Consider the following 120,541-nt stretch of genomic DNA (forward strand, 5'->3'; position numbering starts at 1 on the left):
TAAAGGGTAGTTCGTCTAGCGATTTATTTTTAAAAATTCAGAAAAAAATAATTTTATCTATTGTAAGGGGTAGTTCATGTAAGGTTTACTTTAAAAAAATTAAAAAAAAAAATATTTTTGTCATTGTAAAGGGTAGTTCATATAGCGACTTATTTTTAAAAATTCAGAAAAAACTATTTTTTGTCATTGTAAAGGGTAGCTCATATAGCGGTTTCTCTTTGAAATTTCAAAAAAAAAAATATATTTGTGATTTTAAATTTTTTTTAATTTAAATATTGTAAAGGGTAGTTCATATAGCGATTTATTTTTACAAATTCAAAAAAACTATATTTTGTTATTGTAAAGGGTAGTTCATGTAAGGGTTACTTTTAAAAAATTCGAAAAAAAAATTTATTATTGTAAAGGGTAGTTCGTCTAGCGATTTATTTTTAAAAATTCAGAAAAAAATATTTTTTTCTATTGTAAGGGGTTGTTCATGTAAGGGTTACCTTTAAAAAATTAAAAAAAAATTATTTTTGTCATTGAAAAGGGTAGTTGATATAGCGACTTATTTTCAAAAATTCAAAAAAAACTATATTTTGTTATTGTACTTTTAAAAAATTCATAAAAAAATTATTTTTGTTATTGTACTTTTAAAAAATTCAAAAAAAATATTTTTGTCATTGCAAAGGGAAGCTCATGTAGCGGTCTCTTTTTAAAATTTCAAAAACAAAAAATTTATTTGTGATTTTAAAGGGTAGTGTCCTTTTCAAAAATTAAAAAAAAAAATTTTTTAATCAAATTTTCGGTATACGTGTTATTGGTTTATTCCAAAGAGCAAACATTCCTTTATTTATGGAGCGCATGGGTGCCTCGAAGAGCTTCTCCATAACGCATCTTGTTAACGCAGTTTTCGAAGACCTTGTTGGCGCTTTCTGGCCTATCTCACAAATGGTTTCTTCAATATTCACCATCGGGACTTGGATAGTTAATGGAATATTCGCATCAATCCTTCGTGGCACCTTTAAAGAAGTCTAACGGCGTCAAATCGCAACTCCGAGATGATTTATTGACATCGCAGAGACGGCTGATAAAATCATTACCGAACTTGGCGCCCGAAAAATCGATTGCGGCATTCCGCGCCATCCTGCCAAAACCAAAGATCGTCTAAGACCTTGTCATCTTCTGAGATTGCATTGATTTCTCGACTATCACATGCGGGTTTTCTGATCCCCAGATCCAGTAGTTTTGCTTTTTAACAAAACCACCGATGACTTTGCAATATTTCCTAACGTCGTTACGTGGGTGTTAGTGACTCTTTCAAGGTTTTCAGCGAGAAATAGCTGTCATTGTCAGAATAACATATGATTTAATTAAAAAACACTATATGGACCACCCTGTATATTACTGAGAACATTAAATATTTTGATATTATATCGTATGATAAATTTTATATCCCTGATTGTCCTTTGCAAGGGTACAAGTGTTTTTCTGAACTTCTTCTTTGACTCGCCATTCAACCATTTTGGACTTGTCACGTTGAATAATATCAGGAATTGAAACCGGATGTTTCTGGTTTTGTGCTCGTTTATATACTTATAATCATTACATTATCATTTGATACAATTTTTTTTTTTCAAGAATTTTTTAATCCATCCACCAGCTGCGCTTATATGGATCTCAATGGGTTAAATAAAAATGGTATATATCAATAAACAAATAAATAAATAAATACTTCAGTGCAATTGAAAAACATTCAATTCATGCGCCGCAACAACTGCTGCACGCACGCATGCGCAGTTGAAAATCTGCAATCGAAAAATCGCCATAAATACACGCGATCAATATCCGTCGATGGTTGATGGGCTGATGGTGGATTGTTGATGGCCAGTAGCATGCCATCACCAGCGCCATCACATTGCAAACAAACATACACACATACATACATATGCATGCGCTTCTGAGCATACATAAGAGTGCATACACAGGTGTGTAGAGATGTGCAAGTCTGTGCATGGTGGCTGACCCAAAATGCACGATCGTCGCCGTCGTCCACTTTAGCCAAGGTGAGAGAAGTAAACAGTAAATAGTAAACAGAAAAATAACTGAACGGCCGCTGATGAATATGATCGTCTCAATGATTTCTTTGTAAATGCGCGCAAGCGCAAGTGCCTATTACCTACCTAGTACCTTTGAACGATACTTATGTCTGTATGTATGTGTGTACATTCATGTCTACATGCCGCTATGTTTTATAAGTTTGTGCGAAAGCAATTACACTTAGCCAGTTGGCGCTCTGCATATCGCACTGACTTGACGCCTTGAGAGCACTTTTGCGCATGCTCAACACGTTTTGCAGTAGCCAAACGAACAGCAGCAATAAAATCGAGCAGAGTTTCATCATCACATACAAGGGGAATGCAGAATTTGCTTCTGATCAACTTTTTGTAGTTGGGTGAATGGATGGATGGGACGTCTGGTTGAAGAGGTACATGCATATATATGTACTTATGTATGTATGGATTGATGTATGTATATATGCAGATGAACTAAAGGCAACTTCAAGTGAGCAAGTCGGCCCTTTTACTATATTCAAATGACATTGAAGCTGAAATTTATTTACATTTTAGTTACAGTGGCCAAGTGATTTCACAGAGTGAGCGTACTTTATACCAATACTGTAGGCTGGAGTATTTCTATAAACAATTTTTTGTTGTATCAAAAATGTCTTTAACTAAAATTCAGTAAGATGTACCATACTGACCAGAAAACTGGCGACTTCTCCATTTATGCGCCTAGAGCAATTTTGTGTCACAGAAAGGGATAACTTTTCCTCTTTTAATCAGGAAGTAGAAGAAAGACAAAGAAGTTCATACCGGGACAATCTACCGGGTTTATAAGCTGAATTTCTTAAGCTTGAACAACCAGTTGTGCATCCTATGCGCTCCAAGGCAGATAGGAAATAGTGGAACAAAATGACAGATAAATTAGAAAAGGGGCGGCCTCACCATTTAAAAGCCCAATACCATTTGTGGCATAGGAAGGGGTAACTTCTTCTCTCTTTTTGCAGAAGTAGAGGGAAGACGTTAAAGATCATGCTGGGACAATCTGCCGGGATTATCGAAATCAAAATAAATTATGGAGTTAGATAAAAATAATTTTAAAACCATCACAGGAATTCGAACCGGGCTTTGTAGAATGAATTCTCATCTTACTAATCTGAGAATACGAGGGGTGCCTTTTATATTTCGAGATTTGGCAACTATGGTGTTGCAATCTGGCAACTGACGCTGTATCGCAAAGTTTGACATTTTTTGGCTTTTACGTACTCAGAACGTTTTGAAATACCAGCGCTATTTGTGTTGTTTACAGTAACTTAAAAGATTCATCTCGGTCCAAAAATGGAATTAAATCGTGAACATTTTCGTGCGATTATTTTTTACAACTTTCGACGTGGATTAACTCAGCAACATTGCATGGATGAACTTAATTCATTTTTTGGCGATGAAGCTCCATCAAGGACCAGTGTTTATCGATGGTATTCCAAGACGATCGATGGTCCAAGACGAATTTCGTGAAGGTCGTCCAAAATCAGTTGTTGTTCCGAAAACCATTGATGCTGTGCGCGAACTGATATTGCAAGATCGTCATGTGACCTATCGTGAGATTGAGACAATCTTAGGCATTAGTGGGACCAGCATAAATTCAATATTGCATAAACATTTGACTGTTAAAAAAATTTCTTCGCGTTGGATCCCACACAATTTGTCAATCACTCAAAAAAAGGCTCGTGTCGATTGGTCGAAGGAAATGCTCAAAAAATAGAATAGCGGGGCTTCGAAACACGTCTATGACATCGTGACAGATGATGAATCATGGATTTACGCGTATGAGCCCGAAAGTAAACAGCAGTCGACTGTATGGGTGTTTCAAGATGAGCCAAATCCAACAAAAGTTGTTCGCGCACGAAGCACTTCCAAGCAAATGGTCGCCTGTTTTTTCGGAAAAACTGGACATGTCGCAACCGTACCACTAGAACAACACCAACAACCATTTGTTTGCCAGTTGTCTTCCAAGAAATTAGGAAAACCAAATGCCAAAGACGGATCACTCTTCACCAGGACAATGCGAGCTCTCACACATCGGCTCAAACAACTGCATTTTTGAGCACCCAAAACATCGAATTAATGGTTCATCCGCCGTATAGTCCTGACTTGGCACCGAATGACTTCTTTTTATTCCCGTACATAAAAAACAAACTGAGAGATCAACGTTGTTCGACACCTAAAGAAGCGGTTGCGGCATTCAGAATGCATGTTTTGGAAGTACCTCATTCAGAGTGGCAAAAGTGCTTCGACAATTGGTTCGAACGCATGCAAAAGTGTATAGATCTTCATGGAGAATATTATGAAAAACAATAACGTGATTTTCGATGTGTAAAGTTTGTTTTTGTTCTCTAATCCCGACATATAAAAGGCACCCCTCGTATACTCCATTGAAACTTGCAGGTTCTGTAATGAAGAAGATGAAACCGCCGAATATCTACTAGCATCGTCCCCAGTACTGATGCATAAGCGGCACAAACTGCTGGGTAAACATATTTTACCAGAGAGGGAAACAAAAACTCAATTTTCCACAAAATTTATAAATCACTATTGTACGATTTTCGTGGTTTCACGTTGCCTACCAACGGGCTTAGAGTTTTCCTTTTTCCATGTACAGCCGCTCATTCTGAGTCAGACGCTGACTAAAGAGTCGCTTATTTGTAAGACAGACACAGACACTGAATGGATTTTTTTTTTCATATCGATCACAAAAAGACTGCAATCGAGTTGACACTTGCCTGATTCGGTCCGCGGTTGGTATTTTATTTCCCACCTACCCTACATATCTGTCGAGTATTGCCCTATCAGCCACCTTGGGACGCGTCCGATGGGAGCCTGGCAACTGCGCACGGAATCGACAATAAAAATAAAATGGGACAAATACTAAAAATTATAAAGAGGAACTTGGGTTTAGAGAAATACTCTGAATTCATGAAGGGAGCAGAATAGATCTTTAGATTGAAATGTTAAATCTGCTAATAAAAATAGTTTACCTGGCAAAGGATGACTGAGAGTAAACCACGGGATGTGACCCTTGTTGCTCGATTAGAGTGCACGTAATTCTTTCAGTTGCCAACTCACACTGATTTCCCTCCAAGATAGCCACCAAAGGACCCCACTATTCCGAGATCCTTACAACAAATAAACTAGCAACAAATAAACTATTTGCCTCACACAGCAGCACAGCCGATGACGCTAACAAGAAGTTGAATACATGGCCATAGCTGGGGCAAGGCAAAAAACGCAAATTGTATCAACTTTATTTTAATTATACAGGGTGCCGTAAAATTAATGACCCATTTTTGATTTTGAATAGCTTTTTACTGAATAAAAAAACTGATTTTAAGTGAAACAAATTTTCAAGTCAAAGCAAAAAACAAAAAAACAAGGTTAAGGCTTAAAGATGGCTTAAATGTAGCACAAAATTGATCATCCAATTTTGTTTTTCAATCACTTTTTTACTAAACAATGCATTCGACTCTCAACTTTCGACTTTTCAACAGAATAGAGTCAATTGAGATAAATCAACACCCTCGACCTGTATATCGGTTTGACTTACAACCCTTTGCCACATATGAACCCATATTTTGTATTGCAGTTTTAATTCAATTTTATTTCCAAAGCATTAATAAGCTGCAAAAAAAGTTATCTATGATTTTATGACATTTCGAAATAACCTCACTTTTGTGCAAGTGGGTGAAAAAGCAAAATCGAAGAGCGAATGATTCATTTTCAAAAAAACGATAACAGAATAAAACGTAAGTACTTTTTGACGAAAAAAATATAGTACCCATCTTTCTCGTCAGATAGAATTTCTCAATGAAAATCTCTTCTAGACTGGAATGGCTTGAAGAAGATCCATCACCCAACACATCCGTTAAAATCTACACGGACGGATCTAAAATGGACACCGGTGTAGGATGAGGGTTATATTGCGAAGAGCTTTTTATCAGCGAATCCTTTAAACTACTGGATCACTGTAGTATTTTTCAAGCGGTAATAAACTCTATTCATGAAGTCTTTAGGTGGTTAGAGATAAACAGAATTTCATCAAAAAATGTCTGCATTCTATCAGACAGCAAAGCTGATCTACGGGCCCTGGATGTATTCCAAATAACATCAAGGAGTGTCTTACATCGCTAAACAGTATCATATTATCTTATGCTGGGTTCCGAGCCACAGAGATATACCAAGGAACTGTAGGGCTGACCGACTTGCAAGAGAAGGTACCTGTATGCCGAACATAAATAATTTTATGGGGGTACCTCTCACAACTTGTAAGCTTCTTGTTATTGACGCACTAATCAGTTCTGCAAATCAAAGATGGATTAGCGTTAACGCCTGTGAAATTGCTAGGCAAACATGGCCAAGGCTAAATCTACGTCTGTCCAAGAATGTTATAAAATTAAGTAGACTTCAAATAAGATCGTTAGTAGGGGCCCTCACAGGACATTGTCTCATAGGAAATTACGCAAGGAGATTAGGCGCTTACCCGCATGATTTCTGTCGTAGCTGTAGGAATGAGGAGAAGCTGGAAATAATTCAACACATTTTTTGCATATGCTCAGTTCTAGCCAGAAGCAGGAATCGATATTTAAGATCCTACTTCTTAATGAATATAGATAATCTATACACTTTAGGTATCAAGAACCTTTTACGCTTTGTCAAAAGCTCAGGATGGTTCAATATGGAAGGGTCAATGTAACACCAGCCCCCGCGGCTCACAACGGACCCATTTGGTGGTCTAAGTGGCATCGTTGTCTCTATGTGCGCTCCGACTGCCAAACCTAACCTAACCTTCTCGTCAGATAATAATTTTTCCACTTTTCAACTGTTTTTTATACTTTACAACTAGTTTTTATATATGGTTTCGTAAGCAAAAAAAACAAAATATAAAACTTTTTCATTATTTTTCTTTTAATATGTCTTATTAATAACTGAAAAAAATGTTTCCATCCTGAAACAATTTTTTGCCAATGCTTTTTTAATTCATGCAGTAAAGGGTTAATTACCCTATCGTCGTACCTCAATCTTATTTGACACTTCGGAACTGTAAAACTTACAGGGAATGCGGATTTTAAATCACTAAATTTATTGCCCTGGCGGAGAAGACTATACAACTTTCGAAATATAGTACTGAAACGTTTATATCATCATTCCAGATCCATCATATATCCCTTCAATACATCATGACGATTTTCAAAAACTTGATCACAATAAGAGAAGTTAAAATATGTTAATAAATAGTTAATTTATACTCTAAATAATTTTTGTTGAATGGTTAATATTTTGTTTTTTTTTTTTTATTGTTGAAGTATTTAATAAATATTTCATAAAAAGTGTTGGATATGGGAAAAAATTTCCGTCCTTTCTTAGCCAAAGTTACGAATTATTAAAACAACTAAATAATATAGGTTGTTATGTGAAATAAGTGCCATTGGAAGCTACAACTTTACTTCATCTTTCAGGCAGCATACGGATTCCTCTGACGAAAAATTTGACTTCTTTTGACTTAATCCATTCCTTGACTTAATCCAGTTTGCGATGCTCTCGTAAGAAGTGAACCGCTCGCCAATATGGGCTGACTGCATTGATCGGAACAGATGGAAATCCGAAGGTGCAATGTCTCGGGAATACGGCGGGATCCAATTCAGTCCCTCTAAATATTTCTGGACCGATTTAGCAACGTGTGGTCTGGCGTTGTCATGCAGCAAAATCAATTCACCATATCTACCGTCTCCTTCCGGTCGCTTTTCTTTGAGAGCTCGATTCAAACGCATTAGCTGCAGTCTGTAAAGATCGCCAGTGATGGTTTCAGATCGTTTAAGGGGTTAGGGGTAGTCAGAATTTTCAAAAAAAAATTTTTTTTTTTTTTGCATTTTCTTAAAGTATAATGTTTTAAAAATATTGTGTAAAAATTTGAAGTGAATCCGACAAATACTTTTCGAGTTATTCAACAATTAACAAAGGGCGCTCGGCCGCTCCGGAGCCGATAGCAAAACTTTAAATGCGTTTTTCTCAAAACTATGTTTTTCAAACTGGTGAACACTGTAACTTAAAAACCGCTACGTAGATTTCAATAAAATTTATACAGCTTTTGAAAAACATAAAAAACTTGTGCCTGATCGAAGGATTTTTTTTTTGTCAAAAATTTCGATTTTTTTTTAACAATTAACTGTTGGTTTTTTGCTCTAAAATCTGGAAAAAAATTTCTGAGGCCGCCATTTTGTTCATTTTGAAAAACAAAAAAAAAGCTTCGATCAGGCACAAGATTATCTATTAATAAAACTAATTTTTCTTGTCCGATTGGTTTTAGATGAATCTGCAAGGACTTGTGATGTTCACCGCAAGGGACTTCTGGAGAAACGGGCTTCACACAAACAGCGATAACTTTTGCAATTATTAATTTTTTTTTTTGAAATTTTGGTGAAGTCAAGTTAAAACATGATGTTTTTATGCTATGTTTTTATTTTTGTTAAATAAATTAATTAAGTAGCAAAAAAAAATTCGTGAAAATCATCATTTTTTCGGGCCTCTGACTACCCCTAACCCCTTAAGGAGTCCATAATAGATGACATCCTTCTTATCTCACCAGGTGCTCAACATAACCTTTGAAGCATGAATGTTTTTTTTTTCGCTGTTGATGGACCTGATTCACCTGGCAGGCTCCAACATTTTCGACGCGAGACCATTTGACAACCGACTTTGAAAATACGGTTCCGAGAAAAACGCGTTTAAAGTTTTGAGTAACAATAAAAGTGGCTTGGAGCGCACACCTTCCAAAGGCTGTATCTCCGAAACTATTATTCGAATCGGCTTGAAAATTTAGGATAATATTCTTGAGATGTTGTAGAAATTAATAAAAATTGATTTTTTAAACCCACGAAACCCATGTAACCCCTTAATCAATCAACAAGCAAAAAAATCCGTTACAAACGCATACAATTAACACCACCTCACCAAGTACTCACTCCCTCAATTTATGGCAATTACCATAAAATATAAGAAAAAATCCAACTTACTCACATCCAGATGTCGCTGATGACGCTTGTAGCACCGCTTATGGAAACAACTCACAGATGGCGCCGTAAATTGTTTGTGACTTATTTAGTCTGACTATTTTGCGCGATAAAGTCGCGGTCATAAAATTGTGGCATTCTCCATAAAATGTAAATGGCAAAGTGCGAGCAACTTCACGTTTAGGTATTGAAAAGTGTGAAGGGGAAATTCTTAACAGAATTGGTTTTTGTTTCTGTACGCAATCAGATCAGATACCGACCGGCCTTTTGCAGAGCATTTGAATATGTATTTATTTCGATGTCCTTATGTAAAGAGAAATTTTATTCACCCACATCTTACGAGTATTGCAGGGAATAAGACATGGATTTTCTACTCTTGAAGTCTTTGTATTGCCCCGTTCAGTCTTGAGGCGTTTAACAAAACTGAACATCGGAAGAATCGTGTCCCATGGCATTGAAATCTTGACTGCTTGTTGGACCAACACTATACGCAGTTTAGTCCTGATAATTGCCTTTGCGATTACCGCCGAAATGTCTTTATATAATATATATAAATATATATAATTGGCGCGTACACCCTCGTTTGGGTGTTTGGCCGAGCTCCTCCTCCTATTTGTGGTGTGCGTCTTGGTGTTGTTCCACAAATAGAGGGACCTACAGTTTCAAGCCGACTCCGAACTGCAATATTTTTATGAGGAGCTTTTTTATGGCAGAAATACACTCGGAGGTTTGCCATTACCTGCCGTGGGGCGACCGCTATTAGAAAAATGTTTTTCTTAATTTTGGTGTTTCACCGAGATTCGAACCTACGTTCTCTCTGTGAATTCCGAATGGTAGTCACGCACCAACCCATTCGGCTACGGCGGCCGAAAGTCTTTACTTGCTGACTTAATTGGCCGTAAGAACCCGTTACCGAGTTAAAGCCTGCCCAATAATGTCTCGCCAGGTGTCTCTGTTTTTCTCACACCTTTTCCAGTTTCTTAAGCCAAGAGAAGCTAGATCATCTTCAATTCTGTCCTTCCAGCTCCAGGACGCCCTCGTCGCCGTCGACCGCCAATTACCGTTTGAAACGCCTTCTCGCTGGAGCAATTCCTTCCATACCAACGACATACCCCAGCCACCTTAGTCGCTGCAGGGTGACTCTTTTATCTCCGTAAAGCTTCTACAGCTGATTCGTTGGAATACGTTAATCGTCATCTACGCGAGCAGGGCCAAAGATCTCACGAAGTACTTTCCACTCTAAAGCTCCAAGAGCGGCTGCATCTGATTGCTTGACTGTCCAGGCTTCAGCGCCATAAAGAAGCACAGGGATGACGAGCGTCTTTGTAAAGTGTTGTTTTCGTTCATCGAGAGCGGACTTTACTATTCAATTGCGCACTTAGTTCAAAGTAGATCCTGTTGGCAAGAGTTATTCTTCGCTTGATTTCAATGTTGGCATCGTTGTTGCTGGTACTAGCGGAACCAAGGTAAATGAAGCCCTTGACCACATCGAATTTATAATTGTTAATTTCGATCTTTGGTTCAAGATACTTCGACTCCCGCCAGGACGCCAGCATATACTTGGTTTTGCCCTCGTTTACCGTCAGACGTTACCGCTGAGACGTTTTCGGCATCGTGAAAATTTATGTAACCGATATTAGTGATGACCATCTTTTCTTGTTCTTCTGCACCGCTTTTCTTCAAACTGTTGTTATGATCTCCTCATAGATGTCTGACAGTGATACACCTTCGAAGGCTTTTATACAGAGTTAACGAGATAGCTGACAATAACGACTTCCGTGAGGTAGCAGCGAGACGTCCTCAGTCACCTCGCTTTCGCCCACTTTTCCGGCTACCTTTGCCGCTACGTAATCTGGTATTTTGATCCCAGTGACGACGCCGGCTTGATTACTGTATTCTTCTTTAGCTGAGCTTTTCGCAACTTCTACGGGTGTTTTTACCGCCGATTTCGCTTCAGTCGCAGCTTCTTTATTACCTCGTCCTTTGTGTAAGTGAACGGCAATCGCGTCGAATCTGTAGGATATCCTACAGTTGCTCTCCCTGTTTGCTTCTATTGGCTGGTTATCGATGTCTGTAGTTAATATTCTCCCAGTTTTCAGCTCCTTGCTGCTGAGTACACTCCACAGGTGTGGGCACAAACGCCTATTCTATGTGATAATGAGGTCCAGAAACTTTTTAGCTTCAACGCCAGCTGCTCGTAGTAGGTGAATGATCATTTGGTGGACACTCGATATATAGTCCCCGTTACATGCGCCTACCTCTGGATCTTCCCAGCCGGACAGTTATGGCGCCACTTCACGCAAACTGTCGGGTAGCTGTTTCGGTTGCATGTTGGATCCTACTTCTTAATGAATATAGATAATCTATACACTTTAGGTATCAAGAACCTTTTACGCTTTGTCAAAAGCTCAGGATGGTTCAATATGGAAGGGTCAATGTAACACCAGCCCCCGCGGCTCACAACGGACCCATTTGGTGGTCTAAGTGGCATCGTTGTCTCTATGTGCGCTCCGACTGCCAAACCTAACCTAACCTTCTCGTCAGATAATAATTTTTCCACTTTTCAACTGTTTTTTATACTTTACAACTAGTTTTTATATATGGTTTCGTAAGCAAAAAAAACAAAATATAAAACTTTTTCATTATTTTTCTTTTAATATGTCTTATTAATAACTGAAAAAAATGTTTCCATCCTGAAACAATTTTTTGCCAATGCTTTTTTAATTCATGCAGTAAAGGGTTAATTACCCTATCGTCGTACCTCAATCTTATTTGACACTTCGGAACTGTAAAACTTACAGGGAATGCGGATTTTAAATCACTAAATTTATTGCCCTGGCGGAGAAGACTATACAACTTTCGAAATATAGTACTGAAACGTTTATATCATCATTCCAGATCCATCATATATCCCTTCAATACATCATGACGATTTTCAAAAACTTGATCACAATAAGAGAAGTTAAAATATGTTAATAAATAGTTAATTTATACTCTAAATAATTTTTGTTGAATGGTTAATATTTTGTTTTTTTTTTTTTATTGTTGAAGTATTTAATAAATATTTCATAAAAAGTGTTGGATATGGGAAAAAATTTCCGTCCTTTCTTAGCCAAAGTTACGAATTATTAAAACAACTAAATAATATAGGTTGTTATGTGAAATAAGTGCCATTGGAAGCTACAACTTTACTTCATCTTTCAGGCAGCATACGGATTCCTCTGACGAAAAATTTGACTTCTTTTGACTTAATCCATTCCTTGACTTAATCCAGTTTGCGATGCTCTCGTAAGAAGTGAACCGCTCGCCAATATGGGCTGACTGCATTGATCGGAACAGATGGAAATCCGAAGGTGCAATGTCTCGGGAATACGGCGGGATCCAATTCAGTCCCTCTAAATATTTCTGGACCGATTTAGCAACGTGTGGTCTGGCGTTGTCATGCAGCAAAATCAATTCACCATATCTACCGTCTCCTTCCGGTCGCTTTTCTTTGAGAGCTCGATTCAAACGCATTAGCTGCAGTCTGTAAAGATCGCCAGTGATGGTTTCAGATCGTTTAAGGGGTTAGGGGTAGTCAGAATTTTCAAAAAAAAATTTTTTTTTTTTTTGCATTTTCTTAAAGTATAATGTTTTAAAAATATTGTGTAAAAATTTGAAGTGAATCCGACAAATACTTTTCGAGTTATTCAACAATTAACAAAGGGCGCTCGGCCGCTCCGGAGCCGATAGCAAAACTTTAAATGCGTTTTTCTCAAAACTATGTTTTTCAAACTGGTGAACACTGTAACTTAAAAACCGCTACGTAGATTTCAATAAAATTTATACAGCTTTTGAAAAACATAAAAAACTTGTGCCTGATCGAAGGATTTTTTTTTTGTCAAAAATTTCGATTTTTTTTTAACAATTAACTGTTGGTTTTTTGCTCTAAAATCTGGAAAAAAATTTCTGAGGCCGCCATTTTGTTCATTTTGAAAAACAAAAAAAAAGCTTCGATCAGGCACAAGATTATCTATTAATAAAACTAATTTTTCTTGTCCGATTGGTTTTAGATGAATCTGCAAGGACTTGTGATGTTCACCGCAAGGGACTTCTGGAGAAACGGGCTTCACACAAACAGCGATAACTTTTGCAATTATTAATTTTTTTTTTTGAAATTTTGGTGAAGTCAAGTTAAAACATGATGTTTTTATGCTATGTTTTTATTTTTGTTAAATAAATTAATTAAGTAGCAAAAAAAAATTCGTGAAAATCATCATTTTTTCGGGCCTCTGACTACCCCTAACCCCTTAAGGAGTCCATAATAGATGACATCCTTCTTATCTCACCAGGTGCTCAACATAACCTTTGAAGCATGAATGTTTTTTTTTTCGCTGTTGATGGACCTGATTCACCTGGCAGGCTCCAACATTTTCGACGCGAGACCATTTGACAACCGACTTTGAAAATACGGTTCCGAGAAAAACGCGTTTAAAGTTTTGAGTAACAATAAAAGTGGCTTGGAGCGCACACCTTCCAAAGGCTGTATCTCCGAAACTATTATTCGAATCGGCTTGAAAATTTAGGATAATATTCTTGAGATGTTGTAGAAATTAATAAAAATTGATTTTTTAAACCCACGAAACCCATGTAACCCCTTAATCAATCAACAAGCAAAAAAATCCGTTACAAACGCATACAATTAACACCACCTCACCAAGTACTCACTCCCTCAATTTATGGCAATTACCATAAAATATAAGAAAAAATCCAACTTACTCACATCCAGATGTCGCTGATGACGCTTGTAGCACCGCTTATGGAAACAACTCACAGATGGCGCCGTAAATTGTTTGTGACTTATTTAGTCTGACTATTTTGCGCGATAAAGTCGCGGTCATAAAATTGTGGCATTCTCCATAAAATGTAAATGGCAAAGTGCGAGCAACTTCACGTTTAGGTATTGAAAAGTGTGAAGGGGAAATTCTTAACAGAATTGGTTTTTGTTTCTGTACGCAATCAGATCAGATACCGACCGGCCTTTTGCAGAGCATTTGAATATGTATTTATTTCGATGTCCTTATGTAAAGAGAAATTTTATTCACCCACATCTTACGAGTATTGCAGGGAATAAGACATGGATTTTCTACTCTTGAAGTCTTTGTATTGCCCCGTTCAGTCTTGAGGCGTTTAACAAAACTGAACATCGGAAGAATCGTGTCCCATGGCATTGAAATCTTGACTGCTTGTTGGACCAACACTATACGCAGTTTAGTCCTGATAATTGCCTTTGCGATTACCGCCGAAATGTCTTTATATAATATATATAAATATATATAATTGGCGCGTACACCCTCGTTTGGGTGTTTGGCCGAGCTCCTCCTCCTATTTGTGGTGTGCGTCTTGGTGTTGTTCCACAAATAGAGGGACCTACAGTTTCAAGCCGACTCCGAACTGCAATATTTTTATGAGGAGCTTTTTTATGGCAGAAATACACTCGGAGGTTTGCCATTACCTGCCGTGGGGCGACCGCTATTAGAAAAATGTTTTTCTTAATTTTGGTGTTTCACCGAGATTCGAACCTACGTTCTCTCTGTGAATTCCGAATGGTAGTCACGCACCAACCCATTCGGCTACGGCGGCCGAAAGTCTTTACTTGCTGACTTAATTGGCCGTAAGAACCCGTTACCGAGTTAAAGCCTGCCCAATAATGTCTCGCCAGGTGTCTCTGTTTTTCTCACACCTTTTCCAGTTTCTTAAGCCAAGAGAAGCTAGATCATCTTCAATTCTGTCCTTCCAGCTCCAGGACGCCCTCGTCGCCGTCGACCGCCAATTACCGTTTGAAACGCCTTCTCGCTGGAGCAATTCCTTCCATACCAACGACATACCCCAGCCACCTTAGTCGCTGCAGGGTGACTCTTTTATCTCCGTAAAGCTTCTACAGCTGATTCGTTGGAATACGTTAATCGTCATCTACGCGAGCAGGGCCAAAGATCTCACGAAGTACTTTCCACTCTAAAGCTCCAAGAGCGGCTGCATCTGATTGCTTGACTGTCCAGGCTTCAGCGCCATAAAGAAGCACAGGGATGACGAGCGTCTTTGTAAAGTGTTGTTTTCGTTCATCGAGAGCGGACTTTACTATTCAATTGCGCACTTAGTTCAAAGTAGATCCTGTTGGCAAGAGTTATTCTTCGCTTGATTTCAATGTTGGCATCGTTGTTGCTGGTACTAGCGGAACCAAGGTAAATGAAGCCCTTGACCACATCGAATTTATAATTGTTAATTTCGATCTTTGGTTCAAGATACTTCGACTCCCGCCAGGACGCCAGCATATACTTGGTTTTGCCCTCGTTTACCGTCAGACGTTACCGCTGAGACGTTTTCGGCATCGTGAAAATTTATGTAACCGATATTAGTGATGACCATCTTTTCTTGTTCTTCTGCACCGCTTTTCTTCAAACTGTTGTTATGATCTCCTCATAGATGTCTGACAGTGATACACCTTCGAAGGCTTTTATACAGAGTTAACGAGATAGCTGACAATAACGACTTCCGTGAGGTAGCAGCGAGACGTCCTCAGTCACCTCGCTTTCGCCCACTTTTCCGGCTACCTTTGCCGCTACGTAATCTGGTATTTTGATCCCAGTGACGACGCCGGCTTGATTACTGTATTCTTCTTTAGCTGAGCTTTTCGCAACTTCTACGGGTGTTTTTACCGCCGATTTCGCTTCAGTCGCAGCTTCTTTATTACCTCGTCCTTTGTGTAAGTGAACGGCAATCGCGTCGAATCTGTAGGATATCCTACAGTTGCTCTCCCTGTTTGCTTCTATTGGCTGGTTATCGATGTCTGTAGTTAATATTCTCCCAGTTTTCAGCTCCTTGCTGCTGAGTACACTCCACAGGTGTGGGCACAAACGCCTATTCTATGTGATAATGAGGTCCAGAAACTTTTTAGCTTCAACGCCAGCTGCTCGTAGTAGGTGAATGATCATTTGGTGGACACTCGATATATAGTCCCCGTTACATGCGCCTACCTCTGGATCTTCCCAGCCGGACAGTTATGGCGCCACTTCACGCAAACTGTCGGGTAGCTGTTTCGGTTGCATGTTGGATTAGTACTAAGTCTGGCCGCTAACTGACTCGCAGCAATTTTGAAGTAATCAGCAGATTTACTGATGTAACAAGGGATGTTTATGGCAGAGATCGGCAAAAACTGAGATTGTGTTGGCCAATGCAACCACTCTTTATGTTACTTCGTTGTCATTTGGAAAACGAATGATTGGAATATTGATGGTATTCAACTAACTTCACTTTACACTTTCGGATGGCCGAACCTTGCAATCTGCCATCCTTGGTTATGGTATGCATCTGTGGATAATGGCAGGAAGACTTCACTTTTTGGTGATAGTTTCCCCTCTGACCTCGATACACTGTTTTGCGTGATCTAAAAGCTTTTCGAAATAGGTTTTCAGGTCATTGGCCGGAATGCCCTTGAGGATGTCGGTACAAGCCTTTTGGATTGCGTCTACGGACGCAAAACGTTTTCCCTTCATGGCCAAATGCAATTTTCCGAATAGGTAGAAGACACAGGGAGCTATGTCAGGCGAATACGGTGAGTGATTGATGGACTGATGGTTAAAATGCGAGTCCTAGTCAACAAATTAGTCACATGAGTGGATCGAAGAAATGGTGCATTCTCATGCAATAAGCGCCAGCTTCCTCCTTCGCGGTATTCAGGGCCAATTCGACGTCTGCGATGCGGCAAACGCTTCAAAACGCCAGCATAAAAAATTGCATTGACGGTTTGGCCTATTGGCGCGACAATTCCCTTACAATCGTAAAAACACATGGGCATCGACTTGATTTTTGACTTCTCCAAGCGCGATTTTTTGGGTGATGGCTCGTCTGAGGCCTTCCATTCGGCATTTTGACGCCTAGTTTCAGTTTCATGTTGGAAACACCACGTTTCATCACCCGTTACAATGTTGTAAAGGAAGTTCTCGTCTTTTCTCGCCTCTTTAATGAGGTCTTTCGAATGTTGAATTCTGAGCAATTTTTCGTCCTCAGTTAACTTGCGCGAAATGAAAGGTACTCAGACCTTTCGTAAGCGCAAATGATCAGATAAAATGCGATAAATCGATGTTTTGAAGATATTCAACGCCGATTCCATGAATTTCAACGATGATTTCTGTTCATTTTTGTTAAATTTACGAACAATTTCGAAGTAGTTTTCGGTCATTACTGATTTTGGCCGGGCTCTATGTTCATTGCCATTTACATATGTCCTCACAACCATCTCTGAAACGTGTAAACCATTCATGAACTCTGGCACGAGATAGACAATCAACGCCATAAACTTTTTTCATCAATTCAAATGTTTCGGTAAATTTTTTACTGATTTTAAAACAAAATTTTATGTTGTTGTTGTTATAGCAGCATAAACATTCCCCGTGCATATACGAGGAATGCTGCTGAAGTTACAGTCCTTGGCCGGATATAAATTCGGGTCGTTCCGGTTACGTAGAACCGACTGTCGTGGGAACGTTCTTAAATTTTATCTTAGCTCTTTGTTCGAAACTCATTTTTGTGCCGACGACACAAACGGACTGACACTTTAGACGCAATAACTTCGCTTCCACTGAACCGAATGTCACCAAGCTTTCTCTGGAAGTCAGCTAGGGGTGTAACTTTCAACGCACTAACTCCTTCATTAAATAAATGGCGCCATAAGCAACATTTTTATGAAGCCAGTCTAGGTCTCCTTTATCTTGGACTTCACCTTGCATTACCGTCTGTCTCGTACATATACTATATTTGCCTCCCAAAAGAAAAAATTGAACTTATTTTTTCATTCTTTCTTTGAATTTATTTTTAATGATCAATTAATTGCATAACAAATATTGAATATATTGTAGAAATTATCCAAACTAAGATAAAATTTATTGTAAATCTGCGATTGTAATTATCAAAAAAAAAAAAAAAAACCTATAACATACTTTTAAACATTAAAGAAGCTACAACTACGAGTATCTGACGTAAACTGTAAATACAACTACATGCACACACGTAAAAGCATGCCTTAGAAATACTTTTAAAACTACATGAAAGTAAAAACTCTCCACTCATCCATTCATTTGACTACATACTATACTCCGTTTCTGGCTCTGATTTCTTTACTTGCTGTTCTGAACAGCTTCCGGCAGCGGGCACAGCAGACGAGCGATATTTGTCAAAGAGCTCTTGCAATTTCTCCGTCGGTACGTTCGCGTTCAGACCGTATCCCCAATTTTTCATAACCACATTTGAGCTGCTGTTGCTCATATTAATATCCATAATGAAGCGCTCGGGGAATACTGGTTCATTTGACTCGATACCATCACCTACCGATTGGTTCAGTTCAGATGGCGTTTTGATATTCAATTTTTTTATAGGTTTTATAGCTCGATATATTTCGGACATATGTTTATAGTAGCGATGATTGAGACGACAACGATTCGCAGGATCGCGCGCTGCATAAAGACGATAGTTTTTCAGGGCGTATTGGAATGCGAAACGGCAAGAAGTCACTGGAAAGAGAAAATTATTGATCAAGGATTTAATTGAAAGCAAATAAAATTTTAAAGAAAAACTGTATAGAAAATTTGAAAAGAAAAATAAATATGAAAGTAAAAAAGAGAGTCAACGATTCAACTCAGATGGCATTTATTCCTATTGAGACACCGTTTTAACCCTCTTATAGTATACCCAGGACCGCCCTTTTCGCGGGGTCTACAAAAATGCCTCTAAAAACTACAAAAATAAAAAAAATTACAAAAATGGGATTCCCAAAACTTAAATAAATTAAATACGCTGACATGTGTTTGTTCAAAGCCCACGTTGGCTTTTTTCGATTCACAGAAAATTCATTTGAAATTTGGCAGTGCGCCGGACATAAAAAAATAAATTTATTGGAACAGTGATTTTTATAATAAAAGAAAAAATACAGTTAATTTCAACGTACAGAACCAAAAAAATACTGGTGAGTAGAAAATTTCAAATATAGGGTTTTCCAATAACAGGTGTTACAGGTGAATGGATTGCGCTATCGAGAGATGATTAACGAATTTTTATGGCCGGAATTTGATGGCATTGACCTGGACAACGTTTATTTTCAACAAGACGGCGCTACGTGCCACACAAGCAACGAAACCATTGATCTTTTACGGGAAAAGTTTCCAGACCGTGTTATCTCTCGAAGAGGTGATCACAATGGGCCACCGAGATCTTGTAAGTTAACACCTTGTGACTTTTTTCTTTGAAAAATAAGGTCTACGCCAACAGCCCAGGGACAATTCAAGATCTCAAAGATGGAATTCGTGAGGCTATCGAGGACATAGGGCAGCCACTTTGCAATTCGGTTATGGAAAATTTCATGTAAAGGATATTGTCCTGTAAGCGTGGTCGTGGTGGTCATTTATATATAGAGGGTGAACGATATGAAGTGCTACCAACTTTATACTGCTTGTATCTGTAAAATAGGTCATGACATCAACGTCAATATTGTTCTAATGACAGTTCAATATATTGTTTATAAGCCATAAAAAGTATTTGCGTCTTAGTTTTGTTGAATTTTTTTTTCTGTGATGGAATTCAAACGTAATAGTGTGATTGCCTAATATTTGGCACAACCAGCCATTGTATGTGAGCTCAGTCACCTCAAAGTAAGCAAAATGTTTGTGTATCGCACTAGAAAACGTTACAATGATACTGGTAGCATTGCAAAACGCTATAGAGGTGGACAAAAAAAAAACACCGCAACAACGCCAGAAATGGTTCGGAAAGTGAAGGCTCGACTTGAACGAAATCCACTTCGAAGTGGAAGAAAAATGGCCAAGGAACTGAAAATATCGCAAGACAGCATTCGACGCATATTGAAAAATGAGCTCAAGGCTTACAAGTTCCAAAAAGCACACGATCTTTCACCCCAGCAAAAAAATGTTAGGTGCGAAAGAGCAAAGGAATTGTTGCGCTTGCACGAACGTGGCGAATTTCCTAGCATTGTGTTTTCTGATGAAAAAAATTTCCCAATTGAGCAGTTCATAAACACTCAAAACGATCGTGTTTACTTGACCGATCGCTCATACGAGAACTCGAAGCAATTTCCCATCGTAAGTAATGGTTTGGGCCGCAGTGACCGCTGATGGACGCTCTCCAATCGTTTTTATCGAGCCTGGAGTCAAAGTGAATGCGACTTATTATCGGGAAAATGTTTTAGAAACTGCTTGAGAGTCGTGGACACGCAAACATTTTGGTCGTAGACCATGGACGTTCCAATAGGACTCGGCACCGTCTCATAAAGCTCGTGTGAACCAAGAATGGTTAAAAAATCATGTTCCACACTTCATTTCGTCCACACAATGGCTTTCGAATTCGCCAGACGCAAATCCGATGGACTATTCCATCTGGTCGATTTTGGAAAGCAAGGTGAGGACTAAAAAGCAAGGTGAGATTTTAAAAAAGGTGACCAACGGAGGGTTAAATTTCTCAACATAGAAAATTTTATCAGCCACCCTGTATTAACAGCATGTATTGGCCTGTGGACAATCGGTTGTACGTAACCGGAACGAGCCGAGTTTATAGCCGCCAAGCAGACTGTCGTTGTTGTTGAAGTGGTTGAGTATTTCCACTGAAATAATCCTAATTAGTGACCAGCACCGTTTTACTACCACCGTCCTCGTATAATTTTTTGTTTGTTTTTTTTTTTGTTGCTCTAAGTCAAATCCATTTAGTAAGGTCCAAGTATAGCAGCAAATTCTTTATCTCGATGTCTGAGATTTCATTAATTTGTTGCAGGAAAGGCTTACCAAAGGAGCGGAGTCGGGACCTAGCTAGCCCTGGACATTCACATAAGTAGTGGAAAAGACTTTCCTTCGTACCTTCTGCTTGACAGCTCCTGCACATAGGATTGAAGGGTAGATTGAGTCTAGCTGCATGATCCCCTACTTTCGAATGACCTGTAAGGGTTGCAGTGATACGTGTGATGTTTGGCCGGGAGCATCCTAACAGATCGTTCGTCCTTTGGATTTTATATGACGGCCATGTGTTTTTTGTTGTAATACATGTAGTTAGTTGCTTCCATCTTCTTTCGGCTAAAGTATGATAGTGTGAGGCAATGGATGCTTTTAATGTGTTGAATGGGGTGGAGACGGTCACCGCCTCTGCTGTTTCTAGTGTAGAGCCTTTTCTTGCTAGCTCATCCGCTATCTCATTACCCAGTATGTTCCTGTGACCGGGAACCCATATCAGAGTGACTTCAAGCCAATGACTGAGCAATTCCAGCTTCTCTCTACACTGCAAGACTAGTTTGCATGAAATGGAGTTGGAGTCAAAGGCCTTTCCTTGTACAGTTTTAGTGATTTGCATGCTTCTCTGATCGCTAACAGTTCTGCCTGGAACACGCTGGCATAGTCAGGAAGACGAATTGACTGGGATAGGTTGAGCGGCTCCGAATGGAAGCCAGCTTCCCCACCACAGTTCATCTTAGAATCGTCGGTAGTCTGTCACTCCACACTTTTATGGGAATGTGTATGCTATTACAACAATAAAAAGGCACCTGTATAATTCTTTCTCTATCAACGATCTGTTACACTATACATTTTGTTTGGTCTGTGACCCGCCACAACCTGCATTTCACTCATTCGCTCTATTTTATGCTTACCACTCGTTTGCAATTCCATCGCAACTTGTTCCCACGCTTTATTCTTCTCATCCTCGGTGGCCTTTTGGTAAATTTGCGGATAACGGCGCACGGCCTGAATCACTCGGTAGCAATCTATGTCGGGTATCGTTTGCAGCAACGGCTGTACAGTTTCCATTTTCAATAAGCCCGCATTCAATTTCTGCTCCTCCCTGATACACCGTTCACATTCGGCAAACATTTTATTTCGTATGATATAGTAAAAAGGTTCCATATTATGATAGAGTTCTTCTATGAAAAAATCCAGCTTGGCCAATACGCGCCACCATTCCAGACACCAGTAGTTGACGACACCAACCTCCAAGTCGCGCATAAATTTAGCGAATGCGCTCCTGAACAGATTCCATGTGGCGAACCAAAGCTCTGCACAATAAACGAAAACAAAATTATTTATAGTTGTTTTACTTTTTTTTTCTAATCATAAAGGTTCTTACTGTTGGACACGCGCGCATTCGTTTGTCTGGCTGCCTCTTGCCAATCGACGGCAAATGTTAATTTCTTTCCAGGTATTCGGGGAATATTTTCCGTCTGATCTCTGATGTTGTCGAAGAATTTTTCAACGGCATTTTTGATGTTTGGCAATCGCAATTGGGCTGTATTGAAGAAATGAATAAATGCAAAAACAAATTAGTTTATAACAAACAGCAATTCAATATAAAAGAAGTTATAAAACAAAATTAATAGAATTGGGTTCAATACAATCAAATATGTTGTTGCTGTTGTTGTTAAATGAAATGCATGCACATATAATTATTTTAACGATTGAGTCCGAGTCTGTATTTTCATGGAAATGAAGTCGTTTATATTTCTTCTTTTTCGTAGTGGGTTAGGTTAGGTTGTAATGGTTGCCCAGAAAGTGGGCCCACTTGGACGAAAGAAGTTTGGTTCATCCTTTGTGATACCATTGCAAGGGGGAAAAAAGGGGTGAAGGAGAACGATAGGACGAAAGGGAGAGGGGTGGGGGTTGAGGATTTGTGGACTATGAACGGTGACTAATTTGCGGCTGTGTTAGCCGTTTTATGCTGCTGATGAAGTTCATCAGATTTTTGATATCAAAATCTGCTATGTCAGCAGGCGCAGAAAAGAAGTGAGAACCAAAATGCTTAAATCTTAGTTCCGCGAGAGCGGACATCTAAGAGCAGGGGCTGCTCATCCTCCATACAGCTGATGCAAAAAGGACTCGAAGTAATTCCGAGTCTCACGACATGTTTGCCCCGCGGATAGTGCCCACTAAATTTGAGAGCTGAGATTTTTTCATCCTCACACTTCGTAGTTAACAAGCGAAATTCGCCACGAAACTGAGAATAATTTATGAGTAGACAATACATACGAAGAAAATCAAGAATAACGGAACTTTTTTCTGCGAATTTATTCTGTACCATTTGTTGTTCTACAAATGAAGTGGCCTACAATTTTATGAAGCCACCGATGGGCAGATATTTTTTCTATAAAATGACTACCGAACGTCGAATGCTATTGAAAAAACGTTTTCTATCATTTAACATTTTTTAAAACCTTCGGTTGGGCACCCAGGTTTAGCCTTTTTTCGTCCTGTGCGAAAATCCTTTTTAAATGGTTATATCCATAAATCGATAGAAAGTTAAATTTTAGGAAGCTACCTGTACGCTCAAGTCGTTAGCTATAATAAAGGGTGTTTTTTTAGAGGTTAGGTTTTCAAGTTGGCACTACTTTTTTCGTAGATGGTCTTTTTGACAGCTGTCACTTGATTTATGCTCAGTTTGGTTTGCCATTTCATAATGAATAGACTTACACCTGAACAACGTTTGCAAAGCGTGCAAATTTATTACGAAAATAATGGTTCGGTTCGCGCGACGCATCACAAGAAAATTTTGTTCAGCGATGAAGCTCACTTTTGGTTGAATGGGTATGTCAATAAGCAAAATTGTCGCATTTGGAGTGAACATAATCCACAAGCCATTGCTGAGACGCCGTTACATCCTCAAAAAGTCACTGTTTGGTGTGCTCTATGGGCAGAGGGAATCATTGGTCCATATTTCTTTAAAAATGAAGCCGGCCATAATGTTACAGTCAATGGAGAGCGCTATAGAGCCATGATTAATGACTTTTTCGCGCCTGAATTGGACGATGTTGATGTGGACGACCTTTGGTTCCAACAAGACGGCGCTACATGCCATACAGCCAACGCAACAATCGATTTATTGAAGGAAATTTTTGGTGAGCGCATTTTCTCGCGCCGTGGACCTGTGGCGTGGCCTCCAAGATCGTGCCACATAACACCGCTGGACTATTTCTTGTGGGGCTATGTGAAGTCGCTTGTCTACGCAGATAAGCCCGAGACGATTGACGTCTTAGAAGAGAATATTCGGCGCGTTATTGCTGACATACGGCCCCAATTGCTGCAAAAAGTGGTCGAAAATTGGGCCTCTCGGCTGGAATTTATTCGAGCCAGCCGCGGCGGCCACTTGCCCGAAATCATTTTTAAAACATAATGGCAAACCCTTATCTTTATAATAAAGCTAAATTTTTGGCCATAACATTAAATTATATACGTTTTATTTTATCTTGAAAACCTAACCTCTAAAAAAAACACCCTTTAGAAATATGTTAAATTCACGTCCAAAGTCGAAAAGGCCAGTCTGGCCAGATCCGGGTGCCCAATGGAGGGTCCACGCCAGATTTCAAATCCAGACCCAACTGAAAAAAATCACACAAATTCACTCGCCTACGACCGTATAAGAATCCCCGCTAAACGGCGGGTTATAATAGGTAATGAATCCATTCGGCGCGACACACAGACCACCAGTAGTATTTATAAAACAAAACGTATAAATCAGTTAAGAATTACAAACAAATGTTGCATTACCTGCTTTCTCATTGAATGTTTGAAAGTATACGGCCGACTCTCGCCACACTTTAATGCCGACCTTGACGGGTTTCGTTAGCTCTTCTATAGGCGCGATTTGAGGGAAATGTGTGAAGTTTTCTGATAGGAAATTCCAGCAGGCCTTGCAAATATGCACTGTAACGGTAAAAAAAAATTATTTCGTGAGTACAATTTTGTACATCCCATCGGGAAAAGGCTCCCTCCCTCTACTTACCGGGCAAGTTGAAACGCTTAGCCAAATATAGCCAACACATATGAACCTGCGCTGGCTTATTGTAGTCCTTCTTGTGCAGGTATGGAATGGATAGCACTTCTCTGATTAATAGCGCTGTTGTGCTCATTGGCAGCGAATATCTCTGTTCCAATGGTGGGCCATGCACAACCAATTGATTGCCATTCACCGAACTAATTAACTCGATCATAATTTCGTTAGCATTCAGCTGTGAGGCTGGTATTATACGAGGACGAGGCAGAATTGTAGTTGGTATTGCCGGTTCGAGTGAAGGCCGTGACGCCGTCGGCTGGGCATTTGCAGTCGTCGGCATAGTATTTGCAGTTACAGTAGGCTGCTGCACAGTGGGAAGCGGCGCAATAGCATTAATGTTTGGCACGGGCGCCACAGCCGTGATCGGATTACTGTTGAGCATATTTAAAGGTGGTGGACATTTGACAATATTTGTTTTATCCGGCAATGGAAATGGTAGATTTAAAATGCCTGCAGTGCCCAACGCCCTTGAGAGTGGCTCCAGCGTGGGCAACGGCGGCCTAGACGATGTTGGTGCAGCAGATACGGGCACATTCGGAGCAGTAGCGCGCATTGGCAGGAGTGGTGGTGGTGGTGGTGGTGTAGCAGAATTGCCAGATGCGACCGCAGTTATTTGTAAACCTTTATTGGTGAAAGGCGCAGAGAAGGATGCACGCGGTGCCAAGCTAACGGCCGACACAATTTTTGGCGTTTTAATCGTATCTAATGGTAATGTTTGATTTTGGACGCATGGTGGCTCGATTGCAACAGGTGGCAATAGCTGGCCCATATTGGTGGGTATAATTTGACTTTGAGTCTGCATATTTGATTGAGCTTTAGATGCCGCCTTCGATTGCGCTTGGATTGGCGTGAGCGGGAGCATTTGAAATTGTGCTTGTTGTGGATGTGGTATGCATGGCAGTGTTATGGTTTGCAGTGGATTTGGCACCTTCGGTGGTGCTTGTAAGCGTAGTTGAAGTTGCGATGTCTGTGGCACTGCCAGCTTAGTCGGAGCTGGATTTTGAGCTTGAATTGGGAGCTGTGGACACTCTGAGACAAACATTTTTACTGGTGGCGATTCTGCGTGCAGCTCTGCATGTGATTTTACGCGAATCTGTGGGGAATTCGATTGTGGGTAACTGGGTTGCGAGTCAAGTTGCGTGGTTTTGGTACGAGCCATCGGTCGTGCGGTTCTCAGCGTGACCAATAAGTTCGACGAGGGTAAGGTGGTGGTAGTGGGGGTCGTAGTAGTAGTAGCAGTGGGGATAATGTTTTCGAACTGCTTACTTTTCGTTTCGATTTTTGAACAACTTATTTTATCCTCATCGAAGTTAACCGGTATAGGTACGATGGTGCTTGGCATTAGAGGTGCGATTGGTGCTGGAATAGTGTCCATAATGCGGTTTATTGGCGTAACTGACGCTAGTGACGTAACTGGCGCAACTGGCAAAGCGGGCGCAATTGGTAAAACGGGCGGAGCTGGCAAAACGGGCGCAACTGGTAAAACGGGCGGAGCTGGCAAAACGGGCGGAGCTGGCAAAGCGGGCGCAACTGGCAAAACTGGCGCAACTGGCGCTCCCAAAGTAATGGTGACGACTTTTGATTGACTAATTGGTTTTTGATTGATCAGTTGGTTAGTATTACTTGTTGGTTCAGATGCAGGTGGTGGTAGCGGTGGTGACGGTGTAGGCGACTCATCCGCACATATCGACGACAAAATGTGCGTTCCAACGTTTTGCTTCGATTTTGTGCGCAACATCTTTTGCGCCTTCGCCAGCGCATACAATTCGGATATAATTGTCTCAAAATACCACTTGTCCTGTAGCTGATAGCTGTGTTTGCGCATATTGACCAGCTCCCAGTAGAATGTGCGCAAAATAATCCAAGTGGCTTCACATTGGCCAGGCGTTACCGAACCACCTAAGGGTAAATATAAGGTAAGTATACAGCTACTTAATTAATTTCAAATTAGATTAATTTAATCAAAATATGTGCATACCCCTTGCCGTGGCAACATCGCCCCAAATGGTTGCGTAGTTGGCACTAACAGCGACGCCGTTGTTTGATGCGAATCCTTTCGTGACCGTTTCGGTAAGTGAAATTACCGCTGGATATTTCTTCATAGCCACCAACAGACTAAAGATATTCTTAAAATGATCAATGGGCTCGTGCCAGGCCTGCTTAAGGAAGTATGAAGATTTATATACAGTATTGGGCCTGAAATGAAATGCAAATGGAATAAGCAAATGAGAAATATTTTTTTTTGTTTTTTTTTTTGTTTGTTTTTTTTTATTTTTTTTTTTAGTATCACTAACACGTACATTTTCAGTATATGTGGCTTGAAGAATGTCAACAGACTTTCTAGCTCGGTTTCAGGCCGCGTAGCTGACTCGTCACTATAAAGAAGCCGTTGCGTAATTTCCCACTCGTAACGGGTTTGTATTTGAATCCAACATTTCATTAATTTGGTTGCTAAAATTACACAAAAACTGTATAGAACTTCGAAAAAGATTTCGTTAAAGCGCACCACACACCTTTGTCACCCACTTCGTTCGCAATCGCATTCCAAATGATGCCCTTACGTCGGTAGTCCTGGTAATATCTGTGATAGCTGTCATACAACTCTTCGTAGGGTTCTATACTAGCCAATAGCCGCCTGATCTCGGGCGTGATTTGGAATTGAGTCTTGAATTGTTTCGTGAACGGTCTTGCAATATTAGTCGCATCGTCATCCAAATCAATTACTTCGACGTCATCCTCTAACACTACAATATCATCATCCTCTACGATATGTTCTGCTGGCGGCTCTTCTTTTTCCACCTTCTTTTCATTATATGGCAAAGGACAATAAGCTCTAAATATGAAAATGAAAATATAGTTTTTTTTTTCAAATTCCAACCATTTTCTTTTGCATTCTCTTTACTCACTTATCCGAAATGAAGCGCCAAAGAAAGAGCATTTCAGTCTCGAATGCCATAGCCGGCCTATGCAGGCGCTTGTCGCCTCTTTTATTGGCAAAGAATTTACGCAATCGACGCACATATTTCTGATAGCAATAACGTAAATTTATCCAAGCATTCCTACAGACATCAGCTGGAAGTCATGAAGATACACGAATTCGTAAGAGTTTAGAAGAGTAAATGAATTTCATACTTAAATTAGCACTAAGAGCCCCCTCCCTCTACTTACCATCACATCTCATTTGCTTCGCTATTTTCTCCCACACTACCAATTTAGCTTCGGCGCTGGAAAAATTTGCGTACGCCGGATCATAGAGTATTCGATGCCTTCGCACGTGGCGTATGAGTCGCTTATTGAACGCGTCATTTTGCTTGACGGAATCCTGTGATGTTCTGTCACTTAGGAGCGTGTCATATACTTCAATTGGATCTTTCTGGAATTAAAAGGAAAGAGAGAAAAATTATAAGGTATCCGGAAACGAAAAGAAAGGAAAGTTATAAGGTATTCGGCTTTTTCTTCCTCCCTGGATTCATAAGAAATAATATGGTGGGCACTAAAGATCTTTTAGGTCTATTTGGACACACTACAGATACTAAATTATTTATAGTAAATAATATGAAAAATATTATCGGCGGAAGTTAAGTTTCTAGGAGTGATACTTGACTCCAAGCTCCATTGGAAGCTCCACATTGAAAATCGAATAAAGAAGGCCAGCATAGCTTTCGACTCCTGCAAATCTATGTTCGGCAAAAAATGGTGAACCAAGCCACACAGGTCGTTTTCCGAATGTGCACTTTTCAAAAATTTTAGAATATCTCATATTTCTGCAGAACTGAGGAATTCCAATTTGATAAAAAATTGTCTGCCTAAAATAGTTAATCTCCGTCTGGATAGAGCAGGACAATGGCACAGAAGATGCAAGATTGTCTCTTCCTCTTTCTCATCAAGACAACTTCTACAGAAGTCATGTGCTTGCACACCCATCCTTTGGGCGTGCCTACCTATCAGGCAGTGCCCCGTTTTGACTGAAACCAGTGTGCTAAGACTGTGTTTATTTTGGCTTCTGTGCGTTTAGCATTGAGAGTCGGCCGCAGTTGACGGGCGATTTAGTAGGTGACTTCATTACGCCATCTTTCGTTTGCTTCCCTTACGATTTCTTCAAGGATGAGAAGCTTGCATGTTTGTAAAAGTATGCCTATGTCATTGACATGTACTCATGGTTCAATTTGGTGCCGAGTCTCGCTAGTTCATCGGCTCTGCAGTTACCCTCAATGCCGCGATGGCCAGGAACCCATATTATCCTTTAAGGAAATGACTCAGCCATCTCGTTAGGAGATCTGCGGCATTTCATGGCTACTTTGGAGATTGTCGACTGCTTTGTGAGAGATTTTATCGCCCACCTGGCTATCAGTGGAAATGTCATCTCCAGGTATCGTATCACACTGTCCAATCACACGGCTTTCATTATTGCCATCAGTTCAGATTGAAAGACACTACAATAGTAGGGGAGGCACTACAAATGAAAGAGATCCCCAAATGTACAGAATACACACCTCCGCTCACCCTGCCCTCGAGCTTTGAGCCATCTGTATATACATGGATGGGCTCGCCCTGTCTTACATCGTCTCGTTCCCACTCTTCCCTCGAGGGTAGGATGGTCGTGAACGTTGTAATGACAAGTATAGGAAGGACTGTATAGTCCACCAATCCGGGAAGCTCCGAAGTGCCAGCCGGGATTTTGCCCTGACCGTAGCTCTTATTTGACCACTTACTTAGAGTGTTCAGCCTTATTCCCGCACTACGCTATATTTTGCCTGCAGATCTACCGGCAGGAAGTTTTATGTCGCTTATAATGCTTTCGTTGGTGTGGTTGACATCGCGCCAGTTATGAGAACAGATGTTAGTCTTTGAACCTTGTCATGTTTTTTGATGTTCACACCCTTCTCAAGGACATTCCACCATATTACAATCCCATAGTAGGGAATAGGCCTAACCATTGCTGTGTACAACAGTCAGTATATCATTCTGGGTTCCAATCCCCATTTCTTTCCAATTAGCCCTCCGCAGGAGTACAACGCCATCATAGATTTGCGTACTCTAACTACGACTGTGAGGACTGGAAGGAGGGGAAAAATCTGCACCGAAGCTGGTACCTCTATATTCTGATGGCTCCGAGATGGAATCGGGAGTCGGAGCAGGAGTTTTCTCTAAACCAGACAATTCATCTATTTCCATAAAACTGACCAATACTGCTAGTGTTCTTCAACGATGCTGCAGGCATGCAGAATACTTAGGGAATGCGGAAGCGAGGAAGGAAATATAAACATTTTTTCCCACAGTCAAGCTGCAACACCATGATGCAGTTCCCAATTGGCCATATCCTGTCAGGAAGAAATCAAATCTCGTGGGTGTACAGGCAAAATGTCTCCCCGCTGGACCCCAGGGCATAGGAGGCAAATGAAATTGCTGATGCGCTTGCTAGGAAGGGAAGTCAACTGAATTGGTCTCAGAGATGTCCCAGCCGGTCATTGGCATCCCCCTGACTGTTGTTAGAGGAAAATTGCGCAATTTATTTCTCAAGAAAGCGCAGATCAGATGGAGCTCCATTTCTTCATGCGCTATTTGAAAATTGCTATGGCCGCAGTAAAATAGACACAGGACGCAGAAAGTCCTGGGAACTTCACGCCATTGAATTTAGAAACTTGTAGTTGTGTTAATCGGTCATTGGACAATCGACACACATGTGGAAAAGCTGGGTTTACCATTTAATCCCCATTGCAGAAGCTTTGGTGTCCTTTCAGATAAGGAAACTTCTGCGCACTTTCTTTGTAAATGCCCGCATTTGGCAGCCAGACGATTAAGATCACTGGATGCTGCTTTTTTCGACAGCCTGGAGCAGTGTTCCCACCTAAATCCCATCAACCTTCTCCGTTACATCAACAGCTCTGGTTGGCGGTAGATATCTGCCTGTTGGTGGACACAAAATGGTATCAAGATGGCGCTTTAGTGCTGATTGGGAAGTGCCAGAATAGGAATAAGTAAAATTTTTAAGTTTATTAAAAACTTGCTAATACCCGGTAAGCGTTGCTCTGCCTCAATAAGTAAAGCAAAAACAACCAGTTTAAAAAATTGAAAAAAAAACTATTCTTTTTGTTTTTGAATTTTATCTCAGTTCAGCGGATAAACTACATTTTTGGCCTTCCCCTTGTGGCATAGACGAACAATTTAAGAGTTTTTGGGTTCAATCATTGAGTAAGTAATAACATAGAGTCACAATCTCGAACAAAAATTATGTTGTATGTGGGGTGCCAGTACATAAAGTAAGGAGTATACAAATAATTGGATACGCAAATCATCGTGGCGAGTAATAAAGCCGACCAATGGCTTTGCTCGTAAACACAAAAAGTAAACGCTCAGAATAAACAGTGGGCAAAAACGGATGAGTTTTGATAGAAAATTGTGGACTACACTACGCTGAATCCTTGATATTCGGGTTTATTTATTTATTTTTTTTTTTTTTTTTTGGATTTTGCATAGCTCACTGAAATTAAATCTAAAACGTGGGTTAAACATTGTTTCTCTGAAGCATTTCAACAATCCAAATATGTACCTCCAATTTCGGCCAATACAATTTTTTAATTGTGCCCGTTGAGAAGACACTGTGCGACGCAGTCAAGTAAATTTTGCGCCGGGCACACAGAAAAATGTAAAAGCAAACATAGATGCACTACAGCAAAAAAAAGCAGCAATCTGGTTTCAAAGTAAATTTCTAACTTCATTTTTTTCTTAACTGAATAATCCCATACCTGAAGATATGTCTTAATTCAGTATTTATCTTCTATAAGAGAATAAAAGGAAGGGATTCGAAGTTTTTAGTAATACGATATAATATTGAAGACGTGAACTTGTTTTAAGTCAACGGCGGCTTTTGTTTACATCATTAATGTATGCTGCTGCGAGCACTTGACACACACACAAACACACAGCAGCTAAAACAATCACCATTCGCTACGACTGTCGCCATGCTGTCGCGCATTTAGAGAACACATTAACATACGTACGAAGATGCACGACAAAAATTGACGCTTCATCAAATATCTTTGCCTTCCTCAAGAAAAATATGCTTATGGAGAGCAGAGAACGTTAATGTATAGAGAAATCTCAACGACAGAAACGTATGGAATTTTGAGGGATATTCGTCCCACGAAGACTAATCACCACCACAAATGCATTTTGCACCAAAAGTTAACAGCAATAGAGTGATTTATGTTAATTTAGCAGCAGTCGATTAGAATTTGTTGGTGATTAGAAACCAGGAATGTTAACGCTGTAGGCTGAATTTTTTGCAAATTATATACATATGTTTGTATGTATGTTGTACATACAGTGGCTCACAGCTGCTTCATACAGTTTCAGTTTATGAACTTAAATTAGTGCAGAATGAAAAATTGTCGCAATTTAAGAAAAATTTTAATGTAAATATTTAGTTAAATGATTTGCTAACATAATGAGTAGAGCAGAATTCGTGGAAATATAGTCCCACTCACACTACGGGATGAAATGCAACCACAATGCGGTGTCTTTGCTCAAAGCTTATTTCAAGCAAGCACTTGTTAATGTTGTGGCGGCGGCTAGTCGCTTGGATAACGGTATTTTGAACTTTTAGTTTATGTGACTAGCGCACAGTTATTATGCTATGCAAATTTTAGCTTGTTTGTGATCGTCAAGTGGACAATATAAAAATATATGTATGTATGTATATAAAAACGAGCCGGCGTACTACGATTGAACAGCAAGAAGTGGTCATCAAGCATTTTCAAAGTAGTGCTACAGTACAAAGTATCATTGAACGCTTCGTTCATGAAAATCGGGTGCAAAATAAAGCCCGATGTGCCCCAAATAAAATTTTTGACGAACGTGATGAGCGTTCGTAATTGTTCGAAAAATAAAAGAAAACCCAATGCTATAGGATCCAAAACTGCTAAACGAATTTCAGCAGGAACTGAGCAAATCATGTTGTGTCGAAGCAGTGCGACGAGTACTACGTGAAAAGGACTTTAATGGTCGAGCAGCAGGAAAGAAGCCATTCATAAATAAAAATAAAAAAATCATGTGCAGCATTGTACACGTGGTAGAAGTGAAACTTCTGTGTGTGAATAAGAGAGAGGGAGAGAGTTGAGCTCACACACTGAGCAAATACTACCAAATGAGTTGTCGAGAAATTTTACTTTGAATTCACGGTGAGCTTGTTCATGGCGACGATATTCACTATATTGCACACTTGAATGTTCATTTTGAATGTCATTCGCATTATCATTAGCTGTTGATGTCGGTATACGGTTGATGTTGGTCCTTGGATTATGATGAGTCGATGGCAAGGGAGATGTCGCATTGTTGAATTGCACACTGGTTGAAGATCCGGGAGTGCATACTGGTTCGACAAAATTTCGATATGTTCGACATCGCCCTGCGCATTCTTGACTTGCGGTGGCTGTTGCCGTGTTGATTACTTGTTGAGATGGTTCACCAAGTACAAAAATGTCATCAACGTGTTGCCGGTTGGCAGCATTTTTTGCAGCCTTTTGCCGTTCTCTATAAGCACGAACACGTTCTGCTGATGTTTTCGGAGTTTTGCCACGTCTCCCCAACATTGATGTGCCACGCAGAACTTGTGCATTACTACTCGTTGACGGAGCATCCGAAAGCGATGGCAAATCTGGTTGATGAACATCAACTCGAACAACAAATTCTCGATGAGTATTCCCTGCTTCCTGATCACTCTGGCTACTCCGTTGACTGAGGACAGCAACATTGCTTATAGATGCAGCCGCGGCTACATTCTCGAGGGCCCTTATGCGCGCACGGTATGCGCGAATCCGCTCTGCTCCCGTTTTGGCTATTTTTTTTACTTTTTTTATTTTTTCTCCTTCGGTACCTCGTGAACGTTCGTAATTTTTTTTGGACATGCTGAAATCTGTGAAATAGAAAAATTCATGTAAAGCATACTTGTTTTTTGATAATATATTTTATCTGGTGAGAATTTTTTTTCGAAAATAGCATTTTTGAATGTTATAATAATTTCAATATAAAATGTAAATGCTCACTGACGCACATATGTATGTAAGAGTGTATGTTGGCGCGTGCACGCCGAGCGCGTATGCACACATAATTACATGCGTCAGTGTGCGTTCGCGCTCTCAATTTCACTTGAACATTTAAACAGCTTTGCGATATACATACAGTGGCACAGTAAAGTCTACATACCCCATTGAAAAACGAGGTTTGGAGATTTCTGTGAACATTGTAGCATTAGAATATATTCCAAACAAATCCAATCTTACAACAATAAATTTTAACAAAAAAATTTTAATCCAAAAATATTTATTAACAAAAACAAACAAAATTCATTTTCCAAACACAGAAAAGTCTGCATACGGCTTTCTAGTGGAGTACACAAAATGCATTCTGTACTCAAACAGTGCTGCCAATCACTTCAGGCGTCTTTACTAGATACCGTTAGTTAGAAAGAAGTTTAGTTCTTCGATATTAATATTGTAGCTGTGCTAATTTAACCAAAATGGGTAAAGAAATCCGTGTTAAAGTACGTGAGCTAATTGTGAAATATTATAAGGAAAAAAAATCTTTAAGAGAGATTGGAGAACTGGTCGGACATCCAAAATCAAGCATTCAAACAATTATTCGGAAATATAATCACACTAATAGTGTAGAAAACAAACCAAGAAGTGGTCGCCCATCTAAACTGACTCCTCGTGCTAAGCGAAAAATATTGTTAGACGTGCAAGAAAATCCAAGAATAACAGCAATAGAAATTGCAAAAACTCTGAAAAATCAGGATATTGCTTCAGTGCATCCAGAAACGGTGAGCCATTTATTGAGAAGCAATGGAATCCACAACCGTGTGCCTCGAAAGAAGCCATTCATCAGCAAAATAAATATGGAAAACGAGTCGAATTTGCTAAGAAATATATTGATGCATACGAAGATTTTTGGGCTAATGTTTTATTTAGTGACGAAAGCAAGTTCAACTTGTTTGGCTATGATGGCAAACAAAAAGTATGGCGTCGAAATAATGAAGCATTATTGCCCAAAAACTTGCTTCCTACGGTGAAGCACGGTGGTGGCTCCATAATGGTTTGGGGCTGCATGTCAGCAGCTGGGGTGGGTAATTTAACATTTATTGATATTAATATGGATCTCATGGTATATTTGGACATTCTCAAAGATAATTTGAAGCAAACCGCGAGTAAACTGGGTCTTACGGCGGGTTGGTACTTTCAACAAGATAACGACCCAAAACATACCGCTGGTGTTGTCAAAGAATGGCTACTATATAATGTGCCCCATCAACTTCATTCCCCACCCCAGTCGCCGGATTTGAACCCCATAGAGAATTTATGGGATGAATTGGATCGTCGCATTAGGAAAAGGACAATTAAAAAAAAACAGGACCTCAAAAATGCTTTACTTGAAGAGTGGAATTTAATTTCGAATAATTACACAAAAGTATTGGTAAATTCCATGCAAAATAGATTAAATGCTGTTCTAGAAAGTCGTGGCGCACCCACCAAGTATTAATTCTGTTGTCTTTTTATTTCCTTTTAAGTGAAACACATTCTTTTTACAAAGTATGCAGACTTTTCTGTGTTTGGAAAATGAATTTTGTTTGTTTTTGTTAATAAATATTTTTGGATTAAAATTTTTTTGTTAAAATTTATTGTTTGTTGTTAGATTGGATTTGTTTGGAATATATTCTAATGCTACAATGTTCACAGAAATCTCCAAACCTCGTTTTTCAATGGGGTATGTAGACTTTACTGTGCCACTGTATGTATATATCAATTGGTATATAATATATTACTTACATGTATTACAGCGATGTATAGATATATTTCTTGATTGCACAGAAGTAATGCCTCTCTCACGTACTGATGGAAGTTATGCGTTATAGTTATCTGTGATGAAACACGTGGCGTAAATCAACTATTTTTATTTTTTCAGCCCAATATAGGCTTAGAAATATTATTTATAATAATATTTTAATAATTTAAATATACTTACATTATAGCGGTTCAAGGATATTATCAAATAATCACAGAATACAGATGTAAATAACGTAACACAACAAAATAAAATGATATATATATCAAGTATACACACGTGCTGTTTCAACTGCTAATATAATATATAGCGTCTGGCGTTCTATAATACGCGCATGCGCGATAATGTAGCTATCCTATTCTATTGCTTCGTACTGAGTGTATATATCGCTCTCCCTTGCTCCACTGTCGTATGGTGTCAGAGCTGTACAGAGCTGTTATTTTCTTCTAGTGCCTAGTATTCAATGAATACGTGGCTCTCCCTCTCTTGCTCGTACGATGCTTCCTAAACTATTCCCCCTTCAAGCAAGTTAGACTCTGGACTAGGACCGCACAAAAGGGAGACGCGGATAGCCTAAACTGATGTACATATATGATGTATAGCTATCCTTCTCTTTCTCTCTATGTTATATATCTGCATACTCTGTCTTACAACGAAGCCTATGCCTTAGGTATAGAAAATGTATAGCTCTCTTTCTCCTTCTCTCTACGTTGTATCTTTTTTTCTCTCTCGCGTAACGAAATCTCTAAACGTTACATTTTTTCCAATTCACTCTCTATTCTCGCTCAAATATCAGACCGCCGCTAAAGAAGTTTCACTTCAAAAAATCAATTGAGCCAAGTTGCCTTCGCCAGAGAGCTCAAAATTAAAGATTTTGATTTCTGGAAAACGGTAATATTTTCTGGCGAGTTCAAATTCAACCTATTCGGCTTAGATGGAATGTCTTACATCTGGCGGAAACCTAATACAGAGCTCCACAAAAGCAAAATAAAACCGAATGTGAAACATGGTCGCGGCAGTGTAATGGTGTGGGCAGCCATACAGCCCCCTCCATGCTGGATCTCCGTATGGTTTGTAAATGGCGTGCAGCAGACTACGATTACCTGTGTCAACTGGGGGGCCAAGGAAATGAGAAAAAACCCAGAGTTGGATTAGGTCGGCAGCCGTTATTTTCTGAGTTGGAAGATTGCAACTGGGAATGGATTGCAGCCAGGAGAGCAATGGCTTTGGTTGTGCGCAGGGCTGATATTCACACATTTTCCCTTGAAACAGCAATTGAATTTGATATACCCACAGAAGAATTTAAAGCATCGTCAACGCTTGATTTATCGATAGTTATTTCGAAAATATGCGATCGCTATTGCAGAAAAAGTTAGCGTACATCATTACGTACGGGACTTCCCCTGTTAAATTTTGCGATCGCTCTTCCAACATTTTTAAATTAAATACGTGTATAGGTTACTACAACTATAACTGTGCTAATAAATAAACTTTTCATAAATTTGGTAAAATGGCTCCAACACGAAAGTCAACAAGCTCTGTCGAAAGAGACATCATGGTCAAATTATGGAATGAAGGAAAGTCTTTGCGCGAAATTGCCGAAATAGTGGGCAGAACTCATTCTACAGTGCAAGAAGTATCAAAAATTATAAATGTAGAGATGCCACTGCATCAAAGCCGAAATCAGGACGCCCAGAAAAGTTAACTGAGCGGGGAAAACGACATATTCTAAACGAAGTGCAAAAGGAGCCAAAAATATCGGCTTCCAAAATCGCAAAAAACGTGCAGGAAATATTTCATAAGACCATTTCTAGTGATACTGTGTGCAAGATTTTTAAGAAAACAGGTTATCGTAGTCGAATCGCACGCAAAAAACCGTTTGTATCATTGGTAAACAGACAGACTCGCATCCATTTCGCCCAGGAATATTTAAATAAGCCGATTGAGTTCTGGGAAAACGTAATTTTTTGCGGTCAAAAGCAAGTTTTGTATATTTGGAATCTAGGGACGCAAGCTGGTATGGCGAAAGCAAAGGACTGCCCTCGACAAACAAAATCTTGCAGCCACAGTAAACGTGTAGGCGTAATGGTGTGGGGTTGTATGGCCAGTAACGGTGTGGGCATACTTACATTTGAACATACTTAAATCAAATTTAAAGCAGAGCGCTACCAAATTAGGTTTGGGGAATACTTTTATATTTCAACAAGACACGAATCCCAAGCACACTGCTGAAATGGTGAAGCTCTGGCTACTGTATAATGTCCCAAAACAGCTGCGTACACCACCACAATCACCAGATCTCAATCGAATTAAGCATTTGTGGGACTTGTTAGAACGTAAGATTCGCCAACATAAGATAACATCAAAATCGAGGTTTAAGGACGTAATTACTGAAGAATGGAGCAAAATAACTTCGGAAGAAACGTCAAAGCTAGTAAAATCTATGCCAAAGCGTCTAGCAGAAGTTATCAAGCGCAAAGGCTACCCCACAAGCTATTAAATTAGTTATTTTCATTTTACTGTCAATGACTTAACTTTTATGAGCAGTGTACGTTAACTTTTACTGAATTAATTTTCGTATATATTTTATTTTTGTTATTGTTGTTGGAATTAATTTAAGTTTATAATTTTTATTTATCCTTTTACTTAAAGACTGCACTGCAATATGCAATCTAAACTATTTTTTTTTTTATAATAAAATGTCAATATGCATTATTATTTGAAACTTGTTTCCGTGTAAATATAGTGTACGGTGTACGTTAACTTTTTATGACAAGTGTATGTATGTATGTACAGTAAGCTCCAAATAAGCCGCATTCTATATTTCAGAGTAAGTTTCTAACCTTGCAGATATGTAAAAGGTGGCGCAAAATTAATCGGGTGGCGCAAAATTAACCATTCAACTTTTTACTAAAAAACAAAAATTATTTTGAATGACGGAAATCTTTATTTTGACCCTTACGTGATCCATTGCTTGTCTGTTTGTATGCTGCAGCTGTCTAGCTCACAAGTGTCAAATATGATTGCCGTAGGACGATATTTGCAAATATTATAAATCTTTCCATAATTGATTAATTTTGCGCCACCTGTTATATGCAATGTTTATGCGCACTTTTTATCAATTGAAGAACTATATACATATGTACGTCACGTAATATACTAATTAATTATTTCCTACTATCAGAGAACATATAATAATTCTTTCGACATTTTCTTCTAGTATCGAAGTGTGCGGGACAGTACTTTTTTTATACGCTACATACTTATTCCTGTCCCCTGCATCTTTCTGTACACTCATGCGCGCACCAGAGAACGTTAACGTTCTCTGCGCACACTAGACGAAGAGCAGCTGCGGTCGTCGAGCATTTAGAACACATATTTACATACATAAATGAGTGCAAACATACATATACATATACGGAGCCGCGACCATTCGATATGCCAAAAATTCACGATTCAACAAATATGGGCAAATACTTTTTCTGTAAGAAATATTCCAGTATTGGCTACTTTGATTTAATTTCTTCAATCCTAGAAGTAAATTTTTGTCATTGTTGAGAAAAATTGGCATATGGGCGGCTCGTTTCATGAATGAAAGTACTTTGCTCATAGAAATATGAGCTCAAGCTTATCAATGAATTAGTTTTTGCTGTGCTGTACAATATTTGAAAATGGTCAGCGTCATGGCAACTATTTAGAATCATGGCCGCTACGGTTGCGCGCCTATGAATGCATTTTGTTCTTGTAGTCGCTAGGCATAGAATTTTAGCTTTGGACGGTATACGCATTGAGCGGAATAAAATGAAAGGCCTGTGTGTGCGGTTGTATGTGTATGCATATGTGTATACTAATAAGCATAGTTTTGCTGGAAGTTCAGAATACAAATACATACATATGTACGTACATCGGTTAGGGCATCAAGTGTGCATACGCGCATACAAATACATATGTAAATATGCATATGCAAAAGAGAATTGTTTTAGCATTTGTTAGGCAGGAATTCGTTCGACCATTCGGGCATTTGCTCCCTAATTATTGCATGAAATATGATAAGGCGATGCTCGTGAGGTATGTCATGGTTGCTACACTATATTTATTAAAGAGGAAATTGAACTGAGTTGTCCCATATACACATAGTTACTAAAGTATACATACGATAAAATATTTCTTATTTTCTTAGATTAAAATTGTTTTTCTTATTTTTTGTATCCTACACTAATAAATTAAATTAGTCTTATTATTTTAACAACACCCTGTATATTTTTTTGTCAGCGTTGATAAAATATGTACTAAAAACACTAATAGTGCATCCCAGTAATGTTACATAAGTGTACATACGCGAGTAGTTTTTTTTATACGCCGCTAATAATACCGTTAGAAATTTTATGAAAATGCGTTTTGCTCATTAATAGAAGATCAGTGTTGCGACTGATATCAGTTTTTCCAGACTTAATTGTTATTTAAGATAAAAAAACGTAAAAAATGCCTAAAACTAAAGAAACCTCCGAGGATATTCGTAAAAAGGTTGTAAAACTAAGGCGCGAAGGAAAATCTTTACAAGGAATTGGTGAAATTTTAAATTTAACAAAACGTACTGTACCGACAATAATAAAAAATTTCGAAAATAATGGAAATTGTGCGAACAAACATCGATCAGGTCGCCCACGTAAGCTTACTGAAAGACTGGAGCGGACTATTATTCGAACAGTGAAGGATAATCAAAAAAAAGTGCGGTTGCAATTAACAATGAAATAAGGTTGAATCACGATATTGAGGTTTGTAGCCAAACGGTACGTCGTTGCATTAAGAGGAATGGGTTTTTAAGCAGAGTTGCCCGAAAAAAGCCCCTACTGAGAGCCGTAAATGTTGTTAAACGGTTGGAATATGCTGAAAAGTATAAAAATGTCCATGTTAGCGATGCAACATTTTGGGAACGAGTTATATTAACGGACGAACATATACATATACTAAAAAGTTTCTTTGAATTTTTCTTTTATTTATTTTAAATTTCAAAGTTTTATACTATCGGGAAAATGCATGCCTACATTATTCCCTGTAATAAAATGTTAAATGAAAAAGCAACAAATAAATGCATTTGAATGCCGTCGGCTTTTTGATTTCATACACAAGCCAACAGCTGAGCAGAGTCAATATACTTATACAGAATTCACTGTAATCAGCTCTGTTAAGAACTTCTCCGCTGTCGAGTTGGGCGAGGGGAAAAAGTCTGCGCGGTTTTACTTCGTTTTAGACAATTCACACTATTCGTAGCCGGTGAGACGTCTCTATACATTAACGTTCTCTGCACAAAATATGGAATATCGACTACCAGGGCTGGCGGAAGAGGGAAAATTCCGATATTGGGCTAACGAACCATACCCTTATTCGTTCTAATTAATCATATTTTTTAAAGAAATTTACAAGCAACAAGAAATCACACAAACGATATGCTTTTATTTTCCAAATAATAATAATTAAATCGTCTTACAACAAAAAAATCTACAAGATTCAACGATTTATCTACTTCATGGCAAACAAAGCTGATAGTTGAGGATTTTTCGAGATAAATTCATTCAACAATGTTTTATCATCCAAAGTGTTAGTGAGATCTGAATACAGGGTTTGATTAGCTACATCGTTCAACCGATTTTGGGTCATAGTTGCGCGAAGATAATTCTTCAATCTTCGGAGAACTGAAAAAGATCTGTCGTTCGTACAGGAAGAGCCAGGTATAGCCATTAGTAACTGTACAAGTTTTAAATATTCATTTTCGCGGAAAAAATCAGCAATATCCCTTAATTTTTAGAATAGCAATTATGCATAATCACGTCTACTTACGAATCTTATGATCCTATTTAACATTTTTCTCTTGATTGAAGTCTGCTTTGTTGGCACTTTCACTCGGTGATGCCGAATTTTTATTTGATTGCGAAAAATTGGGATTATTTTCCAGAATGGTAACAGAAATGACATGTCAAATGTGTCATAATTTACTTAAAGGTTTGACATTTACGAAATGGGACGCTATACGTTTGAACAAAATTGGGAAATATTGAAAACCTATTTCCAAAGTGGTGAGTCTTCTTCTTCTTTTCTGATTTGCACATCGGTGGCTACGTCAATAAGCCAAATTGTCGGATTTGGGGCTCAGAAAATCCACACGTTACTGTAGAGAAGCAAATGCATCCACAACGAGTCACTGTTTGGTGCGGTTTTTGGTCTGGCGGCATCATCGGGCCATTTTTTTTTTCGAAAATGAGCGAGGAGCCGCGGTTACAGTAAATGGCGAGCGTTACCGTGACATGCTCAACGAGTTGTTTCCAAAAATTGAAGAGGATGACATGGACGACATTTGGTTTCAACAGGACGGTGCAGCAATTTGTCACACTGCGAAAGTTACACTCGAACTTTTGGCTACCGGTTTTGAAAACCGAATAATCAGCCGAAATTCCGATATCAATTGGCCGCCTCGGAGCTGCGATTTAAGCCCGTTGGACTATTTTTTGAGGGGAGCCGTTAAGGACAAATGCTATGCGAACCATCCAGAGACGATTAATGCTTTAAAACACGAAATCGAGGTTGCCATTCATGAAATTGGAGCCCAAACAATCGAAAATGTGCTTAAAAATTGTGTTTATCGAAAGGCCAACTATAAAGCCAGACATTGGAACGATATTATTTCTCATTCATAAATGACAATGTTCAATCTTCAAAATAAAATAAAAAAAGTTTGAAAAAATATTGATTAGTTTTTTTTACAGCCGATTCAAAAAGCAAATTTTACATGGCCCACCCTATATTTGTCCATTTAATCGGATTTTCCGGTGCACGAGTAGCACTCAATTTCAAAGGATTTTACCGGCAATGCAATTCGTGGTGACCACGAATACGTATATGAAATGACAATAATAACGAACAGCTGATATACGCATACAGAGAAACAGAGAGGCGTGAGAATTTACGCTTGTTCAACAAAGGTGGCGCTTTTAGCTAGGTTAATTCACATGGACGGACATTTGAAATGTAAAATTTTGAGAAAATGTTATAGTTTGTTTTGGTTTTCATTAATTTTACTGTTATTTAGATGAAAATTGGCCTTTGTTTCAAGATTCCGTGTATTGGAATTCCGAGTATTGGGCACCCTATACCAACAACATATCTTTCGCCGGCCCTGTCGACTGCAAAATTTCATTGAATAAATAATAATATTTGTATTAACCTTTATAGAAATATGCACACACACGCACAAAATTATTCGCAGAGCAACTAATTTTTCAAACGATAAGCTGTATCTTAAGAAAAAATTTATGTAATTAAAAATGTTATGCTAAGAAATTTACACAAATTTATTATGAATTTAAAACCAACATAAACTTAACAAAACTTTACTCCTTGAATGAAAAATTAACAAAAATCACAGAATTCTTCATATTTAAGTTCTAAACCTCTTCTAAATTATTCACACAATTCAATTTCACAAATAAAATACTAAGTTCAATGATATATTAAAGTAAAGTGATTTATTCATAATACCAACAATAAATACGAGATTACCCACGTCTGCCGTCGACATGCATCTCCATACCATTACAACACCTCTACCATGATTGTGACTGTACTTACTGTATCGCTTTTATCGAATTCGCTATTGGGTTTTCTCCAGACTCGAATCCGTCCATCCGTTTGTAAAATGTCGCTGAAAATGGCGTTGCTTGGCTTATTTTTATATTCCTTTGTGAACTCTATCCCTTTATAGTCATTGACTTTTGCTTCCCTTCGAGCTATTCGTGACCTATACCCGGCACGTCTCATGACCCTGAGAACTGTTTTCGGATGGACTTTTTTATTAATTTCTTCAAAAAGTTTTGCTACTACTTGCGTTGTTGTAATTTGTGGATTCTCTTTTATTTGTCTTATTATATGGCCTTCATCACTGAGGCTCAATTTGCGAGGTCTTCCAGTAAGACATCGGCGCTGCACATTTATTTCCCCTTTAGAACGTTTTATTATGCTATAAATAGTAAAACGACTTCGATTCAACGCTTGGCCGATTTCTCCACATGATTTGCCCTCATTATACATATGCAAAATTATTTTTCTTTCAGCGTTAGTTGTGTTTGCTTCTTTCCGACCCATGATGTACTAATACAACGCCAAAGCAAGACTTGAAATGCCAAAATAAGTTGAGTTTCGAATGTTCTTATTCACAACGGGACTTATTCGAAAGCATACATAGGTTGCTTTGTTAGAAAAATTAAATCAGTTAAAATTTAAAACTCATACTTTGTATGAATAATTCTGTCCCCTGAAAATATGAGGAATCGTATGATTTTCGTTAATATTTCATTCTTGAAGTAAAGTTTTGTTAAGTTTATATTAGTTTTAAGTAAAAAATAAATTTTATGTATTTTTCTTAGAATAATATTTTTAATTACATTACATACAGCTTTTTTAAACCAAATTTAGTGCTGTTTGAATAATTTTGACAGTGTGTGTGTGTAAATATATATCAGATCCTCTAACTCCTAGTAACAGCAAGTACAAAATATACATATCTTTTGAATTTGTCACGTTGATTATCCTTTTTTTTTTAATTTAACAAGTTTCTTTAGAAAATTGGCCGAAAGTCGGATTTGACATGGGGACAAAAGCAACAAATTGCAGTTCTTTTGAAAGCCAAGAACCTGATTTATACAGACATAGCAAGAACCCCTGGAATATCCAAGGCGTCTATGGTAAATATTGCCAAAAAGTGGAAAAATACCAACAACGTTTTAGCGGTAACTATCGCCAAAATTGTCCCCGAAAACGCATCACCTCAACCAGGTAGGATCGCAAAATCGTCCAAACAGTTCCCTGGAGCAGAAATGTTTCAAGTCGGATGGTTTTAAGAGAGGTTCAGGAATCTGGAGTAAATATTTCGGAAAGAACGTTACGACGACGTTTATACGAAAATGGAATTATACGAATTTGCAGACGACCAGCAAAAAAGCCAAAACTGACACCGTGTATGCGAAATCGGCGGAAACTTTGGGCACAACTTCACAGAGACTTCGACGAGGAATAATGGAAAAAAGGTAAGCTTCATTTCATTATCATTAAGGGGACCTGGTGGTCTAGAAATTTCAAAAAATCTATTTTTTGGTTTTTCGATATTTCGAAAGTATAGTATCTTTGGAATATACTGTGAAATTTTCATGCGGAAGTTCCCAATATTATAGCTTCTACAGCCCATTAACTATGTAGAGAGCGGTCCGCGCGCTTATGTACATACCTCAAACTTTAAACTCATTGATCTCAAAACGACTTCGAGACGGCGGGGATGAAAACAAAAAAACTATTCAACCGAATCACTTGAAATTTAGATATATTGTTCACAACATGTATTGCTATGGTCGGAACTAGAATCATAATTTTATTTAAATAATTTCCTATTTTTTAAACTAAAAAACTATTGAAAAAACCCCGATTATACGAACTTTTTTTCAAAAGTGCGCCATTTTGTCAATTTTACATTTTTTCGATTTAACACAAATGTCTGTATGCAAAATTATGAATGGCAAAATTTTGTCGATATAACTAGACACAAACCCACGCAAACCGATGTATTGTGTAAATATGTAACCAAACGAAAGCAGCTATTGTGTCTATCTCACGACCATCAGACAGGGACTACGGTAACGTCCGTGAGTGTGGGCACTATTAGGCAAAGACAAATCAACAACGCACTTGCTTCGTGTTGCATTCTTTTGTGTATACGAACAAAGACATCGTTGCTCGTCTACTGCGCGTCGCGTTGCCCTTCCTCTTCTTTTCTCCCTACCGACCGCATCAATATGCCCGTTTCCATTTACCAAAAATTTAGTGATTGCGACCCTATATTATTATTTACTCAATGGTGTAACTCAAATATAGCTTTTTCTTTCTTTTTTTTCAAATCCCTAAATTTAATTTAAAACAAACAACTTTTCATAATTTCACAATTCGTTCACCATATTTGTTTTTTGTTTTGTTGCAATACCACACTCTACAATTTTTGTTGTGCATTTTCTTTTGAAATCAAGGATGATAGATTTACAAGGTTTGCTTGATAGCTATGCTGAGAAAAAAACACGAACTTGTGAAGGGAACTTCCGCTGCCACGTCACAGGGCCCTCGCCAGCTGACTTAGCTCCTGGGCGATGCCCGTCACGAGAGGCCAATTGAGAGAGAGAGAGAGAGAGAGAGAGAGAGAATACAAGATATCGATCAGTATTGCCATCTACCATGAAAATAATGGATTTATTTGTTGCCACACTAATATTTTGTCGAGCTAAAACAGCAAGTGGAATTACCTAACTAACGAAATCACATTGTTACAAAAACAAATATAATTATGGTATGTTTACATAGACTGAGTTATCGCCATTTTTGAGCAGAGCATGCAAATTAGCGCTCTTCAACCAACACTATTTTGTAGATTGTTTTTGCAATGTAGACGAATGACTACAATAATCAAAAATGAAAGCTGGCAAGGGGAAGAAGTAGAAAAAATTGATTTATAAAAAAATATTTAAAATTATTCATTTATTATCGTTACCTTTTTTGAAAAAAAACAACAACAATACTAATAATTATAATAATCACAATGTCACAAAGAAGTATCTCAATTTCTCAAATTATAGGATAGCTAATCTTACATTTGGTTTGACTGTGGTAATCTAATTACAGTAATATGTTAAAAGTAAACATAATTTGTCTTCTGTAACTCAGACACAAACCACTTATTCGATGATGCACCGGATCAAACGATCCCAAAAACGTTCGCTACCTACACGAACATACACTTGAATCTTTCTAACAAACAGCAACAACTTTTCATAATCGTATAATCACCTACGACGACCTATCATTCGTCCCCTCTCAATCCATTCCAACATTACATTTACTATAGCAATTCTCTTTACTAACAGGCTGTTAAATTTTTCTCTCTCTTTTGTTTTGTTTTTCCTTTCCCCATCATTCGTTTGTAAAGCCCTTAAAATGGTTAATACAGCAGCTACAATAGCATATCTAACTTGAAATTTAATTTTATCAACAAATTTATTTATCTTTTCACTTACCATTTCATCATACATTGCACAAAATGTTGATCGTTATAGCAACTACTTTTTACCCGTCTGCTTCAAACAGAAATTATTCCGCGACACACAGCATAAAACACAAACTAATGCATTGAATCGACAAAACAGACTGAAGCGCGAAAAAGAAATAACATGAACGAAAATGTGACCCGAGCCGCTGAGATATTTGTACAGCCCGAACATGGACTATGCATATATGTACATCCACACAAACACATGTGATTGTTGCGAATACATCGTATAAGGCACGAGATGCCAAATATCCAGCAACATTCTGAGCATGCAAGTATGCGCATACACACATATGCACACACATACACACGGAATTGCTCTTTTCAGAGTAACTGATAAACTTAACAGCACTCTGCAGCTCAAGTAATATGTAGTTATATGTACGTTGGCAACATTTGGGTAGTCTGGTTCTCAAAATTTTAAATACAGCGCTGCTAAAATTTACTTACATACATACCCGAATGAGTGGTTTGTATGCACCATATATCTATGTACTGCCCTTTTTAGGAATTCGGGATAACTGTACATTTGCAAATGAGTGAATAGAGACGACTTTTATTTTGTTAAAAGTAGTTGTGGAAATTATAGCATGAGTTTAATTCAAATGTATTCGAATGACACATTTTTTTGTAGGAGAATAGTTAATTTTTCTTTAGAACGTTTTTGATTATGGATATGAGGGCTTAAAGATTACATAAAGTTCGGCACAGGAACCAGATTATTCTAGATTATTTTTTGAATAATTGTTTCTATTTGCTCCACGCTTCCAATAACCTAGCCTAACTTTTCATTGTAGGTTATAAAATGTTACTCTCTTCCCCCACTTTCCTCTCACTCCTCTCTTATATTTCTCTAGATTAAAGTCAAAATTTCAAGGTTCGGTTTGGCCGTCCGAAGCAAAATTGTGCCATATCATAGGCTTTTCCGCAGCAGATTTATACCTGCTCTTTTCACACACATAAACATATTCACATACCCGTCGAATCAAAGTTCCCACACTCGCCAACGTGTCTCTTTGATGTGAGATACACAAAATTGAGCAAAACTTATACCCGTATGGCAACGTAAAAAAACCTGCTTTGTGTGTAAAATTGTGCTTGCTTGTATCGAAACAATGTTGCCATTCATATGTTTGCATGCATACTTTTACACACATACATGCATACTTTCACACAATTACAGTTTTTCATTGTAGGATAACATTATTTTAAACATGGCTTTTTAATTATTTTAATACAAATATTAATTTTAAGAAGTTTATTTTGTTATTGATTTTAAAATGTACTGTTAGGCAACAACACTGCAAGGATGATAGATTACTAGGTTTGTCCAATAGCTATGGTGCAAAACAAAATTGTAAAGGGAACTTCGGTTACCACGTAAAGAGGGTGATTCGCCGGCCGAATAATGTACGATCATTTCACATTTATACATATACATATTTACAAATCGGTCGTTGTTCAGCCGACAACGAAGTGACATTGTGTTATTTTTTTCGTATCGTAATCCCTTTCCGTTGCCCGTAGGATACACAAAATTGAGCAAAACTTATCGCGTAGAAAACAATTGCGTTCTTTTAGTTACATATTTATACAATACATCGGTTTGTGTGTGTATGTGTTTAGTTGCATCTATACAATGTTGCCATTGATTTATTTGCTTACGCACTTTTTTACACATCCGCATTGTCAGTTAATATTTTTCATTGTTTAATAAACCAAAGCCAAAACCCAACAAATGCAAATAGTTCATTTATCTATAATTAACATTATTCAACACTGTTTTTAAGTTATTTTAACAAAAATTAAAATTTTTCTATAATAAATTTATTTTGTAAACGATTTCGAAATATACTGTTTGGCAACACTGTGTGTTGAGAGAGCTGAATCAGCTGACACGATTCTACGGAAACATGCCAAAATCCCACGTCAACCATCTACGATACTACGGAACGGAACGGTGGTGAGAATTCATTTACATGGGGCTCTCTTTAGTTTCATAGTGTCAGCTGATACGGGCGTACGTTTACATTGGTGAGTCTAAGCACCATAACTCCTGCTACGTCAGCTCAGTGCTCATTTACACAGGGAAACATTTTGTTCGTGGGAGAAGGATGGACAGGGAAGAGAGAGGGGATTTTGTCGCCCATACTAGCAACTCGCTTTGTGCTTCTTATTCGTATTGTCAAACTCAAAGTTGGCTGCAAAACAATTCGTTTTCTTCCTTTGTGGGAGAATACGCTGAGAGCCGGCTAACGGTCCGATATTGGACACACCCAAGGCGAATTGAGTACCACAGGTGGCGCCTTCCTAAAGCAGTTACTTCATTTTTCGCAATTTTGACAATTCCAGTGCCCTTCCCAATACAAAACTAACGAAAAAACAAATAAACAAAAGTAGGAGATATTACATGTTTCTGCAAATTGAGATTTGTGAGATTTAAATCAAACAAATTAATGAAAACGTGCGTTAAATTGCGAAAGTATAAATGTATATAAAGCTTCCAAATGTGTTTTGTTTTTTGCGTTTTTATGCGGAAGGCGCCGTGGCAAGAGAGTATGAGCGTGTGATTTCTTGTGTTTGGTTGCTTCTATTGCTTTCCCCTACTCGTCCTCTTCACAAAGTAATTCCCCATCCTTTTGTTTGTTTATTCATGAGTTTATAAAACACGGCGAATTCGGAAGGTGCAAACACGAGTCCTATCATCCTTGCGTTTACGTCGGTAAGCGGCAGGATTCGAAACTCATTTACTCGTGAGAGCGCTTTCAAAATTTGAATTTTTCTATAACCTTAGTCAGTGATGCCACACCGGAAGAGACATTAATTGGGTATTTTTTAAACAAAATTGGGAATTATTTTTACGTGAACATACTTTTCTGATGTGCTTTTCACATATTGAGCTAATTTTGAAGCATTAACCTTTGAATGTTTGCCCGCTTTTTTGCTAATCAAACTGATGTCTGTGCGAGATAGTTTATCCTGGCGGCCATTGCGCGGCTCATCTTGGTAGAACCAATATTTTTAATGTTTTTTACAATGCCCAGTACTGTTGGTGGACAGAAATTTAAGTTTTGAAATTTCACCACATAACCAAGAACCATTACATTTTTGAACGTTAAATTTTGAACGGAATTTCGTTTTGCAGAAAGCCTTCGGCGAGTGTGTTTTATAAACAACACGGGTCTACGACTGGTATAAGGCTTTTGCAGACGGCCGAGAAATCGTACAAGATTTTCCCTGATCGTTCCAAGAGAATTGAATTCCTTTCAAAAAATTCATCGGATGAAGGTGGCTGAAGCCATGCTTTAGCAAGTGACTGCGGACCCAACATTTATCCAGCGCATCAGAACAGGTAATGACACATGGGTATATGAGTTTGACATGCAAACTAGTCAACATGAGTCGAAACCCAAAAAACCACGTAAAAGTCGGTCAAAAGTGAAAATCATGCTACTCATTTTCATTGATTATCATAGTGTTGTGCACTCGGAATTCGTTCCAAATGGTTGTACGGTAAACAAGGAATATTATTTGGAAGTTATGCGACGTTTTGCGTACGAAACGGCCCAATTTGTGAAAAGAAAACTCATGGATTGTGAACACTTTTTTGACCAAAAACTTGACAAATATCATCGAACAAATACCGTATTCACCGGATTTAGCCCCCGGTGACTTTTCCTTTTCACAGAACTTCAATTGCCACTTCGCGGACGCCGCTTTGAGTCGATAGAGCCCATTAAGGTGAATTCGCTGAAGGAGCTGAAGAAGATCTCTTCAAACGCGTTTAAAAGGTTGATGACTGGACTAATCGTTGGCATATGTGTATTGCTTCGAATGGAGCATATTTTGAAGGCGGCAAAATAAACAATTATTTTGCGTTTTATTGAACAATTCCCGGTACTTTTTTGACAGAATGTAAGTAAAGCAGAAAACATAACTCTAAAAAGCGGATGTTTCCAGTTTATTGCGATTAGATGGAAGTTTCAACTAAAAATGTATCAATGCATTTTTCAATAAACTTTTTGGACTTTCAAACCAACGATAATAGACAGTATGCAGACTTTTGCTTATCACTGTATTTTGTATACAATCATTTTTAGAAACAAAAAACCAATCACAATGCCTTGGAAGTTGGGCTGCGATCGATATTTAAAGTACATGAGAGGGGGCATGCTAGTTTTCAACTGCATCCACAGCTCTCGTAAGGACACAGCTGCTTCAAAGTTTATTTACACAGGTTCAACCAAAAGGATCATGTCGAAAAAATTTAGAAGGTGTGGCCAACATCAGACCGTTAATCGGCTCTCAGCGCTTTTGAAGGAATCAACTCATTGGCTGACGTAACCGAGGTCACGACAGCGGTTTGTTTACAAAAAAAGTGAGATTATATTGGGATTTACGAAAAAAAAATCAACGCAGCCATGGCTCATTTTACTTCGCTTGCCGTCTGAACAACGACTGTTTGGACGAGTGTACCATAAGAATACGTGTGAAATGACCAGGTGGAATTCGACTGCCGAATCGCCGACGACATGGCACCCGAAGTTACTCTCACAATTTCGTCTCGGAACAGAATCTATCAGTTTTGCTCTGCAATAGGAATTGCGCCAATGCGAATCTATACAAGGTGGTGCTGTTGCTCCATCTGCTGAGTGGTGGATTATCAAAGTGTGAGTATTTTTATCTTCATCCCTTTTCTTTCTTCGACTGAAGTTCGGCAATAGCCCACAAACATGTTGTATTTGTAGAATCGATATAACCTTGATAAATTCCCTTTAAGTCACATTGTGTGGACGACACGGAGAATACAAAAATAGAATTCGCAAAGTTGCGCCGGCAAAAGTTGCGCTGTAAGAACACGGCCATGCGACGCTCACATTGAATTGTGCGCTTGGCACATTTTTCCACCCTTTCGCATTGACGGAGAGCCATGCAATTAGAGACGAACGCACAATTTATATGCAATAAAAATATGTAGAATAGCAACAACAATGGAATACAAGATTACAAACAAAAGGATAAGCGAAAGCAATGCCAAGCACCAGAAATTATAAACATACACATACATACACACTGTCTTGCGCGGCGTCATCTATACTTCTATACTAATATTATAAAGAGGAAAACTTTGTTTGTTTGTTTGTAACGAATAGGCTCAAAAACTACTGGACCGATTTTAAAAATTCTTTCACCATTCGAAAACTACATTATCCAAGAGTAACATGGATTACATTTTATTTTGGAAAAAAATAGGGTTCCGTAAGATATTTGGATTTTTCGGACACAAACTGAAAAAAATCCTATATATAAAATAAAGTAAACTTTTTGTGTGTGTTCGCTAACCGGCCGTGTCTGCACCGAATTAAACCAAACTTACACACAATGTTAAGAAGCTATTGAAGATGGTTTCGGTATAGTTTGGATACCTATTGGTGGATAGGGTCTCGAGATATAGGTCAAAACATGGACCCGGATAACCTTCGGATGTGTATGTACAATATGGGTATCAAATGGAAGCTGTTGGTGAATGCTTTAGTTCAGAGTATTTTTCATGCCGCTCCGTGACTAGGGTCTCGAGATAGAGCCCAAAACGTGGACCCTAGAATGTGTTTGTACAATATGGATATCAAATTGAAGCTGTTGGTGAATGCTTTAGTACAGAGTGCCGCTCCGTGACTGGGGTCTCGAGATATAGGTCAAAACGTGGACCCGGGTAACCTTTGGTTGTGTATGTACAATATGGGTATCAAATGAAAGCTGTTGATAAGTGCTTTAATACGGGGTAATTTTCATACCTATTGATGACTAGGGTCTGGATATATATGCCAAAACGTGGACCCGCCGTGTCTTTGAACCGAATTAAACCAAACTTACACACATTGTTAAGGAGGTATTGAAGATGGTTTCCGTATAGTTTGGATACCTATTGGTAGATAGGGTCTCGAGATAGAGACCAAAACGTGGACCCTAGAATGTCTTTGTACAATATGGATATCAAATGAAAGCTGTTGATAAGTGCTTTTCATGCCGCTCCGTGACTAGGGTCTCGAGATAGAGACCAAAACGTGGAGCCTAGAATGTGTTTGTACAATATGGATATCAAATTGAAGCTGCTGGTGAATGCCTTAGTACAGAGTATTTTTCATGCCGCTACGTGACTGGGGTCTCGAGATATAGGTCAGAACGTGGACCCGAGTAACCTTTGGTTGTGTATGTACAATATGGATATCAAATGAAAGCTGTTGATAAGTGCTTAAATACTGGGTAATTTTCATACCTATTGATGACTAGGGTCTCGAAATATATGCCAAAACGTGGACCCGCCGTGTCTTTGCACCGAATTAAACCAAACTTATGCACATAAGTAAGTATTGAAAATGGGTTTCGTAAAGTTTGGTTGAAACTGAACTGTCAAATTGACAGTGTGAGTTACAATGTGTCAATATTTCTTTCTGATTTGGATGCCATAAGGAAAAACGTAAGTGCAACATGTAAAAATTGTTTGTGAATTTTTTTGGAGTGGATTTTGGAACAGTGAATAATTTCTTACGAAATTTGAGAATTTAATGTGAAATCCGAATGAAATTATGTGTTCGTGGAAAAAACAATTTTTTTCGTTTTTTTTTTTGAAAAATATAAATGGATAATGGTTAAAAAAGCTCCAATGCTTAATAAAACATAAAAATTGAAACGAAAAATTCATGGATGATCAGGAAAAAAGACGATTGTTTATTCATATGCGTTGATTTGAAATTTAAAAACAATCTTCTTCTTTCCTGATTTTCAATTTATATTTTACATTTACTCAAAAACAAATAGAAAAACAAAAAATATTGTTTATGCCAAAGCGCCTGAATAAAGAATAAAGAAATAAATAATATGAAAACCATATATTTTCTGTTCTAAACCATACATATCTATTCTATTTTAGTGTGCCCAGCGAAGGGGGCCGGGTTTGCTAGTCGGAAATATAACGCATTTGGAGGTATAGTTATAATTCGTGCTTTCATAATTTTACACGCGGTATTGCGTTTAGTTTTGCTTACATGTCACTAATCACACTATTACGAAGCCATTTACTGAATTCTACATGTAATCTCTCCAATCTTGTTTGTTTGTTTTGTATTCTTAAGGTGCCTGACGCCTTTCTTCTCAAAATCGCGAAAAAAGTATTTAATTCTGTATTCAATTCGTTTTGACCCGAACAACGACTGGTTGGACGAATGTGTGAAATAAGCGGGCAGAATTCTACTACCCGGTAACGTGGCAGGCAAATTTAATTGCTCAATTTCGTGTGTCACCATAGCTGAAGGCCAAACCTGGTAGTCTATCATCCTTGAGGACGACAATTCCTACTGTGACTTCTTCTTCTTAATTGGTGCGATAACCGCTTATGCGATTTTGGCCGAGTTTAACACACCTTCGTAATCGAAAAAAACAGGCAGCATAACCTTAATTTTGAGCGACTTTGGCGTGGTTTTTTGGGTTTCGGTTCCTCCGGGCAGCCACTTTTGTACCACTGGAAAACACGTGCACGCGATAGAGCAGAGTGCCCATAGGTTGTCTGCAACATTTTTAAGGCGTCTGAAGCCGAAATTTTGTTGGAATAACAAAATTTCAAACGAATTCTTTGTTCAACTTGAATTTCCATCGTTAAATTCGAAAAACACACTCGAGCTTGACTTGTTTACAGTAGCACAGAAAACAAACTATGTGACATATCACGCTGAAATTTGCCATGTAAGCTTATAACAGTCCTACCATCCAACAAAAAATGTATTTTTGCCATATGTCACCGGACCGTTTTATTGATAAAGTCTCGTTCATATTTGAGCAGAAGCTATATGAAATGACATTATAACGAACAGCTGATAAACGCATACAGAGAAACAGAGAGGCATGAGAATTTACGCTTGTTCAACAAAGGTCGCGCTTTTAGCTAGGTTAATTCACATGGACGGACATTTGAAATGTAAAATTTTGAGAAAATGTTATACTTTGTTTTGGTTTTCATTAATTTTATTGTTATTCAGATAAAAATTGATCTTTGTTTCAAGATTCCGAGTATTGGGCACCCTATACCAACAACATATCTTTCGCCGGCCCTGTCGACTGCAAAATTTCATTGAATAAATAATAATATTTGTATTAACACTTATAACGAAACATGATTTTTGTGACACTAAGCGAAACATAAGGTAATTTTGACCGAAATCGTTACTTTTTATGTTTTTTGTTGCCTAAAGATCTTGCAGTTGGTCTCATTGCTGGTAGTCTAGTCAAAATAATATTTCTGGCTGGAGTTCGTACATTTCTTGGAGGTGGGTCACTTTTCCATGCATTTGGAGGCCCGGTTTCATTTTTTTTCATTCGCTCCAAAAAGTACTCAGGAAGAAGATCAATTCCTTCAGCAACTGCATTTATTATGTTGTCCACATTATTATGTAGATTCACAATATCATCTTCTTCACTTTCTGAAGAACTAGGTGTTCCTGGTATGACTTGGTCCTCGTGGTCTGAGATGACAAAGTCCGGATCGGCATCTGAATCGTCGATCACGCTGAAATCACTATCGTTATCACTGTCTGCATTAGCCATCAACCTTTGAATCCGATCACCAAAGTCCGGGTCAGTAGGCCGTACACTTCTACTGAAATCACGACTAGCCATTTTATGATAAAAGTGTGAAATGTTACAGTTTATAACTAAAAAAGTATAGTCACCAGCGGGTAAGCGAAACACACGGTAAATCTGACCGACCGAAATCGAACTTGGGATGTGCACAAGACAATAGCGTCACGCCAACTAAATGAAAACCTGTTCAGTGGCGATGGTAGGGGGAGGGAGGAAGGTAGGAGGAGGGGCAGCTGTCAAGGTCAAGCAGTTTAGCCACTATTCCAGCACGAAATTGACTATCGGTCATTTTGACCGATGTTTCGTTATGAGTGTTAACCTTTATAGAAATATGCACACACACGCACAAAATTATTCGCACAGCAACTAATTTTTCAAACGATAAGCTGTATCTTGAGAAAAAATTTATGTAATTAAAAATGTTATGCTAAGAAATTTACACAAATTTATTATGTATTTAAAACCAACATAAACTCAACAAAACTTTACTCTTTGAATGAAAAATTAACAAAAATCACAGAATTCTTCATATTTAAATTCTAAACCTCTTCTAAATTATTCACACAATTCAATTTCACAAATAAAATACTAAGTTCAATGATATATTAAAGTAAAGTGATTTATTCATAATACCAACAATAAATACGAGATTACCCACGTCTGCCGTCGACATGCATCCCCATACCATTACAACACCTCTACCATGATTGTGACTGTACTTACTGTATCGCTTTTATCGAATTCGCTATTGGGTTTTCTCCAGACTCGAATCCGTCCATCCGTTTGTAAAATGTCGTTGCTCCTTTTATATTCATTGACTTTGCTGATGAGTGCTTCCCTTCGAACTATTCGCGTGCTATACCCGGCACGTCTCAAGACCCTGAGAACTGCTTTCGGATGGACTTTTTTATTAATTTCTTCAAAAACTTTTGCTACTATTTGCGTTGTTGTAATTTGTGGATTCTCTTTTATTTGTCTTATTATATGGCCTTCATCACTTGGGCTCAATTTGCGAGGTCTTCCAGTAAGACGTCGGCGCTGCAGATTTATTTCCCCTTTAGAACGTTTTATTATGCTATAAATAGTAAAACGACTTCGATTCAACGCTTGGCCGATTTCTCCATATGATTTGCCCTCATTATACATATGCAAAATTATTTTTCTTTCAGCGTTAGTTGTGTTTGCTTCTCTCCGACCCATGATGTACTAATATAACGCCAAAGCAAGACTTGAAATGCCAAAATAAGTTGAGTTTCGAATGCTCTTATTCACAACGGGACTTATTCGAAAGCATACATAGGTTGCTTTGTTAGAAAAATTAAATCAGTTAAAATTTAAAACGCATACTTTGTATGAATAATTCTGTCCCCTGAAAATATGAGGAATCGTATGATTTTCGTTAATATTTCATTCTTGGAGTAAGTTTATATTAGTTTTAAGTAATAAATAAATTTTGTGTATTTTTCTTAGAATAATATTTTTAATTACATTACATACAGCTTTTTGAAACCAAATTTAGTGCTGTTTGAATAATTTTGACAGTGTGTGTGTGTGTAAATATAAGGTTGTCAAAAAAGTCTTGCGGTATTTTTATTGAATTTTCAATTGTTCATAAAATTGGTTATAATAATGCGATTTAAGTCAAATATGCGCCGTTTTGTTCGATGACGAGTTCCCAACGAGATGCCAACTTCATAATGCCCCTATTATAGAAGCTCGCTTCCCTATTGTCAAAAAACTCGGAGAGCCAATTTTCACAGGACTCTCTTGTGGACAACTTCCGACTACCAAGCTCGTTCGCCATGGACAGAAATAGGCGGTAATCACTTGTTGCGAGATCCGGACTATACGGTGGATGCAAAAGAACCTTCCATCCGAGCTCCCGGAGCTTCTGGCGCGTCACCAAAGATGTGTGTGGCCTGGCGTTGTCCTGATGGAAGACAATTCGGCCTCTGTTGATCAAAGATGGCCTCTTCTGCATGAGTGCTGCATTCAAGCGGTCCAGTTGTTGGCAGTACAGGTCCAAATTGAGCGTTTGGTCATAGGGGAGCAGCTCATAGTGGATGATTCCCTGCCAATCCCACCAAACACACAGAAGAACCTTCCTGGCCGTCAATCCAGGCTTGGCCACCGTCTGGGCAGCTTCATCGCTTTTCGACCACGACCGTTTGCGCTTCACGTTGTCGTAAGTGACCCACTTTTCATCGCCAGTCACCATCCACTTCAAAAACGGGTCGATTTTGTTGCGATTCAGAAGCGATTCGCATGCATCCATACGGGCAAAAATGTTTTTTTGCGTCAAGTCGTGTGGCACCCATACATCGAGGTTCTTTTTGAATCCAAGCTTCTTCAAATGTTTTATAACGGTTTGATGACTCATGCCCAGCTCTTGGCCGATGCTACGGCTGCTACTATGCCGGTCTCTTTCGATCAATTCAGCGATTTTATCGCAATTTTCGACGACAGGCCTTCCGGACCGTGGCGCATCTTCGATCACCTCTGCACCAGAACGGAAACGTTGAAACCATCGCTATGCGGTGGAAATGCAAACTGTATCGGGTCCATAAACTGCATAAATTTTATTGGCAGCATGAGATGCATTTTTGCCTTTATCGTAGTAGTACTGTAAAATATGCCGTATTTTCTCTTTATTTTGCTCCATGTTTGCGACGCTATAACTCACGAACGACTAAAAGCAAACAACAATTAATCAAACACGTGTTAGCACGTGAAAAGAGCTTTCCAAAAAGCTCTAGCGTGAACCGATGCGACGAATACAACTAGAACTACGCGCTTACAAAGACAAGCTTGCGGAAATACCGCAAGACTTTTTTGACAACCTTATATATATCAGATCCTCTAACTCCTAGTAACAGTAAGAACAAAATATACATATCTTTTGAATTTGTCACGTTGATTATCCTTTTTTTTTAATTTAACCAGTTTTTTTAGAAAATTGCCGGAAAGTCGGATTTGACATCGGGACAAAAGCAACAAATTGCAGTTCTTTTGAAAGCCAAGAACCTGATTTATGCAGAAATAGCAAGAACCGTTGGAATATCCAAGGCGTCTATGGTAAATATTGCCAAAAAATAGAAAAATACCAACAACGTTTTAGCGGTTACTTCAAACTATCGCCAAAAACGCATCACCTCAACCAGGCAGGATCGCAAAATCGTCCAAACAGTTCCCTGGAACAGAAGTGCTTCAAGTCAGATGATTTTAAGAGAGGTTCAGGAATCTAGAGTAAATATTTCGGAAAGAACGTTACGACGGCGTTTATACGAAAATGGAATTATACGAATTTGCAGACGACCAGCAAAAAAGCCAAAACTGACACCGTGTATGCGAAATCGACGGAAACTTTGGGCACAACTTCACAGAGACTTCGACGCGGAATATTGGAAAAAAAGTAAGTTTCATTTCATTATCATTAAGGGGACCTGGTGGTCTAGAAATTTCAAAAAATCTATTTTTTGGTTTTTCGATATTTCGAAAGTATAGTATCTTTGGAATATATTGTGAAATTTTCATGCGGAAGTTCCCAATATTATAGCTTCTACAGCCCATTAACTATGTAGAGAGCGGTCCGCGCGCTTCTGTACCTCAAACTTTAAACTCATTGATCTCGAAACGACTTCGAGACGGCGGGGATGAAAACAAAAAAAAACTATTCAACCGAATCACTTGAAATTTGGATATATTATTCACAACATGTATTGCTATGGTCGGAACTAGAATCATAATTTTATTTAAATAATTTCCTATTTTTTAAACTAAAAAACTATTGAAAAAACCCCGATTATACGAACTTTTTTTTCAAAAGTGCGCCATTTTGTCAATTTTACATTTTTTCGATTTAACACAAATGTCTGTATGCAAAATTATGAATGGCAAAATTTTGTCGATATAACTAAACACAAACCCACGCAAACCGATGTATTGTGTAAATATGTAACCAAACGAAAGCAGCTGTTTTCTACGGGCTCAATTGTGTGTATCTCACGACCATCAGACAGGGACTACGGTAACGTCCGTGAGTGTGGGCACTATTAGGCAAAGACAAATCAACAACGCACTTGCTTCGTGTTGCATTCTTTTGTGTATACGAACAAAGACATCGTTGCTCGTCTACTGCGCGTCGTGTTGCCCTTCCTCTTCTTTTCTCCCTACCGACCGCATCAATATGCCAGTTTCCATTTTCCAAAAATTTAGTGATTGCGACCATATATTATTATTTACTCAATGGTGTAACTCAAATATAGCTTTTTCTTTCTTTTTTTTTCAAATCCCTAAATTTAATTTAAAACACGCAATGTTTCATAATTTCAGAATGAGCTAACCATATTTGTTTTTTGTTTTTTTGCAATACCACACTTTACACTTTTTGTTGTGCATTTTCTTTTCATTTCATTCGCCTCTCCCAAGTGACGTGACAGCCAAAGTTCCCTTCACAAGTTCGTTTTTTTTTTCTCAGCATAGCTATCAAGCAAACCTTGTAAATCTATCATCCTTGATTTCATTCATAAAGGCAAGCGTATATTTCTCAAAGTAAGGCTCGTTCATTCACTTACCACATCGTGAAAAGATTTCAAAGGTGAGCTCTTTAACAGACCATTATTCGGCTCTGAGCGAATTTGACAGAATCGGCTGATGGTCACGAAACGGGTTCTTTACGAAAAAACATATACATGTATAATTGGCACGTACACGCTTTTTGGTGTGTGATTGTGGTAGTGATATACAAAAAAACAAATAACCAATCGCACTTCGTTGCTATCTGGACAACGACTTGAATTGGACGAGTGTATGAATGCACGTGAAAATGATCGTGCATAATTCGGCTGCCAAATCCACAATTAACGTGGCAGCCAAAGTTCCCCTCACAATTTTCTTTTATCCCATAGAGAAATACCAAATCTGGTAGTCTATCATCCTTGGGTCTGGCCAATATCAGACCGTTAACCGGCTCTCAGCGAATTTGAGAGAATCAGCTGATGGGCTGACAAATCAGGGGATGTCTTAACAAAAACAACTGAGATTGTGTTGGCGGTATACGAAAAAACTCAACACAGTCTTTGCTCATGCTGCTGCTTTGCTGTCTGAATAACGACTAATTGAAGGAGTGATGAATACGTCCTTTACCAGGTTTGGCCATTATGCTGATAACAGTGAACGACGTACGACATACCAAATTAGTAAAAAAAAAAACAAAAAATCTTAAAACTCACACAACTCTATTAATTTTGATTCAATTACAGTCAAATATAGCTCATTCGACGCAAAATTAAATTTACTATAACAGTAGTGTACTAAAATCAATATCGGATAATATCGTAAAAATTATGTCAAAGTTGAAAAAATAGAGAAAAAATAAAAAAATTCCAAATACTTCCATCTACAGTCTCGTCAGTTGTCATTTCAGAAAAATTATCAACACACTGTCAAAAATGCTTGTTTTTGTTCTTTCGAACTAAAAAAACCAATTCGAAATCGGATGGAAATTGGCGAAGTTAGGAGTCATTCTTCACATCAACCTACTGAAAAACGGTTTTATGGCCATAAAACGAGATTTTGGGGGTGTATTGGAAATTTCTCCTATACCATTTTTCTTAGTTTTACTATACCTACAAATTGTACTAGGTCTCCATAAAAGTATAAAATCACTGTCGCACATTTTGTAAATGATTTCGAAATGTACTGCTTGGCAACACTGTGTAGTGAGAGAGCAATCAGCTGACAGGGTTTTACGGGAATTTCCAAATATCGTGAAATAAAATCTACGATACGGAAGAAAGGAATTTTTCATTTACATGTGGTTTCTCATCAGTTTGATCGTAACAGCTGACAGGGGACTGCGTTTACGTCGTTCACTCTTCTCAGCATTAGGTATGGTGAAAAAAAAGTATGTGCAAGGAAATTCGGCTGCAACGTCACAAGGCCCTCGGCAGCTGACTTAGCTCCTGGGCGATGCTACTACTAATAACATTCCGATCAACTTCGATTATTTCTGTGATTTTATCGACATTATGGACATTTTCTTTAACATCAAAAATACCTGAACGGAATTGAGAGAGAGGAGAGAATACGAGATATCGATCAGTACTGCCGAAAAAAATAAACGATTCTTTTGTCGCCACACTGAGGGAAACTGTAAAGCTTATGAGCTAGCCAGAAAAGGTGCTGCTCTTCAACTGTTCCGTGATAAAAGTACCATTGGAATACCTTTGGCCACGAGTAAATTAATAGTAAAAAACAACATTACCAAGAGGTCAATGGTCATGGGAAGAAGAAGATACATGCGTAACAGCCAGGCTACTATGGCCGCAATTAAACAAGAAAAGAACAAAGGAATTGCTTAGCCTCTCTAGAGAAGATATCTCGAAGGTCGTGGCTTGTGTCACCGGCCACTGGCTATTTGGAAGGCATTCCTTGAGACTATGAGTACTCTCCCATGAATATTGTAGAAGCTGTAGAGATGAGGAGGAGGAAGAAACAGTAGAGCACTTCCTTTGCCATTGTCCAGCCTTAGCTAAAATCAGAGCAGGTTTTCTAGGTAAACACTTTTTCAATTCTCTTACAGAACTATCTGGCGCGGCGATTAGACCAATCCTACGCTTCATAAGAGCCTCAAAATGGTTTCACGAAAGTAAATAAACAAGGTTGCCGTGTCGCACAGTAGTATCACAACGGACCTGTGAGGTCTACCATAACCTAACCTTACCTTGACGCTACACTAATATTTTGTCGAGCTAAAGGGTAAGACTCCGTCAGAAAATATGAGATTTGCAAGTGGTCTTTCGATTTCTTTGAAACTTTGGGAAATATTAGTTCTAGGTAAGATACATTCGATCCTAAAAGGATTTTGAAAAATTTTCAAAATTGAGTCATCTACGCCATGTTGAAAATCGGGACCGTGTTTTTTTCAAAAATCAATATTTCTTGAACCGTTGGATGGATTTCAATGCAATTTACAGACAATATAGAAACAAATAAGTAGTTTAAATTAGTATTATGTTAAAAAAAAAAATTTCGAAATTTTGACCAGAAAAAAGTCAAAAAAATTTTTTGAATCAATTTTTAGTTGATTTGGCCAGTTTTTTAGATTTTCTGTTATACACGTAACGATTCCTTATGATTTAACCTTTATTTTGAAAAAAAAAAATTTTATGGTGTCTATAATAGTTCTCGAGATATTGCGATTTTAGTGGAAGCGCGCACGCACGGTTCGCGTACGCACGCACCGTTCGCGCTGCGTTATGTGTTCCTGTATGAAGTGACTGGAGCAGACTGCTGCAGGTCTGTGCGCGTTTTTCTACTCCCGCGCTGCGTAACCGCGAACTTCACGGTACGCGCTTCCACTAAAATCGAAATATCTCGAGAACTATTATAGACACCATAAAATTTTTTTTTTCAAAATAAAGGTTAAATCATAAGGAATCGTTACGTGTATAACAGAAAATCTAAAAAACTGGCCAAATCAACTAAAAATTGATTCAAAAAATTTTTTTGACTTTTTTTTGGTCAAAATTTCGAAATTTTTTTTTTAACATAATACTAATTTAAACTACTTATTTGTTTCTATATTGTCTGTAAATTGCATTGAAATCCATCCAACGGTTCAAGAAATATTGATTTTTGAAAAAAACACGGTCCCGATTTTCAACATGGCGTAGATGACTCAATTTTGAAAATTTTTCAAAATCCTTTTCCAAGCAACACTGTTTTGTAAATTGTTATTACAATGTAGACGAATGACTACAATAATCAAAAATGAAGGCTGGCAAGGGAAAGAAGTAGAAAAAATTGATTTATAAAAAAATATTTAAAATTATTCATTTATTATCGTTACCTTTTTTTGAAAAAAAAAAAAACAAAACAATAATAATTATAATAATCACAGTGTCACAAAGACGTTGTTCAATTTCTCAAATTATAAGATAGTTAATCTTACATTTGGTTTGACTGTGGTAATCTAATTACAGTAATATGTTAAAAGTAAACATAATTTGTCTTCTGTAACTCAGCCCCAAAACACTTATTCGATGATGCACCGGATCAAACGATCCCAAAAACATTCGCTACCTACACGAACATACACTTGACTCTTTCTAACAAACAACAACAACTTTTCATAAACGTATAATCACCCACGACCTATCATTCGTCCCCTCTCAATCCATTCCAACATTACATTTACTATAGCAATTCTCTTTACTAACAGGCTGTTAAATTTTTCTCTCTCTTTTGTTTTGTTTTTCCTTTCCCCATCATTCGTTTGTACAGCCCTTAAAATGGTTAATACAGCAGCTACAATAGCATATCTAACTTGAAATTTAATTTTATCAACAAATTTATTTATCTTTTCACTTACCATTTCATCACACATTACACAAAATGTTGATCGTTATAGCAACTTTGTCAAACGTTTTTACCCGTCTGCTTCAAACAGAAATTATTCCGCGTCACACAGCATAAAACACAAACTAATGCATTGAATCGACAAAACAGACTGAAGCCCGAAAAAGAAATAACATGAACGAAAATGTGACCCGAGCCGCTGAGAAATTTGTACAGCCCGAACATGGACTATGCATATATGTACATACACACAAACACATGTGATTGTTGCGAATACATCGTATAAAGCACGAGATGCCAAATATCCAGCAATATTCTGAGCATGCAAGTATGCGCATACACACATACACACGGAATTGCTCTTTTCAGAGTAACTGATAAACTTAACAGCACTCTGCAGCTCAAGTAATATGTAGTTATATCAGAGAATGTTAATGCAATGAGAAGGTGCAAATGTTACTGTGAGCTTTTTTTAGTACAATTGAGATTTGAAAGATTTGAAGTAAGGGAATTTAGCACACCGAGTTTATAGACACCTCACTGACTTTTGCCAAACAAAAATTAGAAACACCACACATCTTTCACCTCAATACACAACACATTGCTCACCTCGACATTGAAACAATTAAATTTTTACTATTTTCGTATTTTTGAAATTACATTAAAAAAAAAAACGATTTAAAAAAAAAAAATTTATAAAAAAAAGTTTGCGCCGGGAATTGAACTCGAGTCTAACATGTGGCGAGGAAAAATAGGCGGTGCGTTTATTTCTTCTACTGCTTATTTTTTTACCATTTTGTTACTTTTGAAATGATAAGCGGATACATAAAATGTATTACAAATTTTTTTACGATTACATAAAAAAAAAAAATTTCAAAACGAAAAAAAAAAAAAAAATTTACACCGAGAATTGATGGCGAGTCACGTGGGGAGGATAAATACGCAGAGCGTTTATTTCTGCGCCTGCGTTGTGAACAAAAGGTTTTGTGCATGCGCGCGACGCGAATAAATTCTAATAAAGTTCTGAAAGTAATTCATGAAGTTTTTCATTACACACATACATATGTACATAAATGAACGTATACTTTATATGTAAATAAATGATGGTATATGATAATATACATAAGTACATAATATGTATGTACATACATGTCAATAGGAGGTATTTGCATTCAGAAAAAAAGAACGGTTTAAGATAAATCAACACTTATTTTATATTGTATGTCAATTTATAGTTTATGTATTCGACAGCACTTACATACAATGTACATGTGTATGTATGTACATTTGTATATGAAAAACAATAATGCACAAGCGTAAGAACATCATATCACATATGCAAGTATGCCCAAATAACCTTGACTTATGTATGTACATATGTCACAGCACATCACATTCTTACAAGAAATCAAATACACATACGCACTAGTGAACGAGTTTCTTTCTAACAAGTGCAAAAACAATTCTGCTCTATGTATGTATATATACCCACTTTATGTCCTAGCATATATACATACATACATATATACCTACTTGCCTTCTAAACTTCCTACAAAATAATTGTATTCATATGTTACTACATCCATGCACGTTCATACATTCATGCATATATGCGCGAGCACAGCGCTCCCTTCTTGATTCCGTGTACTTTTGTCTTTCACCAGTCGATATTCCTAATATTGTACTTACAAAAACACAATACTTTGATAGACGCAAATGCAACAGCAAGCGCAACGCGATGGCTGCTTTGCCAGCAAACATTCTAAAATGTTCTAGAACACAACAAAAACACATACCTCCATGCGCATGTCGCCCGAAGCTAAAATCTAAGCCTAGCAACTACAAAAACAAAATACATTCGTAGACGCAGTCGCAGCGGCCATGATTCTATCAGCGACGGCGCTGAACAATTTAGAACAAAAACAAAAAGTTCATTCATAAGTTCGAGCTCATATTTCAAATTCATTCATAAAACGAGCCGCCCATATGCCAATTTTCGCGACCATTCGAAAATAGTCAATATTGGAATATTTCGCGTGGAATTATTTGCCAATATTTGATAAATCTTGAATTTTTGTCATGTCGAGTGGCCGCGGCTCCGTATGTATGTATGCACGCTTATATGTATGTAAATATGTTTTCTAACTGTTCGACAGTCGCGAGTTAATGCGACTTAGATTCCTTGAACAAATCCAGCGAATCACACATTTCTATCCGCAAAGCCGCATATATGTACCTTATGATCAGAAAGTACCGGGAATGTTTAAATTAAACAAAACAGAGTTAAATTTAAGGCAAATTTATATTATCTCCTTCAAAATATGACCCGTCTGAAGCAACACACATGTGCCAACGTTTAATCCACTGCTCCAAACACCCCCGGCGGGCCGATTTGTATTCTCTTTGAGCGCGTTATCATCACGCAAAATCCAAGAATTGTTTGCTCACATTTCCGGCCGTTTGCAACATACAGCATCTCTCAAAGGCTTCAAAACGGATGAATAATATTCCTTATTGACTGTCTGGCCCGATGGAAGGTACTCATGGTGCACTACGCCTTGGCAATCGAAGAAAACAGTAAACATCACCTTCCCGGCTATTTTTGCTCATAGGGTATACATATCCCATCTTTTCACTGACGGACAAGAAGACGGTCGCAGTTGTTGTTTTTTGTTTGCATACATTTTGCGTTCGTTGAAGGTTTGTATACATTTATATATATTTATATACATATGCGTGTATGCGTATTGTATGTAAGTAGTTCAGATTTGACCAAGAATGATAGAAACAAGATTGCGCCCATCAGAGCGTACGTGACGTCACGTTTGCTGAGTTGTGCAGTATTGCCAACCATTTGCTCTTCGCAATAAATTTAGTGCTTTTTTATACCGAAAATGCGACAATTTTTAAGTTTGGTGTTTGTTTCCTTTTGTTTTTAATTTAAGGCTAGCGAAACTTTAGGTTAAAAAAAAAACTGTATTATTATACAAAACAAGTTTAAAAAAGGCCACTCTGAGAAGATTTTAGTGCTAATGAAAATTTTTTTACTCCTATAAAATTTGATAATTTGAAAGTGCAAATTTAATTTTTGGCTCCATTTAAGGCTATGCAAAAATACTAAATGCCCCTCTCTCAACTCTTCTTAAGTTTGAAAACCTTTTTACACATTTTAAAAAGCCTTTGAATTTATTGAATGCGAATTAAAACCATAGAGGTGTAATCGTTTCTTCCGGTCATCAATCCTTAGTGAGACATAGGACATTAAGAGTTATATTCATTGTAAAACATTTTTACAAAAAGAGTACCTTATCTAGTTACATAACTTCAAATATAGCAAAAAAGTCGTTCCCTTAATAAAAGAGTCTCGCTTAACAAAAAAAACTTATAAATTAAATTGTACATAAGCATAAAACATTTATTTAAAAAAAACGCACATTCTACAGACAATTTGTCACGCATACAAAGTTCTTTAAGTAACACAATAAAAATTCCGTGTTTTATTTTCTTTAAATGGGCATTTAGTGCGTTTTTATATCCAAAGCTAGGCAACTCTGCAGTAGCGAGAGAGCGATTTGACTGCCGAAAGCAGAAGAACACCAACAACACCGGCAATCGCGGGCAATGCCACCAGATGTTAAAAAAAAGTAAAGCTAAATAAAACTGAGTGAATTATTTAAATAATTATTAAAAAATGTATATTTTACAAAATTATAAACATTACTTTTAATTAGAATAGGCTAGAAAAATGTCATGTGGAATGAACTAAAACTCCGAGACAAAAAATAATAAAAATAACAAAAAAAAATGCTAAATCAACTTACGAAAATGATAATCTGGCCATACTGGAGCTAAAATCACGTAACTAGTTGTCAAATTCGCTGAGCGCAAAGTAACGGGACCACGATGGGCGCCATCTCATTATTCTTTGCATCATGAGATTTGACTGAAGAGATTAAATATAGGAATGCATATTCAAATGATTGCCTTTATGGCTGTTTTACATATAAATCAATTCAAAAGAAGTATGAAAAATGTTATATATTGTAGAAAATAAATTTCTAAATAACAGGTATTAGAAAAACCTGAATACACTATTTTAAATCAATTCTATATTAATTAAACCAAATACAAAAAATTAAATAAAAATATCGAACAAAGAAAAGTGTGTACAGGACTTGAACCTGAGTCAAACATGAGACTATGTACCGCATACACAAAACGTCTTTCACGATTGCGCTAATCTATAATTACTAATGAACTTTTCTAAATCACTCATTTATTCGATTCGCAGTTTTATATGCACATATTCTGCGTTAGTTGAAAGTTTGTGTGCGTAATTATATGCATATGCATGTGTGTATGCGCGTTTGGCTTTCTGGACGGATATTAGAATGATATTTTCTCATCAATATAATTTGGAATTGATGAAAGAGATTAAGACATATGTACATATTTTCTGATTGATTTATATAAAAATCAGGTCATATCCAGTATGAACTATTTTATACCGAAAAGAAATTTCCATTTATGAAATACAGAAAAAACCGTATTTTAAAGAAATTTTAATTAAAATAAACTCAACAATTTTACCAAACTTTCCTGGTTTGAATTGTAAAAAAAAATGTGCAAGAAAAAAAATATATGACTTCAGGACTTGAACCTGAATTAAATACGTGCCAAAAAACAAAGCGAATAATTCCGCCGACTTTAGCTTCTGCACCACAAATTAACTGCCGCGCTGCCTTCTTAATCGCAAATTTATTCGCTTCGCTGTGGGCATGAAATAAGTCGATTTCCTTAGTAGTGTGCCGAAAAATCTTATGAAATTCCTCAGTAGTTTGGTAAACGCACAAAAAATCTGAATTCCTGTCCTAGCGTAGTAAGTAAATATAGAAACCCTCCACTCGCGTCACTCGCGTGGTAAATATCTGCAATTCCCCACTAGTGAGAAAAGTTGAATTTGAAATTACCTTAGTATGAATCTACAAATTAGTACTCGAAAAAAGCTCATTTAACATTTGCTCCTTCTCATTGCATTAACATTCTCTGCTTATACAGAATTCACTGTAATCAGCTCTGTTAAGAACTTCTCCGCTGTAGAGTTGGGCGAGGGGAAAAAGTCTGCGCGATTTTACTTCATTTTAGACAATTTACACTATTCGTAGCCGGTGAGTCTGCTCTATACATTAACGTTCTCTACACAACATTTGGAATATCAACTGCCAGGGCCGGCGGAAGAGAGAAAATTCCGAGTATTGGGCTAGCGAACCATACCCTTATTCGTTCTAATTAATCATATTTTTTAAAGAAATTTACAAGCAATAAGAAATCACACAAACGATATGGTTTTATTTTCCAAATAATATTAATTAAATCGTCTTACAACAAGAAACTCTACAAGAATCAACGATTTATCTACTTCATGGCAAACAAAGCTGATCGTTGAGGATTTTTCGAGATAAATTCATTCAACAATGTTTTAACATCCAAAGTGTTAGTGAGATCTGAATACAGGGTTTGATTAGCTACATCGTTCAACCGATTTGATAATTCTTCAATCTTCGGAGAACTGAAAAAGATCTGTCGTTCGTACAGGAAGAGCCAGGTATAGTAGTCATCAGTAACTGTACAAGTTTTAAATATTCATTTTCGCGGAAAAAATCAGCAATATCCCTTAATTTTTAGAATAGCAATTATGCATAATCACGTCTACTTACGAATCTTATGATCCTCTTTAACATTTTTCTCTTGATTGAAGTCTGCTTTGTTGGCACTTTCACTCGGTGATGCCGAATTTTTATTTGATTGCGAAAAATTGGGATTATTTTCGAGAATGGTAACACAAATGACATGTCAAATGTGTCATAATTTACTTAAAGGTTTGACATTTACGAAATGGGACGCTATACGTTTGAACAAAATTGGGAAATATTGAAAACCTATTTCCAAAGTGGTGAGTCTTCTTCTTCTTTTCTGATTTTCACATCGGTGGCTACGTCAATAAGCAAAATTGTCGGATTTGGGGCTCAGAAAATCCACACGTTACTGTAGAGAAGCAAATGCATCCACAACGAGTCACTGTTTGGTGCGGTTTTTGGTCTGGCGGCATCATCGGGCCATTTTTTTTTTCGAAAATGGCGAGCGTTACCGTGACATGCTCAAAGCGTTGCTTCCAAGAGGATGAAGAGGATGACATGGACATTTGGTTTCAACAGGACGGTGCAATTTGTCACACTGCTAAAGTTACACTGGAACTTTTGGCTACCGTTTTTGAAAACCGAATAATCAGTCGAAATTCCGATATCATTTGGCCGCCTCGGAGCTGTGATTTAAGCCCATTGGACTATTTTTTGTGGGGAGCCGTTAAGGACAAATGCTATGCGAACCATCCAGAGACGATTGATGCTTTAAAACACGAAATCGAAGTTGCCATTCATGAAATTGGAGCCCAAACAATCGAAAATGTGCCTCAAAATTGGGTTTATCGAATGGCCTACTGTAAAGCCAGTCGTGGCAGTCACTTGAAAGATATTATTTTTTATTCATAAATGACAATGTTCAATCTTCAAAATAAAAAACAAAGTTTGATAAAATATTGATTAGTTTTTTTTTATAGCCGATTCAAAAAGCAAATTTTACATGGCCCACCCTATATTTATCCATTTTATCGGATTTTCCGGTGCACGAGTAGCACTCAATTTCAAAGGATTTTACCGGCAATGCAATTCGTGGTGACCACGAATACGTATATGAAATGACAATAATAACGAACAGCTGATATACGCATACAGAGAAACAGAGAGGCATGAGAATTTACGGTTGTTCAACAAAGGTGGCGCTTTTAGCTAGGTTAATTCACATGGACGGACATTTGAAATGTAAAATTTTGAGAAAATGTTATAGTTTATTTTGGTTTTCATTAATTTTACTGTTATTCAGATGAAAATTGGCCTTTGTTTCAAGATTCCGTGTATTGGAATTTCGAGTATTGGGCACCCTTTACCAACAACATATCTTTCGCCGGCCCTGTCAACTGCAAAATTTCATTGAATAAATAATAATATTTGTACATATTAACCTTTATAGAAATATGCACACACACGCACAAAATTATTCGCACAGCAACTAATTTTTCAAACGATAAGCTGTATCTTGAGAAAAAATTTATGTAATTAAAAATGTTATGCTAAGAAATTTACACAAATTTATTATGTATGTATTTAAAACCAACATAAACTTAACAAAACTTTACTCCATAAATGAAAAATTAACAAAAATCACAGAACTCTTCATATTTAAATTCTAAACCTCTTCTAAATTATTCACACAATTCGATTTCACAAATAAAATACTAAGTTCAATGAAGTTTTAATATTTAGTAGGCATTTCTTTTTGCCTGATGACTTCATCAAGTCTATTTGGCATAGAGTTAACTAATTTTTTAAGTCACATTTGGACTCAAATTGCGTCGTTCCTGTTGGAGTAGCGCCTTTAGTTGGGTTTTGCTAGTTATGTTTATTTTAGCGACACGCCTACCGAGTTCATCCGACAAATGTTCGATGGCATTCAAGTCTGGAGACTTAGGTGGTGTGGGAAGAATGTGAGGCACATGGAGAAAGATCCTACGCACATCGTGGGCAGTATGCTTGGGATCATAGTCTTGTTGGAAATAAAATATATTTCCAGCACACAGTTTTTACGCACTTTCATGCAAGTTTTCTTTTAAAATATTAAAGTAAAGTGATTTATCCATAATACCAACAATAAATACGAGATTACCCACGTCTGCCGTCGACATGCATCCCCATACCATTACAACACCTCTACCATGATTCTGACTGTACTTACTGTATCGCTTTTATCGAATTCGCTATTGGATTTTCTCCAGACTCGACTCCGTCCATCCGATTGTAAAATGTCGCTAAAAATTGCGTTACTTGGCTTATTTTTATAATCCTTTGTGAACTCTATCCTTTTATTTTCATTGACTTTGCTGATGGGTGCTTTCTTTCGAGCCCTTCGCAAGCTATACCCGGCACGTCTCAAGACCTTGCGAACTGTTTTCGGATGCACTTTTTTATTAATCTTTTCAAAAACTTTTGCTACTATTTGCGTTGTTGTAATTTGTGGATTCTCTTTTATTTGTCTTATTATATGGCCTTCATCACTCCGGGTCAATTTGCGAGGTCTTCCAATATGAGGTCGCCTCTGCTGATTTGTTTCCCCTTTAAAACGTTTTATTATGCTATAAATAGAAAAACGACTTCGATTCAACGTTTGACCGATTTCTGCACATGATTTGCCCTCATTATGCATATACAAAATTATTTTCCTTTCAGCTTCAGTTGTGTTTTCTTGGCTCCGACCCATGATGTACTAATACAACGCCAAAGCAAGACTTGAAATGCCAAAATAAGTTGAGTTTCGAATGTTCTTATTCACAACGGGACTTATTCGAAAGCATACATAGGTTGCTTTGTTAGAAAAATTAAATCAGTTAAAATTTAAAACTCATACTTTGTATGAATAATTCTGTCCCCTGAAAATATGAGGAATCGTATGATTTTCGTTAATATTTCATTCTTGGAGTAAAGTTTTATTAAGTTTGTATTAGTTTTAAATAAAAAATAAATTTTGTGTATTTTTCTTAGAATAATATTTTTAATTACATTACATACAGCTTTTTTAAACCAAATTTAGTGCTGTTTGAATAATTTTGACAGTGGGTGTATGTTTTAATATATATCAGATCCTCTAACTCCTAGTAACAGCAAGTACAAAATATACATATCTTTTGAATTTGTCACGTTGATTATCCTTTTTTTTATTTAATTTAACCAGTGTTTTTAGAAAATTGCCGGAAAGTCGGATTTGACATCTGGACAAAAGCAACAAATTTGCAGTTCTTTTGAAAGCCAAAAACCTGATTTATGCAGACATAGCAAGAACCGTTGGAATATCCAAGGCGTCTATGGTAAATATTGCCAAAAAATAGAAAAATACCAACAACGTTTTAGCGGTTACTTCAAACTATCGCGAAAATTGTCGCCAAAAACGCATCACCTCAACCAGGTAGGATCGCAAAATCGTCCAAACAGTTCCCTGGAACAGAAATGTTTCAAGTCAGATGATTTTAAGAGAGGTTCAGGAATCTAGAGTAAATATTTCGGAAAGAACGTTACGACGACGTTTATACGAAAATGGAATTATACGAATTTGCAGACGACCAGCAAAAAAGCCAAAACTGACACCGTGTATGCGAAATCGGCGGAAACTTTGGGCACAACTTCACAGAGACTTCGACGCGGAATATTGGAAAAAAGTAAGTTTCATTTCATTATCATTAAGGGGACCTGGTGGTGTAGAAATTTCAAAAAATCTATGTTTTGGTTTTTCGATATTTCGAAAGTATAGTATCTTTGGAATATATTGTGAAATTTTCATGCGGAAGTTCCCAATATTATAGCTTCTACAGCCCATTAACTATGTAGAGAGCGGTCCGCGCGCTTATGTACCTCAAACTTTAAACTCATTGATTTCGAAACGACTTCGAGACGGCGGGGATGAAAACAAAAAAAAACTATTCAACCGAATCACTTGAAATTTAGATATATTGTTCACAACATGTATTGCTATGGTCGGAACTAGAATCATAATTTTATTTAAATAATTTTCTATTTTTTAAACTAAAAAACTAGTGAAAAAACCCCGATTATACGAACTTTTTTTTCAAAAGTGCGCCATTTTGTCAATTTTACATTTTTTCGATTTAACACAAATGTCTGTATGCAAAATTATGAGTGGCAAAATTTTGTCGATATAACTAAACACAAACCCACGCAAACCGATGTATTGCAGCATTCGTCGCGATCGGACGTGTATTTATTTACTCTCCATACAATAAGCTATAATTAGTGATTTTAGTGACTTTTAATTAATATCGACAGTGCTCTAAGTAGCTGTAGCTGCTTAATTGTGTCTTTTGTTATGGCTAATTGCGTGTCATGCAAATTAAAGTGCTTAGCGAACGAGTACATTACGTGCGGTATATGTTGCTCATCAACGCATATAAAATGTTCAAATCTGAGTGCCAGCTGCATAAATGTAATCAACTGCAATTTAAATGTAGTATACAGGTGTGGTATCTGCAAAGATCGCATGCTATCTCTTAGCCAGTCAAAAATTGATGAAGTCATGGATAAGCTAAATCATGTTCAAGAATTTATTAATTTACTTTCTAATATGCATTCTAACAACAACACTAAAGCTGCTGATAATAAAATTGTAACAAGATCTAAGGCAAAGGTCAATGAACCTAACAACGTTTGCGTAGCAACAAAACTAGATGCGCCGGCTGTTCGGTCCAAAAACAACGCTAAAAACTCTCTAAGTAGCTCTCCCTGTCAACTAAGACCGTCCACTCTGCATACTGATGCTGATACTTTAATCGTTGCTGATGCTAATGTGTTGATCTCTAATGCTGCTAATTCTCTCACTGGATCTCTCTCTTACGCTCAAACTGCCGCCGTAGCTAAAGCCAATGCTGTAGTTCCCGCTCACCTTGAATCCGTTACAACACCTCTCCCGTTCGCTCCAAATACTACTGCTGCTGCAAATGTCAAAGGTGCAGGTGTAATCTCTTCACCTGCTGTTTCATGTAATACTAACTCTTCACTGTGTGTGCCGAGCTTAGCAATACAGCGTAAGAGAAAAGAAAATAATATTCTTGTTGTTGGTGCAAATGATAACTGCGAACTTGACGTCGCTACTCGCTCAATATGGTTACACATCTCATCTTTTAAACCGTCGGTATCAGCGGAAGATATAATAGCATACATTGCGAAACATGCAAACATCGACAAGAACCTTATCTCTTGCTATAAATTAATCAAAAGAGACGTCCAAATTGACTCGCTAAAGAGGGTGAATTTTAAAATAGGCATCTCTTCATCATACTATGATAAATTGATGAATCCAAACTTATGGCCAGCCAGTGTAAACGTTCGGCCCTTTAAATTTTTTCAAACAGCGGCGCCGGCAGAGAAATCAATTTGACTACATACTACTGCTAAAGACCATATTAGTGATCCTACTAACAAATATGCTGTATATTATCATAATGTTAGTGGAATGCGAACTAAATCTGCTCAGTTTCGTCGTGATATGCATTTACACGATTACGAAATTATTGCTTTATCAGAAACTTGGTTTCACGAGCAAATATTTTCATCAGAATTTTTCGACGAAAATTATCACGTCTATCGCTTAGATCGCAACCCAACAACCTCTGGCCTATCTAGAGGAGGTGGAGTACTGTGGGCAGTAAAAGCTAATTTGTGTAGTAGTAATGTTTCTCTAAACTTATACTCTAACAGTATAGAACAAATATGCGTTAAGATAAAATTTTCATTAAACCGCTGTATCTTCTTTTTGTTATCCTACATTCCGCCAGATAGCACGTATGATATCTATGAAAAGCATTTAAATAATTTAGCATGTATTTATAATAATTTAACTCAAAATGATGAAATTATGTATCTTGGAGACTTTAATTTAGGAAATATTTCATGGTTGTCATATAATAATAATCTAATACCTTCTAACGTTAAATCTGAAATAGAGTTACTGTTTGTAAGCACTTTATTATCGTTTGGCCTTAAACAGATCAATTCAGTTCTAAACGATAACAATCGAATATTGGATTTAGCTTTTATTTCTGCAGACTTGAATTCATCTTGCCAACAATGCTATTTACCTATTTTAAGTAATAGTCAACATCATAAAGCGCTCTTAATAAATTTTGAATTTTATAAATTCGATAAACTATCGTCGATCACTACATTTGGTCGCAATTACTCTAAAGCTGATGTTACAAAGATGAGCGAATACATTGATAACACAGATTGGTCATTTTTGGACACTTTCGATGATCCTAAAACATCTTATAGTATTTTATGTGACAAATTACAATCAACAATTTCCCGCTTTGTTCCTCTACGAAATTGGAAATCTCATAAGAAACCCCCCTGGTTTAACTCGAGGCTTTGTCATCTGAAAAATTTAAAAAATAAAGCATACAAGAAGTTAAAAAGAACCAATAGCATAAGCGATCGAGACAACTTACTCCGATTGAAAAGGGAATTCAATTGTCTTCATAACTACTTATTTAAACATTATATATTTAGAATTGAATCAAATTTAAAATCAAATCCCTCTAGCTTTTGGCGTTATATCAACAATAAACGGAAGACCAACGGCTTCCCCACTTGCTTAAATTACGATGGCATTGTTTCGGATAATGAACAAGACTCATGCGACCTCTTTGCAAAATTTTTCCAAAAAGTTTATGAAAAATTTGACAAATTAGACACTCTTAACCTTAATGTATCCTCTTCTGAATCTTATGATGACTTTACTGTTTCAACCAATGATGTTGTACAAGCAGCTTCAAAACTGAATAATAGCTCATCTACCGATCACGAAGGTTTCTGCCCCGTATTTTTTAAACTCGTCTCCACCTCAATAGCGAAACCGATCTCAATTCTCTTCAATAAATGTCTAAACAAATCGATTTTCTTAGATGCTTGGAAAATATGCTCAATCACGCCAATTTATAAGTCAGGAAGCCGAAATGAGGTATGCAACTATCGCCCAATAGTTAAACAAAGCACCATTTCGAAATTATTTGATTCTATTCTCAAAGTTAAAATGTTAAGTCGTATTAGTGATCTTATCTGCGAGTACCAGCATGGCTTTGTCCCCTTAAAATCCACTTGTACTAATTTGGCACTAGTCACAAATAATATTATTAACGCTTTTGTAAATCGCGCACAACTAGATGTAGTTTACACGGATTTCTCAAAGGCATTCGATAAAGTCGACCATTCTATTCTCATTAAGAAGTTGAGTGCATGCGGTATTAAGGGAACACTTTTAAAATTCTTTTTAAGCTACCTTACGGGAAGGAAATTATTCGTTAAAATAGCATCGTCTAAATCTACATTATTAATTAATGCTTGGTCCGGAATACCCCAAGGGACTCACTGTGGGCCAATTCTTTTCTTAATATTCATAAACGACTTACCTAAAATATTTCAATATGTAAAATGCTTAATGTTTGCAGATGATGTAAAGCTATTTTTACAAATCAGCTGTATTGAAGATTGTTCCAATCTTCAAAAGGATCTCAAACATCTTCACGATTGGTGTACCATGAACCACCTACACTTGAACACTGACAAATGCTACGTGGTTTCATACAGGAAGAAACCCAATCCATTCATCTTTAATTACTTCTTGAACAATATTATGCTTAGTAGGAAAGAAGAAATCAAAGACTTGGGCATAATCTTCGATTCAGGACTTACGTTCTCGAAACATATTGATTACATTATCTCTAAAGCTTTTTCTATGATTGGATTTTTACGTCGTAATACGGAAGACTTTTCAGATCCCTTGACTTTGAAAGCACTCTACGTCTCCTTAATTCGAAGCCGACTAGACTATTGTTCTCTAATATGGAACCCATTCTACCAATGTCATATAAATAAGATTGAAAAAGTCCAAAAAGTCTTTACCAAATATGCATTGTGTAAGCTGCGCTGGCCTAAAGGGCTCCCTAGTTATATAGGCAGACGCAAATTGATTGGACTACAAAGCCTTGAGGACAGACGAATCTACTTTTCGATTCTCTTCGTGTATAATCTTCTAAATCTCAATATAAATTGTCGTGAGTTACAGAGTCTAATTACATTTCAAACAAAGCACCATGATTTAAGGCAGGTTCGTTTATTTGTAGACCAACGGTATAGAACTAACTATGCCCTCAATGAACCGATGGTGAGATGCATTCGATTCTGCAATAATTATCCTAGCCTCGACTTTAGACTAAGTTTATATAATTTTAGGCAACAACTGTTTATAATCTTTAATTAATAATTAAAAATTTGTCTAATATAGTCTGTAAGAATTATTGGTAGACTGAATAAATGAATAAATGAAATATGTAACCAAACGAAAGCAGCTGTTTTCTACGGGCTCAATTGTGTGTATCTCACGACCATCAGACAGGGACTACGGTAACGTCCGTGAGTGTGGGCACTATTAGGCAAAGACAAATCAACAACGCACTTGCTTCGTGTTCCATTTTTTTTTTATGTATACGAACAAAGACATCGTTGCTCGTCTACTGCGCGTCGCGTTGCCCTTCCTCTTCTTTTCTCCCTACCGACCGCATCAATATGCCCGTTTCCATTTACCAAAAATTTAGTGATTGCGACCCTATATATATTATTATTTAACTCAAATATAGCTTTTTCTTTCTTTTTTTTCAAATCCCTAAATTTAATTTAAAACAAACAACTTTTCATAATTTCACAATTCGTTCACCATATTTGTTTTTTGTTTTGTTGCAATACCACACTTTACACTTTTTGTTGTGCATTTTCTTTTCATTTCATTCGCCTCTCCCAAGTGAAGTGACAGCCAAAGTTCCCTTCACAAGTTCGTTTTTTTTTCAGCATAGCTATCAAGCAAACCTTGTAAATCTATCATCCTTGATTTCATTCATAAAGGCAAGCGTATATTTCTCAAAGTAAGGCTCGTTCATTCACTTACCACATCGTGAAAAGATTTCAAAGGTGAGCTCTTTAACAGACCCTTATTCGGCTCTGAGCGAATTTGACAGAATCAGCTGATGGTCACGAAACGGGTTCTTTACGAAAAAACATATACATACATGTATAATTGGCACGTACACCCTTTTTGGTGTGTGATTGTGTTAGTGATATACAAAAAAAAAAAAAAAAAAATAACCAATTGCACTTCGTTGCTATCTGGACAACGACTTCAATTGGACGAGTGTATGAATGCACGTGAAAATGATCGTGCATAATTCGGCTGCCAAATCCACAATTAACGTGGCAGCCAAAGTTCCCCTCACAATTTTCTTTTACCCCATAGAGAAATACCAAATCTGGTAGTCTATCAGACCGTTAACCGGCTCTCAGCGAATTTGAGAGAATCAGCTGATGGGCTGACAAATCAGGGGATGTCTTAACAAAAACAACAGAGATTGGGCGGCGATATACGAAAAAACTCAACACAGTGTTTGCTCATGCTGCTGCTCTGCTGTCTGAATAACGACTAAATGAAAGAGTATATGAATGCGTCCTTGAATTGACCAGGTTTGGCCATTAGCTATGGTGAAAAAAGTCGGGCCCTCGGCAACCGACTTAGCTCCTGGGCGATGCTACTACTAATAACATTCCGATGACCTTCGACTATTTCTGTGATTTTATCGACATTTTCGACATTACGGACATGTTCTTTAACATCAAAAATACCTGAACGGAATTGAGAGAGAGAGAATACAAGATATCGATCAGTATTGCCATCTACCATGAAAATAATGGATTTATTTGTTGCCACACTAATATTTTGTCGAGCTAAAACAGCAAGTGGAATTACCTAACTAACGAAATCACATTGTTACAAAAACAAAACAATGATTATGGTATGTTTACATAGACTGGGTTATCACCATTTTTGAGCAGAGCAAGGAAATTAGCGCTCTCCAAGCAACACTGTTTTGTAGATTGTTTTTGCAATGTAGACGAATGACTACAATAATCAAAAATGAAGGCTGGCAAGGGGAAGAAGTAGAAAAAATTGATTTATAAAAAAATATTTAAAATTATTCATTTATTATCGTTACCTTTTTTGAAAAAAAACAACAACAATACTAATAATTATAATAATCACAATGTCACAAAGAAGTATCTCAATTTCTCAAATTATAGGATAGTTAACCTTTTGTTTGACTGTGGTAATCTAATTACAGTAAACATAATTTGTCTTCTGTAACTCAGCCGCAAACCACTTATTCGATGATGCACCGGATCAAACGATCCCAAAAACATTCGCTACCCACACGAACATACACTTGACTCTTTCTAACAAACAGCAACAACTTTTCATAATCGCATAATCACCAACGACGACCTATCATTCGTCCCCTCTCAATCCATTCCAACATTCACATTTACTATAGCAATTCTCTTTACTAACAGGCTGTTAAATTTTTCTCTCTCTTTTGTTTTGTTTTTCCTTTCCCCCATCATTCGTTTCTACAGCCCTTAAAATGGTTAATACAGCAGCTACAACAGCATATCTAACTTGAAATTTAATTTCATCAACAAATTTATTTATCTTTTCACTTACCATTTCATCACACATTGCACAAAATGTTGATCGTTATAGCAACTACTTTGTCAAACGTTTTTACCCGTCTGCTTTAAACAGAAATTATTCCGCGTCACACAGCATAAAACATAAACTAATGCATTGAATCGACAAAACAGACTGAAGCGCGAAAAAGAAATAACATGAACGAAAATGTGACCCGAGCCGCTGAGAAATTTGTACAGCCGAACATGGACTATGCATATATGTACATACACACAAACACATGTGATTGTTGCGAATTCATCGTATAAAGCACGAGATGTCAAATATCCAGCAATATTCTGAGCATGCAAGTATGCGCATACACACATATGCACACACATACACACGGAATTGCTCTTTTCAGAGTAACTGATAAACTTAACAGCACTCTGCAGCTCAAGTAATATGTAGTTATACGAGTATGTACGTTGGCAACATTTGGGTAGTCTGGTTCTCAAAATTTTAAATACAGTGCTGCTAAAATTTACTTACATACATACCCGAATGAGTGGTTTGTATGCACCATATATCTATGTACTGCCCTTTTTAGGAATTCGGGATAACTGTACATTTGCAAATGAGTGAATAGAGACGACTTTTATTTTGTTCAAAGTAGTTGTGGAAATTATAGCATGAGTTTAATTCAGATGTATTCGAATGACACATTTTTTGGTAGGAAAAAAAGTATCATTTCTTTTGAACGTTTTTGATTATGGATATGAGGGCTTAAGGATTACATAAAGTTCGGCACAGGAACCAGATTATTGTAGATTATTTTTTGAATAATTGTTTCTATTTGCTCCACGTTTGCAATAACCTAGCCTAACTTTTCATTGTAGGTTATAAAATGTTACTCTCTTCCCCCACTTTCCTCTCACTCCTCTCTTATATTTCTCTAGATTAAAGTCAAAATTTCAAGGTTCGGTTTGGCCGTCCGAAGCAAAATTGTGAGAGTAACTTCGGCTGCCATTCATAGGCTTTTCCGCAGCAGATTTATACCTGCTCTTTTCACACACATAAACATATTCACATACCCGTCGAATCAAAGTTCCCACACTCGCCAACGTGTCTCTTTGATGTGAGATACACAAAATTGAGCAAAACTTATGCCCGTATGGCAACGTAAAAAAACCTGCTTTGTGTGTAAAATTGTGCTTGCTTGTATCGAAACAATGTTGCCATTCATATGTTTGCATGCATACTTTTACACACATACATGCATACTTTCACACAATTACAGTTTTTCAATGTAGGATAACATTATTTTAAATATGGCTGTTTTTTAATTATTTTAATACAAATATTAATTTTAAGAAGTTTATTTTGTTATTGATTTTAAAATGTACTGTTAGGCAACAACACTGCAAGGATGATAGATTACTAGGTTTGTCCAATAGCTATGGTGCAAAACAAAATTGTATAGGGAACTTCGGCTACCACGTAAAGAGGGTGATTCGCCGGCCGAATACTGTACGATCATTTCACATGTATTCACGCACATATTTACACATTTGTCAAATCTCTCGTTGTTCAGACATTGTGTTATTTTTTTCGTATCGTAATCCCTTTCCGTTGCCCGTAGGATACACAAAATTGAGCAAAACTTATCGCGTAGGAAACAATTGCGTTCTTTTAGTTATATATTTACACAGTACAACGGTTTGTGTGTGTATGTGTTTGGTTGTATCTACACAATGTTGTCATTGATATTTTTGCTTACACACTTTTTCACACACCCGCGTTGTCAGTTACTATTTTTCATTGTTTAATAAACCAAAGCCAAAAACCAACAAATGCAAATAGTTCATTGATCTATAATTAACAATATTCAACACTGTTTTTAAAATTTTTTAAATTTATTTTGTAAACGATTTCGAAATATACTGTTTGGCAACACTGTGCGGTGAGAGAGCTGAATCAACTGACAAGATTCTACGGAAACAATCCAAACTGCCACGTCAGCCATCTACGATACTACGGAACGGAACGGTGGTGAGAATTCATTTACATGGGGCTCTCTTTAGCTTCATCGTGTCAGCTGATACGGGCGTACGTTTACATTGGTGAGTGTAAGCACCATAACTCCTGCTACGTCAGCTCAGTGCTCATTTACACAGGGAAACATTTTGTTCGTGGGAGAAGGATGGACAGGGAAGAGAGAGGGGATTTTGTCGCCCATACTAGCAACACGCTTTGTGCTTCTTATTCGTATTGTCAAACTCAAAGTTGGCTGCAAAACAATTCGTTTTCTTCCTTTGTGGGAGAATACGCTGAGAGCCGGCTAACGGTCCGATATTGGACACACCCAAGGCGAATTGAGTACAACAGGTGGCGCCTTCCCAAAGCAGTTACTTTATTTTTCGCAATTTTGACAATTCTGACGCCAGTGCCCTTCCCAATACAAAACTAACGAAAAAAACAAATAAACAAAAGTAGGAGGAATTACATGTTTCTGCAAATTGAGATTTGTGAGATTTAAATCAAACAAATCAATGAAAACGTGCGTTAAATTGCGAAAGTATAAATGTATATAAAGCCTCCAAATGTGTTTTGTTTTTTGCGTTTTTATGCGGAAGGCGCCGTGGCAAGAGAGTATGAGCTTGTGATTTCTTGTGTTTGGTTGCTTCCATTGCTTTCCCCTACTCGTCCTCTTCACAAAGTAATTCCCCATCCTTTCGCTTGTTTATTCATGAGTTCATAAAACACGGCGAATTCGGAAGGTGCAAACATGAGTCCTATCATTCTTGCGTTTACGTCGGTAAACGGCAGGATTCGGAACTCTTTTACTCGTGAGAGCGCTTTCAAAATTTGAATTTTTCTATAACCTTAGTCAGTGATGCCACACCGGAAGATACATTAATTGGGTATTTTTAAACAAAATTGGGAATTATTTTTACGTGAACATACTTTTCTGATGTGCTTTTCACATATTGAGCTAATTTTGAAGCATTAACCTTTGAATGTTTGCCCGCTTCTTTGCTAATCAAACTGATGTCTGTGCGAGATAGTTTATCCTGGCGGCCATTGCGCGGCTCATCTTGGTAGAACCAATATTTTTAATGTTTTTTACAATGCCCAGTACTGTTGGTAGACAGAAATTTAAGTTTTGAAATTTCACCACATAACCAAGAACCATTACATTTTTGAACGTTAAATTTTGAACGGGATTCCGTGTTGCAGAAAGCCTTCGGCGAGTGTGTTTTATAAAAAACACGGGTCTACGACTGGTATAAGGCTTTTGCATACGGCCGAGAAATCGTAGAAGATTTTCCCTGATCGTTCCAAGAGAATTGAATTCCTTTCAAAAAATTCATCGGATGAAGGTGGCTGAAGCCATGCTTTAGCAAGTGACTGCGGACCCAACATTTATCCAGCGCATCAGAACAGGTAATGACACATGGGTATATGAGTTTGACATGCAAACTAGTCAACATGCAACCAGGCGGCCGAATGGCGCTCTTCACATGAGTCGAAAACCACGTCAAAGTCGGTAAAAGTGAAAATCATGCTACTCATTTTCTTTGATTATCATAGTGTTGTGCACTCGGAATTCGTTCCAAATGGTTGTACGGTAAACAAGGAATATTATTTGGAAGTTATGCGACGTTTGCGAGAGAATATGCGTACGAAACGGCCCAATTTGTGGAAAGAGAACTCATGGATTGTGAACACTTTTTTGACCAAAAACTCACCAAATATCATCGAACAAATACCGTATTCACCGGATTTAGCCCCCTGTGACTTTTTCTTTTCGCAAAACTTCAATTGCCACTTCGCGGACGCCGCTTTGAGTCGATAGAGCCCATTAAGGTGAATTCGCTGAAGGAGCTGAAGAAGATCTCTTCAAACGCGTTTAAAAGGTGCTTTGATGACTGGACTAATCGTTGGCATATGTGTATTGCTTCGAATGGAGCATATTTTGAAGGCGACAAAATAAACAATTATTTTGCGTTTTATTGAACAATTCCCGGTACTTTTTTGACAGAATGTAAGTAAAGCAGCAAACATAATTATAAAAAAAAATACCAGTCTAACGGTTAGACGCGATAGAAGTGAAACCTTCCGTAAAACAAACTGAGAGAGAATGAGACGAAAGCAGCATTAGGAGCGGGATAATTTTAGGTTCATTATAATATTGCTATAAAGTTCATATTTTATTTTCTTCATTTTATTATTATTCATCCTCAATGTTTTCAATTTCAACAAATGATACGAGTGGCTTATGATAGATAAAATATGATACAAATGCTTTGGTTTCGATGTTGTCAACATATCTTTGAAATACCGCGTCAATGGTTGTTTTTGATCGTGTTGTCGATTCAGTGCGATTGTTACACATTTTTAAATTGAATGTTGTATTGAGAACGTCAATTAAAGGAACCGCTGTGTCCAATGCAAAATTTACGTTAAAATCGCCACTTAAAATCATTAAAACTTTATCGTAATCTTTTCTAAGTATCCGCGATACTTCTGGTGTATACTTTATTAAATTTTCGTGATGAATTCCGTGATGCTATTTATTGATTTTTTTTTCTGTCGATACTCACGACACTTTTCTGTATTATTTTTCGGCATAATTGCGGTAAATATTTAAAAATGAAAATATTTACGAATATAAAAATACACACGCGGTTGCTATTATGAGCGTCCTCAGCAAAACCTGCGTGACCGAAACTCTAACACAATTACATTTTTTTGAATGTTACAAACACATATGCACGCAGGTTTTGCTGGGGCGTGACCGAAATTCTAACATAATTACACATATGCACTCGTATTTGTTTGAAAATCGACTTTTTTTTTGGTTCTCCGTCACCTTTGGAAAATGTGTAAACAGTAAGCAAACTTTATTCATATATTTTTCCTCATTTTTGCATCAGTAAAATTAAACAAACGCCGTAGCCGAATGGGTTGGTGCGTGACTACTATTCAGAATTCACAGAGAGAACGTCAGTTCGAATCTCGGTGAAAACACCAAAATTAAGGAAAACTATTTTTCTAATAGCGCTCACCCCTCAGCAGGCAATGGCAAAACAGCGAGTGTATTTCTGCCATGAAAAAAAGCTCCTCATAAACATATCATAAAATAAAATAAAATAACTGTATAAAAAAATGTTTTTTCTTGTGATTCGAACCAAGGATTTTGGATCGGAAGCTCACATTGCTAGCCGCTCGGCTATCGCGCCATGCTGGCCTAAAAGTTATTTAGTTCGTCGCTACGTTTATATGTAATATTCGTAGCCAAGAGTGTCGCTTTTTTCGTTTCACTTTTTCTCAAATCACTCCCAACGATTCTAAAGAAGTTTTCACTTCAAAAACGGATGTTTCCAGTTTATTGCGATTAGATGGAAGTTTCAACTAAAAATGTATCAATGCATTTTTCAATAAACTTTTTGGACTTCCAAACCAACGATAATAGACAGTATGCAGACTTTTGCTTATCACTGTATTTTGTACCTATACAATCATTTTTAGAAACAAAAAACCAATCACAATGCCTTGGAAGTTGGGCTGCGATCGATATTTAAAGTACATGAGAGGGGACACGCTGGTTTTCAACTGCATCCACAAGTGGCAGGAAACGCGGAATAACTCCACAAAATGGCGTTGGACACACAAATTCACACCCCCAATCCAAAGCTTTAGCTAATGAGGCCAAATAGAGAAGTATACTCTTACCTCACTCAGCTCTCGTAAGGACACAGCTGCTTCAAAGTGTGACCAATATCATACAGTTAACCGGCTCTCAGCGATTGTGAAGGAATCAACTCATTGGCTGACGTAACCGGAGTCACGACAGCGGCTTGTTTACAAAAAAAATGTAAGATTGTATTGGGATTTACGAAAAAAATCAACCCAGTCATTGCTCATTTTACTTCTCTTGCCGTCTGAACAACGACTCATTGGACGAGTGTACCATAAGAATACGTGTGAAATGAGCAGGTGGAGTTCGGCTGCCGAATCGTGTCGGATGTTCAAACAGAATCTATCAGTTTTGCTCTGCAATAGGAATTGCGCCAATGCGAGGTGGTGCTGTTGCTCCATCTGCTGAGTGGTGGATTATCAAAGTGTGAGTATTTGTCTCTTCATCCCTTTTCTTTCTTCTTCTGAAATTCGGCAATAGCCCTCAAACGTGTTATTTTGGAGAATCGATATAACCTTGATAAATTCCCTTTAAGTTACATTGTGCGGACGACACGGAGAATACAAAAATAGAATTCGCAAAGTTGCGCCAACAAAAGTTGCCCTGTAAGAACACGGCCATACGACGCTCACATTGAATTGTGCGCTTGGCAAATTTTTCAACCCTTCCGCATTGACGGAGAGCCATCAATGCCAAAGAGAATTTCAAACAGCTGTGAAGCATTCAAATTTGGTGCTATTAGAGACGAACGCACAATTTATATGCAATAAAAATATGTAGAATAGCAACAACAATGGAATACAAGATTACGAACAAAAGGATAAGCGAAAGCAATGCCAAGCACCAGAAATTATAAACATATACATACATACACACTTTCTTGCACGGCGTCATCGGCAAAACAACGCATTTGGAGGTATAGTTATAATTCGTGCTTTCACAATTTTACACGCGGCATTGCGTTTAGTTTTGCTTAATCACACCATCACGAAGCCATTTGCTGAATTTTTGCAAACATGTAATCTCTCCCCCTTTGTTTGTTTGCTTTGTACTCTTAAGTAGGGGTGGGATTATTTTCGAATAATATTCGAATAAACATTATTCGAATAAAACGAATAATACTATTCGTTTCAAATAATTCGAATAGTTCATTATTCGAATACCTTACTATTCGAATACCTCACTATTCGAATAGTTTACTATTCGAATACCTCACTATTCGAATACCTTACTATTCGAATACCTTACTATTCGAATACCTCACTATATATTCATTTACATTAGGGAAAAAATGCTTTTAAAAATATAAAAATTACATTGGCCGTTCTCATGGTGCATGCACTTGTACATTAACCGATTAGTAGTCCGCTAATCTAAATAAATATTCACCAAAAATATTCGAATAGTGAAGTATTTGAATAGTGATGTATTCGAATAGTAAGGTATTCGAATAGTAAGGTATTCGAATAGTAAGGTATTCGAATAGTGAGGTATTCGAATATTGAGGTATTCGAATAAACGAATAAAAAATTCGAATAAATATTATTCGAATTACGAATACCTCTCGAATAAAAGATTTTATTATTCGAATAATTTTTATTCGAATAGTCCCACCCCTACTCTTAAGGTGCCTGACGTCTTTCTTCTCAAAATCGCGAAAAAAGTACTCAATTCTGTATTCAATTCGTTTTGACCCGAACAACGACTGGTTGGACGAATGTGTGAAATGAGCGGGCAGAATTCTACTTCCGGGTACCCGGTAACGTGGCAGGCAAAGTTACTCGCTCAATTTCGTTTGTCACCATAGCTGAAGGTCAAACCTTCTATCTATCATCCTTGAGGACGACAATTCCTACTGTGACTTCTTTTTCTGAATTGGCACGGTAACGCCTTACGCGATTTTGGCCGAAGTTAACAAAGCGCGCCAATCGTTCCTTTCTCATGCTAACCGACGCCAGTTGGACACACCAAGTGAAGCCAAGTCCTTCTCCACCTGATCTTTCCAACGCAGAGGAGGCCTTCCTCTTCCTCTGCTACCACCAGCTGGTACCGCATCGAATACTTTCAAAGTCGGAGCGTTTGTATCCATTCGGACGACATGACCTAGCCAATGGAGCCAACTGGGAGAGGTCCTTCCCAATTCTGACGGCGCTGCTGGTATTGAGCAACGTCATCTTGCATAGCCGTCCTACTGAGACTACTACCAACTGAGAAACTCTACAGAGCCTTTGGAAACGTCCTTCGCCAGGAATATTCGTGCCACATATGTTGCCATGAAAGAAAATGTGGAACGCGGCATGCGACTTGGTGGCCGAGACTATGAAATCGATGAGGATGCAGCAGCGGCGGCTAATTAGCTTACCTCTTGCGCGATGTAATACTTGATGGCAGTTCCGCGTGGAGAGGAGATTGAAATAAACAGGCTTAGTCTGTGAAAAGTGTGCATTGCGCGCTCAGGCCAACTTCTGGCTTACATAATCGTCCTACCGAACGCACTATTCGGCAACTCAGCGACAAAATTGAGAATAATTTTACATTATTGCGGCTGTAAATGAGAATTTTTCCAATGACCCGAAATAATCGATTCGGTGCTGAAATCGGCCGGCCGATCTTCCAAAGCGTCATAATTTCCGTCGTTGGGCTCTTGAAAAACTCGCCAAAAATCCGCATTTTGGGACCCGAATTTTGTTCAGCGACGAGGCCCCTTTTGGCTTAATGGCCACATCAATAAGCCAAATTGCCATATTTGAGCTGAAGAGCAACCCGAAGCCATTCAAGAACAGTCATTACGTCTGCTGAAAACAATCGTTTGGCTGCAGGAATCATCGGTCCATATTTCTTCAAAGAGGAGGCTGGCGCCAATGTAACAGTAAATGGCGAAAGCTACCGCGCCACGATAAACCACTTTTCGACGCCGGAAATTGAAGCCCGTGATCTTCACAACATTTGGTTCCAAGAAAACGGCGTTACTTGCCATACAGTCCGTGATACAATGGCTAAATTTGCTAATGAAGGCTCTGTAAGTATACCACTAAGCTCTGAACCCTTTCTAGATGTCAATTCCGCATCGATTCAACTATGGATTGACAACTTCATGCGGTCTACCCATAGAGGACGTTGGTCTGGGTTGAACTCGTGTAGAATACCCAAGTGTTTTGTGAAAGAACCAAACAGGAAAATGGCGACCTTTCTCTTAAAACTAAGAAGAAAGGACCTGAGAGTACTGGTGGGTATAATCCCAGAGCATATGGCTGCCATGGGGGCCGTAGACAACCCGATCTGCCTATCCTGTCTTGAGGGTGACGACACTACAGAGCATTTTCTCTGTAGCTGTCCGGCGTTTTCCAGAATCAGACTTAGGATACTGGGTAGCGATATACTGAGTATGGATAAAACTCATACTCTTCCTCTTCCAGGTGTCTTAAGATTTATCAATGAATCCAAGAGATTTGTGGAAGAGTGACCTCAAACTAATTTATCCGTCTAACCTTTTTATCTTTCCTAACACTATTCTTTGTACTGAAATCTATCCGGGTGTAGTACAATGGTCTCTTGTCCAACTACCCACAAACCTCATCTAATCTAATCTAATCCCAGAACTTGCCGTGCCTCGCCTGCAATACACAGATACGTAATAAAAGCTGATATACTCTCATTTGCTTACGCGTGTCCATAGACCCTTTGGTCTGTGATTGCTTTTTATATAAAATGGAATATGGAATTTCCCATGCGTATTGCTGCCATTATTTCTGCAACCTCAGTAGACATCGTTTACGGATTTCCTGCAACTCTCTATTACTAGGAATCAGTTGCGCAATTGAAATAATTATTGCTGCTCTTTATGGTACCTTATTTTCACATCGTTAATAATAATTGAACAAACCAAAAACACTAAAACATTCTACCAAACCAATTTCTATGAAGAAAAATCCTCCAAAACAGTCTTGACAACTCTTTGTCAATTTTGCAGCTAATCTTTATCATTTTATTATCATTTTTTGGACATGTGAACGTGCTTTTATACGAGTATTGACCTGGGACGTAAACCACTTAACTTGTGTAGACATATAAAGGGTGATTTTTTAGCTATTATCTTTTTAAACAGTTGGTTTAAACAGCTGACGCACGTTTAGTGTTTTGTTTCACTTTCAAACATCTTCAGTTTGGTCTATAATTTAACCATGAATCGTCTTACAAACGAACAACGCTTGCAAATCATTGAATTTTATTATAAAAATGCGTGTTCTGGTAAGAAAGTTTAAGACCCACTTTTTTGATCGAAAAATTGAGTTCAGCGATGAAGCTCATTTTTGGATCAATGGGTACGTAAATAAGCAGAATTGTCGGTTTTGGAGTGAAGATCAGCCAGAAGAGTTACAAGATCTACCAATGTATCCAGAAATGGTCTCAGTTTGGTGCGGTAAATGGGCTGGAGGTATCATTGGACCGTACTTCTTCAAAGATGCTGCGAATCGTAACGTAACTGTGAATGGTGACCGCTACCGTGAAATGATATCCAACTTTTTTTTGCCCAAAATGCAAGAGCTTGACTAGCATGACATGTGTTTTCAGCAAGACGGTGCCACATGCCACATTGGAGTGAGCGGAGGGACCATTTGAAGCGCAGTCGCGGTCAACATTTGCATGAAATAATCTTCAAACATTAAATTATATGGACTGTACTATCGATTTAAATAAAAATTTCATGCATTTTTCTGAATTTTACGTGGGTGTTTTCTTGAAAAACTTTCCCATAGCTCCTAAAAAATAACCCTTTATATTTCCCACGCGATCGAAATTTCGATAAACACACGTATTCACATCTCTACTATAGCCATCTCTTTCTTACAGTCCATGATACCATCGCCATCATACCAAAATAACATTATTCATATCCTACCATTCCACCCTTCAGAGAACTCATTCTGTTGTACACTTTTCTCTGGCGTACTCTCAAAATGTTGGTGTTTTCCTTTGCGTTTTTCTTTCTATTCGGTTATGTTGCCATGGAATGTGGTCGCACATGATACAAAATATAATACACGTTTGCATTGAAATATGTATTTGTATTTCTATTGCACTTACTACATTTTTTTCTCACCTAACAAAATTACTATTTTTAATAATTTGGTGAATAACTGCTTCTGGTCTGTTTACTTTAACCAGCCTTTAATTTTTTGCCTCACTCCTAAAGCCATTATGCGAATTTTCTGAGCAGAAAGAGACTGGCGAAGCAGAAACGAAATTCAATAAACAGCACAGAGCGAATAGTACGCATTTTTCGATACACGCATACACACACACACGCACGCACATATATTCTAACGAAACTAGTGTGTGACCAAATATTCTATATACATATGGGCATTTTCACAAAAAGGTCAACCACGAGTGCAAAACTCAAACTGTTCCTGAAAACTTTTTGTTGATGAATAATAAATCTCAAATGTGTTTACTTTATAAATATAAAAGAATTTTTCTTTTCTTTTAATTTTGAGCCGAAATATACAACGAATATACAAAATTTACAAAAATCTAACTCTTTTGATCAAATATACTAACTTTTTTCCTTGTAATATTACCTTATTCAAGGCAATACTATGATGTTTTTATAATTTAAAAATCTTCTACTGATAGTAACATAATGTTTAACAAGCAGAGAGACTTAGTGGAGATCGAGTAACGGTCGTTTTTTTTTGATTACTTCTTCTTATATTCGTATGTCGCGTCCGTTACCGAAAAATAGCATTTATTGTTCTCATTAGTGCAAAAAGTGTTGAAGTATAAATTGCTTTCAGACTTTAAGCAAATAACTTATTTCACTTAAGAAAAGTAGCCATTGACTCTCGAGAAAAACGATTAATAAAATTTATTGGTGTTTGAAATTCGTCGCGTCCGTTACCGCGAACCTTAAATTTTAAATAAAGTCGTAGAGATTGCACAAGATTAAAATTTTATAGATGGCAAAAACGGCAAAAGAAACAAGAAAAGCAATAACAACGAAATATAGAGAGAAAATGAAAGAAAACGCCGAGAAATGGCAGGAATATAAGAAGAAAGAAGGTAAACGAAAGCAAGAGTACCGAAAACGATTATCGCAAAAAAAAGAAAAGTAGACGATCGCATAACTTTAAACTACACTATTGGTCCTTTAAGCGACTTAATTCATGATGTAGAGATTCAGCTACCAGCTTTTAAAATGCATTGTTTTATTAAACGTCACCAACAAAATTAGTTTGAAATTAAAAAGAAAAATTTAGCAGCTAATGAAATTGTTATTCAAGTTGATTTTGCTGGAAATTATCTCTTGACATGCCAAAACGAAATTCAATATGCCCACTTTAGTTATAACCAAGTAACAGTATTTACGTGCGTAGCTTGGGTTCTTGGTGAAACCAAGTCCTATACTGTTATCAGTGATAGATTGACTCACAGTAAATTCGACATTTACTGCTTTATTTCCAAAATTATCAATATCTTACAAAACCAGTACAAACCAGTAACTCCGCATTTTTATTTTCTCTGATGGAAGCACTTCCCAATTCAAAAATATATTTATTCTTTCTAGTATTCCAAGACTTGCAGCTGAATTTCATTGTGGAATCTTAGAGTGGAATTTTTTCGCCACTTCACATGGTAAAGGTGCTATAGACGGATTAGGTGCCGTAGTTAAACGAAAAGTCTGGCAAATCGTTAAAGCAAGAAATATCATTCTCGGTGATGCCTTATGCTTCTATGAATGTGCTAAGAACAACATTGATGGAGTTAAAATTTTGTATATCTCTGGAACACAAATTGATAGTTTTTTTAATCAACTGTCAGAGTTATGGCAAAATGTTCCAAATATCAAAGGAGTTAAAAGTATGCATTGGTTTTCATATTTCGACAGTAAATGTATTGAAGTTGCTCGGACGGCCCATTCATTAAAGAAAATAATTAAAATAGACCATCCTAAAAACTAATAACTTTCTTCTTAATTTTTTAATTCGTTTTTATTGTAATATTACTTGAGTTTTTATTTTCAATAAAATTGAAGTGTTATAATGAAAAAAATTCTATTTCCTAGCTCATGGACAATTTTGTCGCGTCCGCTATGTCGCGTCCGTATTTCTTCTATACTCAATTAAAAAAAAACGAAGAGAAAATTATCATATTTCATAAACCTACGAATAACAGTCATCTGTTCGCATTTATTAACATATGTATTGTATATATATAAAAATCCTTAATTTGCTGAATTTTGTATATTTCTGTATGCGCCTCAAAAAAACTTTGTAGCAGACGTATAATTTAGTATTAAGTATTGTAGCATACGTATTATTTAGCATTAAGTATGTATTACTTTTGTAGCAATGGCAACACTGTAAATAGAGATTAGCATTACATTCTACACCTGTACTATTATATTACATTCTACACGATGTTATGTAATACACAAAAGCTGTAAGCAAAAGCTCTGTAAGCAAAAGCTCTATGCCTGAAGGTATAAAACAGCGCTCTCGTGTGATCGTCCTTCACTTTGCGAAAGACGTCCACTCGAGAGGTAAGTCAACTAAGAACGGTATAGTAGAACAGTTTTCGCTGGTCGCTACTACTGTTGTTGGTAATATTTAATGTATATATGCTGTGTTGTTGACAGTGTAATAGATCGGTGATGAGCTGGTCGTTACTACTGGTAACATATATGCATATGTATATATATACAAACAATAATATTAATTGCAGGAATATGTATGCAATTGACAGTATAGTAGAACAGCTTTCACTGGTCGCTATTACTGCTAACACATACATATACTTATATATATATAACATATCACGCTATTTTCTTTAAGGTTTCTTTTAGCGTACTTAAGAGTTTTGTACCCACGTACCCCCTTTATAATTGGCGCCCAACATCGTGGCAAACCTCTCGAGTAGTTATAATTATTATCGCCGAAGCGAAAGAATTGCGAAGCAAAATAATAAGATGGCTCAGTTTACTACTGAACAGTTTGAGCAGCTTATGCAAGCTGTCGGCCATTACAATGTACGTAGTGGTTCATTGAGCAACTGTACTGCTCGTTATGCAGGTGAACGCGATTCCACAAAAGTTGAGGAGTTCATTGCTGCTGTAGGGACGTTTAAAGCTGTCGAGAAAATAAGTGACGCGGATGCTATTACTGGCATGCCCATGATTTTAGAGGGTGACGCAGCAGAATGGTGGCGCGGTGTACAGCCAAAGCCCAAAGTTTTTGAGGATGTTGTGCGTATGCTGCGTGAAGCTTTTTGTCCCCCTAAGCCTGACTGGCGAATCTATGCTGAAATCATTGAAAGCAAACAAGCCAAAAACGAGCCGACTGATTCTTTTGTTCGAAGAAAACGTGCTCTCTTTTCCCAACTCACTAATGCTCCTAGTGAAATCGGCCAAATCGATCTTTTGTTTGGTATGATTCATTTGCAAATTAGGGATAGGGTTAGTCGTAAACGCATTACTACGTTCGATGATCTATTAAATGAAGCTAGAGAAGCAGAGATGACCTTGCGCGAACACAAAATTACTACCGCGAACGCCGATAAAGCCGTCGATAGTACAAGTGGTCCGGTACGTTGTGGTTTTTGCCGCAAAAAGGGGCATTACACAGAAGTGTGCTTCAAAAAGAAAATCGAAGAGACCAAAACAGCGCAAACACAAGCGATTGCAAATGCTTTAGTGACAAAGCCGTCGTATTCGTGTTATGGATGCAATGCACCAGGTGTTACACGCGCAAATTGTCCGAAATGTTTGAATAAACCGTCCACTAGCCATGGTTCGGTAAGTTTTAACTCGTTAACCATTCCAATTGGAAAAACGATTCCAATTGCTAATGTTCAATTGTTCGGTATGCCTGGACAGATTTATTTCGATAGTGGCGCTCGTACTAGTGTAGCTAGCGCAAACTTGAAACGCATAATGGATTTTAAGGGATGCACTTACCGCAAAGTTGAATGCGAAATCACACTTGCCGACGGATGCACGAAACTCCAACGATGCCTTACAACTAAGTGCGATATAGTAATTGGTGGGCGTAGCTTTACTATTCAGTTCATGGTATTGCCTGATGCAATTGGAAACAAAACATTACTGGGAACAGATTTCTTAGAACAAGCGGAAATCGTATTAAATATGGGTCAAAGATACTGGTACTTTGAAAATAACCCAACGCAACATTTTGATTTCGTTGATCCACTGCCACTCGAATTAAATGTTATAGAACGTGTAAAAGTATGTGCGCTCGTGACAAAACGTAAACCGGAGGAGGCAACAGTCAAAGAGATTGACGAGCCAAAAGTATATATGTCTGAGTTTGAGTACTATGGTCCTGATTTGCCAAACGATTATTCACCGCATACTATACAAAGTATCTTTAGAGATGCAGTTCCGCCTAACATGATTACACCCGAAAGACCTAAAGGACCGAAGTTGTTTACTGGTGTTGTTTACAATCAAAGCACTATTGATAATGTTGATTTGTTTTCGATTGATTTTCAAATTTTGAAAGAAAATGATGGTTTAGGACTAGAAGTGTCGGAGAAGATTGAGCTCGACAAAGTGCTCCAATCACATGTACACGTTTTTAGCACATCCTGCGAACCGACGCCATATGCACAGCATTTTATAGATACTGGCGAACACGAGCCGATTGCATCACCGGCGTATAGATTATCATTTTCTAAGTTAAAGGAACTTAAAGTCGAAATTCGCAAAATGCTTGAAAACGATGTGTTAGAAGAATGTGAGTCAGCGTGGTCATCACCTGTTGTTATGGTGCCTAAGAAAGATGGTGGTACTCGTGTGTGTGTAGATTATCGTAAACTAAATGCGATAACAAAACCCGACCGATACCCATTGCCTCGAATAGACGACCTTTTACACGCTGCAAAAAGCACAAAATTTATGACCACTTTAGACCTTCAAAGTGGGTACTTTCAAATCGCGGTAGCAGAAAGAGACAGAGATAAGACGTGCCTTATTACGCCTTTTGGTACATTCCGGTTTAAGAGAATGCCATTTGGTCTACGCAACGCACCGTCGACATTCCAGAGGTTGATTGACCGTTTCAAAGCAACGTTACCAAACATACATATTTTAGCATATCTTGATGATATTATAATTTGCTCACCATCATTCAAAGAACACTTAACCGATTTAAAAGATGTATTCCTGAAGTTAGAGAAATTCAAGCTGCGCATTAATTCTGCCAAATGTCGTTTTTGTTGTGCCAGTGTTAAATACCTTGGCCATGTGTTAACAACCGAAGGCATACAAGTTGACCCAGGAAAGACTCTAGCGATTACGCATCGGAAAGAGCCAAGAGATATCAAAGAATTGATGTCGTTTATACAAACTTGCTCTTGGTATCGACGTTTCATTGACCGTTTCGCTGAAATTGCTAAACCGCTTACGGAATTAATGAAAAAGAATGCTGTATGGAGATGGGATACTCCGCAAATAGAAGCTTTTAACAAGCTTAAACAAGCACTCGTTTGCCCTCCAGTTTTGAAGCAAGCTGAAGATGATGTCCCTTTCATCATTAAAGCAGATGCAAGTGCATATGCATTGGGAGCTGTGTTAATACAGGGGGAGAAAGAATGCGAACACCCTATTGAATACGCAAGCCGACTTTTGACAGCCGCAGAGAGAAATTACTCGACTACAGAGCGTGAAGCCCTCGCTATTGTATGGGCATGTTCCAAATTCAGAGGCTATATAGAAGGAGCCGAAGTTTTATTGGTGTCTGACCACCAACCGCTGAAATGGTTATTAACCGTGAAGTCACCTACAGGCCGCCTAGCAAGGTGGGCATTGCAAATACAGCAATACAATTTTAAAATTGACTATACGCCAGGTAGAACGAATTCTGTTGCAGACATGTTGTCACGGCCTCCGTGCGATATTTGCGCTTTTCAAGTCGATATGCCACATAAAAAAGCTATCGAACTGCGCGAAGAGCAACTAAGAGACGACTACTTGAAAAATATAGTTAATACATTGGAAGAATCCAACGAAAATGCCAATTTATGGTACACTCGTGGATATGTTTTAAACAATGGCGTGTTATACTGTTACGCAAATGAAGATGCTGACGATGCACAGCTCGTCGTACCTGACCACGAGCGCACAAGTATCCTAAAAATGTACCATGACGACAGCACTGCTGGCCATTACGGAGCAGAAAGAACCATAGCGCGTATTTTGAGTCGCTACTTCTGGCCAGGAATGCGAGCCGAAATTACAAAATATGTTAGGAATTGTATTGAATGCCAGCGATACAAGGCAAGCAACATGAAACCGATGGGATTGCTTCAAACAACAAGTAGCAAACAACGTTTTGAAGTTGTTGCTGTAGACCTATTTGGTCCTCTACCAAAAACAGAAGATGGCTACCAGTGGATCCTGATAGTAGAAGATGTTGCAAGTAGATGGGTTGAGTTATTTCCTTTAAAAGAGGCAACAGCCGAAAATTGTGCGAAACTATTAGTCGATGAATTTTTTCTAAGATATGGAGTCCCCAGACGTCTGAAATCAGACAATGGAGTCCAATTTGTGTCAGCGGAAATGCAGCAAATAGTTTACTGCATGGGAATTAACCACATTTTTACACCAGTTTATCATCCGGAAAGTAACCCAGTCGAACGAAAAAACAGAGACGTTAAGGCTCAACTAGCGATCATCGTTCAAAATCAGCACAGCGTTTGGAATATAGGCTTACCCTCAATACGATTCGCAATGAACTCAGCTAAGTGTCAATCCACTAGCTATACAGCAGCCTATCTCACTTTTGGAAGAGAGTTGCGCACATTCGATGACGTAGAACATGATATACGTACTATAACAGAAAACGAAAATTTCATTCCGCAAATTACACCATATTTGAGGAATATTACAGAAAGTTTTAAAAACGCTCGAGAGGTAGAACAAAAAGATCGTAATAAAACATATGTCGATAAGCATAGACAACCTCAATCTAAACTCGGTGTGGGAGACGAAGTATTGGTAACAACGCATGTACTAAGTCAAGCAGCGAAAGGTATCACCTCCAAATTTATACCAAAACGTGATGGGCCTTATCTCGTAATACGCAAAATCGGTGCAAGCACATATGAAATCGCATCAAAAACTGATCCAACAGTGCCACTTGGAACATACCACGCATCACTAACACTGTATAACGGTACAAACGCAAACCAAGAACCAACCCCAGTACAACCTATACGAAAGAGAGGAAGACCGAGGAAGAAGATGTAGATGTGTGATGACCGCTGCGGTTCCTTCACGTTCATCAAGGGGGAGACTGTAGCAGACGTATAATTTAGTATTAAGTATTGTAGCATACGTATTATTTAGCATTAAGTATGTATTACTTTTGTAGCAATGGCAACACTGTAAATAGAGATTAGCATTACATTCTACACCTGTACTATTATATTACATTCTACACGATGTTATGTAATACACAAAAGCTGTAAGCAAAAGCTCTGTAAGCAAAAGCTCTATGCCTGAAGGTATAAAACAGCGCTCTCGTGTGATCGTCCTTCACTTTGCGAAAGACGTCCACTCGAGAGGTAAGTCAACTAAGAACGGTATAGTAGAACAGTTTTCGCTGGTCGCTACTACTGTTGTTGGTAATATTTAATGTATATATGCTGTGTTGTTGACAGTGTAATAGATCGGTGATGAGCTGGTCGTTACTACTGGTAACATATATGCATATGTATATATATACAAACAATAATATTAATTGCAGGAATATGTATGCAATTGACAGTATAGTAGAACAGCTTTCACTGGTCGCTATTACTGCTAACACATACATATACTTATATATATATAACATATCACGCTATTTTCTTTAAGGTTTCTTTTAGCGTACTTAAGAGTTTTGTACCCACGTACCCCCTTTATAACTTCTATTTTTTGTCGCGTCCGTATCACTTTATAATTGCTTATAACTACGTACTTATTTGTAAAAGATCTTTCCCGTATATATTAAAATCTAGCACTCCGTCAGCCCTTTAAAACAATATCAATATACATATATAAACTTTTACTTTGTCTTCATTGTTTTGGACGCACCTAAAAGCGTACAAATGTCGCGTCCGTTACCGTGAAAATGCCCATATGTATGTACATATATGCATGCATATATGAGTTTCAGTTTTGGTCTCGGCTAAACATCGAGTGGAATACAGTGGTTACATAATTTATTCGTACACCCTGCGTAATACGTAGCGAATTTTAGTTTTGCGCAAAATATTTGCTGTGAAAATATATTTCTTTTTGGTCACTGTAAGAATGTTACTCTCGTGATGAATTGCCGCAAACAAAACTCCCGTTATTTCAACTCACACTGAGGGGTTCCAAGGAAAGCAGGCAGACGTAGCAAAATGATGGAAAACATTTATTCGTACATTCAGCTCATGATAATGTTGCTGCAAAACTAACAGTAAAAATCGTTTGTGTTTTTACTAAAATTGCTGAAAACGGAATAAAATAGGTTTTTCTTAGTTTTTATCGCCGATTCAGTTTCAGTTGCGCGAAATATCTCGACTAAAGGTGACAAAATGGGACGAAGAGCGTAAAATTGTTAAATTGAGAACGAAACAAGTTTGTCTTTTTTTTTAATTTTTCTCACCGATTCAGTTTCAGTTGCGCGCAATATCTCGATTGAAGGTGACAAAATGGGACGACGTGCGGATTTACTATTAGGAATGCGTAAAATTGTTATTAAATAACAACTAATATTAAATAATACTCGTAAATTGGAAGCTAATCACCACCAAGTAGGAAGGCGAAAAATATTGACTCCACGTGAGGAACGCAAGAAAGTAGCATCAGTAGCGCAAAATCCAAAAATAATCTCCACGTTACTATGCCGAAATATTCAAGAGTCTTTGCATAAAAAAAGTAAGCCCACAAACAGTTCGTAATTGTCTGCAAAACGCTGATTATCATAGCAGACATTTCAGATATAAACAGAAAGAAGAGATTGAAGTTCGCCAAACGCTATATAAAACAGCTATATTCTTTTTGGGAAAACGCCATATTTAGTGATGAGTCGAAATTCAGTGTTTTCGCATCAGAAGTTTTGCGCAAAGAAAATACAGAACAGAGTATTCCAACGGTTCAGCATGGAGGAGGAAATCCCGTCGTTTAGGGGTGCATAGTTGCATCTGGAGTACGAAAAATGGTTTTTATTAATGATAAAATGGACAAACATCTGTATTTAAACATTTTGAAGAATAATTTGCATGATAGTGCCGTTGAACTTGGACTGGATGCTGAAGGGTCCTTGTTTCAATAAGAAAATGATCCAAAACGCTCATCATATCTCGGGCAAGAATAGCTTATTTACCACTATAAGCAGCATGTCTGAGAGTACTTAGAAAGGCGAGTCAGAAAGCACAAATTAACATCAAAGACATCATTAAAGACAGCTTTAAGTGCTGAGTGGAAGAAAATTGCAGTTAATGAAACCAAGGTATTGATAAAAAGTATGTACCGACGTTTGGAAGCAGTTATAAAAGCTAGATGCGGCCAAAAGAAGTCCTGAATGCTTGCTTTTTCTAGTTTTTTTTTAATAAAATGTTCTTTATATGGCTATGAACGAATAATATTTTTGCATAAAATTGTTCTTTATTTCCTCATTAAGTCAAGTTCTTTAATTCCAGAAATGAATTTGGAAGTTTTTATTCCTAAAATATTGAATAAATGCGTTATTTTTTAAGAATATATCCAAATTTTGTTCTTTTGTATAAATCTTGCTAAGTATCAGGTGTATCTGTTTATAAACTGTGAGTGTACGAATAAATTATGTGACCACTGTAGTTTACAGAAGACTATTATTGAACAATTTTCGCAAGCTTTGGTAATGGGGTAAGATTTGCTATTAACTTACAGCGTTGAGTTAAGTTTGACAGCATATTTCACGGAATTTATAAATTTAAATAAATCCAAAACTTTTAAGCCGAAAGGTTTTATGATCCAAATCATTATTTCATGATAGTAAAACGAGAGTCTCTACCCATTTGGAGTTTAAAAACTTATTACAGTTGATAATATTATATCAACTGCTTAGAAAGAAAAGCCATAAGTAGAAATATATGCCGCTCATTTCAGTTCTCACATAATCAGTTTTGACTGTATATTTAAAATCTTTAGTTTCGGTAACAAAGTCGGTTTCAATTAAAATCTGGATTCACTCAAAACTTAAAATTATCTTGAGTATAAAGAAATGGAAAAACTTAGAATTCAACATAAACATGCCCAATAAGTTTTTCAAATTATACCTACTTCCCTAGCAAAACTCATCACGTATTTCTCAACACACAACTCAGAACTTTCTCTCACAAAGGAAGAAAGTGAATGAGGCAACGTCAAAAATTGTTTTGAAGCCAACTTTAAGTTTACGAAAAAAAACACAAAGCGGGGTGTCAGTACGGGAGACAAAAACCCCTCTCTCTTCCCCGTTCGTCCTTCTCCCACAAACAAAATTGTTCCTTGTGTATATCGGCACTTGTTCCCTGTCCCACCAGACAGACGTAAAAACGGTGTTGCCATACACAAAATGTACAGAAGATCATAAACGAAAAAGCAGCAAAAAAAAAAAAAGTATTGTGATCTAGCGCGTCTACGGTTTTTAAGCTCCAATAATATTTCCATAAATGTTACGTCTTTTCTTCTTTCTAAATTTCCCAAAATAAGACATTTTCTGCATACTCGTCTCCCATGTGCATATATATTTCGTTATCAATTTTTCTGACAAGAGTATGTAAGTACGTACTTCAATCATTGATGCAAATAGCAAAGAAAAACAATGCTCAAACTAAACTTCGGGTTAACAGAACACAACTCTGTAAGAAACTTAGGAGAACCACCCCACATCAAACAGACATTTACATTTCGTGTTCGCCGAACAAATGTCAGCCAGCTTAACCACGGCCTGAGTGATTTCCAGTAACATAATTCTGCTCGGCAATACGAAGATGTTTAGAGAGAATCTCTACTTAACAGAGCTTACGTAAATGCATTTGTACTGCTAGCGCGCATTCTCACTTCTCCCTTTTAGAAAGAGTTGCCATAAACAAATTTTATGAAGCTTAAAATAATAAAAGGACTTTGAATATTCCTATAACGGTTGATTTTAACGGCCAATGGCGACACGAGCCCTATGTAGAACAAAATACTCATGTTAAATTTCAATTTCAATCGCTTGGCGGGCAATTTGTATGAATGAATGTTTGTATGTAGATAAATACAGTATTTTCTGCATATAAAAAACGTGTACATAACGGATACAAGAATAAATAAAAATATTGATTTTATAGTTTATATAAGGAATATGGATTTTCAATATGAGCCAAACCGGACCAAAAATACGATTTTTACTCTCTACAGCAGCGCTACCTAGCGGGACTATTTTTATACAAGCATTTATTTCCATATATATGATATGAATTTTTAACATGGGCCAAATGGGATCATAAGTATGAATTAAAGATTATCCAGATCCATGGCCACTTAGGGGTCAAAACGCAGTTGTTGCATGTCTGCAATCATACATTAAAATTTTTTCGCAATCAGGTTAACGTTGTAGGGGTGTATACCAGACAAACAGACAAGCAAAAAATAATATTTATACACTAAATTTAATTCAATTTACAGATATACATACATATGGAGGTGCACTTGTTTGCGACAGAGACAAATTTATGTTTAAAAAATCACCCAACTTCCTTGCATTTCCAATAACATTTATTCCCGCTCTTTCCATTGATCTGGTAGCCTCGATCATCCATGGCAACATCACAAAAGAAGTGAGGCACAATTAACTAGATCGTGAACAATCATTACATTTGTTGGCAAGCCTGGCAAGAATCACCATCAAAATAGTGACTATCTCAACAACGCCTCATAAAATATACACATACATACATATGAATGTATACGTATATTTTGTGACATGCTGCCCTAAGAGCGGCATTACAGTATGTTAACAGCATTGGTTTGCAAAAACTCACATCAATAAGATAGATGCATACATATAAATAGATATGTATATACGTGAGTATGTGGATGCGACGTATGCACATCGTTCAATATCATAGAATTCCTGGTACCACAGCTCGGCTTCTTTGCACGAGAATTGTGTGTAGACACATACATATTCACTTCTTGGTTTGCTATGACTTGTAAGAGGGGAAAGATGTTGCATGCATGTATTTTTATTTTTGTATGTACATACATATGTACGAAGATAATGAGGCCAATTTCAGGTTTGTGAGAATTTTAGGACTGACGCTCATGTAATATGTATATTCCTACTGAAAAAAATCAATGTGAGCAGAGAGCACGGAGTTTATTGCTGTGCTATGATTTAATGTTATAAAATAACAAATATAGGCACAAGATGTTACGTACGTATTTTAATCTCTTGAGAGATTAAATGCTTCTGCGCATATTCCAACCACCTTGAGTTTGTGCTCTAAAGTACGATAGAATATACATACATACTTCTTCTTCTTAATTGGCGCGATAACCGCTTACGCGATTTTGGTCGAGTTTAACAAACCGCGCCAGTCGTTTCTTTCTCGTGCTAATCGGCGCCATTGGACACACCAAGTGAAGCCAAGTCCTTTTCCACCTGATCTTTCCAACGCAGAGGAGGCCTTCCTCTTCCTCTGCTACCACCAGCTGGTACCGCATCGAATACTTTCAAAGCCGGAGCGTTTGTATCCATTCGGACGACATGACCCAGCCAACGGAGCCGCTGGATCTTTATTCGCTGCCCTATGTCTATGTCGTCGTAAAGCTCATACAGCTCATCGTTCCATCGTCTGCGATATTCGCATGTGCCAACGTGCAAAGGTCCAAAAATCCTACCAAAATCTTTCTCTCAAACACTCCAAGCGTCGCTTCATCGGATGTTGTCATCGTCCTAGCTTCTGCGCCATACGTTAGGACGGGCATGATGAGAGCCTTGTAGAATGTTAGTTGTGTTCGTCGAGAGAGGACTTTACTGCTCAGTTACATATACATACACACATAAATAATTCTAATACAATTTGGAACGAATATCGTCCGAAGTCGATCTCACATCGATAAACACGAAGTGCAATTTAAAAAAACAATTTCTTTACTTCTGTTCTGAGCGAGTATTCACCAAATCACTTTAAATCGGAAAGGTTGCTGCCGTTTCAATTATACTTTTCTCTCAAATAAATTTTGAGGGAATTTCAATATCTTGGGGAATCGTATTTTAAAAACCGGAAACGTATTTTAAATATTAAATATGAGGAAGGAAATCATAAAAATGTAAGCCAAGAAACCCATTTCCGGTCGGAGAGTGTTAAAGTACGGTTTACCGTTCTGAAGTCAACTGACATTAAAACTATTGCTATAAATAAAAAAATACGGAAAATTGAAATCAAATTCGTTCGAATAAGAAGTGTTTAGAGTGCGGAAAGAACGTGAAAAATATCAACAAAAGATTTTACGGATAGGAGCTGTGGATCCGCATTAAGAGGCTTCATACCCCAGACTACCAGATTCGTAATCCATTCAGACAGTATTATAGCCAAGCCAGTCAAGGTAATGCCAATGATCGCATTTGTTGGGAATTTACACGAAAAAAAGTCGGTTTACTGAAGATAATTTAACGTGACAACGTCATAGGAAAATACTGATGAAATGGTTGCATTTTTCAAAGGAAAATTTTAATTTTATTTGTTTGATAGATATTTTGTATAGATATAGAGAAGGAGGTAAATAGAATCGTAATGGAATTGATTAAGATATGTTGAATTTCGATTGTGCATCAGACCTTAATAAATCAACAACAACACTAAGAGGCACCATCATCGATTTGACTTTTTCAAGACACAATACACTCGAAACACCCCCTTTCATTTCCTACTTTTCCTATCATCGTCCTATTCTCAACAGAGAAATGGTTCATTACCATGCACACAGAAAGAATCCATATGCAAATATCATACAAATATGTGAATTTATAGTAATGTGATATTTAATTTCTTACTATTTGTGTTATTGGTTCTGCAAATGGCGTTGCAGAGGTAAATGCAACAGCTTCTTGAAACTCCATGAGAACAGAAATTGCCGGAGAGAGTGGCTCCTTTGTGAGATTGACACGCTCATTTGGTTGATCTTCAGTGGTGGTAGATTGTTGCGCGTGTTGGACAGGTTGGACATTGTTCGACTCTTCCCCTGAACGAGATGAAGATGTAGTTGTCGCTTCAAAAGAACCACTGGCAATAGTCAAGTTAGCAGCTTGGCGTAATCTGTTGTTTCGATCTCTTACATTACGTGCTTTTCTTGCAGCTGCTTTCTGGGCAGGAGTCATGGATGCAGCAATCCGCTGTCTGTACTCACGTTGTATTTGTGCCCTTGTTTTTTTTTTAGCAGCGATTATTGGCTCCGCAAAAAGCGTTGCTAAAGTAGATGATGCAACATCTTGAAACTCCATGGATTCACTCATCGAAAGTAGCGGCTCATTCTTGACATACTCTGGTTCGTCAGGTTGTTTTTCCATGGTGCGATTGTAAGCGGTTCTGCAAAATGAATCGTCGTTCTAAACAATTTAGAAAAATTTTTTCATAAAATTCTTCGTTCCGAAAATCATTTTAATTTACAAAATACTTTAATAAAATATTGTTTCAATTTCTACTCGACTGTTAAAATTTAATTTTTGATTTTATAATTTTATAATAATAATACATTTTGTATTAACATTATTTCTTTCAGCAAGTAAACTGAATAAAAGTAGTTGTTCAATTAGTTACTTAATTATCTTTGCAAATTTAATTGTAATTTGTTGTAAAAAGTTATAATTTTGAATAATTTATTATAAGAATAAACTGTGATTTAATTTATCATCAGTTTGGCCTGCTGCACGTGGGACCTCCATACGTCTCGAACGTTTGCGACTTTTTTCCAGTTCGTTATCCTAAGTTTCTTGATGTCGTCCTCTAGTTCGTCGGTCCATCTTGTTCTCGGCATTCCTCTTGCTCTAGTGTTGAACACTCTGGCTTCTACGATTTTCTTCTGCCCCATCGTACCGTTCATTCTTGTAACGTGACCCAGCCATCTTAACTGCTGCGCTTTGATGAAACGTATAATATTTTCGCCCTTTATCAGTTGATCTAACTCGTCGTTCCATCTTTTCCGCCACTCGCCGTGATCTTTGATTGCTCCGAAAATTCTTCTGAGTACTTTTCGTTCGAAGGCTTGCAGTTTTGTTTTATCTGCTTCAATTAGCGTCCACGATTCAGCTGCATAGCATAATACTGATCTAATGATGGTTTTTTACAGAGGTAATTTGCATTGTTTGCTTAGTAGTTTTGATTTGAAGAGTTTCGTTAACGACGCATACGATCTGTTCGCTGCTAGAATTCTCTCATCGATGGTGAGGCTCATTGAATTGTCTCTACTCAGTTTGAAGCCTAAATAGGTAAAGGATTTAACGATTTCAAAAGAAAAATCGCCAATTTTCAATTTGCCTGATGCTGGTTTATTTTGTCTGGACATCATCATATATTTCGTCTTATCTTCGTTGATTTTAAGACCAATTTTACTAGCAGCAATTTCAATATCAGCGAAGGTTTTGGTTAGAGCGTGGATATTTTTGCAGACAATTGATATTTCATCTGCGTATGCGAATAATTGGGTAGTTCTGTGCGCAGTCCCGGCCCGTTCGTCATTTTGGGCTCCAACAAAACACGGGTAAGAAATTCAACTCAGAAACTACTTCACCACAAGTTAACAGTAGGAAATTAATTAATATGGCTGCCGGAGAGAAATGAGAGGGAGAGAGTGACACGCAAGCATGATTCAATGATAAAAGGTTTGCTCAGTAAGCAGCTTTCTCGTTCTTACTTGACAAATCGGTTCCCTTAGCAAGAAACTGGGTTGCTAGCTCTAGAAATTTTTAGTAAAAGTGGAGGAAAAGTAAAATTTGTGGAAAAAACATTTCATTTTCAAAATGGTCTGCTTGCGAGCAACAAATCTCTCAACAGTTTTCATCGGTATGTTCAAGACTATGGTAGTATGACATGGAATACATACCGCTTAAGTCGGGACATGATAGAGTATTTGACGTAATCCAAGATCGATGAGTGGAGAATTCATAAAGCTTTATTTCTTGTGATGTGTTGATTTAGAAGGAATTCATGTTTTGCAAAGAGCTAGCATTTCCCAAAGAGTTACGACAGGGGGAATAATTGGATAGTCTCGACGCGGTCGATAACATTGCATACCTCATTATAAGAAAGTTGCGATTGACGGAACTTGTTTCCAATGAGCCCACATTCCCATGGATGGACGGAGTGTCCAGAGAAGGCTTAGCAAAGCACAGTACCAGCTTGAAAAAGCTTCTCATAAAAAAAAACTGTGGGTCATTCCATTTATGGAACAACAGCTACAAATAGGAGGAGAATCTCGGCCAAACACCTAACAGAATTGTACGTGCCAATTATTTATTTATTTTTAACAAAATAGTTTCATATTTGCGAAACTACGCAACTTCGCGATCGGTTTTACATTTCAAAACTAATTCACAAAATAAAATCTGGGATTAAGTGAAATAATTTTTGGTTTTAATGTTAGACAGGCAATAGGCAATTTCCGCTAATAACTTCTATTTGTACCATTATTTACATTCAAATATTAATTCAAATTTAGTTTTTAAACCGTTCGCAGTTTGTTTCCATTTGAGTAAGAAAATACTTTTTTGCTACCATTTTTACCAAAAAGGACTTAATACTTTCCACTTTATTCACTTTCTTAAATACAACCTTTTTTTAAGGGAGTGTCAAAAATCGAATGTCACTAGTGAGCAAACCTTTAATAATTGAATCATGAAACGCAAGTGTGAAAAAATGTAGTTTACATTAGCTTACATTTGCTTGCGTAGAGAATAGATTCGTACATTTGATATGCCCATATGATTTGTATGCATCTTTACATATAGATTTGTTCTTTTTGTTTGAAAATTGCGCGAAATTCTATGTAAGTATGTATGTTTATATACATATATTAGTATACAACATATCTTATAAGGCATGTGGTGAATATTACCGTGGGCCGATTGTGCCTCTTTGTCGTTCGTTCCGCGCTCTCGCTTGCAGTTCAAGCAAGGTAACGCCGCATGAGCAAAGTCACGCCGCATTTTGGGGGTGCGTGCAGCCGGCTACATCGAATTATAATATAAAGAAATTAAAATCAGTTCATATGTAAGTCTTCGAGAAATCGAGGCCACCGTATTCCGAAAAGTCGTTTTGAGAAAAATGCGTTTAAAGTTTTCATTGGCCGTTGTAACTCACTACCTGCACTTATTGTATTGGCTTCGTAAATTTTCAAGATTTTAAGTTAACATTTTTGCATATTTTTGAATATATCTACTTTAAGAAAATGCAAAAAGAAATATCAATTTTTTTGAAAAGCCACAGAGGTGTTCCCCCTTAAAAAAGAGAAACAAACACCAAACTTAAAAATTTTCGCATTTTGGTTATAAAAAACACTAAATTTGTTGCGAAGAGCAAATGGTGGCAACACTGCACAACTCAACTAATGTAACGTCACGCACTCTTGTTTATATCTTTCTGTCCACTTGTATATATTCCATTTCACACGCGATCCAAATTTCGATAAACACACGTATTCACATCTCTACTATAGCCATCTCTTTCTTACAGTCCATGATACCATCGCCATCATACCAAAATAACATTATTCATATCCTACCATTCCACCCTTCAGAGAACGCATTCTGTTGTACACTTTTCTCTGGCGTACTCTCAAAATGCTCGTATTTTCTTTTTCTTTTTTCTTTCTATTCGGTTATGTTGCCCACATGGCACAAAATATAATACGCGTTTTGATTCAAATATGTATTTGTATTTCTATTGCACTACTGCATTTTCTTCACACCTAACAAAATTACTATTTTTAATAATTTGGTGAATAACTGCTTCTGGTCTGTTTACTTTAACCAGCCTTCAGTTTTTTGCCTCACTCCTAAAGCCAATATCCGAATTTTCTGAGCAGAAAGAGACTGGCGAAGCAGAAACGAAATTCAATAAACAGCACAGAGCGAATAGCGCGCATTCATCGATACACACATCCACACACACACACGCACATATATTCCAACGAAAGTAGTGTGTGACATGCATGCATATATGAGTTTCAGTTGGCTAAACATCGAGTGGAATGCAGTGGTCACACAATGTATTCGTACTGCGTAGTACGTATAAAATTTTTGCTTTGCGCAAAATATTTGCTGTGAAAATATATTTCTTTTGGGTCACTGTAAGAATGTTATGCTGAAAACAGTGAAAGACGTAAACGCAGTCCCCTGTCAGCTGTTACAATCAAACTAATGAGAACCCCATGTAAATGAAAAATTCCTGTGGGAGAAAGTGTGTAAGCAAATATATCAATGGCAACATTGTGTAGATACAACCAAACACATACACACACAAACCGATGTATTGTGTAAATATGTAATTAAAAGAACGCAGTTGTTCTCACGGGATGAGTTTTTGTGCTCGTTAGGGGCTGCGGTAAGGGACTTCGTACGTCGTTCACTGTTTTCAGCATAAGTTTACGAATACAAACACAAAGCGGGGCACCAGTACGGGAGACAAAAACCCCTCTCTCTTCCCTGTTCGTCCTTCTCCCACGAACAAAATGCTTCTCTGTGTAAATCGGCACTTTATCCTTGTCCCACCAGACAGACCTAAAAAATGGTGTTGCCATACACAAAATGTACTGAAGATCATAAACCAAAAAGCAGCAAAAAAACATATATTATGATCTAGCGCGTCTACGGGTTTGAAGCTCCAATAATATTTCCATAAAAGTTACGTCTTTTCTTCTTGCAAAATTTCCCAAAATAAGACATTTTCTGCATACTCTTCTGCTATGTGCATATTTCGTTATCAATTTTCCACTATTTTTCTGACAAGTGTATATACATACGTACCAGTATAACCACCCCACATCAAACAGAGCATTTACATTTCGTCTTCGCCGAACAAATGTCAGCCAGCTTAACGACGACCTGAACGATTTCCAATAACATAATTCTGCTCGGCAATACGAGATGTTTAGAGAGAATCTCTACTTAACAGAGCTTAGGTAAATGTACTTGTACAGCTAGCGCGCATTCTCACTCCTCACTTTTAGAAAAAGAGTTGCCATAAACATATTTTATAAAGCTTAAAATAATGAAATGACTTTGAGTATTCCTATAACGGTTGATTTTAACGACCAGTGGCGAAACCGAGCCATATATAAATCAAAATACTCATGTTAAATTTCACTTTCAATCACTTGGCGCGCAATTTGTATGAATGAATGTTTGTATGTAGATAAATACAGTATTTTCTGCATATAAAAACGTATACATAACGGATACAAGAATAAATAAAAATATTAATTTTACATATAGTTTATATAAGCGATATGGATTTTCAATATGAGCCAAACCGGACCAAAAACACGATTTTTACAAATCTCTCAACTCCAGCGCTACCTAGCGGTATATATAATATGAATTTTGAATATGGGCCAAATGGGATCCTAAGTATGAATTAAAGATTATCCCAGCCCTTTAGGGGCTCGCAATCGGGTTAACGTTGTAGGGGTGTATACCGTACAAACAGACAAACAAACAAAATTTTTACGCACTAAATTAAATTAAATTTACAGAAATACATGTGTATGTGCACTTGTTTGCAACAGAGACAAATTTGTGTTTAAAAAATCACCCAACTTCCTCGTATTTCCAATAACAATTATTTCCGCTCTTTCCATTGATCTTGTAGCCTCGATCATCCATCGCAACATCACAAAAGAAGTGAGGCACAATTAACGAGATCGCGAATAATCATTACATTTGTTGGCAAGCCTGGCAAGAATCACCATCAAAATAGTGACTATCTCAACAACGCCTCATTAAATATACACATCCATACATATGAATGTATACGTATATCTTGTGTCGTGCTGCCCTAAGAGCGGCATTACAGTATGTTAACAGCATTGGTTTGCAAAAACTCACGTCAATAAGATAGATGCATACATATAAATAGATATGTATATACGTGAGTATGTGGATGCGACGTACGCACATCGTTCAATATCATAGAATTCCTGGTACCACAGCTCGGCTTCTTTGCACGAGAATTGTGTGTAGACACATACATACATATACACTTCTTGCTTTGCTATGACTTGTAGGAGGGGAAAGATGTTGCATGCATGTATGTATTTTTATTTTTGTATGTACATATATATGTACGAAGGTAATGAGGCCAATTTCAGTTTTGTGAGAATTTTAGGACTGACGCTCATGTAATATATTCCTACTGAAAAAAATCAATGTGAGCAGAGAGCACGGAGTTTATTGCTGTGCTATGATTTAATGATTTAATAATTTATAAAATAACAAATATAGGCACAAGATGTTACGCACGTATTTTAATCTCTTGAGAGATTAAATGCTTCTGCGCATATTCCAACCACCTTGAGTTTGTGCTCTAAAGTACAATACAACATACATACACACATAAATAACGAACGAATATCGTCCGAAGTCGATCTCACATCGATAAACACGAAGTGCAATTTAAAAAAACAATTTCTTTACTTCTGTTCTGAGCGAGTATTCACCAAATCACTTCAAATCGGAAAGGTTGCTGCCGTTTCAATTATACTTTTCTCTCAAATAAATTTTGAGGGAATTTCAATACCTTGGGGAATCGTATTTTAATCATCATAAGAATGTAAGCCAAGAAACCCATTTTCGGTCGGAGAGTGTTAAAGTACGGTTTACCGTTTGGAAGTCAACTGACATTAAAACTATTGCTATAAATAAAAAAATACAGAAAACTTTAATCAATTTCGTTCGAATAAGAAGTGTTAAGGGTGGGGAAAGAACGTAAAAAATATCAACAAAAGATTTTACGGATAGGAGCTGTGGATCCGGATTAAGAGGCTTCATACCCCAGTATACCAGATTCGTAATCCATTCAGACAGTATTATAGCCAAGCCATTCAAGGTAATGCTAATGATCGCATTTGTTGGGAATTGACGCGAAAAAATCGTTCCTAAATTTTCAGTTGAATTTAAGTCAAGAATATAGAAACAAGATTGTGTTCATCCGAGAGTGAGTGACGTCATACTAGTCTGTGCAGTGTTGCCAACCCTTTGTTCTTCACAATAAATTTAATGCTTTTTTATACCTAAAATGTGAAAATTTTTGACTTAAATGTTTATTTCATGTTTGTTTTAATTTGAAGCTACCAAAAATATATCCTACGGCAGCACTTGCAAGAATACTCAACCTATCAACGATTGACATTGCGGCAAAAGGTCTAGCTGCTGGATCTGCCGCAAGACTTAATGCAACAGGTGAATTTACCTCTAAAATATTCGGACATATCTGAATAGGTCGAGTTATCGGACCAAAACGGACTATTTGACTCCGAAATACAATTGGGTGAAGAGATTTCGCACAACAATAGAACATGAAACCTAGCCCCAATACGCTTAACATATTTACAGACGGCTCGCAAATGGCGGACTATGTAGGTGCACGGATTTATTGCGCAGAGCTGGACATCAGGCGGCCAATTAAGCTCCCTGACCGAGCAACTTCAACATAAGTAAATGTATACGTTGACAGTCAAGCGGCAATAAAGGCAATAAACTCACATGAAATTTCATCTAGAAAGGTTCTTAGGACCAGGGAAGCCATAGCGAGACTAGCAGGTGGTTGCATATCTATTGGGTACCCGGACATAAGGGCATTGTAGGAAACGAAATTGTAGATTAGATTGCCAAAAGAGATGTTTACATACTATTTGAACAAGAAAACGACATACTGAAACCTTTGAATACGGTATTCATTGGCATGGGACGCTGGGGACATGAAAACACGAATAGACAAGAGGTGGAATAATCTAGCCGCTTTTTCGCTTTTCCGCTCTTCGAACGTGATTGTTTTGACAATGTTGCCAGAATTTTACTTTCACAAATCATGACAACGATTCATGAAAACCTGCAGTGTTTGAAGGTCAGAGGCTGCAAGGTTCCAGGTCGTGTGATAATCGTCGAGTTCCACACTGCATTTAAAGCACCGAAAGCTTGCTTTGCTTTCTTTATACGGGTTTCGATGACTTCTCTTGAGCCACCATTAGTAGATTTAATACTCCACAAATAGCAAAGGAGTCCACGTCTTCGGGCTCAGCGTTACTGATTTTTGCGTATAGTTAGTGTTTACACGCATCAACTTTGTTTTGGCAATGTTTATTTTTAGGCCTACTTCTGCAGCAGTTTGTGCTACCAGCGTTAATGTCTGCAAAAGTGTGAGCCATAAGACAATTTCGTCAGCATAATCAAGATCTTCGAGACGTCCATTTAGTCTCCACGTTATTCCTTTAGTTTCGGGTGTAGCTTTGCTCATCACGACGTCCAAAACAATCTTCTACTCTTTAGAGGTGATAGAGCGCAGCTTTGTCGGGCTCCAGTAATAACCGATAGACGTCCACTCAGTTCCTTTTTATGTATTGTTTATATATGTAATTTATTAGCACTTTTTGGGTTTCGTTTCACTATCTTAGCGTTCTGTTTTTGTTTTTGTTTAGTTTTGATTTGTTGAAAATATGTCATCTACATGTAGATTAGATGACTCACAAATAAATAGTCTATTAGAGCAGTTATGTGATGACTCTATTTCATCTAATAATGGAAGTGAAACAGAAAATGCCTTACTGGAGGATGATATACAAAGTGATGTAGAAGATGATCTCGTTGATATTCAGGAGCAAGACGAGAATGTGTCACGATCACAAACTTCAAATACTACTCCTTCCGCTTCACGCATTATAACAGTATCCATACCAAACTTTAGAAGTAAAAGGGGGCATTGCTGGAGTACATCAAAAGGAAATAGTATTTCCCGATTGACAAAGATAGTTAGAACCGCAAGAGGACCTACTCGACAATGCAAACCGTTTTATGATCCATAGGAATGCTTCGACGTATTTTTTACTGACGAAATAATTACAGCAGCGGTTCAATGGACTAACGCTGAAATCTCTATAAATCGTACCTATGATATGCGACAGCACTACGAAATACATGTCTAATGCAATACCTTATGTTGGAAAAACAACAAAAACTAGCGATCTCCCTTTGGGAGAGTACTATGTAAAAGAGCTTTCATGGTACATGCGGAAGTATATCATGTGATAATTGGTTCACGTCGATCCCCTTGGCGAAGAGTTTACTGAAAGAGCCATACAAATTAACTCTTGTCGGCACCATAAGATCAAACAAACGTGAAATACCCGAAGATATGAAAAATTCACGAATTCCATTAACACTCCTTTCACATAAACCTAAGCCATCAAAAATGGTTTATTTACTGTCATCTAATAACAAGAACGGTACTATTGATGATGCAACAGGAAAGCCGAATATAATATTGTATTATAACCAAAATAAAGGCGGGGTAGATACATTTGATCAAATGTGTTCCGTGATGTCGTGTTCGCGAAAAACTAATAGATGGCCGATGGCAGTTTTTTATGGCATGTTAAATATAGCATTCATTAATTCGTAAAACATATATTGCCATAACATAATGAGTATCAAAAAAAAAAGCCATTGAGCCATAAAGATTATATGACGGCACTTTCCTCATCGTTAATAACACCATGGATGAAAAAAAGGCTTGAAATTCCTTCACTGTCAAAAACTTTGCGCAGCAGCATTCAAGTTCCCATACAAAACTCAACCGACAGCGCTGGAAGAAGCAGTGGCGTTCCAGACGTCTATCCAGATGATACCAACAGTGATCGAGAAGGCAGTGCAGATCAACAACAACCAAAAAAAAAGAAAAAACTGTGGTTTCTGTCCGTCAAAAATAAGACGCATGTCTACGAGGGGTGCCTTTTATATTTCGGGATTTGGCAACCCTGGTGTTTCAATCTGGCAACTGACAGCTGTATCGCAAAGTTTGACATTTTTTGGCTTTTACGTACTCAGAACGTTTTGAAATACCAGCGCTATTTGTGTTGTTTACAGTAACTTAAAAGATTTATCTCGGTCCAAAAATGGAATTAAATCGTGAACATTTTCGTGCGATTATTTTTTACAACTCTCAACTTGGATTAACTCAGCAACATTGCATGGATGATCTTAATTCTTTTTTTGGCGATGAAGCTCCATCAAGGACCAGTGTTTATCGATGGTATGGTGAATTCAATCGTGGTCGTAGTTCACTCCAAGACGAATTTCGTGAAGGTCGTCCAAAATCAGTTGTTGTTCCGAAAACCATTGATGCTGTGCGCGAACTGATATTGCAAGATCGTCATATGACCTATCGTGAGATTGAGACAATCTCAGGCATTAGTGGGATCAGCATACATTCAATATTGCATGAATGTTTGACTGTTAAAAAAATTTGTTCGCGTTGGATCCCACAAAATTTGTCAATCGCTCAAAAAAAGGCTCGTGTCGATTGGTCGAAGGAAATGCTCAAAAAATACGATCGCGGGGCTTCGAAACACGTCTATGACATCGTGACAGGTGATGAATCATGGATTTACGCGTATGAGCCCGAAAGTAAACAGCAGTCAACTGTATGGGTGTTTCAAGATGAGCCAAATCCAACAAAAGTTGTTCGCGCACGAAGCACTTCCAAGCAAATGGTCACCTGTTTTTTCGGAAAAACTGGACATGTCGCAACCGTACCACTAGAACAACGCAGAACAGTAAATTCCGATTGGGACACAACCATTTGCTTGCCAGTTGTCTTCCAAGAAATTAGGAAAACCAATCGCCAAAGACGGATCACTCTTCACCAGGACAATGCGAGCTCTCACACATCGGCTCAAACAACTGCATTTTTGAGCACCCAAAACATCGAATTAATGGGTCATCTGTCGTATAGTCCTGACTTGGCACCGAATGACTTCTTTTTATTCCCGTACGTAAAAAACAAACTGAGAGATCAACGTTGTTCGACACCTGAAGAAGCGGTTGCGGCATTCAGAATGCATGTTTTGGAGGTACCTCATTCAGAGTGGCAAAAGTGCTTCGACAATTGGTTCTAACGCATGCAAAAGTGTATAGATCTTCATGGAGAATATTTTGAAAAACAATAAAGTGATTTTCGATGATTAAAATTTGTTTTTGTTCTCTAATCCCGACATTTAAAAGGTACCCCTCGTAAGAAGGTATGCGTCGTATGTAAAACACCTCTGTGTGGAGAGCACCAAAATCAAGTTTGCAACGCGTGCATATAAACTTGTTCGATTTTAGCTTTTTTTATTTTGAATGATTATTCGATGCGTTGTTGTGCAAATGAAGTTAAAAAATTTTCATTCATTTAGATTTAAGAAATCAATTTGTGTCCTTATGTAAAGACTGCCTAATTTTTGTTACGTTTTGTAAGACAAAATGAATTTGATTATTTATTTTACGTTATGTATTATTTTATGTTTTTGTTTACTTTATTTGACTGAAAATAAATGAAATAAATGATCTCAATTAAAAACTTAGTAATTTTTATTATTATTCTACCCTTAATTGACACACAAAAAGATGATACGTCATTTAGACGTATCCTTACCTTTTTATGGGTAGACAATAGCGTTATCTTACTAGGGTTAAGGGGTTACATCTAGTTAGAATTTTCAAAAAATCGATTTTTTTTATTTCATTTTTGTAATGTACATATATTTAAGTAAACACTATGAAAATTTCAAGTCATTCCGAAGATTATTTTTGAAGTTATACGCATAAATGTAACGACACGTCAGAGCACTTTAAATTAGCTTTTAAAACCTTAACCTTGTTTTTCTCAAAACTGTGTTTTGAAAGTCGGTGACCACGATTTCTCGGAAACGGCTAAACCGGTTAGTCTGAAATTTTTACACCGGCTTCTGAACTATATTTTCTAGTACTTAATCGAAGCTTTTTTAAAACCGATAAACATTTTTTTGTTTATACACAATTTAAGGCCAAAACTATTCCAAGAAATAGATTTTTTTTTTTTGAGAAGCCGCCATTTTGTCAATAAATTTTTTTTTGCTTATTCCTTCGATTAATTACAAGAATATACAATACTTTAATCAAATTCGTTAGGTTTTTTCATTTCAGATAATCCACTTCGGAGATATAGTGGTCACCGTAAAACGTCTTTTTTTTGGAGGGGTTCCTGGAAATCTGCTGTAGCAGCTATAAAAACTGTTATTCTTGCAAATAAAATTTTTTTAAATATTATTCAAAGTTACCATAATATGTGTACAAAGGCTTAAAACAATTAATTCAGAAGTTTTCTCAGGAAAATTTTTTTAACACGTTGAGCCCGGCATCGATATTACTGTACTTTCCATTTGGCCGGCAACGAGCGAGCAATCGGGAATATTCAGACTGGAGACTGGAGCGATTAGTTAGAAACGAATTGCAGCAGACAAAAGTACACTTTGAAAATATATTCTGTTTAGAGTGTTTCAATAAACTTCATTAAAATTACTATACATTTATTTTTTAACTATCGGTCTTAGTTCATTGTCGGTCCCTAGGGACCGACGCCGGCCAAACGGAAAGTTCACTGTCGGTCCCTAGGGACCGACGCCGGCCAAACGGAAAGTTCACTGTCGGTCCCTAGGGACCGACGCCGGGCTCAACGAGTTAAAAACCTCATTTTTCAGGGCTTCTAACTAGATGTAACCCCTTAACAAAGATATTGACCACTTTTTCAATATGATCTTTTCGTGCCCAACGATGAAATTTTCTTTGCCAGGATCTACGATGTAACAAGATTTTCCTCCGCTTCAAATTTCATTCATTATAATTCAGTTTTTAGTTACATTTTTAATAAGAAGAATAAAACAGAAAAATTCTGCTTTTTATTAAATGGTCTCATGAGTTAATGAATGAACTAACTCTGAATTTATTAATCTGTTGATTTAAAGCCACACAAAAAATTACATTTACGTCCATCGTCTATGCAAATTCACTCTATACACATTTATCTTCCCCTTACAACAAAAACTATACGTAACGGGAGTCAAATTATCTCTACACAGTGAACACGTAACTTTTATGCATCCCCTACATACATACATACATTCGATGAGTTCATAAAATGGGCTCATTTTCTCTCTTTCTACTACTAGAAAAACACAAATGCTTTGAAAAATATCTGCTCTACAAGGTTCGTTTATTTTACAACAAAAAATATCTCTGTGCAATGAACTCTACTCGATACGTCGTGTAATCGGTTTTGTAAACCTAAAACAAAATGGCCTACACTCTATCTGCTGCTGCTCTATCGAGACATTTCTGCAAAATCATTCAGAACTCACGCTCTTCTGTACGAACGACTCTCTACCGCTCAAAGTGCTACTACCTCTCTGATTACCTTCTTTCGGGTTTGTGTACTCATCTGCATATATTATCACACACAAACATACACACGTACTTCTGAACAAACGTGCAAAACAAAATCAAAAAAAACTTGGGAACTTTTGCATATGTGGCAGAAATATTCGGGACACTTTATAATTCTTATTATTCGAACAACTTACCAATTCTTTTTCTACTCCTGCAGACATTTTTAAAGTTTATTTACTTTTTCACTTTAAATAATTTCACAACTTAAAGAGCAGTCACAACTCGTCACAAACAACATCTAATACAACTCGGCACTAACAAACTGAATGGGGAAAATAAAAGGGAAGAGCAAAACTCTGTAAAATGCTGCCGCTTTCTGGTTGGCAAAGTATACGTGTGTACGTACGTACATATATTTACTGTACGTTTAACAGGTCAACCACTGTTGTCTGAGAAATCATCACGAGAGGAATGTTGATGGTGATATTTGCTGTTGGTACATTAGAAAAAGTACTTGAATGAAAATTTACTATTTTATGAATTGTTTAATTTTGGATTAGATATATAGCGGTAATCAGTTAGCAAATGACTTGTGCCTTGAGTTCATCTCCACTTATAAAAAGCGTTACTATCAGCTAATATAAGAAAAAAAAAACAAGTTAATCTCATCAATTTTTCGCAGTGTTTTAGCTAAACACTTCGTTCAAATAATATATTTATGTATGTATGTTCGCTTCTGGCTCCCAGGAAATCTCTTCGTTATAGAATCGATAGAATACCCTACATCGGCCAGACAGTGCTCATCACTTTGCTTCTCAATAGAATCGTCGACACTTACGTGTATGTATGTATATGTAATCCGCTGGCATAATGAATGCAAGTACGGAAAATCATTTACCAGTTTAATATAAAATGTGCCATTGGGTATTAATTGGGCACAACAAAGTAGCAAAGAAAATGAAATATAAGTAAAGAGAAATGAAATATATTAGGCGCGCAATTAAGTTCTCGCTGGTTTTTTTTTTGATGAAAATACATTTTTACCATTTCTAAAAAAATGATTACAAGTGAATCATTGAAAGTATTGCCCATCGCTGGCTATAACTTTTTCCTATCTTTCTGGTAGATCTCGTACACCGTCGCGTAAAACTGTTTATCTTTTGAGGCTATTCACGGATTAAGTCATTTTTTGACGTCTTCAAAAAACCTCTGCTGAGCGGACGCAAACACGAACTCCTCATAGGCGGGCAAAACATGAAAAATATGAGTGGAAAAACTTCTCGAATAAAGTGTAATTTTTCTCATTCATACCATTAGGTTGGTTTGCGCCGTGACTTTATGAAGGCCCACGAGAAAAACAATCTGTCTGTCCGGGTATTTGCCAGTAGTTAAGTTTCACTAAGGCGGCCGCCGTAGCCGAATGGGTTGGTGCGTGACTACTATTCGGAATTCACAGAGAGAACGTAGGTTCGAATCTCGGTGAAACACCAAAAATTAAGAAAAACATTTTTCTAATAGCGGTCGGCCCTCGGCAGGCAATGACAAGCCTCCGAGAGTATTTCAGCCATAAAAAAGCTCCTCAAAAAATTTCTGCTGTTCGGAGCAGGCTTGAAACTGTAGATCCTTTCATTTGTGGAACAACATCAAGACGCACACCACAAATAGGAGGAGGAGCTCGGCCAAACACCCAAAGAGGGTGTACGCGCCAAATATATATATATACATATATATAAGTTTCACTAATCAAGTCTTGCAAACAATAGATCAAAAATAATTAATTCAGTACATTTGGTAAAATGTCATCACTGAGCCTCTGTATGAAATTTTAAAAGGAGTTATTCTGATTTTCCTTATTAGGTTCAAAAGTGTAAAAACTCAAGTTGCGCTCGTTACCAAAAATAAAAAAATTATTCGGACAAAATGCATGTGTAAAATATTTAACAAAATCAAAAGAAAAACAAAAAAAAAAAGGATTGTCATGGCAATGATCAGATATATATCTTTTTCGAAACCGTTTTGAGTTTCAACTCATTTATTTAGAAAAGAAGCACATAAAATTAGTGGCAATTCCGTTTTGGTAGTTCAAATGTCAAAGTCGGTTTTGTTTACATTCTTATTGAAATTCGTGGAAAATTTAACCTTCAAGCAGTACACTTTTTTGTATTGGAAACAGATGTTGGAATGATGGCCTTGATTAACTTAATTGTCAAATCTGAATGTCACGGTTGCCTTAAGGTCCAACTGGTAATGCCATAGCATAGCCATAACACTAGAAATTAGCTGTTCTGATCGCAAGTACG

The 120,541-nt window shown here is 37.4% G+C and overlaps 1 protein-coding gene across 11 annotated transcripts; it reads right to left on the minus strand.

Moving 5' to 3' along the window:
* Window positions 1–18,033: 18,033 nt before the first annotated feature.
* On the minus strand, window positions 18,034–118,549 carry LOC129239692 (uncharacterized). Of its 11 annotated transcripts, XM_054875410.1 has the most exons (14): window positions 63,931–64,053; window positions 56,280–56,925; window positions 43,668–44,093; window positions 43,412–43,611; window positions 28,118–28,322; window positions 27,856–28,021; window positions 27,463–27,782; window positions 27,250–27,400; window positions 26,928–27,145; window positions 24,899–26,848; window positions 24,664–24,819; window positions 22,253–22,411; window positions 21,780–22,181; window positions 18,035–18,648 (listed from the first exon to the last, which is right to left on the minus strand). In XM_054875410.1, the coding sequence occupies exons 4-14, from the start codon at window positions 43,598–43,600 to the stop codon at window positions 18,221–18,223; spliced, it is 4,344 nt and encodes a 1,447-aa protein (XP_054731385.1). In that variant the 5' UTR covers window positions 43,601–43,611; window positions 43,668–44,093; window positions 56,280–56,925; window positions 63,931–64,053; the 3' UTR covers window positions 18,035–18,220. The 11 variants fall into 11 exon arrangements, with proteins under 11 accessions (XP_054731379.1, XP_054731378.1, XP_054731385.1 ...); XM_054875408.1 differs by lacking the exon at window positions 63,931–64,053 and adding an exon at window positions 80,139–80,265 and having other exon boundaries at window positions 43,412–44,093; XM_054875407.1 differs by lacking the exon at window positions 63,931–64,053 and adding an exon at window positions 71,766–71,881 and having other exon boundaries at window positions 43,412–44,093.
* Between the last annotated feature and the right edge of the window lie 1,992 nt (window positions 118,550–120,541).

The sequence above is a fragment of the Anastrepha obliqua genome, chromosome 2 (genome assembly GCF_027943255.1).
Source record: "Anastrepha obliqua isolate idAnaObli1 chromosome 2, idAnaObli1_1.0, whole genome shotgun sequence".
Lineage (NCBI taxonomy): Eukaryota > Metazoa > Arthropoda > Insecta > Diptera > Tephritidae > Anastrepha > Anastrepha obliqua.

Coding starts and splice junctions, on each gene's coding strand:
- LOC129239692 (XM_054875404.1), bottom strand. CDS start 72,287: ATGGGTCGGAGCCAAGAAAACACAACTGAAGCTGAAAGGAAAATAATT. Junction 28,022..28,117: donor GAAGCAAATGAGATGTGATG/GTAAGTAGAGGG, acceptor CATGACTTCCAG/CTGATGTCTGTAGGAATGCT. Junction 22,182..22,252: donor GAATGCGCGCGTGTCCAACA/GTAAGAACCTTT, acceptor TTTATTGTGCAG/AGCTTTGGTTCGCCACATGG.